We start from the raw sequence: 144,179 nt of genomic DNA on the forward strand, positions 1-144,179 counted from the left end.
GTGGATAATGGCTCTTTGAACAGACTCTAAAGACCCATTTCCATTGACTGGACCAATTCTTTTAAAGAAATACATAACGAGAAGTCAAATAAAAGGGGTGGGGCTAAATGAGAAGATTAAAAAGGGAGTAAAAGATTAAAAGAGGGAAAGAATATAAGGAAAATTCAAAAGGAAAAAAGATCAAAAAGAGGATTAAACATGTTACTTGTTGTTTTTCAAAAATTAAAAAAGTATGGAGGATAAGGAATTTGTTTCCTTTTGGCCCAAGAAAAATGCCAATTATGGTAGCTAAACTGCCCGGATCACATATCAGCATGCTTTGGAAATGTGAGAAATGGATGGGAAATATAAACACGGAGCAATAGCTTACAGTTATGTTATGAATTAAGCCAGAAAAATATCAAGATTTAGTCACTGACTAAGCTGCCAAGGTTAATTTTCCCTGATGAACTTGAGTAAGATCAGAATAAGAAGCAATAGCACTATAGTTGCATGTTTTGTGCTACAACTCCGCTGCTTTCTAGAATCAAATTCTTCATTTTCCCGTGGAAAAAACCTCAGGCTAAGAGAACGTAGTCAACAATAATGAAGTCAAGAAATTCCCTTTCATTTCTTGGTTTTTATTTGATCAGTGCCCTAGGTTCTAAGTTTAAGTCTCTGATATAGTAAAACCAGGTAGCCAACACTGTTATATAGAGTCATTCAATAATGATCTTTCTGTATTACTACCTTTTGGCTTTTTAATTATATCCTTTTCATATCAGGAATTAGTCATTTAAATTCACTTTAAAATATAGGAAGTGTTTCAAGTTGTATATATTTTATAAAATTAATTTTACACATCTTATAAAGGAACGTATACTTTATTATTGAATGTGCGTGCACGTGTGTGTGTGTGTGTGTGTGTGTGTGTGTGTGTGTGACCATTTCTTTTATTTTATTCCTGGTGAATTTATAGTAATATTTCTTTTCTTTTCTTTTTTTTTCTGGTCCACATATTTCCTTTGAGTTTGGGCTTTTTTTGTTGTCATGGTTGCCATTACTACAGCTAACCTAAATCTAAAGCTATTTGGGGTTGTTTTTCACTACAGGTTTTTTAATTGTCAAATATTAATTACTGGAAAAATAAAAATACCAAATAACTTAGAAGGTCTAAAATATAAAACAGAGAAACAGCAAATCATAAAAGAGAAGCTAGAATGAAGGGTAAAAATTAAAAAGTTGTTATAGTATGTACACTAATGCCAAATAAATTCTAATAAAAATAAAGATTTAAATTCCAATGTGGTAAAGTTATATAAAAAATTGCTTATGGCACTTTGGTACTCTAATGATATATTTAATATATTCTTTCTCAGTAATTCAATTTAATGGAACTTTGAATACCATTTAGCAGCATCTCATTTTTCCCTTCCTCTTTTATAAACTATGTAAATTTTTTCCTAAACTCCAGGTGCTTTTAGTTTTATTCAAATTCCTCTTAAAGGCAGGTAGCACAGAATACAATCCGGAAAAGCACGTGAATTTTATATTAATTGCCTCCTTTGTCAGGGGTCAAAAGGAGCAGACTGTCACTTCTGGGGGTGGTCACTAGAAACAACTTAGGTCAGGAGCCACAACAGCTACTTTACCACCTGCTGTTGCCATCATGTGTGCACTGTGGTGGGATGGTTGAGGGTGGGAACCGTACTGAAGCTAAGGCAAGAAGGATGATACGTTACTGAAGCCAGTGGGAACGTGACCGAAAATAGAGTTGCTTACCACAGCAAAATCCCACTTCTGGAAATCCATGCTATGGAAATAAAAGTGCCAATATGGAAGGATATATAAATTTATACAAGAGGCTTACCCCCAATATATTTACTAACAGTAAAAAAATCCATCCATCAGGAAACGGTGTAATAAATTACGATAGATCCACCCTCTGCGGTATTACGTAGCAAGATGCTCATTATATAAACTGTTTCATGAAAAAATATAGCACAGGATAATGTGCTAAAAATGAAACAAAACAAAAACCAGTATATGCAAATATGGTTATAGATAAACATAAGGAGTAAGTGAAAGAATACTGTTAATATTGCGAGACTAGAGGGAGATGTGTAGACTCTTAAATTTGTATTGACATGACTCTCTCTGGTTTGGTTATAAGAAGCATAGAATCAATCATGATATTGAATGAATCAATTATATATAATATATAGTATTAGACTATGAATGTGAGCAAAGATTCCATTTGGGGAGAATTGAGATGCTGGTCCTGTAAGAAAGGGTGATACATATATATAATCTAAAAAAGGATTATCCAGGAGAAAAACTTAAGTTTTGCCCCCTATCTTTTCTTTTTTCAATTCTTTGTTCTACAATCTAATATTTTGAACCAACCTTCAGTCCTCTGAAGATGACAAAGAAGAATGGGAGGAGAGTCTCCAAGTAGGTAAAGAAAACTGAAGTTGCAGAATAACGGGAGGATGAATGGTTTAAGACGTACCTGACTACCTGTGAGGGGCCACAGGTAACGGGTGCTTGAGGTGTTAAGAAATAGCAAGGAGGCCAACGTGGTTAGGGCTGAGTAAGCAGGGAGATTAGGACAAAGGAGGTTATAAAAGGACCCAGGGGCCAGATTATAAAAGGTAGGGTTTTCAAAAATTCTTACTGCAATTAAAAGTAAGAAAAACACTTTTACACCATAAGCCAGCCTACATACGTGTACTTACACCCAAACCACACACATATCACAAACCACAGTTTGAAAAATACTGATTGAATGTTATTCTATGTGTGAGAAAAAGTCATTAGAAGCACAGGTGTTACAAGATTTGACCTACATTTTAAAGAGTCACCTTGGCTGCTGTATGGAAAACAGACTTGGGGGTGGGGTAGCAAGAATGGGAGCAAAGATTCCATTTGGGGAGCATTGAGGTGCTGGTCTAGGTAAGAGAGGGTGGTGGCTACACTGGAATCTTAGCAGTAGGAGTAATAGTAGATTGGATTTGAATATGTTTTTATGCAAATCTACTACAAAGCACTGATAATTTGGATGTGCCGCATGAGAAAAAAAAGAAGAGTTAAAAATGACTCCTAATTTGGGGTTATGATCAACTGGCTTAATGGTGATGCCATTTACTTAACTGAGGAGCAATATGATAAAATCAGAACACGACAGAGGGAATAAAGCTTTTTACTTAGGATACATCAAGTTTGAGTTGCGTTCTAGACGTCCATTTGGAAAAGTTGAGTGGCTCCTTTTGAAGTTGAAATGGTTATATGGCTTGCTTTGGCTAATAAAATATAAGAAATGAAGTGTATTATTCTAGTGGAAATAAATTTGGGTGATATCACTGTCTAGATGGCTAGCAGCATGACTAAATGGAAAGTTTTGAGGGCATGATTTTTCCAACTGTGAATCTTGACCATGAAGTGAATGTAGGGGTCTTGATCAGAATTTTTTAATGACATGAAATAAAACAAAATTAACAGAATAGGATAGGGTAGGATAGGATAAAATAGGATAGCACCAAATAGGATAGGACAGGACAGGACAGGACAGGACAGGAGGACAGGACAGGACAGGACAGGATAGGATAGATCAAAGGATACCACATGTTCACTTAGCAAGAACTACACACTTGGCAAAAAAACTTCAGCCCATGATGAAGTGTAAGAGAGACACTTAGTAAGGAAGATGCAATGAATGCAGGTATTGGCAAACAATATTTGATCTTTAGCTAACCTGCATCTCATTTACCTTTGCAGTAGGCAATGGTTTACCATAACAGGATAGTTCATTTTGTCCATATTGTCAGTTAGGACATTGGAAATGAAAGTAGATCGATAGAGAAAATCCCCAGCTCACAACCTAATGCTAGACCTTCCCCCACTGACACTTTTCTGCCTTGTTCTCTTTCTTTATAGCAGTTTATCACTCATCGGAAAGCATAATATTAACAGGACTGAAGGGCCCAGTCATGAGCACTTCTTCCATGGTTATTTTTGCATGTGCACAAGGATCTTGATGATGGTATCAGTTTTTTTCTTTTCTTTTCTTTCTTTTTTTATTTTTATTTTTTTGCATTTATATCCAAACCTCTGTTAATACAATGACAATAGAAAAAAGAATCTCCATGGTGCCACACATTTGAACGCTTACTGTTACCTACTATTAAATAAGATTCAATATGAACAAGCCCTTAAATTCAAGTTCAATGACTTGAAACACTCACCCAGCAAATATTTACTGAACAGACATTACGTTGCAGGAAAATGATCTTTTTTACTTCTTGTCACAACCCTGTGAGGGGTGAGTGACTATTTCTATTTTACAGCTAAGAAAACCAAGATTCATGAGGTTTAATGAGTTGCCTATTCAGATAATCAGTGGGATTTGGGATTGCAAACCAGGTCTTTGCGAAGCCAAGCCACGTTGGGTCTTGTTACACTATATCCCAGCAGCTTCATCCAAGTGCACTGTCAGTATTGTTTTCAAAGGAAGAGATTGTAAGCACCTTACTTCTCAGGCTAAAAGGGAGTGGTTAGGTAAATCACGGTACGTCTGACAATGACTACTAATGCAGGAGAACTACATAATATATAGGAAGGTTTTCAACATATACGTGTTGTGTAGAAATAAAACAATCCAACAGCCAAGAAAAAAAAGACAGAAAAGTGTTGTTTGAACATTCGTATTTGAATACCAAACAAGAGATATATACATATATCCATATACCCACCACACATGTCTATGTATCTTGAGCACAATATACCAGAGCCTATTAATAGTGGCTGGTTCTTTAGAGAAGGACTGGTTGTCTAGGGTAAGAAATTAAATTACTTTTCATTGTCGACCAAGTATTCTATTAAACTATGTTGTCAACATGAGTCCTATTGTAAGAATAATGCCAGATCTTGGCACACAGTGGGGATGCATTTCCGCCATCCTTTCTGAGATTAAATCATATGGCTTGCTTTGGTCAATAAAATGTGAGCAGATACAAAATGTGCCATGTTTGAGCAGAAGTTTTAAGAGCCAAGGCCCAACTCACTCTTCTATCCCAGCCACCCTGAAAGCATGTGCAGAGATAAAACCTCCATCAGCCAGAGTGACCATGAGCAGAGCTCTCCTGCCAACCCACATTGCACATGTCGAGAGAGCAAGAAACAGACTTTCATTATCTTAAGCCACGAAGAGCTAAGGTTGTTTGTTTCGGCAGCATCACTCAGCCTTTCCTGGCTAATAACAACATAAAAAAGAAATGCCACTGTATAGAGAAACAGAAACCTACCAATCACATTCAAACTATTCAGTATTTTTTAATGTTAAGAGGAAAATGTGTTTTAAAATAATAAATTGGTTCATTCGTTAATTAAGCAAATATTTACTGAGCAATAAATATGTCTCAGGCAATTCCAGCCACAGGGGAAGTTCCAATAAATAAGGCAGACAAAATCCCCACTTATCACAATTCACACAAACAAATAAATAAGCGAGAAGAGATCAGGTAATAATGTGGGCTCTGATGAAAATAAAGCCACATGATGTCCTGGGAGGGACCAGGTGACTAGTTTGGGACATCAGAGAGGCCTCTGGGAAGAAATCATTTCAGCTGATGGTTGCAATTACGATTCTAGTTCTAAAACCAGAAAGAAGTTTCTTTAAACTTCTCCAGAGTCTCCAAATATTCTCGAGTAGGCCTATATTTCATTTTACATCAGAATAACACCATAAAGTAAATACATAACAGCAGATAAAGTGATGGGGAAAATAGAGTCCTCAGTTAGAAAACCTAGGAGGTCCAGCTTTCACCCAGAAAGTGAGGGGCCATATTCAGTTACACCTGCAGATGGAACCGATAGAGTCCTAAGTGGATACAGAAGCGAACGTTGGCACCTCTCTAAATGGAGGAGGCCACCAATTGAAAATGTATCCCATAAAACATCAATCAAGATAGCAGTAAAAGGGGTGAAATGTGTACACACATAAAAACAATTGAAAACATTTGCCTAATTATACAGACAAAGATATCAAGACCAGTGCTGAAAGGGGACGAAAACTTAGGAGACGCAGAATGTCTGCTCTAATGGAACCCAATCCAGAGCTGGTAACATGGCCTCAGGGACAAATGCCATCAATTACAAAAGCATTAAAGAGTTAATAAAGCCTGTGAAGTGTTTCCAAAGAAAGGAGGATCTGAAAGAAGGAAGCCACAATTCCACTTTTATCAGCAATTACTCTTTCATAGTTTTGTATCAAGCTAACTTTATTAAATCATTCTGCAAAGGTCAAGTGGGATGTGTCTTTCCTGGACTATTTTCCTATTTCATTACACAGACTGAGTAACTGGATAATATACACTGTATTTCCAAAGACTGGAAGACATTTACGCCCAAGTGCTGATTTCCTGTGGTGTGATATTAGTCACTTAGACAATGGGGTCTTATATGATGTTGTGTGTGGGTAGGAACTCAGCCAATTCCTTTTTTGATGCCTGAAAATCTTCCAGCTGTCAGAAACAGTTTAACTACTTATCATTTGAAAAACCAACTAGTTCCAAGTCATCTCTACAGCCATAGGGCATAATAGCCTCAGTTTTCATAATTAACACTTTTGCTTAAATGAAATAAATTATTCAAAAGGTATAAAAGCCATTTAGCGGCTAGGTAATAATTTATGAGGTACCAAGTTTCTTGTAGTCAAGATGTCTTCTTTTCCCCAATATTGGGGCAATGCTTGAAACTCTGAAAGGCTGAACAATACAAAAGAGGACCCCAATATTTAAAATTTGTATAGCAATATTGTTATGATCATTTTGGAAGTGACGACAAAACAACAGTGCATTATATTTATATATTATCTCTTACGCAAACATTTTAAAACTTTTCACAAATATGATCTCATTTTTCTTTCAGCACCTTTAACAAGTAGGCACTGTCTGGTGTCATTATCACCAATGCAGAGGTAAAGAAAACCAAAATATTATCAGCAGTTGTGTTTGTGGGGTTGTGGCTCTTCAGATGAATTTTTTTTCTTCTTTCTATACATTTCTGTGTTTTCTAATTTTTCTTTAATGGACCTCTATTATTTTTACAATGAAAACAAAATTTTTAACATTTTGAAGTAAATACCAGCAGATATTGCTACCCCCATAATAAATTAATGTCCTTTCTCTGTTTGTTTGTTTGTTTGTTTGTTTGTTTGTTTTTTCCACCAACCCAAAGGCCTCTATGACACACACTCTTCCTCACTAAGAAGCAGAGTAACATGTTCTTTATCTATACCCAGTAGGGAAAGCAAGAGAATTAACATTTGTTGAAAGTTCACTATATGTGCTAGAACTATGCTAGGACACTTAAAATTAACCTAGCTAATCTCACCATCTGAATGAGGTAAGTGTTAATTAATTTTGAAAATGGCAGCTCTGAGAAGCTATGGCCTCAAGGGCATAAGTAGGCTAATAATAGGAGAACCAATAGGAGGATGCAAACCCACATCTGACTGATTCCACAGCCAGTACTCTCAACAGAGTGATACGTTCAGGTCGAGTCTTCTCATCTATCCTCCCAGCATTTCCAGTCCTCCATAGAGGGTGGGAATTAGATAGCATCTGTCATCTGCTTGAAAGCCTTCAGTCACTTGCCACTGCATACAGAATCGAAGCTCCTTACTGTGGCCCACAGGTGGGCCCGGCACGATCCAGCCAGGCCAGGCTCATCTTCCACCACACTCCTCTTCCGCATACTGGACTGGAGGACCTAATTTCAGTACCTCAAAGAAGCAAAGCTTTTTCTCAAATCTGGATCATCACATATGCTGTCCCCTTTACTTAGAAAGCACCTCTATTCACTTCCCAAGGCTCATTTCCTCTCATTCCCTTCTCGGCCTTCCCTGATAACTCAGTCTAAGTACTTAGGTCCCATGATTCTTTCTTTGTATCTTATTCATTTCCTTTCCAACACTCAGCACAACTTCCAATTATGTGTTCGTTTCTTTACTCATTTATATCTAACCTCCTACATGAACTTCTGCAGGGACAAAGTCTGTTCAACAAAACATTGAAGACACTAAAACAATTCCTGGCTGGCAGAAAATTCTGAAAAAGTATTTACCAAATAAATGAATTAAAAAGTTAGATCTCAGGCTTTAATGACTCTCAGTTCCCATTCTAATTGTTAATATAATTTGTAGCATTTATTCAAAAGGTCATTTGGCCTGCCTGGGTCCGGCTGTGCTATCAGTTAACACCGGCCTCCCTCTCATCTTCAAGAGTATGTCAATGGCATTATTGGGACACAATTCTTCTTTCCCTCCCCACCCCTGCCCTGGATTCCACGGAGTCCATCTGACTCAGCTACATGGCTGCCGTGCAACTAAACAAAGCTGGATCTCTTTCAGCAAAGAAGACAGAGGGGAATGACCATCTAGGTAGTCAAACACTAGATGACTTCCTGCCCCGGCCATGAGGTTAAAAGCCCACAGACATGTGCCTGAAAAAAATCTACTCACACTTTCCCTCCTGCATATACAGCTTTCCATAAAAATTAGAAAAGTTTCTTTTCAAGAGATTTCTAATATCCCCAGTAAACACTTCCACAGTGCTCTCACACCATTGTTAGGAGTCAGATTTCCAGCGAAACATTTCTTCCATGTATAAGCTCTGGGGGTGGGGAATTGGAGACCACTGCCTCAGACTGGTCGTTACTGCACTTTCTTTGGGTCTTAGAAATATACCTGTTTTTATGACAAAAGTTGCTATGATAAATAAGCTACTGCCATTAAAGATTCTCTAGAGCAGAGGTCAGCTTATTATTTTCTTGTTTGTAACTTCTGTCCCATTATTTTTGGAACTCAGAGTGGTAAGAGAGAGTCATTTAAAAACTGTGACCATATATGGCAAAAAAAAAAAGAAACTATGAATACATCTTCTCAATATATTCTATTCACATAAAAGAGCTATTCGGTGACTTCTCCATTCATGGTCATTAAAAACAATCCCTCCATGTCTGTCAACTATAATTAAAAATAAATTTTAAAAAATAATCCCACCATTATTTTAGTAACTTGGATAGCTTAATGTGCTAGTTTAAAAGCCCAGAAACACGTTTGATAATCTGTACATTGTGATTAATGTGATTAACTAATAATATTAATAGCCAAGTTTTATTGATTGCTCACCATTGGCCAAGCATATTGCAAGCTCACATTTAACCCTCAACAGAGTTCAATAAAGAAACCATCACCATTTTTCTTTACAGAATTTGAAATTAGTTTAGAAATATTAGATAACTTATCCAAAATCACACAGCTAGTACAAATTTTTAAATTTCTGACCCAGAATTTAAGACCTAGGTCTGCAGTCCCCAAAGACTATAGCACTTCTCTCCAACTGAGGCATGGACTTTACCCTTAATGCTTTAGGACAACAGCTAAGGCCTGACTTTTCTAAAGGGTTGGGTATAACAGAAAGCGACTGCAAAACAGAAAACTTAAACCTTGGTACACTCTGTAGGCCCTCTCAGATCCCTCTCCACCCTTATCCACCCTGCTCGTTCTGTAGGGAACTGCTGTATGGACCTAAATGCTTGGCTCCTGTGCCCACTGGATTCTGAGTGGGTTCAGACAATGGGATCCCCAGCAGGAGTTAGGAGAGAGGAGGAAAGTGAGGCCAGGACAGTTTTCCCTACCCTAGCTTCCCTCACAATTACCTCTGGTTTCTCTGTCCCTTCATCAGAGGCTACTCTCTGAGCCAACTACTCTCTCTTCTGCCAGTTTCCAGTAATCTCTCCTTCCCCACTTCATAGCAGCTCTACTACTCTCCTGGGATTTGTGCATGATCCCTTGGGATTCCCCTATACACTTCCAATTTTGTAAAGTATCTCTTTATTAAAAAACCTTCTCTGTATTTCCAAATTCAAGTGTGGCATCTGTTTCTTGTTGACCCTGACTGACATGACCGATGATCACCTGACTGTGCAGCACCCTCAGGCCCAAACGTTCCCACGGGGCCCTCCACCTGCCCCTGTGCTTCTGGGAGCCGTTTAGTTCTCTTCAGCAGTCCTCTATTCTTCCAAGCCCAGAAAGGAGAAATTGGTTTCCTATAAGTAAATATAACATGCAAACATAAAACTCCACCTACAAATGTAGCCTTTGACATCCATCTGCAAAGCTCCTTAGTTCTTCATTGTCTGTAGTACAGCTATGTGTTCTTTCCTCTCCAACCCGGAGTAGGATATTTGCTTTTCCTTTACATAATCAAGAGACCCACTAGAGTGTGTTTGGGGAAGGAGAGCGGTACAGTTTTCCCCCAAAAAAATTACACTTGGAGCTTAAAAAACAAAAAGAAAAGAAGGCAGGTCTTCCCATTTTTGGTCATGAAGGCTAAACAAAAAAACTTTGGGGCCCATCCTCAGAAAAGCACCCAATTACACACATTTGGATAATTAGCAAGAATGATCATCCCAATCAGCTTGTAACAAAGGGCCCTGCAGCTTCCAGACCTTCAACGAAGAGCTCTCCATTGATGAAAATGCAGCTGGACCACTAAGTGCTGGCATTGCATCCTTACCAAGCTTTTGATGGGACAGCTTAGCAAGATGATAATCATGGCAGATATATGTTCCTTCTCCATTGAATTTCCTATTAGGCCCCTGAGATTGAAAGTCTCTCAATCTATTTTTAATGAAGCAAGAATTGTCCCGTGTTGCTTAATCTCAGATCCCCTAACCCTATAAACTGGAGATTCCAGTAGCCATGGACCTCTCTTACTGGATAATTTGGGAGTCCCAGCCTCTGTCTGAACACCTTGGCTTCTTTTGTCTGGCAACCACACAGCTGGCATCATATAAAAATGGAGCTGAGAAATGGGCTAGCCCCAAACCTCACTGTGGCGGTTGAGAACTGGGAGGGATAGCTTGGCTGCAGAGGTTCCCCCTGGAGGAGCGAGGGACCCCAACCACACACGAGTCCCTCCAGCCTGGAGTACTGGTGCCAGGAAATGGAGCCCCCACAATATCTGCCTGTGAAAAACAGTGGAGATTCCAACCATCCAGGTGGGATGGAAGGCTGCGGGAAACCCAGATGTCCTCTTAAACGGCCCACGCACAGATTCACTCACTTCCACACACTCACCTCGGGCTCCAGGGGAGGGATGGTGATTTGGGGGGTGTCAGAGGCACTGGAAGAACAGTCACCATTTTTCCTCTGTGGGGTCCTTCCTCCATGCAGCCAGCAAGAGCTACCATTTTTAATGTGTTGAGCCCGCCCCACAGGCCAAATCTGAATCTGATTGGTCTGCTGACTCACTGGGACCCCACCCCATCCAACTTCCCCAACACTGGAGGCATTTAATCTGTGAGCAGCCAGACCCAAACAAATTGCTCTTGTTCTTGGAAAACTATCAGAGTCCATGGGCCCCAGGTGGGAGGCAACTGGCTTCCATGTGCTCTGAGACTTTTGCTGAGTAGCTCCAGGGTCTGCACCGGCACCAAACCAGGGTCTACATTAACCTGGTGACCACAACTCTTCCCACTCTACTGACTCCCTGAGACCCAGCCTCACCCAACTCACATACCACACATGGTTTTATCAGTAGCTGAACTTAAGGGAGCTGGAAGGTGGCAGCAGGCCTCTGTGTCCTGGAATTTTGCCTAGCTACCCCAGGCCCTGTACTGGTGGCAGACATCCTCAGTTTGCAGCATAGCCTCTCCCACCTGCCACCAGGGTTAGCTCAGGCAGTGAACAACTGCAGATCACTTTACTGTTCCTACCAGGTAGTCCCCAGCTGGTCACAGGCAGTGGGTGACCTGGGCCTGCCCCAGATCCCCTCCCAAGAGGTCCCAGAACCAACATACTTGGAGGTTGGCTCACACCACAGCAGAGCACTGCCCAATTAGCCCTATAAGCAGCACACACAAAGGGTGGTCCTAAGAGGCACCAGAGCCCACTGGGGTGAATTCCACTCATTGGGGTAATCTCCCCACACAGCAGCCTATAAGCTGTGGATGTGGCCAAACCCCACAGCCAATTAGCCTGAGGGTCAATCCCACGTACTGACATGTCAATAGCAATCAAGGCTCAACCATAACAGGAGGGCACATACAACCTATGCAAGGGGCACTCCTGGAGCACCTGGAGCAGGTGACCAGGGAGACAGTGTCAGAGCCCCACAGGGCACCTAACTACATAAGGCCACCCGGCCTAGACAGGGACACATAGCAGAGCTACCTCATAGATAGAAACAAACACAGGGAGGCAGCCAAAATGAGGAAACAAAGAAATATGTCCTAAATGAAAGAACAGGAGAAAACTCCAGAAAAATAACTAAGTTAAATCGAGGCAAGAAACCTATCAGATACAGAATTCAAGACAATGGTTGTAAGGTTGCTCAAGGAACTTAGTGAGAACTTCAACAAAGAGATGGCAAGCACGAACAAGGACATAAAAACCATAAAAAAGAACCAGTCAGAAGTGAAAAATTATAATAACTGAAGTGAAGACTGCACTAGAAAGAATCACCAGCAGACTAGATGAGCAGAGAGATCAAATCAGCGATTTGGAAGACAAGGTAGCAAAAAACCCAATCGGAACAGCAAAAAGAAAAAAGAATACAAAAAAAATGAGTATAGTTTAAGAGACCTCTGGGATAACATCAAGCATAACAATAGTCCCATCATAGGGGTACCAGAAGGAGAAGAGAGAAAACAAGGGATTGAGAACCTATTTGAATAATTAATGACTAAAAATGTTCTTAACCTGGTAAAGGAAATAGACCTACAAGTCCAGGAAGCACAGAGAATCGTAGTCAAGATGAACCCAAACAGGCCCACACCAAGACACATTGTAATTAAAATGCCAAAAGTTAAAGACAAAGACAGAATCTTAAAAGCAGCAAGAGAATGGCAACTAGGAACTTATAAGGGAGCCCCCAGAAGATTGTCAGCTGTTTCCCAACAGAAGCTTTGCAGGCCAGTAGGGAATGGCACAAAATATTCAATGTGGTAAAAAGCAAGGATCTACAATCAAGGCTACTCTACAGAGCAAGGCCATCATTTAAAATCAAAAGACAGATAAAGACAAGAAAAAGATAAAGGAGTTCATCACCACCAAACCAATATTATAAGGAATGTTAGAGGGACTTCTTCAAGATGGAAAAAGAAAAACATAAAAATTATGAATAATAAAATGGCAATAACTGTATATGTATCAATAATTACTTGTAATGTAAGTAAATTAAATGCTCCACTCAGAAGACATAGGGGGGCTGAATGGATGAGAAAATAAAACCCTTACATATACTGCCTATAAGAGACTCACTTCAGATTGAAAGACACACACAGATGGAAAGCAAAGGAATGGAAAAAGATATTTCGTGAAAATGGAAAGGAAAAAGAAGGGAAAAAAAGCTGGAGTGGCAATACTTATGCCAGACAAATAGACTTTAAAACAAAGGCTATAACAAGAGGCAAAAAGGACCTAGTAATCCCACTATGGGGTATTTATTTGAAGAAACCAAATACTACTTCGAAGGGACATGTGCATCTATATGTTCATTGCAGCATTGTTTACGATGGCCATGATGTAGAGGAATCCTGGGTGTGTGTTGATGGAAGATTGGATAAAGAGGATGTGATACATATGTACAATGAAATATTGCTTGGAATAAAATGGGTTCTTGCCATCTTTGGCAGCATGGATGGACCTGGAAGATACTGTGCTGAGTGAAATATGTCAGACAGAGAAAGACAGATGCAATGTGATTTTGCTTATATGTGAAATCTGAAGAACAAAATAAATAAATGAAACAGAAATAAACTCATAGATACTGAGAACATTTTGATGGTTGCCAGACAGAGGGGGGTTGGGGATGAGTGAAAAGGGGAAGGGATTAAGACGTACAAGTTGGTGGTTACACAGTAGACATGGGGATATAGGGTGTAGCATAAGGAATACAGCCAATAATATTGTAATAACTATGTATGCGGTCAGATGAATACTAGATTTGTTGGGATAATAGATGGGAGGGGATGGGAGCACAGTGAAAAAGATGAAAGGATTAGGAAGTACAACCTGGTAGTTACAAAATAATCATGGGGATGTAAAGTCAAGCATAGGGAATATAGTCAATAATATGGTAATAACTATGTATAGTGCCAGGTGGGTACTAGACTAATCAGGAGGAATCATTTCTTAAATTATATAAATGTCTAACCACTATGCTGTACACCTGAAATTAATATAAAATAATATTGAATGTCAAATATAATTGATAAATTGAAATGGGGGGGAAGGTGAAGGGGAATAAGAGGTCCAAATTGCCAGGTATAAAACAAACAAGTCATGGGGATGTAATGTACAACATAGGGAATATAGTCCATAATATTGTGATAACGTGGTACAGTGTCAGATGTTTGCTGGACTTGTCATGGTGATCACTTCTTTAGGGATATAAATGTTGAAGAACTGTGGTGTACACCTGAAACTAATATAATATTGTATGTTAGCTCTATTTTAATAAAAATCTTTTTTAAAAATGGAGCTGACATGCACTTTGCCACTGCATCTGCCCAGTAACTTATTGTTTATCCCTAGAGATTCAGCTCCAGGGTCACTTTTTCAGAGAAGTGTTCCAATGCTGGGTGGAAGTGTACCCTCTCTTCCTGGGTTCCGGTCCTCACTTTTCCTTGCATGTTACTTGATGTTCCCACTCTTTGTTTACTGTTCCAGCTCATTCACAGAGAAGCGTCTTCCTCACCATCATCACCCGCTGCCCAACATACAGCAGGAACTCGATAAGTATCAAGAACACGAATTAGTTAGGAAATAACGCTGCCTGTTGCCCTCACTCTACAAGTAGTGAAAAGAGCTGACATTTGTCAAGATGATTTTCAGACTCAGGAGCTCTACAAATGCTCGGCTTCGTGGAGCGGGGGGAGCCAGATGAGCAGGATCAAAAGGCAGTTATGTTTTCAGTTCCCTGATTAAAAGTCTCCTGAATGCCGCAGGATTACAAGAGCTGGGGAACGAGATGTCAACACACCTCTTGGGGAAAAACCTCAGCACTACTGATTTTTGTGTGGTGGGGCTTTGTCAACCTCCAGCTGGGGAGACGGTGGGACCAGAGCTCAGTGCCGACCAAACCATAATTCCACTGCTCACCCTCACACAGTGTCACTGCTTCTCTCCGTATCTCTCCCACTGGGTCAAGAGCAGGTGGTGGGGTTTGAGGGCAGATAAGGCTAAAGTGTCTCCACATTTCAAAGTGACTTCCCTCTCTCAGTTCTGCTGTGGTGAGTGACCCTACCCACTGCTTCAGGTCCCCGAAAACTCATCAGTCAGTTTTCTGGTCAAGTGTGGCCAAGGCTTCAATGCAGCCAAAGCCTTCTCTCCCTGAGATCTTGATACATGGACCCCGAATCCATCTCTATGGATTCTAAGTCCATCAGTGTGGATGGACACAAGTTTTAGTGCTTTGTTTTTATTTTATAATTCCTCAGATTATTATATAACCAGGGCTAAGAACCAGTGCTCTAAGCAATAAACCAACTATCTATCTCCCTTTTCTGTTCTAATCTTCCCAGTGGTGAATCGGGGGGGAAAAAAAATCAAAAAGTTGTGCCATCTGCATTGTTCAGAAAGACCAGAAATGTGGCTTTCAAGTGACTTGTTAGGCCCCCAGCCTCCCACTTCTTCCCTAAAGCCTGGCACCAATCCAATCTCAAGACCATCTGCGAGCCTCTGGTCTTTACATGAGCAAAACAGCTGGTCCCTGTACTGCAGGGATTATTGCAATATCACCCTCATTCCCCCAATTCACACACTCTTGAGGTTGAGCTCCTTCTTCAGAAGATCATGTGGGGACAGGGAGCATAAGAGAGTCACTCTTCATTCATTTATTTATTTGTTCGTTCCTTCAACAAGCAGGTACTGAGTACCCATCATGGGTCAGCCATGGCACTGGGCACTTAGGATCCAATGGTCTGCAATACTGAAGAGTGGATCTAGGAAACAAATAGAACTAGCTTACATCAGTGGATTTGGTAAGAAGCATAAGCCTACTTCCATTTCTTCCTTTCTCGTTTCTTCCTTTTCTCGTATAGATCATCTAACACTTAATTCCGGATCTGTGAGGGCTTGTCTATGGCTGAGGTGAGCCGTGTGGCTCTCTTGGCATAAATACTGCCCCTTGTCAAACTTGTTCTGCTCCTCAATGTTCGACATCAGCTCTCTTTATCCATAAGTGATGAAACATCAAAAATCATTTACTCAGAATGGTTGAGGCCTAAGTCTTCGTCTCCAAAATAGATTTCTTTCCTCTAGAGATCTTGGTTCTGGTTCCATGTGGTAATTAGGTAAGGTGAGGATTAATTCTTCCGTGGCATCTCCACACACAGAGTATTAATTAATCTATCCTCCTCTCCCACTCAAGGCTCTTTCTAAACTCACACCATGAGCCAGTGACCTTGCTCACTACACTGGTTCTATATGCCAGCACTAATGAAGGTCCCTTCTAACATAGGATGTTCCCCAAATATCCAAGGGTATGTGAAAATACGTTTGTAAATTGGGCTGATTAAAAGCCTAAAACAATATGCTTGTTCCCATTACAGATGTGCAATATGGTATCTATTCCTAGGAAAATTGTTGTCAAGGAATGACTCAGCATCTGACATTAATACATCAATTATTGAATAAGTTCAAGTTTTTATTTTCAGTTTTTACTTTTAACTTTACAAATTAAAGTGTATAACTATGTGGACAAAGGGGAAGCCCTCCATACACAATCAAGTTGAAACTCAGTTGAATGCCAAGGGCTCAAAGTCCTTAGGGCTGCTTGTCCCAGGGGATGAAAGTAAGAACTTGGACTGGGGAAGTCAGATCCCTATTCCCTCGGAAATGGATTAAATACAGAAAAGAGAAAAAAAAACCTACGGAGACTTTCAACATGAAAAATATGAGCAGAGGAACAGATCTCAAGAGATATGCAGAAATGAGAGAATGGCATAAAGAAGTATATTAAAAAGAGATATGAGCCATACATGGCAAGTTCTGAGATCAGGAGGGAAGGGAAAGTGATATGTAAAATCAGTTTCATGGTGTAATCCCACATCCTGGTAGCTTTTCTCTCATGTAATGGGAATCAATGCTTTTTTTTTTTTTTTTTTAATGCCTATTTTCAAGTTGAGTTTGGCACGAATATAGATTGACATAACAAAGTGAGTATTGCAAGCACCATTTGGAAGGGTAAATAAAAATAGGTTCTGACACTAGGCTGAGCAGAAGTCAAGCCTGTTTCTGCTATGTCTGGCTCTGTGCGACCCTGGGCAAACTGATGAACAACTGCAGACCTCAGTCCACACATCTGTAAATTGGGGCTATAAACGTCTGCCTTACAGGATTTTGTGACGATCAAACAAGATAACGAAAGTAAGTGTTCAGTAAGGATGACCTCTTCTTATAATATTTTTTGAATAGATAATTGTGAGAAAAAGGGCACTATATTTGACTGAATGGACAAGTGTGTGAGCTAAAGAGATCTAAGGCACTTAAAAGAATTTGGGAAATTTTACCTAGTGCACTTCAAGTCCTTGAGGTTTTGAAAAGATGAACTCACATGCTTTAGAACAGCGCTGCCCAACAGAAATGTCTGCGATAATGGGCATGTTCTCTGTCTATACTGCTCAATACAGTAGCTTTGGGCCTCGTGTGGCTGTTGCACACTCAGAATGTGGCTGGTACAACCGAGGAACTGACTTTTAAATTTTATTTATTTTTAATTACTTTTAATTTAAATGGCCATACATGGCTAGTTGCTACCAAACTGAACAGCAAGCACTCCTGTAGATCTTTGTGACTATAAGATTCTCTCTCACAAGTCTCGACTTGGACAAGCAGGAGAGTGTGAGTTGGAGCACATTGGCTCTGGAATCAGACTGCCAGGATTCAAATCCAAGCTCTGCCACTGAGTGATCTCACTTAAGCTCCTTGTGCCTCAGTTTCCTCATCTATAAAAGAGGGCTGTTAATGCCATCACCAGCTTTATATAAGATGTTGGGAGGGATAAGTTAAGACAAGTAAGAACCTCAGAGGGTATTGTAATTATTTCCCTGCTTAAGAAAAAAGTCCTCTTGCTTTATACTATGTATTTACTCCTCTGCCTTATCCACTAGGTTATAAGCACAGCTATAACCCAGTCCAAGCACCAGGATTGGCATATTTAGACTCTCATTAAATAAATAAGTGTTTAAATAAGTGTTGAAGGAAGAGAAGGAGAGTAGAAGGGAGGGAGAAAGGAAGGACGACTGAATGAAATAGGTACTAATGTTTTTCATGAGTGAAGAGAGTTTCTAAAACAAAATACGAGGTGTGATCAAACAATGTGGTGAATGCGGCTGCCGAGTGCCATCCAATCGAAAGGCAGGGATCTTCAATACAGGAAGTGGCAAGTTGAACCTTAGTAACAGTGTGTGACAAGTTTCAACTTGTTCGGTGCAGTTAGTCAGGTGTGAGCTACGGTTGAGAGCAGGTGTGTTTTAAAGTGTGCTGTAAATCACCCTCCAGCATGACAACACTCTGTGCTGTCATCGTTTCTGGTATACGGCGATTGCTGTCAAATAAAAACATTACGGTGTGTCCTCATCCACCGTATTCACTGGATCTGACACCATGCAACTTCTGGCTCTTCCCCAAAGTCCAAATGATTCAGGACATCGAGGCAGCCACGACCTCGCAACTAAAGAGGCTCACGAAAGAGGACTTACAGAACTGCTTCAGAAAGTGGTAAGAACGACGGGATAAATGTGTTCAAAGTGAGGGGGAGCATTTTGAGGGGGATTAATCACAATCCTGTTATAAAAAAATTACTGTTATAATTTTTTTTTATTTAAACAGTCACCGTATTGTTTGATCACACCTCATATGAGATTTTTCAATAAAAATTTCAGTGGTGAAAACCATTGCAGATGAAGATAGAGGTAAGTGTTCTGCAGGAACATATGCTCCCCTGTAACAGTGAAGGGATGTGATAACTCTGAGAGCACCAAGGAAAGAGAAAGCTGGACTTGAGGGTGTTTTCTGGATACCACATCCATGGAAACACAAAATTAAATCCTTAAAACTGTTCAACTAAGCCTCTTCATGAGAATACAGCTGTGAGCTGTGGAACTTTATTTGTCCATGTTACAGTCTAATCTAAAAGGCACCATTAGAAGTGAGGTATACATTTTGTTGGCTCCCCATTTCCAAGTTTTTATTAATATGACATTCACCAGTTCCCTCAAAAAAGCAATGTTGGGCAAGTTTTCATAACTGTTTATTCATTATAAATAGTAAATATTTACTGCACTTTTTACATGAAAGACATTTTTACAACACATTGTTGTTGGCTGAGGCTGCAATACAAAGATAGAACTCTTGACCCATCACCCTCTAAGACCAATGTATGAACTAAACTCGGTACTACGTCTAGTCTCACTAACTCACTATGTCAGAGTTTGTAGCTCTAAAAGGAATGGATTTGTGCCTACCTCGTTCATGATTCCAAGGATAGAAAGAAATAAATAACACTGGCTTCCACCTTCTTATTCCTCTTAACATCTCAAAAAACAAATTTATTGACATTCTAAAATGTCACCACATAAATGTATGTAAACCTCAGTTCCTATAATCTTTTAATATTGGATATCATTGTATAATTTAAAAGTATGTGAGAGCCATGTGGCCATTTCTGTTCTTGCCCTGCCTTTCATAGAAAAGAGAAGAATGTAAACGTAGTCATCGTAAAAGCATTATTCTCAATCGTGGTCTCTAATCGAAAGGAGTGAGCCAGGTTGTTCACTGTCCAGCAAATAGCAAACATCACTGCATTCTACCACAATGAATCACGGGCTGCGAAAATAAAGCACCTGCAAAAATATAGTTCTGATTCTGTTTATATGGCCCTGGCCTTCGCCAAAGCCTCGGTGAGGTACACAGTATTGCACACTGATAAGCAGCTGTGGGAATGCACATCACTCTCCTCCCCCCCCACCCAGGTTGGCTTCCAAATGGAAATGAATTGGGAAAACATCATGCACCTCTCCCACAATGGGAAAAAAAACAAGCTCTTCTTCCTCTTATCCCATATCCTGTTAGCAAGACGTGTCCTTCCGGGACATTTATTAACAACTAAATTACAAATGAGGATAAGATAACAAATAATTTATTTGGGAGGTCCTTTACATCTAGTCTAACTTCCTACAAACGGTGGCATTTATTTTCATATCAATTTCCAGTGTGTAAAAGTCAAGGATTCCTGCTTCATTAGGTGAGCAGTTTTAAAGTTGTAGAAGTGTCAGCATTGGACATCAATCATGTTACACCTTAGAGAATTCTCCGACTATATTTTAGAACATTCTGCTTGCCCAAACCAGTCCAGATAAATCACACACACACATGCACACACAAGCACACACACACGCGCAGACACACGCACACACACACACACACACACACACACACACACACACGGAATGTTTTAGCTCCTTGATCATCAGCACTAAAGAGTTGGGATATTTGATACATAGCCATGTTAACTCATTGCCTTAAAATGTTACATTTGTCTTTTATTGTTCCGGGTCTTCCTTTTCTCCACTGCTTTTGTCCAATGTGTTCAAAAGAATTTGAAACCAACTACTGGAGAAAGAAAATCAATCATTCTCCTTTGTCTCCTGTCAAGGCTGCCCCCCACAGGGGTGATTTTTTTTTTTCTGAGAATATTCTTCATGTCTCGGCTGTGAAGACCGAAAACAGGGCCAGGTTTATCTCCAAGTGGACAGTCCACTTATGCGATATCTGGCTTGAGATAATGAAAGGCACCTGTAAGGAAACACACACACAGCTTTTTAGGTCACGCTGGGACAATTCACAGCAAGGGGCAAAATCAGCTACAGGCTGACAATGTCATATTTAATACTGCGGTATCAAAGGATCCAGACTAATATTTTTATTCCTGAGACAAGTCTGACACAACTGTGTGTCCTTGGGATTACACTCCATATGCTCCTTGAACCGACCCCATTAAGAACATGTGTTTCTAATGCCAGGGGTTATTGCATTTTGGCCAACCCTTGTGTTTTATCTCGTGGCAATCAGGTTTCACATCTTCTCAATTAATAACCACAAGACGCTGTTGACATCAGTTAAGAAAATAATTACACAAGCGAGCCCTGGCTGGAACAATCCGCTGGCTTTAGCACAAAATTGACACTGGGATGTAAGGCCTGAATCGTACCAGTGCCTCCCCTTTCTCGAGGAAGAGTGGCAACTGTTCACCCTGGCAGGAGTCACACCCCCAAGAAAGTCCAAGGCTTACTTTGTCCGTACTGTCCGTATTGGTAGCCTGTGACAGGGTCCATGCTGTAGCCTGTGGTGCTGTAGGTGGGTGGACAATAGGACTGAGAGGTTGGCAGACTGTCCAAGCTCTTCATATGGTCTAGTCTCTGACTGCAGCTGGCCGACACCGTGGTGGTGGGCTCCAGGCCCCCCGTGAGAGGGGAGAGAGCATAATCGGTCTGGGGCTGGTGGGGTACCCCACCATGGTTGGTCAGGAGTCCCATTACCTAAAATAAACAGGCAGATTGGGAAGAAGTGAGAATGCAGAGAGGACCAGATCACAGCTGACAGAATACCTGGGAAAGGCCCAGTTTTATTTCTTTAGAAATCTACTGTTGAAGAGCTTTCCAGAAGATGGTGACCTCAATTCAAAGTGGCAAAGATATTACATCATACATCATGCCCAATGATAACATCTGACCGCAGTTTCAGAAAGAAGCAAGGGGAGGGAAAGGGGGGAGGAAGGGAAAAGAAAAGAAGGAAGACGGGAAAGAGATATTACACCCCGCTCCTTATGATAAAATCAGACTAGAATATCAAAGGGGAAAGGAAGGAGGGACAGAGACACGGGGACAGAGGGACAGAGCTAGGGAGAAATTAGATCTGTTCATATAGAAGACTGTCTAACCATATAGTATATCTGGAAGTTTCACATGTGATTTTAAACAGGCATTTGCATATATACATATATTTAAGTTAAATGAATCTAAATCAAATCCTTTTTGTGTATTTTGAGATCCCCATGTCTTTTTTCATAGTGTTCCCTCTCAAGAAACTTCCTCTCCCTATCTTGGCTGTCTCCTTCAGTGATTAGAAATAATTGCTCCCTCCCTGATGCTTCCTTCTACTTTGCTCACCCCTCCCACTGTGTAATTATTACCTTAGTCACCCACATTGAATTGTGACAGCTCTGAGGGGGTAACCTACTCAGCTTCATATCCCTGCACTTAGCAGAGAGCTTTGCACATATGAGGTACTGAATGAATGAATGAATGAATGAATGACGAACAAACTATAAAGTAATTGCCTCCATTATCTATCCTTTCATTTCTTCTCTAAACTAACATTTCATATAAAGAAATGTTACATGGAAAGAAAAGCCTGAAATGCAAAAATGTTGTAAAAAGTCTGTTCAGTTTCGTCAATAACCCCAGAACAAGAGAACTTTCAAACAAAACAGAACTGTGATAACAGAACAACTTGCAGATTAGCACGGTGACATGTTTCACAATCACAAGCTCGCTGACCCTTACAACACCTTGTGACAGAAGTAAGTGGATAATTAATTTTGTAGCTGGAAACCTGTCACAGGAGAGAGAAAGTGATTTTTCTCAACTTCACACAATTCAGTGGCAGGGCTCAAAAACCAGTTGTGGAATTCTACTGCCAGGTGAAGGGTCTCCTTTGCTTTCAAAATATCACCTGTTTACAAAGTATGTACATGCAGGGGCCCGCAGTCACACAATATTGCCATAATAGTCCTGTTGTGTTTTAGGACGTTTGAAGCATATGGAGATTAAAGTGTACAAATAAGAGCGAGAGGAGCCAGCAGCAATGAAACCCGATGCCTGACTCAAGGCCCTGTGCTATCCTCCAAGGAAATTCAGGCCACACAAGCCTGGATCTAGGGGATCCAGCAAGGCAGGAGGGAGAGACAAGTCTTGCATCCCAGAAAGCATCCTAAATTAGATTCCAAAAACAATGAGACCACAATCCCCTTTGGGAAAGGTTTGCATAATCCTCATAGCTAAACAAAATCTTCTTGAAATACAGCTTTAAATGGATCCATCTTCAATTAGCCCCAAGAGACGGAGGAGGATGGGGGGAGAAGAAGAGAGAATCTGTTCACCACCTTCTGTGGAGAGAGAAGCTGTTCACCACCACCTTTTCTTACTCCATTTTAATAACCTGCTGATTTCCCTCACCTTTCCCCAGAGGTCCTATTTTCCCTTTCATTTGAGTTACTACCGTGTTTCCCCAAAAATAAGCCCTAGCGTGATTTTTCAGGAGGACATCCCCTGAACATAAACCCTAATGCGTCTTTTGGAGCAAAACTTAATATAAGACCTGGTCTTATTTTCGGGGAAACACTGTATGTGTGTGAGCACATGCGGAGGTGGGCCATTGTGGGGAAAGCAATACAGTAACACCCAACTTTTAAAAGATATTCCTAGATTTTCTGGAACTATGTGGTGAAATATCTTTTTTGAAATCTCTAAAAATTACTTATATTCTAAAAAAAAATATCATATTGACAGAGCACTGTTATGTTTTATGGGAGATTGGGGGGAAATGAAAATCACAAAATAAAAATCAATAGGACTCACAGCTCCATGAGGCTGGAAATTCAGTGGAATGCTGGAACCCTCTCGGGGTCCTACCCAACACTGTTTATACTAAGTTAATCACTTCATTTTCTCATTTTAAAAACGTGAACACAACCTACAATGCATTTATTTCCTGAATGTTCTTTCAACTACATTGGTTTGGTTTGAGAGGGTTTTTTTATTGGTGTTGGTTGAGTTTTGGGTTGTTTTGTTTTTTGTGTTTTGTGTTTTTTTGCCTTTCTTCGAGCTTATAGAGATGATTTTATAGTAGTATACTTGGAAAATTCATAAACTTCAATTGATATACTAATTTATTAAATATTTTATTTCAAGCCAAAATGACTTGTGTCTATTAGAAGAAAATAGTCTTCAAAGTAGAGGTTGCTAAGTGCCAAATACACTCCTTTTTAATCAGGGGTACCTCCTCATATACTGGCCTAATGGACAAGAATGGATAGAAAAAATAAAAATATGAAAAATGTGACTTTTTAATGAAAGGGGGATAATGACACAGCGTACAAATATTTCACTGTAAATAAGCTGTGCTGTGTAAAAAATAAAAAACACTTAGAAAAAGCAATGTTGTAACTGTATCAATTCAGAGAAGAAAATTATCCAGCAGTACTAGATTAAAAAAAGAATTTTTTTTAAAAAAAGGAAATATATTTTAAATTAACAGTGTCCTTCATGAAGATATGTACTTGAAACCCAGTTAATGGTATATCACTTTAAGGGAGAAATGGAATACTCCATATGCAGTTAAAGTTGGGGAGTAAGAGCAGAATTTTATTCAAAACATGCATAGTCTTCCATGGACTATATGTACATTGCTGTGATAAACTTAATCCTCTGCCTTCATTTTTTGCTTGCATAACTTTGAAGGCAGCAATAACTGTCCATAGGGGGAAAAAAGCCATTAAGATCCTAAAAGAGAAGACATGAGTCCTTCCTATAAGCAAAATCCAGCTTATGATGGTCATGAAGCAACTTTTGAAGTTGCTGAATGTGAAAAAAACTGTAGGTCAGGATTTAAATCTAACACCTTGACTGTATCTAATGGAGGATAAAGATATCTGCCAGGGCCGTATTCTAGGGCAACAGAAAGATAGTTCCTCACAGATTCCAGGGCAAAATGTCTTTAAGACATCCAGGAGGATGACTCAGTCCGGAGGGATGGATGCTGGGTGAATGGAATAAAGAGATTCTATTGGGTCTTCCTGTCAGTATTGCCACTGTCACACAGGAAGCTAGTGACAGCTTCTGCTTTAGCAATAGCTCTTAGCTCAGCAGCCCAATACTTGCAGTCGCCAATGTGAAGAAATTAAGACGACCAGAGACTAATTATCTTTGGTCCCTTGGACTTCCCTGATAGAGCCCAAAATGCAGACATTGTCCCACAAATTCTTATTTCCACTGTGATTGTCACATACTGTAATTGTGATTTGTTTCTTAAGAATTGTAGAAGGATGGGGAAAGAGGCATTAATATTATCTTATATTTGGTCTGAAATTGAAATTAATAAAAAAATTATAACTAATACAATGTATTTCAATATTTTGCACTCAGATTTGAGAAACATACATCTTTCTAATCACTTCTAATTTAAAAATTAAAAATGAAACCTCTGTTGGAAAAAAATAGTGAATACATAATTACAAAATACATTACTTTCCCCCAACATCATTTAAAACCTCAAATCTCTATGGAAGGGTCCCATTACACTTTTATGTATGTTTCTTTGAAAGCTATTTTGTGTTTCATATGGTTCAAGGGAAGCTATGGAAATTTCTTTTTGCTACACAAAGAAGTTGGTAAACGAACTTCTTGGAATTCCCCCAATATGGTTATGGAATGTCTTTCAGTCATATTTTCTCTTTAAGAATATCCTCAGGATTTCTTTTATACATGCTTTTCCTATAGCAATTTGTAATTCAGAGATAAAATAAAATCATTTGTTGCAAAACGTGTGTTTTTTTTTTTCCCTCAGAAACCATTAGCAAGCTATTTCTACTATAGGCTTGGCATTTTTGTCTGATTTTTTTTTTCTTTAAATTTGGGGTAGAGGAAAACACAATTGCATGTCTTTCACAAACAATTTCAAAGGAAAAGAAATAAACTCAGGGTTACTCAGATCTGTCTACTGAACATTAACCACGTTCTTATTAAACGCCAGATAAATCCAGTAGATGCAATGACCAGGAAGCGAGTTGTCCTTCAATAAAAATCTGTTCTGTCCTATAGGGAAGGGACATGGGGGAAGAACTTAGTTTTTACTTTTAGTTGAGTACAACTCTTAAGTGTGGTACCTGAAAAATATCTATTAAGTATATTTCTAAATTTTTACCTCCAAAAACATTTCCTAGACACCATTTCTTAACTGTGTTATGGATTACTTTTAAAAACAAATGCAAAGCCTCAGAATTACGAGCTGACACTTCTCCAGCCATCCGCATTAGAGACATTTTCTGAAGATCTCTTTAAGCTCATTATCAAATTTCAGAATTCCAAATAGGTTGTTTATATCTTGATTGGAAGATTATATGGTTCAGGAAAAACTAACTCTTTACAATTGCTTCATGCCATATTTCTCTTGAATTAATTTTCCTATTGTAAGATTAAATATAAAAGATAAAAACTATGGCCCAAATTAAGATTTACATTTAAACAATGTGTCTGGAAAATATTTGTCTTGGCATAAGCATTAGCGTTTTGCCTTCATTTGAAAGTGCTCAGAGCTTATCAGAAATCTAAAATGATTTAGCAAATTATGAGGTACATCTAGATGCTTCTTTTTTCGTTAGTAGAAGTCCTGGTTCCTGTCTTTATTTTCTTTTTTGTTCTTAAGTAACCAGATGTTCTTCTGATTTAACATTTAATAACATACATTTAGTTGCTTTTTTAGAAAACCGCTGTGAATTACAGTTTTGTATAAAAGTTTTTGTTTTTAACTTTCTACTTTTCCATCCAAGTCCACTGACTATATATATTTTTTTTTAATTTGGATATCATTTATTTCCAGAACCAAAACAAAAATATTCAAATGTTTGTCCAAATGATTTTTGCCCATACAGATGGAGTCATCTAATGGTTAATTTTCAGTGACTATATCTTGGAGACTGAAAAGCCTAAGAGACTTTCCTGAACATGTTGTTTTCAGATTCAAATGCCTTAGGAATTATCCTGCAGTTGATTAGCATCTAAATAATTAGATTTTTTGGCCCTGTCTGTTTGAAAGCTGTAAGAGGGAAGTTGCCTGAAGGCAGAAGTTTCTCTTAAGGTAGGTATGGTGACCTTCTCACCCAGACCTAGAGAGTTATGGGAAGGGCATGGCTGACCTTTACCAAACCAGATAGAAAAACAGTAGATTTAAATGTCCAGCTAAATACATCCTTATTGTTTATTTTAATCCTTAGCTAACATTTTACAAGTAGCTATGTTTAATGCATAATGAAACAGTACTAGTACCAGACATATGTGCATATATTTTCCAGTTTTATTTGTGAAGAGCACAGTAAATACTGTCTCTATTAAACTCTAAGTAACACATATACTTTAATCTCCAGCTCTGTGACAAATTACAGAATGACTTTTATTTTATCAATCCTTTAGAGTACCTATTTCTCAATACAGCTAAGCTGTTAAATTGATAGCAATGTTTTTTAGGGACTAATGACTAAAATATAAATCTAGGTAAAGCATTAACAGAAAATGGCTTGCAAGATGCATATATACATACCTTATATGTTATATATAGTGTATACGCGTATACAGTATATACACATTTTAAGAAAGGAAAAAAACTGTATTAAAATTGTAATGCTCAATATATACCAATAACAAAAGATGAATACAAGTCGTGTGTATACATTTTTGGCACCCCTGGTATATGCATATATACACATATGGGGGGGCAAAAAAATGTATACAAGTGGACACTTTGGTCAACGTTGCTCAAGCAGTAGTTCACCATAATCAGAAGTGTCTGGACACTGATGGTAACCACTTTGAGAACCTCTTGTAATTGCAGAAGTCAAATGTGACTTGTATTCATCTTTTGTTATTGGTATATATTGAGTATTACAATTTTAGTACAGTTTTCCTTTCTTAAAATGTGTAGACATTTTTTTGGCACCCTCTGTAGTTTACTTCTACTTAATGATGAACAATCATATTATGTCCACCTATTATCAATAAAATAATGCCCATTAAGAAAAAGCTTATTTCACCTAAATGAAAAAGTATGCCAGTTAATACATTTGGTATTTGACTGTTAGACCCACCAAGGGCCGTAATAAAATTCTCATATGTTTTAATTCATTTACGCATGCCTGCATTTAATATGCTTTGTGACCATGTCTACAATTAATATGATTTATGAGAAAAGAACATGTGCAATAATAAAGGGGTATAGCATATATATTTTTTCTTCTATGAATGAAAAATATAACAAAACGGCTCAAGGAAAATTGTTGGCCGTTAGCATATTAAGATGGACTGACAGAGCCTTGAGTAAACTTGGGGGAGTTAATGATATCCTCTTATCTGACCCTGACACATTTGCAGCATGTAATTTACAGAAGCTCTGTCCAGGGAATCTTGACAAATGCTCCTAAGGATGTCAGGGCAATGCTCCATTCTAATGTAAAACAGATGTGGGTCAGATACCCTCATTCATCACTTAACACAGAGAGTCTCACACTAAACTCTTTCTAGGAGGAATTACATTACCTGCTGTTAACTCTTCTTAGTTCAGGAAATTTCTCACAACCACAGTAGCCCTCTAAAGGGTAAGCACTCAAACCTCTCATCGTTTCAAAAACCTGTCTGAAAACATGACTGTGGAAAATCCAACATATATCTTGGTTTAATTTCATGACTACTTCAGGACACGTTTACTGAATATTAATTGACCCTTTGGGACCTAGGATGCCAAATATAGAAAAGGAAAAGCTCTGTGCTTGGGCATCCCACACTACTTCAATGAGATGGCATTTAAAACTTATCTTTAATTGCCCATAAACTAAACCTGCATTCAAGGAAATGCAGGGGTGGTTCACCCTTGCACGCATTCATAAATGCAAACCTTGCTCAACCTTAACTGCCCAGCTCTGTCATAAAGTCACCAAAACACTCTTATAATAAACTAGAAATCCACACTGCCTTTTGGAAAGAAGGGACTCAGTTCTGTCCCTCCAATACATAGGGATATTGGGCTCCACTGAATTCCCATTCCACTAAAATTTCCCTTTCACCCAAAACTCTAACAACATGGAGGGCAGACATTCCAGCTCACTAAGAGGAAAACAGTTGCCTAACTCAACAAGGAAATTTCTTCTTTCTTCCAAACTATGTGTGAAGGAGGCAAATATGTTGGTGGCTGCCCGAACTCAATGTCATAACACTCCATCTACTAAACAACTGAAGATTTAGAAGAGAGCCTTCCTTTCCCTTCTCTTCATGTGAAGGAGGGTATGTCCTTAGGATAGGAAAAAAAGCCAAGTGAACAGACCAAGTGATAGTGATTTAATGAGTAGATGTCAAGGATGAACATACCCTTTAGGAAATGTTTTCTGTTCAGTTTCATGGGCTTTGTGTAAGGCAGAATAAGCATTCATTTAAGATGCATGGAAACTTGTAGCAACTCAACAAATATGGGAAAACATCTGAGCACACAGTCTTCTAAGAACCAGAAGCTATGACTCCACAAAGCTAAGGTCCTATCTATCTTAATTCCTTCCCTTATCCAATTCCAGGGGCACTGGACCAATCAAAATGTTGTGTTGCTTTTCTGCTTGAAAAAGTGCTTGTGTCTTTGATTAAATTGAGCAGTGGTTATGTCTCCTATTGCACAGGCAACTTTATGTGGGCTGGCACCATACAGGGAAGCCCCTTCCATAGGTCTTGGATCTACAGAAGTGAAATCTGCTCCTACAGATCTTGACAAAAGACAGTCCTCGTGATTTAGTGATTAAAAGAATGCTCCACAATCGGTTAACTCAAAATTACTTAGATTGCTCCTTCCTTCCTAAAACCTTTCTACCATACCTGTTGTTCTATCTACCTTTACCTTTTGCTGGTGACGGAGAAGCACAGATTCGTCAGATTGCCTGCCACTGAGGTAAGCAGCATGCTTCCAATTTACCTAGTATCCAGTATCCCACAAGATGGACTGCATATTTCTCAAAACGTATGCATTTCGGTACTCTATTTCAATAAATCAAAACAAAAATATGGAGAGGAAAACAATAAGACAATCCTCTTTCCTCCCCACACTTAGCCTCAGGGAATGAGGAGTCGTTGGTTCTTGTTTCCATTGTAGTGAATTTTCATGAGACTATGATCTGAATTATTGAAACAAACCCAGTTTTGTACATTGCATTTCTGGGGACTCTCATACCCCAAGCACATTACAAATACTGCAGTCTGAATAGAAACCAACATGAGTCCTCAGTTCTTTAAAACGTCTAAGTGGAATACCTGAAAATACTTCAGTCCACCAATAGAGTGCCTTTTTTTTATATATATAATTTCTCAGTTTCCACATTTGCTTTCTTTGTCGGCAACAATCAAAATTACTTTTTTGTCAGAGGTTTGCATGCTATCTCTAAGTAAACAAAAATGAAAGCCATGTTGCAATAGTATTATTACTTTGTCAAAAATATTTGTGTTTCTCAGCATAACTCTATGGGGCAATTCTTTTTTTAATATTTTCCAGTTTACCAAGAAGATGAAATAGAAACTGAGATAGTTTAGACAACTTGTCTGATGACACACAGTGATGGGGCTGATAAGTATTGGAATCTAGTACCTTTGACCTTGGGGCTCTTTCTAGAAATGGACGAGTTTTACCCACATTACAATCAATTCACTAAACAGGAATTCTCTTTCTTTCCTTTACTCCCTTATCTGCCTCATCTAAACATTATTAAGCAGTTTATAGCTTTGTCTTTAAAATTACTCTCTTTCCTGCTAACTTGTTATACCGAGGGTTGACAATATGTTGAAGTAGAAGATAACGTCAGATGTAAAATAGAAAGAAACATTGACTTGTAAAAAAAAAAAAAATCAAGGGAACTATTTTAGAAATGGAAGAATCATGAGTTGGGCCTCCACATGTGTTTTCTCTCATTCAGTACTTCCTAGGAAATGTTCCTCAAAATGTGGTAGTTTGATTACTCAACAAAAGGGTTCCATAGTTAAATTAGAAAACACTAAGTTGTAAACCACGTTTCCACACCACAAGCCTTGTCAGAGCCTTTAGTAGGCTAATGTGTACTGAGACTCTGAAAGACAAAGGGATATAGTTTGTTAACATTTACCAAATTGCTGATTCAGAATTCTTTTTCCCCAAACCACTCTTCCAAGGAGCCCACTTTGGGGAACAATATTTTATTATGAGGCACTGCTTGGTTTCTGGGTGTTCAAAGATGATTATGACCTAGCACCATTCCTCTACAAGCTCATAGTCAAAGGAGTGAATGGATACTTTATAATATATTACAGCGTGGTATGTGTTTTAACAAGGTATAAACACAGCAGTGTGACATCAGCAGAGGCTAACACAAGAAATTTTGCCTGGAAGAGTTATGGAAGGGTTGACATTGAACTAGAAATTTTCCCATCAAGTCATGAAGATCAGCTCTACAAAGGGCTTTTTAATCTCAGAACAGATGTAATAGTTTAATTCAATTTTTCAAGGCAAGCTGCACACAATGAGACAGCAGCATTTTGTGGGAAAAACAAAAGGTAATGATTTCTTTGAATAATGCTTGTCTCTTTCATTAGTTCAAGGCTGAAGACTAGCTGTACCATCATCTCACAGCTAAGAAATATTCCCTTTAAGGTAGAAATACTACCCTGGGATTCTACAAAACGCACCGCCTCAAAGGGTTTCCCAATTTTCCATCTTGCCCATTGATCAACAGGGACAATGCAATCACTAATCTCTGAAATTCTAGTTACTAAACTCTAGCGAAATGTCAAGAGTAATTTTTAAATATTATACTGTACAGTGAAAAATATACACCTCTGATGAAACCCAGACTGTTTTGCAGAGGCAAATTCTTCAGGAAAAAAAAAAATAGTACACAACTAATGACTGAATCCAGTTTTTTGTGTCTGCAGTACAAAGCATACATTCAGCCTCTAATTGAATAAATATGCAAGTATTCAGATTTCTGTAGATATTGCCATTTTGCAAATGCAGTAATAAATTAAAAGCTTTACATTGCATTCCAACCACATATAAAGGGTTGATTCAGACCATTGGCCTCACACTAGAATTCAGCGCAGCTTTACCCTATATTACAAACTACAAAGAAAAACTTTTCATTCTAGTAGCTTCGTTGTAGACCAAGTAATCACACTCCTTTTTTCCTCCGCAATGGCTAAAAGAATTCAAATGGGCCTAAAAATGCTGGGATTGTGGCATTTAATTTGTGCAATGTACAACAGAAAGTCACTCACTGATGGAGTTTCTATTTAAACCAATTCAGCAGAAACCAAAAATTTTTAATTCAGCAAGAAAGGTTTCCTTGTGGCTCCTTTCAGTGATATGATGAGATTCAGTCACTGGCTGCTCTTCCCTCCCTTTCTTTAAAACGGAGATTTTGGCCTAGTGGCTGTTTCTCTCACAATTCTCCAAATTTGTAACTAAATTCAAGAGACTGTGGCTAGAGTTGACATAAACCAGGGCTCTCCTCCTATGCTTTAAGGGTAGCAACCACAGCCTTCGGAGAAAAACCAACGGCACCAAGTCAATTGCTGTCTGCATCGATTCAACAAATGGGTTAGCAGCAGTGTTTTTACCACAGAGAGAACATCTCAAAAACCTAATATGGCAGAATGGAAACATGCAAATGGCTAATGGTTATTCTGGTACAGCTGAAATGGGCTCATTTATGATCATAAACATCCTTGAGTCTTCATAAACATCTGAGGCTTCTGTAGCCATGGTTTTGAGCTCATGAACTACTTTAGAAATGAAACAGAAAGAGACTCAAGCTTTGGAGAAGCTGCCACTTTGGTACAGATTGTTTCTCTGTCCAAGCTTTGTTTGACACCCTACCAATCTCTTCCTTCAAAATCACTCCTTTTTCTTCCACAAATGAACTTCTGGGAAGTGTAAATGGAAGGAAGTAGTTCTCTTGGGAAACGGGCTAGTGGCAGGCCACCTGGTTGCCTGGTTTTGCACAAGGATAAAAGTAGGCTGTGGGCACAGGATCCGCAACCCGTGTGAAATGCACAGAACAACTGACCGGGCATCTGGATGTGTGCTTACAAATGTCCAGAAAATCACCTGTCTTGAAACAGAAGCTGGACCTGCCACCAGGGAAAATTGTACTGCTTTTACATGTACCAAGAGCACAAGTGAAGGTCAAGGAACAATCACGCCACAGTGAAAAACACGGTCTCCTGATATGAAACAGAAAAGCATCCATCACAACCAGTCTTAATAATTGTACCTCATCCACAAAACAAGCTGATCTCTAGTAAGCCCTTACACCTACGATGGACCAAGAACCATCATCTGGCCTGGCAGTTAAGGAATTCAAGATAATTGTGAATACTGTGGTCCACAAAATGACAAGCTAAATCAAAAGCAGTCTTGAGTTTTGGGTACACATATTAACACTTAAATGTCCCTCCCTAATAAGTTTCAGGATTAACAAATGTTTGTCAAAAGAAACTGTGCTGAGCAATTGAAATCGAATTTGAACTGGAACCTCGACAGTCTAATACATATATGCATGAAATGGAGAAACTGCCTAATAAGCGTAGCTGACACCAAATATGCAATTTACATACATTACACACTAATAATCTCGATTTTAATATTATTCTTTAAAAGCAACTGGAGGGGTGGTGAAGTTAAAGGTTTTCTTTTGTGAAATGGGAATCAGAACAAAAGTTCATCCTGACATCGTTTGTCATTAACCACAATCTCGTTAATATAAAGATCTATCTGTTCTTTCTTGAGTTTACTTCTGGGACCGTGTCTCATGCCCACAAAGCTGTGATGATTCAACCAGACTTAAAAGATGAATGGTCGATAAACTTGATGAGATCTGCAGACCTAGTCTTTGTTCCTGAGTTGCTGAGTGGTGAGCAAACATTCAAGCATTTTCAAGCCAGGGACACAAATCTTTATGAGATTTTTTTTTTCTTTCCTCAGTAGATTATCCATGAAATAGGACAGGTGTACTGGTTACTCAATTACATCTTACCAAGGACCCGGACAAACTTTGAAATGAGGCCTCTGAGCATAGCTCTCACCATGGGGATTTATTAATAACAGTTAAACATTCTCTAAAACAAAACTTTTTTTTGTAATTTAACCCTATTTTCTTATTTTGTCATTCGTTTCACTCGTAAAACAGAAACGAAAATCTGCCCATCTGCTCTAGACACAAAATGTGTTCGTAATAATCCAGATTTATACCAAATGTATTTTTAAGTATTGCTGAATTGAGAGAGTACTCAAAATTTATGGCCTCTGAGGCTGCAAAGAGGACTTCCTCTTTTTAAGGAGGGAAATCTTAAAACAAACGTAAGAAAGGCTCAGAAAGCTTCTTGGATATCAAATGGCTCCATAGGAAAAAAAAAAAATGTCAATGATATAAGAGTAAATGAATTAAAACCATATGGATCAAATTTTCCCTAAAATACAGTTTGAAAAATTAAGAAGGAAAAGTGCTTGGCAAAATGTGTTTTAGGTTTTACCAAACCCAAAACATTTGAAGAATCATTTGCAATGGTTGATGAACACTAAATGCAGCCAAGTTGGCCCATTTCTGTATACTACATCACAATAAAAAAAAAAGCTTCCTAGAAACCATGTAACCCACTGATACTGTATTTCACTCAAGAAATCATTAGAAGCTGTCACCAAAAAGTGCAGAGTTAGTAGAAGTAGGGTGGGGGTAGGCCGTGAAATGATAAGTTTGTTAATTTAATTGGCCTTGTTTGGGGGGTTTGATTGTGTGTGTTTTGGAGGTGGGGGACACAGTGAGGGTAGTGTTTCTCGCAAAGGAAAGTTAATTAGAAGAACATGTTAATCCATCTCATGTCTTGAGCATATGGTGGTATTTCCTTGGTATCCCATATTCCAAATCAATATTCCTTTTTCTCTCCTGCACATGCAGGAAGGTGTTGGTAACATACCATCTGGGTTCGAAGGGGAACTACATGGTCTCTCTTCACTGTGTTCTTCTGTATTGTTCCACAACAAGGGTATACAACCTTTCGAAAGAAGGCTGCTACTGCAGGAGAAAACCCTCTATGGAGTGAGTTGAATGGTTTTCTTCTCAGAGGGTGTTTTGTCATTCATATACGAGTGTAAGCCCCATCTCCTAAAATGGTCATGTAGTTCAAACAAAATACAATTCAGAGACAACAGAAATTTTTGAGGTCATTAGCCTCCCTGACAGATCTAGTTTTTGAAGGAATAGGAAGCCAAACACGCCAATTTTGAAGACTTTCAACCATGCCTGTAGGAAAATCAGGTTGAATATGAGTGCCGGAGCTCACAAAAAGCTTTCTTGGACACTGTGCTTCTCCAACAAATGAAATGTGTAATTTCTATTTATAGAAGAATTAGTAATAACTGGAAAAGAGATAGATTCAGCTCTTAACTCTGCTGGTAACTCACTCTGTCATCTAGATGATTATGTTGCATTGGCCTCAGTTTTTCGGTAACTAAAATGGGAATGTTCCCCAGATATAGTCACTGATTCCTTCAGAACAAGATAAACTTGCCAATGATTCAGTAGTGCACAAAACCTGTCAGCACCTCGAGGAAAAATATGAATAGTTTCTAAAATTTTTGACAGTATTCTGAGATTTATAATGTCACAAATATATAGCAGTCCATTGCTACTCCAATCTGAGCAGCTGGACAGATGGGGACCTTCCTGAGTCATGCTCCATACCCATCCTTCGCAAAGCTGAAACCTTCCACGAGAGGACTGAGGGCATCTAACACGCACCATTTGGCTAATGGCTTTGATGCCAAGTTTTGAAAGAATCTTGGCTTGAGGGGGCAGACATGTCAGAAACCCCAAAAGAAAAGCAACTGAAGTCCACACATACAGAGGCACAATATGCCTATGATGGCGTCTATTAATTCCTTGACAAGAAACTAGAAAGCCCAGTGTACAATAGTTCACACACATTCTCACCCATCATTTTCAAGCTTGAATGGCAAATAATACATCCATCTCAATGACACTAGGAAAAAAGTGAAATAAAATGCACAAATATTTTGACCATGGCAAATAGCCTCCACTGAAGAGATCTACAGTGAATTCATCATAATGACTCAAAAAACTTTTGCTCCAATTCAATTTAAATTAATAGGCGGGAAAGGTCTATGATGAAAGGTGAAGATAGAAAAAAGGCAAGATGCAAAATTGCATGCACTACTACAGCAGTTATAGATATTTTTCAAAGGCCTAAGACCCAAAAAGAAGAGCTAGAAAACAACATTAACAGTGGTTGTCATGGGTAATTTTGTCCTACTCTAAAGACAGTTTTAAAAATATTTCCATTTTATACAATAAGCGTATAGATTATTATGGGGGGTGTATTAGAAGATTAATAGAAAAAGTGTGTAAAGCAAAAAAAAAATAAAAAACACGTAGAGGGTATTAGCAAAAAGAATGTAAATTAACCCGAACCCAAAAGTTTAGAAAACCAGTTGCTACTAAATGATTTTAAAATATGACTAAAGCCCCCTGCCTCTCTTTTGCAAGAAATCTGTTTCCTCATCATTCAACTGTGAACAGACTAGGATGGATGCGATGTAGAGCAGGAGCCAGGAATCCTAGGTTCTAATCCCAGTTCTCTTACTACGAGTCCTGTGCCTTCAGCAGGTCACAAGCTCTCTGAGCCTCGGGTGATTTGTCTGCATTTCAGATGTCCAGATACAGGCAGAGGAAGTGGAAGAGTAGGCGGAAAAGAAGAGGAGAATGGTAATCATAGGATTAGTTTCACTTTAACATTCTATCGTCCAAGAATATATTAATAAGCACTTCCATGTAATAAAAATAAGACTGAAGGGTCACCACCCTTTCTTTACTCTCTGCTTTAGTTAACAGGTAAACAAGGCTGGTAGACGTGAGCTCCTTTCTTCATAATACTTCTAATAAAGCCAAACAATCGGAAGTAGGGTAACCCTGCCCCCTTTGCTTACAGTCCTGAGAAGTGATAAATCCCAAAAGCTACTGAAATCTGAGTTCTAATACCCAATTCTCTTATTCCCTTGTTGTAAGATGTTTATAAAGATACCTATTTCATTCACTGTCTTTCATTCTTCAACTTTGCCTGAGGAAGTAAGGGGGAGCTTCTATTTCTTGTCTCTTTTCTAACTCTTTGGGGATGCTACAAGAACTGAAACAACATGGATTCCCTACTGGTGGTTTGAGGCAGAAATGTATTGTAGGAATGCAAAATATCCTGGAAATTTGCAATGTTTTCAGTAAGGAGTTAACATAATATGTAAGGGCATTGTAAAGAAATACAGGAAAGGCTGCCTGTGGAATTTTCCATTGCTTGATATTGGAAGGATTCCTACCCTACTGCCAACTCTAGACTCATAGCCAGTCTTCTTGAAAAATCAAGGATTAACAGTGTCAAGATCAAGTGCTAATAATTCCACTTATGCAATGCTTATATAATACAATAAAATACATGTATATAAAATACAAGGTGATACACTTATAACACAAAAAATTAAGAGTTTCACTTTTAGAAAACAGATTTGTGCTATTATATTTATTATGATTGAACACTAAGAAACACTGAGGGAATCTGGGTCTCACCTTACAGAACTGGTGAGGGTTGAAGTTCACTATTATTAACACTTTCTACCAAATCACATTCCTAAGAAGCTTTTCTATGGCCCAAAACCACTTACGTTAAAAAAAAAACTGAAGGGATAACTACTTCTGATGTTACTTCTAAACTGTGGAAGACACTTAATATGCTATAAATCTGGGCATTTTAAAGATGCAACTATTAATATAAGTCCATGATTTTCATGCAAAATCACATTCACAAGTACCAGCCCTTGGAAATTAAATGTATTAAAGTCCTATAGGAAGCATGTTTATTGTTTTCATGTTGTTATTTTTCGGCTGAGGTTTAAAGCCACCTCTTTTTTTTTTTAATCCCAGGATGTGCTACAGGAATCTGTGAAACTTAATTACATTTACTGTTACAAAAAAGGATTTATGAACTTTTGCCTTCAGGCAGAAATGTTTATTTCATTGCCTTTACTATTCATTCTTTTCAACTCCAATGGCTTTGAACTTTTCAGCTGCTCAGAGTTATCACTGTTGAGCAGAGCCCAGGAACTCCACTCCCAAGACGCAAACCACAAGTTGAAGAAAACGAAGAAGGCAAAGATATATGAGTCGTTATTTTGGCCACCCTTTGTGCCATTAAAATCTCATTTTCTGCCTATTAGAATGCCCTCTTGGTGCTTAGGCAGCGGTGATAGTCAGTGATTAGTGTGTAATTGACTATAATTGTCTTTTCACTTTTCATTTGTGTCATTCTGAGCTCCTCTCTGTTTTTCTAACCACCAAGAAGAAAAAGGGGGTTAAGAAAAGATAAAGCTGTTAAAACTCTCACTCTCAGCCCCGAAGAGATTCTCGATTGCAATTATAGATTGCAACCCCTTTGTGACATTTCTCCAAATTTAGCGGGCAGCTATCCTTGCCACCTGGGCTAAGAGCTCTCTAATAAAATCAAGCGATCTGTATTTAAACAACTGCTAATAATGTCAACCTCAGACAGATGCCACATGTAGGAAATTTAACCAACCCTCTGACATGCAATTATCAAGGCAATTTATTAATATGATCTCTCAAGAAAAGCTCATAGTCCAATGCAAATTAGAAAAACAATTACAACATTCAAATATCTCTATAGTCCCAAAGAGCAGTAATTCTCCTAATTCGTGCATTTATAAATCATTTATACTGTAGTCATCAGCTGGGTCTCTCCCCAAACAACTTGTTTGCATCCTCTTCAATTGTTTTATAAAAGCTGGTTTCTTATTAGTTGGTTTTGCTCACAATCCTATCAGCTGACCAAATACCTTTAAAAAAAAATGTGTGTGAGTTCCTTACCCAAAGGCTGGAACTAGGAGTGGAGATGACAAATGCCTTCACAACTGAGTATAAACATAAAATCTCTGTGATTACATTAAAAATCACTTGAATTTTAAGTCTAAGCTACAACTTTTAGTACAGCCTGTAGGAAGGTTGGAGAGAAAGGAAACTAGGAAACTGAAATCATGTGGCTTGTATAAAGAATACATTATGGTTTAAATTTGGCAATTCATTATACGACTGCCTCAGGGAATTGACTGTTTGGTTCTCGTATACAGCAAATCGTCTGTCTGGAAACACGGGACTGACCTGAGGTGAAAGGCCATTGCCAATGGTGGGGTTCATGGGGTTGGAGGGTCCGGACGGAGGCACAAAGCTGTCTGTATAGCTGGAAAATCCATGCCTGGTGCTGGGGAGACAGTAGGCAGAGCTGCTGTCCGGATTGGAAGGCAGAGTGCTTTGGTGTACAGTGCTTGGAGGGAGCGGCTGAGGTCTGTGGACGGTGCTGCTGGGGTCTGACACGGCTGCAAGGAAGAAGATGGTTAGTCAGAGAGGCCCTGTGCGGGTCAGCGGCATAAGTCCAGGGCCAAAGTTCACCGTCACCAAGCCATCAGCAGTGTCTGTAGGTCAGGCCAAATGCTAATTTCGGGCTTCATTTCTTCCCATGCAGGTATAGAACCACTTGTAACGAATATAGGCACATCTCTGCACAATTCCAGGTCTGACAATTAAGTTTGCAAACTTGTTGCAACAATGTTGCTAACCATTTTTTGATATCAGAGGAATTATTCATTATGAATTTGTATCAACTGGACAAACAGTTAACCAAGTTTACTACTTGGAAGTGCTGAAAAGGCTGCGTGAAAAAGTTAGACAACCTGAACTTTTGGCCAACAATTCATGGCTCTTGCATCACGACAATGCACCAGCTCACACAGCACTGTCTGTGAGGGAGTTTTTAGCCAGTAAACAAGTAACTGTATTGGAATACCCTCCCTACTCACCTGATCTGGCCCCCAATGACTTCTTTCTTTACCCAAACATAAAGGAAATATTGAAAGGAAGACATTTTGATGACATTCAGGACATCAAGGGTAATACAACAGCTCTGATGGACATTCCAGAAAAAGAGTTCCAAAATTGCTTTGAAGGGTGGACTAGGTGCTGGCATCAGTGCATAGCTTCCCAAGGGGAGTACTTCCAAGGTGACCATAGGGATATTCAGCAATGAGGTATGTAGCACTTTTCCTAGGATGAGTTCACGAACTTAATCGTCAGACCTCGTACGTGCAAGTACATAATTTATTTATATATTAATAATATTTTCATGGCACACTCCCACAGAATGGGAATTCAGAAATCAGACTAACATGCCAACAAACCTATTTTGGTAGTGAGTATTATTAATCAACATAAGAATTAACCACTGTAAGAATTCCAAATCTCAAGTTTCTTTAGCAAATACACATTCGAGTCATGTAAGTATTAATACCACAGTATGGTTTTGAATGCCTGGAACGCTACCTTTCATAATCCAAAATAATTTTGTCTTATCGTTTATCCCATTCACCTCGATGTGCTAACAAATAGTGACTTAGTCAAAGCTTAGCTTCCCTCTATCACTACTGCAGTCAGTAACCATCACAGAACTTCAGTTAACTGCAGACTGGAATACAAATGTAGAGGTAAGATTTTAACCAAAGAAAAGCGAATTGCATATTTATTTAGAAAGGTTGTTTAGTTTCATTGTTTTGTTTTGTTTTCAAATACTGACATCGTATTATATCACAACACAGTTCATCTAGAGAGATTAAGATATGTCCCAGAACAAACTATGTTTCTGGAATGTGACTGTACTATGTTTCTGGTGAATTCAGGACAACCTAGTAGAATGTAATTAACATACAAACAGCAACAATGTCAGCATGACATAAAATAAGCAGCAGGAAAAGTGATGGGAAGTTACACTGTAACCCTGGACTCCCTTCCTCCATACCTTGTGGAATAGCGGTGGGCTGGTAAGAGGTCTCCGACAGCTGGTATGTTGGCAAGGTCGGCATGGCAGTGGGAGGGAATCCCCCCGGAATGAGATGGTTGAAGGCCATCAGTTGATTGGCCCCAGCTTGCTTCCTCCATCTTGCACGGCGGTTGCTAAACCAGACCTATGGATTTAATTTAAAATTTGAGGATTTCACTGATGAAATAATAGTACATTCTTAATGAATTTTTCATGCTAAAACAGATTAAAGACCGCTTACTGACAGGGCAAATAGAAGCAAGAGCTCTCCACCCTCTGTGTTGTATTGTCAGGGGAGAAAGGAGAGTTAAATGTCAGGGGTCACTGAGGGGCTTCCAGGGCTTTCCATGGTCTTGCAGAGGCCCCCACAAATCCAGTGATGGCCTTGGGCAGGGATGGCTGAACAGGAGATGGACAAGAAGAACTTCCTACTGTCACCATCAGCACCCTCCCACTTTCATGTATTCTAGGGAGGATCCATGAGCCTCTGACCTCCACAGGACATTGTCCCAATTTGACCTTGCCTATTACACTAACCCTTGTAGGTTATATTCCTATCAGTCTGTCTCGGTATTTCTATTGTCATTATGGGCATAGCTCCTGGACAGTCATATAAACTGACCAAGAGGATAAATGTTTTACATCCCTTTCAAAGTGTGAGGCATTGTACTGATCTTGGTGGAAACACAGGCCAAAGAGGTTAAGTATTTCATTCAAAAAATGAAAGCATTTCCTCTAAGGAGATCCCTTAAGTAATTAATTCTTTCTTTCATCAACAGCTTTATGCAGCTAGGCTAATCTGTGCCAGACACTATGATAACCAGGTTCATTCAGGAAAATTGGATGTAATATAAGAAAATGCCTTCAAGGAACGTAACGCCCAAGTGTTTTGTGAGAGTAGCTAGAGAAAAACAGCAGTGACTGGAGCAAGCAATGTAACTGAACGTCTAAAATATTGAGAAATTGTGATGTAAGGTGTTGAATGGGCCTCATGATCTTGCCCAGCTCTGATACCTGCAGAATTTAAATGCAGAACTTTGAACGATTTTTCCAGAGTGTATATGTGATGGTGCCCCCTACATGAGAGAGGATGTCTACCAATTAAAGATATGCCAATTCCTATATCAAAAGTTCATTGAAAACTTTATATGGGGAAAAGCCCTGTGCTTGGGGTCAGAGGGATAAAGGGGTGAATAAGATGATAGAATAAGATAAGATTCCTGCACTTGAGCAGCTTATAGTCTCATCCTCCTAGAATTCACAGTCTTCAAAGAATTCAAAATAATTGCTCACTAGAGGTAGAAGCTCCATTCTAGAAATGCAGAGAATCAGGAAAAGTTTAGAGTGGAGACAGAGTTTCAACTCATTTTAACAGACATGATTTCAACAGAAAGTCACTCCACATGGAGGTGATACATGCAGGAGACCAGTATGTCTAAGAAAAGATAAGACTTAATTTCCTCCTAGAACGAAGTTAACAATTATACCACTTATTTGCAATTTTTTACGTCATGAAATTTTTAAAAAGAATGGAGGGTGGAATTTCTCCCTTCTGGAGCAAGAAAGTCCAACTTAGCAAATATTTTGCCAAGGCCTCTGGTTAAATGTTTGCTATTCCCTCAAGCATTTGTCTGCAAAAGAGTTTGGTCTTCTCTAAGCACGTTGCAAGATACTGGTAAGGAAAGCTGTTTCAACGTCTTCAAATACTAACATTGAATACCCCTTAAGTCTCCAACAGGAAAAGAAGGTAAGTCAATATTTTCCTATGTTGATACATAATTGAATTAGCGTTTTACTTAACTTAATGACTTGCCACCTGGGATAATAGAAGCATGAATGGCACTCAGTTTGAGGTCCACATCAATTGTGTTTTCTCACCACAAATCTGAGTGTCTGTTACTATGACTCCCAGAGGCATGGGGTAAGAAAACCGTTTTTAGAGATGTGCTTCGAACAAGCTGTGTTAGCCAGAGGAGGCTGAGGATGAAAAATTAGAGCCATACTCATGCCTGAGTGTACTGTGCTATCCCACACACTGTGATCAGATACTATAAAACTTTGAGATTAACAAGGCCACCTGGCTCAGGTGAAATGGTCCCCTACCTCTATCTAAACCAACCTTCGTGCAGCACATCTCCAGCGTTCTGTGCTAAGCTGGGAGAAGAGTGGAATTTCCAAAAGTTCTCATGTGACTTCATTCATTCAGACATACTGTTTTCAATTGGACCAGTGAGCTCTTTTAAGAAGAGCTCAGGAGCTTGCACTTCTGGCGTTATCAGAACCATGTTGTCAATCTCTCTATGCCACATTCCTTCCGTAACCTTGAGATAAGTAAACCAAGTCTGATTTATCCAGTGGGTGGCTATGCCTGTTCACTCCAATAATCTCAATTTACCTTTCATTCAAGTTCATTCTAATTCCTCTATAACCCAATTATCGAATCAAAAATGTCTTTCTTCAAATAATAAATGAGAAGAAGCATCATAATTTTCTACAAATAGCTTCAAATGATTGAATCCAAAAGACTAGGGGTATAAGGTTTCTGGGGGTTTGTTTATAGTTTTCCAAAACAATACAAAAAATATTGAAGACATTGAGTAAATCCAGCAAGAGTTGGATTTTAAAGTTCTTATATTTATAGTACAATAAAACATGAAGAGAAATAGTTGGGAAGCAAATCTTTACTGAAAAACAAACCTTCAACAGGAAGTTCAAGAGTTTGCCACAGGAAGGAATTTAAATGTTGTTTAAATTTAGGCTACCTAAGTCCAGAGGGCCAGTCCTCTGGGAGAACCAGGGCTTACTAAAGATGGATCTGCCTGTCTCTGGACATTTAACCAAATTTTTTATCATCTTGCCACTGCTAACCTTCTGCATCTCCTAGAACCAGTTGATCTGCCACAAGAAACATTAAAGAAAAAACAGACTGAAGTTGCAAATTGGGAAGTGGTCTTTTCCTTCTTTATTCTTTGAAACACATAAAAGACATATCCTCTATTTTTAATAGACATAAAAGATTGACCTTAAAATAACCTTCATTTAAATACCCAAACTAGCCAAGCACAGTGATCTTGGGATACTGTTACCACCCCATCTTTAACTGAAAGACATTCCCTCGAAGTTTTTACTTCATTTGATGAACTGCAGCCTGGTTCATTTTCATCTGCCCCATGGATCTCTCCTTACTTGTAAATCCCCCTACAGAGCTCTTCTTCAAAGCTATATTCATGCCTTTTGGAAATGATCTTTAGATCCATTTCTGGAGTCATACAATATCCAATGATCTTTATGAGAAAAAAATTTAAATTGACAGAAAGACCCCCATAACATCATAACTAGGGGGAAAAGATATAGAATCACAAAAGAAAAATAAGGGTTTAATAAATTTTTCTCTCCATGAGTAAAAGAAGTAACCAATTTGTTCAGACTCTCAACAATATAAGATGGGATAAACTTAGTACTTTAAAAGATACAGTAATACTTTTTATTAATATGGGTGCAAACACAGACCATGCAAAAGTTGAATCGCAGCTCCCCATTCCCCCCTTTGTACCTCTATGACCTTGAACAATATCTGTGGAACTCTTGTTTTCTAATCTGCTTAATGGAAGAAATAAAATAAAAAACTATTTCATAAGACTGTTGTGACAACTAAATGAGACAGTGTAATCAAAGCCCTTAAAAGAATCCCAAAGAGATATTAAGTGTTCAATAAATGTTAGCTATTACGTAAAAATGTCACATTGCCACCTCTGTCTGAGAAACTCAAGAATTAAAGGCTGCTTTGTTTTCTTAGCTCTATGGTCTACAGCCAAAGTCTTTTGTGCCCATGAGCAAACAGGAAAATGCCCAAATAACACCTCAAATAATTGAAAGCCAGTTTGGCTTGAATGGAGACTTAGGTCAAATTTGCTTCCAAGTTTCATGGATTAGTGCTAATTGTCCCACGGTGTAAGCCTAATTTTGTCCATCCATAAATTACTGGTTCACATTTTTGGTGTGGTCCTCAAAGGCAATCTAACCTACATTATTCCAGATGGGTTATTTCAAATGCAATTTGGAAAATAAGGAAAGAATGTAACACTTAATCCTTAGAAAGAGAATTCAAAACAAGATTATAAAATGCTTGATTAAACACTAGATTTGGTGATGTCTAATGCTACAAAGCCAAATACAGTACTTTCCAAGCAGGTAAATTCAGGACAAGCTGCTAGTTCCCCTGGACCTTCTCATTCACTCCAGCCCCTGTCTTTTCAGACCACACTCTCCCAGCTCCCCTATTATTGCTGCCATCCAGCTTTGACCACTGTATGGTGAGAGGCTGGGGACAGGATGAGCAAAGTTGATGAGGAGAAATGCCATGCTCCCTCCCACAAGTGTCAGAGGACCACAGACACACATGACAGCATACTGAACTGCATCCCTGTACATTCCAAGAGCCAAGTCCTGCAATGAATTGCAGGATGACCATATTTTTGCTTCTTTATGGAATTTAGGTTCAAAGATTCCATACCTATCTCAGCTTCTGAACTTTGAAGATCTGTTAGATGGCTTTCAGTCACCATTGGGTTTCCTTGAGAACCCCAAATTACTGATGCCAGCAGGGTCCTGAGTGACAGATCATGCATCCTAGTAGTTTTTAATTGGGAGACATAACAAGGGGAGGTGGTATTTGACAATATGATAAAAGCCAGAGGCCCTCTCCACAGTTAACACTGTACACACATATACACACATACACACACACACACACACACACACACACACACACACACACAATCTCATTTTGTGTACAAATCTCAATTCTCCTAAAGTCATCCATGATTATCCTGGTCATCCACAGACTCAGACTGACTGAGATCATCTCATCTAACCCACACAAATATAAAAAAACAAAACAAAACAAACAAACAAAAAAACAAAAAAACCCGAAGCATAGCAGGATTACAGCAATTATAGCAGAATTAAGTGACTTGCTCAACGAAATGCTTTTGGCAAGCTGAGACCAAAACCCACACCTTCTGACTCCTAGTTAAATTCTCTTTCTACAAGCAGAAATTGTGTTTCTATGTCCTGTCTTCCATTATCTTGGCGATGAAAGAGAATGATATTTGCCTGCTTCGTGGAGTTCTTAGATAAAATAGTTACTAAAACTTTCTCCTATCACAAATATTTGCAAGGCATTCTTCCCCACAAAACCTGAATGCTTGCCATTATTTACGAAATAACAGCTACCTAGGAAGTAAACTGGGCAAATTAGTCTTTGGTGTACAACAATTCTTAGATTGTGTACTTAGATTTGGCTATGATAAACATAACAGCTACTGCCCAAACAGATTTTTCTGAAATACTGACAAAAGCCTAATTTATTATAGCTTTAGTCTTATCTCTATTCTGAAGAGTTTTGAAATACATTTCCTCAGGAAAAAAGGAAAAATGGAATGGAATGTGTTTGGGGTGTTGTTTTCTTTTCTTTTCTTTTCTTTCTTTCTTTTTTTATTTTTTTTATTTGGTGTTTGGTTTTCCCAGGTGCCCCAAATTAAACTAACTCACACTTTCTGGCTATCACTCAAACTGAGCTGACTTTGCTACTGCTTTCCCAGATCCTTCTAAAAACTAAAGGATTTTGTTCTGGCATTTTAATCAGTGATTAACTACTCCCTTCTTTTTCCTGCTGGGTTAAGTAAAAGATCCATATGCTGGGTGTTGTAGGGAATTTGTTAGGCTGTACATCACAGCCATAGTGCAGGACATGATGTGTCTCAAGGGAACTAATGAAGCCATAAGGAATGTAAAAAGTCACCGGGTTAAAGCCACATTAGGACAGCTGTTAGGTTAATGAGGGCCCTGCTTTGGAGACGAGGTCACTGTATAGAAAAATATGAACCACTCTTTATTGGTTTGATCCCATGTCCTCTGGAAGTTAATGGGCCATTCTCATTCTCCTTTGACATTCATTGAGCCAGATGCAAATGCCAGGCACTGTACAAGCTTCACGGGCTTCAGCTTTATCCCATCCCCCATCCTTGTCTTCACCAAGGCAAGAATGAGACAGAGCAACACTGAACACTCTTTTCAGTGTTCCATCACTCTCTGCTTGATTTCTTTAAAATCGGTGTTTATTTTTGGACTCTGAGTTCAGAGCTGATAGTTGATCTATCTTAAGGACACACCCCGTATGTGAACTTGGCCAGCCATGGAGGGACCAAATCCTGGACTATAGTGGGTACACAATAAAGGTTTGCTGAAAGAGTCAAGTGATGAATGAACTTTACTTCACATTGAAACCAGGTAATCATAGAACTGTTATAAAAGCAAAATAGATTTGAGATATATATATATGTGTATATATATATATATATACACACATATATACCAGTTGTAACATTGTTATATATATAATATAATATGTATGCTATATATTATTATGTAATAATATAATATTTATGTATATACATGATCATGATGTGTGGTTAGAGGTGGTCATTTCTGGGAAGAACTCTGTATCCCAATGTAACAGGCAGAGGGATTGAATAGCACCAACAGTAAACATGTACACCATATATCTTGGACCCTCTCTTCAGTCCCCCCTCCACCCACCTCCAGCTTATACAATCAGTTGCTTACATTCCACTTCTGAATACCGTTCACTGCCATCCTTTCCATTCCCACTGCCACAGACCTATTTCATGCCTACAGCCTCCACTGCTATTGCACCAAGTGTGTGTGTCCTAGCCTGAAACCCAAGCCTTCCACAGACGTCCTCAGCCTTGACTTCCAACCATAGTCCTTCCTGCCACCCACCACTGCTTATCCACCAATCCTATTGAACTCTTCACTGTTCCCTCAACATGAGTGAAAACGAAAGATCACCTATATGTAACTGATGTGCTTCCAACTCTCTGTGCTTTTGTTCCTCTTGTTCCCTCTTACTACTGTACTCCCCCCACCCACCCTGTCCAATGAATATCTATTTAGCCTCAAAAGTCCATCTCAAATCTGCCTTTTCCATGAGCTTCTCTTGTTTACTCCAACAAGATCTCACCCTTTCCTCTTCTCAATTCCCACTGCCCTTGGTCTCTTTCTTATGGTACTTATCACATCTGCTTTGTCTTTAAATTATTTGCATGATTACTTTATCACCCATATTAGCTTGTAGCTCCTTGAGAGACTTGTCTTAACTAATCTGAGCATTCCTTGACATCCTAAGCACTATGATGATCCTATGGAAACAAGATTAAATAAGACAATCTCTGGCTCAGCTCTGAAACCTGGAAAATGTTGTTTCTGTAAAATTCTATGATAGGAGAGGAAAATGGCTGCCTATGAGAAGTGTTGATCACTCTAGAGACCATATCACTCTGGAGACCATATCAATGGACCAGTCCACTGCCGAGTTCTCCTCACTTTGACTATGAAAGTCAAGTATCTGGGAATAACACAACATTGCCAGATAAGGTAACTTAACTTCTGGGGCAGCAAGAAGTTCCAGGCTACCTAAGACATTTGTAATCTTTCAAACAGTGTTTTACTACCTGGACGGGGAGGTTCATCATTTCTGATGAAAACATTATTGTATCACTCACTAGAAACATATTATACCAAACATATTATGCCTTTTCCTGAGGGTTCAGAGTACAGGTAAATCTTGAACAACACAGGTGTAAACTGCGTGGGTCCACTTACACGCAGATTTCTGTTTTTTCAGTAAATACCTGTGTTCATTGATCTGCATCATTTTATATAAGGCACTTGAGCATCCTTGGAGTTTCGTGTCCGCCAGGGTTCCTGGAACCAATCCCCCACAGACACCGAGGGACAGCTAAGTTTTCCTGGAGTCAAAAGTTAGATACAGATTTTTGACTGGGCAGGGGTCGGTGCCACTAACCCGCATGTTGTTCTAGGGTCAACTGTACTTCTAAAAATTCTAAAAAGGATAATTCAAATGGTTCTGAAAATATTATGGTTACTTGAAATGCTTCTGAACAATAAAACCCTTCTAGGAAAGGAGTTTTACCTTATATACCTTTGCACAGCTTCATATTTGAAAGGACATGGAGGACAAGTATATGGAATCCAATTACCTCTATCATTTATGAGTGATTTAACTTTGGGTGGTTACTTAAATAGCCTGATAAATAAATTGGAGATGATAGTAGTACATACTACCCAGGATTTCAATGACAAGTAAATGGGTTAATTCATGCAAGGCACTTAGAACAGTGCCTGACATGGAGGAACCACTCAGATTTGGTTTTATCATGATTTGTGCGCCACCCCCAAAATCCATATAGTGCCCCACACACAATTAGGATTCTTGAAATGAGGAGTGACTACCATGAATTGACACATGATACAATCATATTCTCCTAGTAATAATAACCAGATTTTAAAATAAGAATGCACATTTTCATAAGTACCTCCCAAATACGGAGAACACAATGAAAGCAAATTCAATAGATCACATTTCAAAATCTATACATATAAAATACTTGTATCAAACAACATGAGAAAAATGAAGCCAAACGTATACATCGTTGTCAACCAATTTAATTGGATTTACCAACCTATTAAGGAAAAAAAAATGATTTTCTGACTGGTTAGCAAAGTAAAATACTGCTGTATATAATCAAAAACAAAAGAGATGGCGGGGGGGGGGGGGGTTGAACCAGGCAAATGCAAATAAAAAGAAATAAGAGGTCATCACATTGTTATCATGACAAGGCAAAATATAAAGAAAAGGCCTTAGAGACAAAAGAACTTTATAATGCTTACAGGCTACAATTCATAGATGTGCCGTTCCTACTGTATCTACTTTCCTGGTTTGAAATAGGCTTTAAACGAGAAGACGCTTTATGTTTTCCTGCCTGGATCGAAGCAGGACGTGGGTGTAGACGTCAGTACCTGTACTCGGGCCTCCGTGAGCTTCGCCCTCTGTGCCAGCTCCTCCCTGGTATAAATATCAGGGTAGTGGGTTCTCTCAAAAGCGCGTTCCAGTTCTTCCAGCTGTTCTGCTGTGAAGGTGGTTCGGCTCCTGCGCTGTTTCCTCTTTAGTGGCAAATCTGGTTCAGAGTCGATGTCAGAGCCTTCATCCGACTGGGGTGCAGAGGCTAAGAGCACAGGAGAAAACAAATGATAAAATGTGAATCAGAAGCAAGTGTGACCAAGCCATAATGATTCAGACTCAAGTCTAAGGGGCATTTCCAAGGTCTTCCACAGACACCAAGCCCCTCTTGGAGGTATTATATTATTAAATGGTATTTATTCTCTTCCCCTACCCTATCTGCAAGCCCCTCAGGGAAAAATAATCACTCTCTGCATCTGTCATTCTAGGCCTCTTATGAGTTCTTAAAAAACAGGGACAGGTCTTATTCCATTTTTAAGACTCTCATCCTTAGCATTTAATAGGTCATTTAATGCATGGCTAATGAATGAGTCATATTTCATTTGGTTCTTCATCAACTTTCACCAATGTTTACACCAAAAAAATCTGTTAACAAAAGGGGCTTTTTACATAAATATTCCAAAATTGACTTAGCATCTAAAAAAATCAATCATAGTGAACTGTTACAGGATTCCTATAAATTTATGGAGTCTAATGCTCCTAGAAGAAAAATCTAGTTTAAATGTAGTATCTCCTTACCAGATTCTGGGAAATGCTTTAAGGAGAGTTTGGATACCTCTAATGCAAATCTCAAGAACAGACTCAAGAAGAAGCAGGGGTAGTCTGGTAAATTGCCCCTAAAAGGAAGTTCCGAATCTGGGGTCTGCTGACTGCATGGGCAGCTGCCCAGGACCACTGCCTAATTGGAGGAATTCGGCTCGAAATGAAAATACAGGTCCCTATATTCAAAAATTTCAAGATAGCAACAGAGCATAAAGCTGAGCACAGGACCCTCGGGAGTGTGGGGCCCTGGGCAACGACATAGGTCTCTCCATAGAACCAGACCTTCTGTGGCCCCCTCCCCACCAAAGCTTGCATTCACCGGTATTAATATGCATTGGGGAGGGAGACCTTCCAATCTGTGTGTCGGTTCCTAGGAAAGGAGGAAGAGCTGGGAAATTAGATAGGAATTCGAGTTCACGATACAGTATGGTGTCTCTGAGTTGTGAGGACCTGTTTGCTTATAGAGGATTCTGCAGTTTGAGGGTGCACTAGACACAGGGCTCTGGGCAGAAGAGCAGCCCTCCCCCGGAAGCCCTGCACACGGGGGCGGTGGCTGAGGGCCATCAGAAAGCTATCAGGCCACAGGCTGTAAGTATAACCAGGAACCCGAGCAGCCTTGCTCCTGACCACATCCAAACGTGCTCTGAAAACTCCCCAAATAACTGGGATCCTCTGGGAAAGGGGCTGAAATGTGCTCTCAGCAGATGGGGAAGGAAAGCCAGAAAATTGTAGACTATTAACGTCAAAGTCAAGGTCACTCATTGTAACCTCAGACTGGTTGGACCTGGGGAAATGCAGGTGGCACTAGAAGCAATATGAGAATGCAATATGAGAATCTCCTGTGTTACTATTCTCTTACATCTTCAGTTCAAACTTAACTCTGCCCTACAGAAATCTAAACTTTCATTATACGTCAGTATGAATTATAAGCTGCCCAAAGAGATGCCCATCCAAAATACCCATAAATATAATTTTAAGTTTTCTAATATTTTCATACTCTACATTTTATGCACATCCAAACACTGTGAAATTTAAAGACGACTTAATATATATGACAAATTTTAAAAAATATTTGTGCATAAAAGCAAAAGGGAACTATAATGTACAATGCATCAACTGTATGTTGACCATCATACTTGGTTTTTCAATTATGTTATCTAATTTAACATAAAATAATGTAGTTTAATATAAATTCATTATTTTAGGACATTTTAGTATTCCTTTAGGATATTTTCATAATAACTTAAAAAAAGAAAATAGTCCTTAAGTATGGGAATATCATAAAGAAGTATTAACATGCTAAGAAATATGTTATGCATTGCATTATAAACTTCAAAAACTCCCAGTGCAACTTATATGTTTATATGTGTGATAAATGTGAGCCAAATTCAAAGAGCAAGAGTTTGTGCCTCATGGTAGGGCAGTGGTTCTCAAACTTTCGGAGTGTCAGAATCACCTGGAAAACTTGTTAAAACACTGTCCATGCTTCCACAGTCTCTGATGTGTAGGTCTAGGGTATACTCTGAGACTTTGCATTTCTAACACAGTCCCAGGTGATTGATGACAATGTTACCGATCCTGGACAACATTTTGAGAACCACCTCTCTAGACTATTCCAGATTCACTACTGTTTACCCTCTCAGAATTCCCATGTATAGAAAATATTTCCTGCCACAATTTATCCAAAAAAAAAATTGCTTTCACTTCTATCTTTTTAAATCAAAAATAATACACACCACAAGAAACAACCTACTTATTTCCCTAAGAGGACAATAAATTTCCTTCCATGTTTTCCTTCCATGCTTTGGGTCTCTGTTGGGTTTTGGGTTTTCTTTCTAATGTGAAATCAGGCAAAAAACTCAACAGCATTGAAGGACTGACCAAAAGCTTCCTCTGCCTGTGAGAACCTTATATCGGTGGTTGCGCTTTCTCTTACTATGATCCCATTAGGATAATAGTATATGGAAATTTTCATGATGCCTTTGGGAGTCTCCGAGGTTATTAAATCCTCCCAAGTAAATATGATGTGCCATGGGCTGTCAGGTCAATTAATCAAAATCGTCTCTGGTTTCTGAAGAAAAAGGGCTGCGCAGAGTTACAAGTAACCAGCAAGAGCTAATTCTGAGAGTCAAGACCACTTTGTTTCACCTTGACAATCAACATCCCCCACCCTGCAAATATAAACTCTGGGAGCTAAAGGCTCTTCTCTGCCTTGCTCACTGTTAGAAGCCTGAGAACATAGTAGGTGCTCAATAAATACATTTTGAATAAATGAAAGTGCAGGTAAAATTTCGGTTTTGAACTAACATTGATTTTTTTGCCACCGTTTTATCTTCTTAAATGGAAATTCTGATTTAATGAGTCTCCCATCTATTTACATGAGCCTTTTTTTTTGGATGGGGGGGGTGTGAATCCTCTAAAATTATTTGAAAATTCTTACGTATTTGCATTTTTCTGGAAAGCAATTATAATTGTTTTCAGAGGACATGACTTTAAAAAAAAATGATGAAGCACCAGCAACAGTTGGTGATTAAAGACTCATACTCTCTAAGAGTTCAATAGGATAGCCTTTACCATCAAAAATAAAATTTTCTTTAACAAGCTAACAAATCGCTACTGTTATTGAGGAAATGATTTTTCTGAGGGAAATTATCTGAACCAACTGATCATTTCTGGCAATAAGAAGTCATAATCTTCCAGGCTAGTTCTAACTTTTCCCCATCTGTAAATCCCAAAAGGATGTGGGCCTTTGAAATATGTTAAGTCAACAACCCAAGATTAATCTACCAGCTGAGAAATACTAGCTATTTCTAAAGATGGAAATACTACTATTTCTTATATCATTCAATGGGAATCAAATTCATTATTTACACAGATCATGATTCACAATGTCCTGAATTTGAATTATTCAGTTTTTACCAAAAAAAAATCTAAAACTTAAGACGGTTACCTACATGTGTAATAAATGGCCAGGAGAAGGCAACTAGATTAAATGTAATCTCCTCAGTAATATAATCTCTTCAGATGATTTCTACTGTCCAGCCTTAATTTTAAGGAGACATTTTCAATTACATTTAAGTTGCTCGATCATAGTCTACACATATCTTCACAAAGTTTGCTTTATTATTCCTTAAATAAAGATAGCAACCCTCCAATTTCAAATTCCGGAATCACTCTCATAAGAAAATACGTATCAATACATAATACATGGTCTTTTAAGTGGAAATTTTACTGCTTTAAATTGCATAACAATTCTCAGATTCTATCCCAATCCATATTCTTATCAGACTTTGAAAGTTTTGACTCTATTACTAAAACCCCCTCATAATCCATTCTTGACTTACATAGGAGTTTAACTCAATGTCACCAATGAACCTGGAGCAAATCTTACCAAAAGGATGAGGATTTCTGTCCCTTGCCAGGTAACTACACAAAAACCCTGTGAAATAAATACTTATCTCATACAGAAAAAGGAAACTGAGACTCAGAGACTCAGAGAAGTTATTCAAGTCACACAATTAGGGAAACTTACTTATTTACTCAGGATTTAACCCTGGTCTATGAGACCGCTAAGAACATACTCTCTCTTTTGCAGCCTGGTATGTCCTAAATAGGTGTTGATTTCCTTTATATCACACACACACACACACACACACACACACACACACACACACACACACACTGCTTTTGAAGAGGATACCAGAAACAAATCAAAACAGGAATTCCAATGTAAATCATTTAGCTGATTGTCACTGTTGCCCTCATTTGTCCCAAATTTTCAAAACCTTTCTAGAATCAAATGAAATTTTAAGAAATACAACAATTTCATCAGCACTTTATACTAAGTCAAACAACTTTTCTAATTGAATTCAATAAACATATATTGAACTCGTCATATAGACAAGGTATAATTATTAAACATAATAAAGCGCTAAGAAGAATCCATTTGCCAAGGTATTGAGTGGATTTAAGAAGTCAAAATAGTCAGTCTGGCCATTAGCAGTCTCCAATAAGAATCATCACAGACCCTTGATTCTAAGACCCAAGGTTAATCTAGAACATACTATTGTTCACAAGCCGTTGAACTAATCACTCATTTTATATCTTTATTAAGATCTAAGGTCTTCTTTTTTTGATATTAAAGACACCTTAGTGGGTGGCTGGTTGGCTCAGTTGGTTAGAGCTGGTTGGCTCAGTTGGCTCAGTTGGTGCTCATAACACCAAGGTTGCCAGTCCGATCCCCACATGGGCCAGTGAGCTGCGCCCTCTACAACTAGATTGAAAACAATGACTTGACTTGGAGCTGATGGGTCCTGGAAAAACACACTGTTCCCCAATATTCCCCAATAGAAAGAAAGAAAAAGGAAGGAAGGAAGGAAGGAAGGTTTTGTGTTGTTTTTTTTTAAAAGACACCTTAGTGAAAGATATCAAGAGCTATAAAGAACCTCAAATTTTTTAAAATATTTTTTTAAATTAATGTAATTTATTTTTATAGCAGTTTTAGGTTAAAAATACTGAGCAGAAAGTGCGGAGCTTGCATATACCCGCCTTCCTCTCCCCTCACTTATTTTTCTCTTGTTATCAATACCTTGCATTAGTGTGGTACTTTTATTACCCTTGATAAACCACTGTTTATACATTATAAACTAAAGTCCATAGTTTACATTAGGATTCTCTCTTTTTTTGGACAGTTTCATGGGTTTTAACTAATTTATAATGATATGGATCCACCATTAGTATCATACAGACCAGTTTCACTGCCCTAAAAATACCCACCTATTCACTCCTCTTTCCCTGGTCACCAGGATGTATTTTTAAAATTTTATAGTAAACACTAAATCAATTTTTATTTAGGGTGTTTACATCCATATTTCAAATTATTTTTAGATAAAAGTACAGCAATAAATCACTTGAAATCTGTTGAATATTCACAAGTTATTCAGCAGAAATCCCAGAGTGATCACAGGGAAATGTCACCTCTCACCAGGTGCCTCAGTGTTTCCACTCTGCACTTGGTAAGCAAGTTCATTTCTTCTTTTTCTATCTTAGGCTAATTTTAGGTCTTAGGAACCACAGCTTTAGTTATCCCAATGGCTTCACATTAACCCCCAAGAATAACCTCAGGAAAATGAATATTGTCAGTGGGGGGGAAAAAAAGGATCAAGCGTAAGCAACAATCACACCCCCACAGGATTACAAATTTTTCCTTCGGAAACAAATCAAACTGGGAGGAGAAGGCAGGAGTATTACCACCAGCGGACCAACCATGAAGTTTAATTAAAGAAGGAATTACAGAATTAGAGAGTATGTCTTTGTCCGTTAACCCCTTGTGACCTCTCCTGTAGCCTCAGGAACTATTTCATCCTAGTTAACGCTATTATACATGCGATCTAACCTCAATTTTATAGAGACTTAGTCATGTGGAATTCTATAATTATTGGTTTCCAGACCAATATAATTCAGAGACGGGAGACAGGCAAAAAATGGAGAAACAAAATAATTCACAAGCATGAATTTGGCACACTACCTTCCTTCTCAGCAAGACCTTTCATTTAAATAATTAAAGAATCAAAACATGACAACCATTTAAACTTGATGTTTGCCCCAGATATAATACAATGTGCTTACAGACTGGGGAGGAGGTGGGGGATCTCACTCTGCGAGAATTGGGGCTGAACTTCCTTAGTCATCTGTGCTTTAAGATGGCCTCAGACCAAATCAGATGATCTTTCCATCTGTACCAATCTTTCCAAGCTAGACCGGTCAGCATTTGTAGTCAAAGTTGTGTTTCATGGACTTCAAAAAAAAAAATAGAAGTTGTTCCTGAGAGGTCCATGAGGTCATTTCCTCCTGTGTCTCAATTTAAGAGTACTTCATAGGTATATCCCATAAGGTCTTTACCAGGTCAACTTGAAGTTTGATGCACCTACTTGGCTAATTGCAGAACGTCTCCTGTGTTTGTGAGTTTCTCCATTCCACATAAAGGGGACAATGGGACAACTAACTGTTTTCTGATCTGAAGTAGCCCTTTTACACTGAGAGAGATGTGAATGACCTCTCTCGTGTTTACTCGGGTGAAATCCAGGAGTGAAGCAAGACTGATATTCCCTCACAGACCCAGAGTAAATGACAAATGACATTTTCCCTTTGTGATCTTTGGGATTTTTGTTGACTTATTTGGGGGCTTTTGTTGGATCCCAAGAAATGGCCTGTGGCTGAGGCCTATTCTCCCGATTTCCACGCTCCATCTGTGGAATCCATCAACGGGGCATTTACCCTCATTCAGAGCTCTGACACCTGCCTGGCAGGGAGCAGCAGACACAAAGAAAGCCGGAGTAGATGAGAAAAGGGAGGTTGGTTTTTTGTGGGTTTTTTTGTTTTGTTTTTTTCTCCAGAGGAGGGAGGAGGAGGGGAGGCTGAAATGGATGCACAGTAGGGGTTAATCCAACCCAGTTGAGAAACTTCAGCACCTGGAAGCTTCTCTTCCACATTAATTCACAAGCTAAGAAGTACTTGGTGACATTGTTTTCCTGTTTTAAAATTGTATGTATGTCGAGAAAAGAAAAGAGATACACCTCCAAAAGGAACAAACCCGGGATTTACAACAAAATCCTAAGGTAGATCTAGAAAGTGTGTACAACCGAACAATCTATGAAGTAACAAATGAACAGAATTCCCTAACCCAGAACTAGGATCCGTGTAAGTTTTATTTTGTTAAGTTGGTAAGCTAGGAGAGATCGTTTATAAACGAAGCAGTGGTCTACTTGGGGGTGGAGGAGGGTCTTCTTTCGTTTTTATTACCTCTACACTTTCTCCTGCAAATATGCCAGCACAAGAATCTTTAGCAAATGCAAAAAAAAAGTTGGGACAATGTATGGCAAGGCTATTCTGGGCTTCCTGGAGGCGCAGAAAGGTGCTTTGAAGAACAGTAAATCTAATGAAGACCCTCCAGCCATTGACCCATTCTTACCCTGCCCAGCAGTCCCCATTTCAGGGCTGCCGAAATGTAACGCTATTCCCCTCCCCTCTGACCCAAGTCCTTCCCTCGGAAGCCGCCTTCTCACAGCACGGGGTCATTAGAAGGAAAATAAGCTCCTGCCAGGTTGGTGCTAATCAAAATAGCACAAATAAACCCTGACACTCAACAACTCCCCGAGTGCCTGCTGCCCTGGGAGGAGAGTACAGATTGGTTATGAATATGGCCGGCTGTAGAGGCAGTTCAGGAAGACCCGCCCCTGTGCTCCAACGTCCAGGAGTTATTTTTAAACACAACTTGGACCACTGGGTGTTTATTTAAGATAAGGGCTGACAAGCAGAGGCTGGCAGAACCGCCAAGCTGCCTCCAAGGCACTGAGTTGTGCAGCCCCAACAACCCTGCATCCTAAGGTTCCAAAAACTGAATTTCAGGTGCGAGCTGAATTTCTATCCATGTTACACTGAGAAACCTTTCTCTGGATGGAGTTCTCTCCCAACAGCCACCACTTTACTCTTAGTTGCTTAAAAAAGTAATGAAGTAAGGGGGGGTGGGGGGGGAAAGGCTTATTTTTCTTTCATTCATGGCAGCCTTGCTAGGGATTATTTTTAGTAGCTGAGTTTAAGTAAAAACATGGTTATATCCTTTCTCTTCCCCTGACACAAGCAACATTTTGCTTAAGGGAGCCACAAAATTCCAACCAAACTGTGTTTCCACATGTCCTTCCAAAGGCGTAAAGTGAAGGAGGAATGCTAGTGGCTTAGGGACCCTGACACTGACCCAAATTAACCCAGTGGCTTCCTAAACCCTTTATTTTGAGACTTACGTGTGTAACAAGAATTCCATTGACAACATGAATCTCTCCCATGGAGTAAAGCTGAAGTCATGCTTCCTTACTCCAACCTTGCAAATAATTTCTGTTTGCAAAGTTTTTTAAATGGCTTTTTTAAACTCCATGGTAACCGCCACCAGAGCATTTCAAAGAGAAAAAAACGAGAGGAAAGCCCCAAGAAAATGTGTTGCTATTCAATTAGGAAAACTGATTAGTTAACTAATTAATCAGCTAACAGCTTTCTAAGAATAGTCTCCCCTGATAAGAACTTTCCCCCTCAAGAGCTTAAAAGTCAGTCATAATTACAATTAAGAGGCAGTGCTCAATCCTTGTGACTTCTCCATGTCTCTAAAAGCAGTAAACCAGGCTCTGGTCCAGTGGGATTGGATTGCATGGGGCAAAGAAAGGTAATTTGCACGGTAAGGGGAACAGGAAAACAGTAGTTCTCGTGAAAGGAAAAGGGCCAAGTGACTTTTATTTACAATTGCCAAGAGAGAGGCTATTATTGACCATATGCGCCACAATTGCCCCTCTTATCACGGGCTGGCCATCATGTCCTTTGGGAGCTGTTAATGAACTGGGTAATTGAGCTGCTGACATGTGTTACCAAAACAAAACAATAGGAAGAAGAGACAAATGAACATTTTATTTGCCAATCAGAGTAGGTTCGGCTTTTCACAGAGCTGCAGCTAAGTAACTGACTGAATACATAAAACAGTGCATTGAAAGCAAGCAGATGCAGACACAATAATAGTTAACTGACAGCTTATGGCCCATCTGTGCTTAACATTTTGTTAAAGAAATTACTTGACTTGCTAAAGAGACAAATCATACAGCTGCCCCAAGTGCTGCATTATAAGAGATAAATCGTTAGCTAAACTGTTTCATTCTTAAAATGACAATGCTTATGAACAGTTACGTTGGGACATTTTGTTAGCACAGCTTGACACAGTTATTACTTACTAAAAATGTGACAACTCATAGATATTCCACGGAATTGAGTTAGGAAAAAAACCAAACCCCTGCAAACAATTTGAAAGAACAACAGGCATTTTTAATCTCCCATGATTAAATACGCATTTCTAAGATGTTATGTATGAAAAAAAAAGAAAAAAAACCCTATGAAATAGAACAGAAAATCATGTTCCATGTAGTAATTACGTACCTTTCTTCCATTTATACTGTATTTATTCAGAACTGTAGAATATTAGAAATACTCGTATTCTGGGTTGGTTACCATTAATTTTCTCAATGCTATCAGAACAAAAAATAAGTAGTTTAAGCGATAATTGTGTCTGGCCACTTCACTTTCCCAAGCACACTCACCTTCCTCTTTTGGAAAAATATATCTTTAATAGGGAAACGAAAACCATGTTGCAAAAGACTCACTTTATGAGGAGATTTAGCTTATGTTTTTGTTACTGCATCTGAATTAAAACCAGATTTTCTGGTGCATGTGTCATTCATCCACTGCCATGTAGAACAACTTACCTCTGAAAAAATTTCCATGTAAACTGGCTAACCAGAGGCAGAGCAAGGATCTCTCAGAGCCCTTCTTGGGATGGTTCCTTCAAAAATTCTGGGCAAAATTAACTCAATAATAGTTAATAGTGATATAAGAAAAGCTACTCTTCACTGACTCAGTGATAGCTTACTATAGCCAACCCCTGCTGCCAGTGTCCTTAAGTACATTTTCTTTCATCTTTACCAAAACCCTCTTAGGAGGGGTATTGTCATCCCCATCTTAGAGATGAGAACAATTAAGATCTAGAGAGAAATGTACCTGCTCCATGAGAACTCAGAGAGACTACCCAGATATAAGATCATATATGTCTAATATAAGATTTTATTGACATTGTCATTTCAGGAGTAGGTTTGACATGAGTTGGAAGAAAGACCAAGGCAAATATTGTCACATTTATTTTCTTCCTGGTCTACAGTGCCAGGACTCAGATGTTACAGTCAACGCTGTAAATCAGCTGTGAAAACATGACCATAAAAGGTGAGTGACACTTTCAGTGATGGTTGGTGTTTGTGAAAATACGGTTACTAAGAAAGAATTCTGGCTATGACACCTAAACCTTAGCTATATGTACAGAGCTTTAAATAAGACACAAGGAGACTCATGACCCAATCAACAAAGAAAGAACCACCCTGACTTCAACTTGATTTTCTACGATCGAATATTTTTGCTATTGTGCGCATCCGTCATTTTAAAGTCAACAAATAAACCAAGGCTTAATATATAAAAGAGGTAACAAGTTATACAGGGAAGCTTCGAGGGGGTAGAAAACAAAAGGATGCTTTTGCCACACTTATTAAGACAAGACTACCCTAAAACACACAAAATCTAAACAGCTTTTTCCACAACTAAACTTTGCTAGGGTTAGCATGCCAGGAAATGTTCGGAAAATAAAAGAAAGGCAGATTTAAGAAGAAAGTCAAGAACTACACTGCTTGTGTCAGAAGCTACATAAGGAGGTTAAGGAGCTAAATGACTCAGAGACCTGAATTATCAGAGCACAGCACTTACAAAATGGCAGCTCATTGGAAGAAAACTTAGTTCAGTCCCTTCATTTGTCAGCTAAAACCAGGAGAGAGCAAGTAGCGTTGCCTCAAATCACTCATCTTTTAGTAAAGTTTTTTAATACCTAAGATATGACTGATATTGTCCTTGGTGCCAGGATGCAAATATGAGTAATAATATGGAGCTTAAACTCAGAAAGTAAAACTCAAATCACCTAACTCCCAAGTGTTCTTTCCACTAAAGTATTGGTACATACACAAGATAATCCAGCCATGCCCTGCAGCAACAGAAAGATTAACTAGCCTCTGGAGGCTGAAAAACCTAGATACATTATTTACTAAATAACAGAGCCATAGATCCCGTGAGCCTGTGATCTTTAATATAGAGATCAAATTAATACCTCACTGCTTTAACTGACACCTCCCATATGGCATTTCAAGATTGTTTCTTTGCTTTTTGTTTTCTATTGGGCTCCATGAGGAAGAAAAGCAGCAGCACAGGAAGCTTGTTTTGAAAATCCAAATCTTATCTGGGTCAATTACTGCTTGTTGGAAGATAGAAAGAAGTAATCACTGAACACAAATGAAAGAGGAAACTCTTTTCCTGGAGGCAACAGAGAAAGCTGAGCTTAATTCTCACTGGCAAAGGAATTAGTAGCAACATCAAGGTCATCATCAGAAATCACTCATGGAATACCTACTGTGCAAGAAGTACTTTGCTGGAGGCTAGGAGGAAAGGGATAATACAGAAGAAGAGAGTGTGATTTCTCCCTTTCCTCTTGCAAAGGTATGAGGGTCAGGTCTGGAAGATTGACTTTCAGATCAGTGCCACAGCCCACCGGAGGACCCCAGAAGGAATTGGCAAACCAGTCGAGATGACTAAGTAGATGATATGAATGATTTTTCACTGTCCTCAGGTAGGGACAGCTGCTTTTTGAAATTCTTCTTTCTTCTCTTTATGCCTAAGCAACAGTCAGTCAGCATTGCACTCAGAAGAGGTAGTACCAGAGGTTTGGGCAAATGAAGCTGTGTGTCATGGTGGGAAGACCTCCAGCTCTGGAAAAAGGCCAATCTCCTCCAGATACCCTCTTGGTCACTTCCTTTATGATTTGGGGCAAGATATCTAACCCTTTGAACCAGCTTTTTCAATAGTAAAATAGTAAAAACACCTGCTTCAAAGTCTGGTTTTAAGGAAAGGAGATGGTTTGTAAAGCATAGAACAGTCCCTAACCCACAATGTAACCTTAGCAAAGGTAGCCCCTCTGCATCCCTTCATCTTCATATTACTCAAGCCCACTGGGCTGAAAGGAGTAGCGTGGGTTGGCGGGGGCAGAGGGGAATGTTCTGTATGTTTATTCTAAGAGTGAGGGAGAAAAATCATCACCAAAACTTTGAAGATATTTGTAGACATTCCCGAATTTATGAAATTCTCTTCTGAACACCCTGCCATAATCAGCCAGTATATATGTATCCATTTAAAATGGATGTTCAGCTCTTGATCCATATCTAATTCCCTTAAAAATCTAAGTTACAGGCCAGGGTCCTCCGCTCCTCCTCGTCCTGGACATGTGTCTGTAATATGAGATCAATGATTAAGGTAGCTATGAAAGTAAATAAAGTCTGTGCTCCCAAATACCCCAAGGCCTAAACAAGAAGGCTGAGCTTAACAAAATCAGGCAACAAGCCTAAAAGAAATTAAGTGTACTTGGCCTCCCCTTTATGCCAACATTCACTTCAGTTTCCATGAGGAAGAACTTTGAATATGTTTGCTTGGAGGCAAATTCTTCACTTCCTTTACGTATACTGACATGAATCTATACAGACAACATGAAGCATAGTTTTGAGAAATGCACTATCTGATCATTTTGTTTCATGTCAACAACCAATGTGAATATGTGAGGCAGCCAAATCAAAAAAATATCAAGAATTTCTTCAGTAGCGGGTTTCTACATGAGTTACTGGACAATTGCCTTGCCTCTCCATGTTGCCTTTTCAGGAATCATCTGGCAGAACTGGAGGGAAATGAGTAAGAAAGTGCTATGTAGAAGAGAGTAAGGGAGAGAATGGGAGAAGAGAGAAGACTAGAAGGTCAACCCTCTTTCCAAGAAAAGAGGAATAATGACGCAGCAAGTGATTTCAGAGTCAGTGGGTTGACCCCAAACACTCCTTTCTCCAAAAGACCCTGATGACAAGTCTTTTTGAGTTAGGAAAATCTGCTCAGAGGGCCTACAGTGGGGAGTGAGGGTCTGAAAACATGTCCTGATCCTTAGCAGATTTGAATAAGGTAAGCACCCTCGTGGATGCAGTTGGAAGACGGTCCTACTCATCCTCCCACCCACCCCAGCCAGTAATTTTAACTGGAAATCACTCCATCAAATCAGTCCCGACAAATGCCAACATTTAAAGACTGTTGCCAATTCAATTCAAACCCAAACCCTACTTTTCACCACCCAATTATAAGTTCATTCTTAAGAAGAGTTTCTTGGACAAAATATATTTCTTATTTTTGTGGGTATGTTTGTTTTTATAGTGTAAAAGTACATTACATTATCAAATAAAATTTGATTTTTGTATGGTAAAAGTACATTAGATTATCAAATAAAATTTGGAAAGTGTCTGAAAACAATAATAGTCCCAGAATACAAAACAATCACTACTGATTTTAAATTAGAAAGTTAGATTAATGGATGGGTAAAAGGATGGATGGATGGATGGATGAATTGACTGATCGATCGATAGATAGATGTATCCATAGAGTGACCAAAGTCCTTTACTGTGTTTCCTTCCATTCTTTTGTTCTGGTATACTATTAAAAATATGAGTTTTTTAAAACTCTTTCTGGATTAGCTACATATTTAAAAAGTAGACACAACTCCTTCCTCCAGTAAGTATTCAAATGAATTTATCTTTGTTGTTTTGGTAATAACAAAATTGTTTGGTTGATAGTACTGTTACGTGAAAATTTAACATGAGTTCTGAAATCATATTGCATTACTCCTTCCAATGTGATAATATACACCTGTAGATACATTTGAATATGCAAATATAAACATTTGCACATCTCTAGATATGAGGACCAAGATAAACGACATATTTTCTCATTGCAGTCACATAACTCAGGTATATAATTTATTCAAAAAAGCATTGAAGCCACTCAAATATCTTTCTCTCTACTGTCACAATAAATAAGTCACAGTTTTAAGAAAGGTTTTCAAAGGCATAAGGTATTCGAGGTAGTTGTTCTTACTGACTGCTCCTCCCCAGTCCCCATCCTCATTTCTAACCAGCCTGCAACTAAGTAAGAGGAGGTCTTTGAAGTGGTTTCTTCTTCCTGATAGAAGACGCCAGAGCGGGGGGCAGTGTGTGAATGCCTGAGCTTAAGACTACGGGTAGAGAGAGATGACGGGCCAGAGAAGAAAACCAGCGGAAGCACAGGAACACAATGTCCCAGGTAACTAACAACGTAAACTGCAGAGGAAAAAATTAGGAATATGTCACTCTTTAAAATCTTTTGTTCACTACTTGCTAGTGATGTTCATGGTTTGTGTTAAATGTGCTGCTTAGCATAGAATTTTAAAAGTTGGAAATCACTTTAAAGATTGTCAGACCACACTTTACCTTACAAGTAAAAAAATAAGAACTGAGCTTCAAATGGATCAAAGAATATCTCTGTCATCACCTAGCTTGTTAGTGGCTGAGTTAAATCTCAAATCTAGATCTTCAAACTCTAAATTCTGGTTCTTTCCTCTTTGTCACACCATCAACACATTTGAATCTGTGGGTGACCTGACTTCCATTTCCCAGTTGCCTATGTTAGTCCTTCTCTCACTGACAGACCCACCGAATCCAAAAATTAGTGAAATGAGGTGAAACGAGTTGGACTCAAGATTGGGCCTAGAGGAAAAATAAATAAATGTTTAGCATTGCTATCATTCGACATACATCTAACCATTATATGATGCTGTTTTTGTTTCTGATTTTTTTTTTATTCTTTACCTTATTATATCTTTATAACAACACAGTGAGTTAGACATTTTTATTCTTGTTTTTAAAACGAAGTTGACACTCAAAGTATTTAAAAGAACTTGCCTACAGTCTCAGCAAGACAATTAGGTGTCAGAGTTAAGTAGGTAATCACCATTTTTCACTCTAAAAATACATTAAAAAATGATTTCTAGATCATCTATTTCTTAATATAATTCACAAACTTCACTGAAGTAACACGTGTATTCAAATATTTATCACTAATGACCAATATTTACAACAAATAATAATTAATATATTCCTGACTAAATCAGCTTTGAAATGAAAAAAAAACAATTACTATGAGGTTGAACACGTACACAAAAACCTGCTAAGAGTTCACCGTGTGGAATTTTAAGTTTTCACTGGACTGTTACAAATCTACTTCCCAGAATCCCATGTGCTTGCCAAAATGGACAAAGGATTTGTTGTCATAGCTTAAATCTGGTACCCTAACTCACTGTCGGTTTTACCTAGCATGCCTATCTGTCCATCTTTATACAATGTCATACATAAGTCTCAAAACCCAGTTCCTTAAAACCTTCCCTGAACCTCCCAGTCACAAATACGCCTCCATTCTTTATACTACAAGAATACTGCATAGTTTTCATACATTCTACACCTTTCCCTCTTAATTGAACTAGTGACTAAACTTTTAGGTCAAGTCTTTTGCAACCACACTTACTTCTCTGATTGACTGCTTCCTTGAATTTGTGTAAATTTAGTTTTGTGTCCCAGTGATACTTTTTCACTTAAAGGGTCAAACAGTCAGAGGTCAGCAAAGCCACTAGTAAGTTCATATAGACAAATCTAACAAACGCAAACACCACCTTACTAAGAGCCAGTTTTGAGGAGACGTGGCCCTTTGCTTGCCAGTTGAATAGTTTTGCAAGCAAAAAATTAGAGGCCATTCTAAGAGAAATGACTTTGTGTGTCAAAGTTCAATGGGTATTTTGACTACTATGATGTTGAAGAATTCACAGAAAAAGAGAAATTGACTGATGGTGTCATGGTTTTACCACAAAGTCAGGAAAGAATAATTGAAAGGCACATGGAGACCATTCTACCTCAATTTTTCATAGGATTTCAGTTCATCTTGGAGGCATCCACAGGCAATAAAGAGACACTTTCTTGACTTCAAGAGTTACCAATGAGAGAAAATATGTGGAAGTGTTTAGTGAACTGTAACATTCACGTAACATAAGCATTTTCGTCATCATCATCTTCACCACATTGTCTTTATTCTAATAGGCAATGGAACACCAATTAAACAGAGTTAATTGGCTAATATGAAATTAAGAGGCATTATAATTACCCTTTCACTTTCTACAGAAAATAAAAATAGGAGTGTATGAGGTTCTTCTCTGATCAACTAAAGACATTTGCCCCTTTTTCTCAAACTTTCTGGTTTTCTTTGAACACAGGAGGACACCAACAGTATCATTCCTCTCTCAGCCGAGAAAAATCTTTCCTTTTCATGATTTCTTCTATAGTCTGAGGACTTAGGGAAGATCTATTCTCAACTTCCAGAATCCTACATATGTATCAACAAAGATGTTTTTCTTCTCCCCTTCCTGAAAAGTCTAAGTCCCAGCCTGAAAATACAGAACCGGAAGCAGATCATGCTTTGTGGGGCCTGAAGCTTTTAAACATCATGGGAGGGAGTTCTTCTTTACAAAAAAAAAAGAAGGAAGGAAGGAAAGAAAGAAAGAGAGAAAGAGGGAGGGAAGGAGGGAGGGAGGGAGGGAGGGAGGGAGGGAGGGAGGGAGGGAGGGAGGAAGGAAGGAAGGAAGGAAGGAAGGAAGGAAGGAAGGAAAGAAAGAAAGAAAGAAAGAAAGGAAAGAAAAGAAAGAAAGAAAGGAAGAAAGAAAGAAAGAAAGAAAGAAAGAAAGAAAGAAAGAAAAACAAACAACCTAGCTTACTTTTGCATGTTTTTTAAAAATCACATGACTATGTGACACAGTGTCGGGGCCCCTTGCGGGGATTCGGAAGGAGTCCGTGCCAATGAGAGCTCTGAAGTCAGCTTCATTGTGAAACCATTTCTGTTCAATAACCTCTGGTAAACCCGAGTGCCTAAGTGCAATGCTCAAGAAAAAGACACTCACTTCCTACATGCACCCTTTCGGCCATGCACACAATTAAACATCCCCAAACTACCACAATGACAGCCTACTCTACCCCCTCCCACAGATAGTAGAAACAGACAAGTCAACCAATACTCATGATTATGGAATCTTTCACGCGGGCATGGGGTTTGTTCCCCAATTCCACTGACATCTACCCTCAGAGGTAGCCACTTCCTCAGCCTGTGAGTAAAGCTCATCCTATAAAATGTAATAATGGAAACATACAGGTCATGGATAGTTCAGAGAACCTCATAATAAATATGGAAAGCCATTTTGCTTTGTTTTCTAACCTTCATGAATTATCTTAGTCACCTGGACCTATCCTACTAGGTAGGGATCTCATGAGTATGGTGATACCCTCCTAAAATCAATACCGTGAGTGTGGTTCCTTCATGTGCATGTTCCTTATATTCATTAGGCCTCAGAAGGAAGGCAACTGAAACAACTCTTGAAATTTTATTTTAAATATTATTTTTTTCTGCAATGATTATGTATTACTTTTGTAATAATAGAAACTGTTCCAGTATTGAGATGTACCCCCAAACAGCTTGGGACTTTTATGAGAATTTGCAAACAACCTTGAGTCAATTCAACATTGTAGCCAGCATGTGAAATCTTTTTTAATTTGTAACATCTTGCATAGAAAATATTTGCACCACAGAAACTTGGAACAAATTATTATAAAAAGGAGGACTTGCACCAGACTTAGACCAGATATAATATACTAGAAACTGGAGTGGAAGAAATGGGACAATTACAAAGTTACAAGAAAAAACAATGCTTTTGCTTAAGTTGGTTGGCTATTTCACACACAAGGGCATTAGAGTCTCTCTTACTAAAATAATTCCTTGCATTTCTTCTTTACTTGCGTTTGAAGATACGGCTTTATTCTCATCTGAGATTTCTTAAATTCTGATATAGGACCTCACACAGTTTTCCCCCAAATGATTCCCTTGGGACTAAATTTCTTTACATTTCTTCATATTTTGAAATAGATCAAACACTAATTTTCCCTCATCTCAGCAGTTCTAACACATTATCATTTAAGGAAGTTTTAGTAAACATGAAATATTGAGCTGACTTTGCCAAGACTCCACAAAATTGAAAATGTACTTTTTTTTTTTTTCCAGTTTAAAGAGCCACCTATCCCATCACTTTAATCATCTTCTACAAGTGTTCCACTTTGTGGGTATAGCCGATCTCAGGTGAATGAGAAAGACTGTCAACACCCCACCGCATATTTTGTTGCATAGTCAGAAGTTACCAACAGAACTCTAATAATTGAATCACTACAAACATAAATGTGGTGCTAGGAAATAAAATATTATTTCCAAATTGAAGATATGAAGGTCTATACCAGTCAGACAAACACGACACACTGCCAGCCTTTGCATGTCCTGTGATCTAAGAATGATTTCCACATTTTTAAATGGTTGACACAAATCAAAAGAAGAATAACATCAACACAGGAAAAGTAAATGGAATCTTAGTATCCATAAATAAAGTTTATTGGAACATAAAAGTTACGCCCATTCATTTACGTATTTTTTATGGCTATGCGCTACAAAGACAAGCTGAGTGGCTGTGACAGAGACCAACGGTCCATAACCAAAATTTTTCACTACATAGCCCTTTACAGAAAAAAAAATTTCCTTGTCTATACAACAGCCAACATTTTATAGGTACTTTATATGCACCAGGTACCTTACCAATCATCCTTACTTGCTCTCATTTATCTAATCTTCAAACTAACATTATTATCCACTATTTTACAGATTTTAAAAACTGAGACACAGAGAGATTTACATGGAGATGAGGTGGGCTAGGCATATCTTTCTTTCTCATGTAGATACTTATGTTTATGAACTCTGTGCCACATTCCCTGTCACCACCAAAACCCGCTGCCATACTCATCACCCAAGGGCAGGCACAGCACACAACCCAAACTCTCATTTTCCCATAGCATGAGGGAAGTCCCGATCTCTCTGCAGTGTGGATGGAGGGATGCTTCACCCTACTCCTGCTGCTGTCACTCCCCCATGTCCACGCAGGCATGAAGCCAGCGTTGTGGGGATATTTTCCCATGAGGGCCCATGTGTCTGAGATGCTACTCAACTTCATAGAGCAGGTGCCAAGTGTAATTAATGGATTAATTACACCCAAGTACCAAACAACTGCTCAGTTCACAAGGAGATAGAGAACCAGGAAACTCTGACTTAAACAACTCCTTTCCAGGTGGTCTGAAGTCTTGCTGCTGGTGGTTATGTTAACTTAATGTTGACCTTACTTTGACTTCAGACCCTTGGATTGTCTTGGATCTCCATGCCATGAACTCAGTGACCTCTGACATGAACCACTGGCTAACCCTGCAGAAATGCTGGAATCACAGTTGTCGTTTAATTCCGCAGTCCTATGCCCTGATGCCCCATACACCATTCCCGTTTTTTTAATCTAAATGACCACCACTAGGGCAGCAAATTCACCTCTTTGGTAAACAAGGAAACTAGCAACAGAACAAAAGAGGGCACTGCTATTCTATTTCCAGGATTCTATTCTCAACCCAGACGTTCAGTTAGGCAAGTTGCCTAAACTGTATGGCTCTCAGATTCCCCATCTGTAGAGTAATAACAATCCACAGATGATTGTGAGGAACAATTTATAGGGGTATGCGCAGACTTTGGAAAATGTAAAGTAGAAATGTAAAATGAAAGGAAATTATAGTGTTGAAGTATAAAATGTATATCCTGATTTGAGATTAGTATGCTAACTTTCTCAAACGCTAAGGACATTTTGGGGGTTGATTCAGGATCCAAAACTTCATGCTGTCTGTACATCTAAACCCTAAATGGTGCACCCCCAGAAATAGCAATAAAACAGGTGTCAAAGATAACAGGACACAACCTACATCGTGCATATGTTTAGATATATATTTTCTTGCCTGGGGGGAAAAAAGAAATCAAAATTTTTAATAACTTCATCACAAAATTGTTCTCTAATTCCACATTTATTTATTCCCCAAATGCTATTTAGTGCCCACTCTATGTCTAGTTCTGTGCAAAGCAGTGCATGCAAGAAGGTGAACACAACAGAGCTCACAGTCTAGCAAATGTCAAATTAAAAAAAAAAAAACCTGACATCCAATCTCCAGGAAACATCAATCGCAAATGTTTTTGTTTTTTTAATGGAGAGTTTCACTTTATGTTAGATGGTGAACCAGATAATAGTTGGACTTCTAATCCCATTTTGTGTTCAGTGGATATGTCATTTGCCGGGATTGAAGGGGAGTAGCTGACACAGTCTTTTTTTTTTTTTTAACCTTACATTTTTCAGTCTTTTCTCACCTTCCATTTAGACTGGTTCTGTTGTACTGAACTATTTTTGTCTGTTCTGACGTGCTTCCTCCTGCAGCAAGTATTGTCCAACGCTTCAGACATATAAGGTTACCCTGAAAGTCTGCAATTCAGGCCCTCTTAAATAGCCAGAAAAACCTTTGGAAATCTGGATTTCCCAGTCTGTGAGTATTATTTTATCACACTGGCATCTCTGAGACCATCTCTCTACTGCTAAACTGATTTTCTGTCAATGCAATGATTAGTTAGGATGCAAGAGAGTTTTGTGGCTGGCTGAAATCATGCGATGATCGCTTAGAGATCTTATTTTCATATCACCCTGCAAGTATGTCAAACATCTTAACTAATATCAGCCTGCATTTATCATAGAATCTCATATACTTAAGGTTTACTATTCCACTTTCTATTCTCAACTCAGTCAGTGGGGCAAATTGCAATATTAATAGAAATAGAGATTCTGTTTTGTTCAATAGCCAGACTCATTTACAGATTTCACTAGAGAAAGAGGGAACGTATAGTCTTCAAAAACATGAGTCCTGGAATCTGATTTTAATACTGAGAATGAATGAGGTAGTCCCACTCTAGAGGTAGGTGGTAGAAAATGTCTGCCGCCCTAAATGCAGTCAAGGTGTCAAGGAGATGGGGAAGGGTATCAGGACTTCCTAGCAGGAGAGTCCCCTTTAGGTGATAACTGCTCAGCATTACTATTACACAGGGATGTCATCCACCAGCAACTACATCACAATCACCTGAGGTGTTTGTTTAAAATGATGATTTCTGAGCCCCACCCCGGATCTGCAAAATCAAAATCCCTTGACTTGATCCCAGAAATATTTTTTGAGCAAGCAACCCAGAAATTAATTGTAATAATACTAACACTTACCCGGCATTTACCATGTCAGTCAATGTTCTGAGCATTTTACAGGTATGAACTCAGGTTCTCTTATGTATGACTCTTGGGTTCTGTGAAGTTGGTGAACCACTGGTTAAATTTTTTTTTTTTTAAAGATTGTATCACTGGGTTAAATTTTGAAGTAAGATGCACGTAGAGTCGAATCCCAGATGTCACATTTCTAACAACCTGGCCATCTACAGGTTATTTAACCTCCCCCACCCTAGAGAACTCCTGTGTAAAACAGGGGTGACAATTCCTACTTTACACAGTGTTTGTGATGACGTAATTTCTGGCACACATAAAGCACCAAATGGACGCGCCCTAAAACATCCCCATGAAGTGACAAGATGCATGCTGTCTTACAGCGGGTGCTCAAGTGCATTTAGGAAAATGTCTACTCTTGAACAGTAAAGACACACCCAGCCGCATTCTTTACTCACAGGTGTGAGAACTGACTTTGAGAATGAGCAATCAAGTCTCTATAGCTTGTGCCAGGCCCTGTCCTTGGAAGCCTTGGAGCCCATTGCTTCTTTTCTTTCTCCTGGGATTGGGAGTGTGCCAGAACAAATCACATTCCACGGGGACAAACTGGCTGGCAGGCACACCCTTGTAAGCTGTTTTCAGAGTTTCCATGAAGGACTTTGCTCACAGAAAACCATTCTTCCCTCCGACCAGCCCCAAGGACTGTGCTCACTGTAGCCTGGAAGATTCCTTGATCCTAGCCGGACCTCCTCACATTCGCGAATGCCATCCCTCCCTCTCAGAGCCCCCTGCAGTCCTTCCTTGATCCCTGGGGCTCCCCCAGGGGCAGGCGCTTCCTGATCTGGCCCCCTCACTATCCACTCCCACGGAGACAATCCCCCAGGCACTGAGACCCCTAACCTCCTCCAGGCCTTCAGCCCAGGAGACTTGGAAATCGCTCTTTGATTTCTCTACTGCAAGGAATTCACTTTCTTTACTGGTAACCTAGAAGTTTCATTTTCTCATGAATACAGTGTAACAGTGATGTTTAAACCAATAATCATTTAAATTTCCTTTCCCTAAAAATCCGAAGGCAATGACGAAGGCAAGTATTTTTAATGTTGGCTTTCACTATACAACTCGTTTTAGGGAGAGTAACCTGACTCCATCTCAGAAAGCAGTTATTGGATTTGATGAACTGGGTCTCCATTTTGAAATGTTACACTGGCCTGACTGATCTCCTCTGGTACAGATGCAACCACCAAACACTAAACTTTGGCTCAACCTGCATTGAAATAGACCCTGTAGTTGTGAGACAGTTTTGTTTAATTAGGCAAATTGGAGATGGTAAATATAATGAATAATAGTTATAACTTGCTGGTAAAATCTGGAAAATGTTCACAGAATGGGCACACAGAGGCACGCTATGCCACAGGCTTGTGTGTGAAGAAAAACTACCTAAACAGGGGGGAAACACTTCCACATAGATATACATTTTAAACTGTCTACACCTCACTTAAATGTCTCCAGGTGTCTTCGCTGAATGAGGACACGATAAATATTTGATGAATAAACATTTCAGTATTTTTAGACCTTTAGATCGTATCTAATTCTTCACGCTCTTTGTCCAACTACTGAAGTTTTCACATCTTAGTAATTAAAGATGTATTTTATTACCTTTGCTTTTAACTCATATAGCCAAACATAATTAATTAATGTTTAATAATACACTTTGATGTTTAATAATTACACTTTTATATTTTAACAATACATTTGTTTTTTAATAATACACTTTTATGTTTAAAGAATTAGTACCAGTCAAAACAAATCCTTTTTTGCCTCCCCAGTTACCAGAAAAATTAAAACCTCCTTAGCTTGAGAATTTTTAAAAAATAATTATTTGAGGTTTTATCATGCTCATTGGGGAGACTCCTGTTCTCAATGACTTCCACCGAGAAACTGCCTATTTTCCAGACATTGTTTCAAAACATCCTGTATTTTGTGTAGAAAAAGTAATCATATTAACTACTTGTCTCAATTCATCTTTCTGAATGCAGGTAAGAAGGCATGCAATGGTCACTGATTGAAATGTCCTCCCAGAATATTATCCTAAAAAAAAAACAATGAAAAGTCATGACTACTCCAGAGCCCTGCACATCTGAGATCAGCTGGGAGTCCCGGCCTCCTGAGGCTCAGGGCTTGTGGCCTAGCAGGAAATGGGCCCTTTTGAGCTCACCAGGGCCCCGCTTGTTGGTCGCCCCAGCGCTGCTGACCGAGTTCCCACACCACCCCTGCTGGGGGGCCATCCAGGCGGGGACAGAAGGAGCTTTGTAAAGGGACAGACAGAAAACCCTTCTGGGGATAAGGGAAGGAAAAAAAGAACCGCTTCAAGTAAGAGGAATATTCGGGACACCCTTCCATCCTAAAACTGACTTGACTTTCTGGAGTGCTCTCAAGCACACTCACTGGGGGTGCCGAAAATTTGTATACACGTGACTTGTATTCATCTTTTGTTATTGGTATATATTGAGTATTATAATTCTAATACAATTTTTTTCCTTTCTTAAAATATGTATACTTTTTTTTGGCACCCTCTGTATACTTGATGTTAAATCAAATTAGAACTAATTCATATCACATCATCCATGTTGTTTTGGAGGGAACTGTAGTGGTGGAAAGAACAGTATATTTGTCTGTCCCTTCCTACGACCTTTGAAAAGGTGTTCGTGTGTCTAAGCCTCAATTAGTTCATCTGCAAAGTGGGAATAATATTTGCCTCATAGCATTGTTGCAAGGATTAAATTACATAATGTATGTGAAGCTTTATTGTTATTATTTCTTCATATTAATTATGTGAGAACATTTTCCTGATTCTATTATTAAATAATATTTAATAAACTTCATAAGGTAATTTTTTTGCAACATGACTATCTTGCCTCAAATGTATTTAATACAAAGATTATATTCAGAGTCTGAATGACAAGCTCCCACCCCTTTTGCATTGACCTAGAGATAAACTTTGACCTGTTGTTTGATAATCACACTTTTTCTGAAGGTACCTTGTTCCTTTTAGGAACGACAGCTTGACCCCAGAATCTGGAAACGGACATGGGTCAATATACCTCCTCCCTCCTCCCTTGGCACGCCAGCAAGAACCTTTAACCTTTGGACTTGATTCCTAAACCTTGTATATTGTTTGCAATTAGAAAACATTTGGGACAGATGGAGGATTCTTGTTGGGATGGAGGGATTGTGATGGTAGCACCAAATCTTCTATTTAATTACACTTATTAATTTGAATTATACCAGAGATCCAAATCTCAAAAATAGAAGACTTAGTGCCACCATCACAATCCCTCCATCCCAACAATTTTTTTTTTTAATCTGAATTTTATTGGGTGCTGACTAAAGTGTGGATCTGAAATTCGGTTCTTAAAAAAAGAAAGTTTTCTTATTGGTAAGACTGAGTTGTTTGTTCGTTTTTCTCCGACTTCTATTCTCTTGGGTCCAATATGGGATTGACTACATGGCACTGATTTAACACATGCTCTAAAAATCTCAAACCCTGAGGCCCACTGTGAAGTGAGGCGATGAACTGGCCTGGACAAGAAAGCTGGAATAAGGAACCTTGATTCTGCAGATTTGTACCTCTATGGCTTCCTTTTTAAAAAAATTAATCTTAACATTTTTTCTTAAACTAAATTTATTCTATATTTTACCTCACCTACAGCAGCTGAGATCTACCTTCCAGGAGTAGTTTGTTGGAAGAAGAAAAACTTACTTTTCTTGCTTCTAAATGAAAACACACACACACACACACACACACACACACACACACACACACACACACACACACGAGTTAGAAGCAACCAACACAACTTATCCAACAGAACATCATTGTTGGATAAGTGCGTTCACCACTTACTTCCTGATACATTCCGAGATGGAAATTCCTAATTCCTGGAATCATGTTACATTAACGGCAGGAATCACATTGCTTTTGCCTGTTTTACATCTTGATCAAAAGGTAAGACGAAAAGGTTGTACAAAGAAATAAGCACTTTGCAGGTAACAGATGATACATCACATACAAATACCAGGTGCAGCATTATACTAATCAACATCTATTAGAAACATAAAAATAAAAGGGGTTTATAACTACTGGTCCAAACAGAGGAACTACACTGGGAAATAACACTGACTATGTTTAGAGAAAGAATAATGCAAATGCCCATATCTTTTGATATCTATCAAAGCCAGAGCTGCTGCTACAGAATCCAGCATTTCTGTCTTCTTTTTGTTTTAATGGAAAATATTTTAAAATACCTAATAACTTTTGTCTTAGAATCAGAGCTTCAGTATTTTGAGTCATCCTTTCCCTTAGGAATTTATCATAAAAAGTAAAATGTCCTAACAGACTGGTCTCAGGAAAATGACTTATCTTTCTGGTTCTGCTACTTACTACCAGCTCAGTGGCCTTGGATCAGTCACTTAACTTCTCTGAGTCTCACTTTCTTCATGTCTGAGGTGGGGAAAGCAATGGCCTCTGCAGCCCATCACAACATTGAAGTTGTATTGCTAATAAACATGACATGTAAACGAACGACTCTAATCACCATTGCAGGACTGTGATCATTTTACTAAACCATATTTCTACTTGTTCTTTAACTAAGACATCAAATAACTACCTTTCATTTACATGTGGCTGCATTTCAACACCATAAAGTCTTGATTGAGGAACGAAAAAAGTATTTCTGGCAACACGAAATTTAAAAATAATGCTTTCCTGGGAACCATTGGAGCATCACCTAGAGCCACTTAGATTTCATACATATAATTAAAATGAGCTCAAGTAGCCACAAACACAAACGTGTGGCACCACACCCTTCAATGCAGTTCCATCTCAAGGCAAAATTCCTAAAATTACTTAACTGACAAACTTTAACCTTGGATAGTCATCTCAGCATACAGTTTTTAAGGACTGATCTGCAATACACAGATTTTAACCCAAAGTTTCCAAATTTACATCGAAAAACTGAATTATTCTAGCAGACGTGATATGCACATAACAAGCCCCCAAGATGTCCAAATGACTGACCTCCCAGAAAACCCAAGAGTTTCACAGGTAATCTCTGCCCAATTTGAGATTCACTTGTTGAATCCTTGATTATATTTTAAGCTCATTTTCATAATGCTCACATTAACTTTGTAAGTTAAATATTAATTCTATTCTAAATGTTAGAAAATTGTTATAAAAGAAAAAACATGCTAAGTACCTGGGATACATATTCACTTGTATAAAACATGTGGATATGGCATTCAAAATTCATTGAAACTTTGCAATGAAATTCTACACCTGGAGGAAAAGATACCAGGAAGTTTGTAACATCTTTCTAAGTATCCCCTTCTGAGGGTGGATTTCTTTCGTCACTCAAAGCAGAAAAGGAAAGCCAAATTGCCTACCTTCTACCTCTCTACCTGAGTTTCTGATATTCTAGTTTTTAATTCATGGGCAAGAACACTGGCCTTGAAACCCTATAATATTGTACATTTGCAAATGCTTTGAAAGGACCCAAAGGCTTAAAACTATATAAATTAAATAAATGATACGAAAGCCAAGGGTAGGTTGATGTGTTCTTCATGAACATATATTAGACGTTTCATGTATGCCTTCCTTGTTCTCTGAAACTGAATTTGAGCGTTGCATGACAAATGCAGAAAGCAGGTTAAACATGTGGAGACTCAAAGTTTATCGCTGATATAGGCATGACTTTGTTTAACCTCTCTGATGTACAGCCAATCATTTCACCAAAATGGAGCACTTACGTAGAAAAAGAATTTGTAATAGAATGACATCCCCAACTTGGTCAATAATTTTATTAATTTTTTATGTAATAAAAATAGATTCATTTCATCTCCCTGATTTCCAAAACTCTTCTAAATCAAAACACCTTTCAGAAAACAAACTGTTCCCAGCATGAATTTTGTAGATATAAGCAAACTGATTCTTAAATGTATGTGAAAATGCACCAGAATAGCAGAAAACAATTTTGGAAAAGAAAATTGGAGGAATCACATTACTGGATTTCAAGAATTACTACAAAATTACAGTGATCGATACATTTGTGATACTGGCAAAGTAAAGGGACACATATCAGTGGAACAGAACAGAGTTACAGAAACAGACCCACACAAATATGGCCAGTTGATTTTGACAAAGGTACAAATGCAATTCAAAGGAGAAAGGATAGTCTTTTCAACAAATGGTGTTGGAACAACTGTACATCCAATTGCACAAAATAAATAAACAAACCTTGCCCTAAACACAAAGCCACATACAAAAATTAGCTGAAAATGGATCATAGTCCTAAATGTAAAATCTATGCTTTATAGGAGAAATAGCTCCATGATCAGGAGCTAGGCAAACATTTCTTAAACATGATACTAAAAGGCACAGCCATAAAATAAAAAGAATTGACCTATTGGACTTCATTGAAATCAAAATCTTTTGTTCTGCAAATGACACTGTTAGAAGAATGAAAAGACAAGCTAAAGACTGAGAGAAGATATTTGCAAACCACATATTTGACAAAGGAGTTGTATCCAGAACATGAAAAGGAACTCTCAAAATTCAACAGTAAGAACACAAAATAATTTTTAAATGAGCAAAAGAATTAAACAGAGACTTCACCCAAGAGGATATCTGGATGGTAAATAAACACATAAAAAGATGTTCAATATTGTTAGCCATTAGGGAAATGTGAATTAAATCATGATTAGATAGTCAGAATAGCTAAAATCTAGTCAGAATTTAGTCAGAATGGCTAAAATACAATACCATGGGCTGCCACCAGTGCAGAGCTACTGGAACCCTCATGCATTGCTGGTGGAATGCAGAATGGCACAGCCATTGTGGAAAACAGTTTGGCAGTTTCTTATAAAGTTAAACATACACTTAACATATAACCCAGCAATCCCACCCCCATTTCTAGAGAAATGGAAATTTGTGTTTGCACAAAACCTTTACTCAAATGTCTATACCAGCTCTATTCATAAGGAACAAAAACTGGAAATAACCTAAATGTCCCTTAACATGTGAATGGATAAACAAATAAAATAGAACTCCATTCAATAGAGCACTTTACAGCAATAAAAAGGAACAGAATATTGACACATTCAATGACTTGGATGAGTCTCAAAATTAATATACTGAGTGAAAGAAGCCAGTCACAAAAAGTTACATAGCATGACTCAATTTATGGGATTCTTAGAAGAACAAAACTGCACTGATGGAGAACAGACCAGTGGCTGCCAGGAGCTAAGGGCTGGAGGAGGGTGTGATTTCAAAAAGATAGCACAAGGGAGTTTATTCGGGATGATGGAACCATACTGTATCTTGATTGTGAGGGTGGTTACATGAATTTATACATGTGTTGCAATTTCAAAACAGAACAACTACATGTAACATACATCTTCAGAGCAGCACTACTCATAACAGCCAAACGGTGGGAACAGCCCAAATGTTCAACAATCGACGACTGGATAAACAAATTGTAATATATGCAGACAGTGGAATACTACTCAGCCATAAAAAGCAATGAAGTACTGATGCATGCTACAGCATGAAGGAACCTCTAAAACATTATGCCAAGTGAAAAAAGGGAGACACAAAAAGTTACATATTGTATAAATCCATTTGTATGAAATAACCAGAATAATTAAATCATAGAGACAGAACTGAGATTGGTGGTTACTAGGGAATGGAGGAATGGGGAATGCTTGCTTAATGGGTCCAGGGTTTCCTTTTAGGGTGAAGAAAATGTTTTAAAACTAGAGAGAGCTGGTGGTTGTACTCCATTGTGAATGTACTAAATGCCACTGAATTGTTCATTTTAAGATGATTAATTCTATGTGATACGACTTTACCTCATTACCAAAAAAAATCCAAAAACACCTGTTTTACTATATGATGAATTCATAGTCAATTTAAAGCCACAAAAAGAAGGAAACTAAAAAAAGTTAATAAGAGTCTGAAACTCCATGCTCAGCTTACCTCCCTGAACAAAGCATAAAGGAAGAGTTCTCATCACAAAAAAGAAATATTATGTGATGTGATGCAGGTGTGTGTCAACTAATGTTATAGTGGTAATCATTTTGCTATTTATAAATTTATCAAATCAACACTTTGTATCAAATCAACACCTTCAACTTACACAACGTTAGATGTGAATTATATCTCAGTAAAACTGGGGGCAAAGTGACCTACCTAGCCTTTGAAAACGTGGTTGTATTTGAGAGTATATTGCTTGTTCATTTTTAACAGAACAGAAGAGAGACAAAAGGGGGGGGGGCGTATTTCGCCTTTAAGGCGAATTAATTCTGGTGACAGGCTCCCTTGTTGTCTTCAGCCGCCTGCCATTTCCTATACACACTACGTGTTTGACTGCTCAGTTCCTTTGCCCACGCTGTTCCTTCTGCATGGAATGCCTTTCCTTTTAGTCTTCCTTGTGCTGGTCCTAGTCCCAGGACCAGAACTCCTAGTCGCCCTGCCAAATGCAGCTCTGAGATCTTCTCCAGGAAGCATTCCTGACCCGGGGATAGCCAGACGACCTTCCCCAGCAATGCCACAGCACCCTGGACTTTAAAAGCACTTCAACACATTAGAGCTGTGTGGTCTGCTCATGTGATCACGTTCCTCCCAGGCTATAGGGGGCATGTCTTGTTACTCATTATTCTCTCCAGTCACTGACATACAGTAGTCACTCGATAAGTGGTTTGTGCGGATGTTTGTATCTTTCTCATAACACAGTCTGAACTGGTTTCTGAACAAGCCCTAGTCTCCTTATTCATATAGGTTCTGTTATCCTTGCCTTCAAATGGATTCTGAGTCCCCAGGTTTTATGCTTTCCCAGTAGTTCTAAGTTAGCCTCCTGTGGTTTCCAGAGCAAGATTTTTCCTCTCTTTCAGGATATTGGGAATTAGAAATTTAGCAAGCCAGACTACAAACAATTCCAGAATAGGATGGTGGTTTGGACTTCTTTAGTATATGCACGTATGCCTAGAAACTGACAGAACAGCTAGAAGTCTCAGTTAGAGCCAGTGAATTAATCCAAATCTTAACTAACCAATCAGTTTAAAAGCACCCCCTGCCCAATACTGCTGGCAGTAGCCAGTAGCTGAACCCGGTTTGGGGGGAGCCTCTTTTTAAAAGAACATAAATTTGCAAATACAAAATCCAGGTACAAAGTGAATATTTGTTTAGAATAGGGGGGAAATCACAATAAGTTACCAGGGCTCCCTTTTGTGTGTATCTCTTGAGGCGATTTACTAGGAATGCTCACATAGAAACACATCTTGATTGCATCCTGGTTTCCTCTCGCCACCTACAACCCTCTACAGCAGTCAGCAAACTCGCAGCACTGTCAGGGGTCTTTGCATGGGAGAGCCCTGACGTTTACGCTCTATTAGCTTCCTGGGAAACCCACCTTAGAGCCACACCCCACAGATAAGATCAACAAGGACAATACCTGATGCTTATTGAGGGGCCCTGGTGCTGCTGCATATTCTCTCATATCATTTTTATCACCATTTTATAAGGTAAACACTACTATTGGTCCCATTTTATAGACCAGCCAGCTGGAGCGGCGCTAGGCACACTCCCTGAAAACAGGTTCCCTCCTCAATAATTTCTTAATGCCTCTTGTCTTCCCAGAAGCCACGAGGCAGTTACACAGTGTGACAGTTAAGAGTGCCAGTTCTGGAATCAGGCAAACTTGGATTCCCAGCCCCACTCTGCCTTTGACGAGCTGTGTTACTCAGCCTCTCTAAACCTCTGCGTTCCTTAGCTATAAAATAGGAAGTACAGTTCTATGGTTGCTTTGTCATCATCATCTGTCTGGTCCTTGAAGGGCTGACTGTCGATCCAAGGGTCAAGTCTGATTTGGGGGAACCACTAAAAGTGTGAGATCCCAAAGATCAGACAGATTCCAGGAGTTCCTTATGCACCGCTAGGCAGCAAGTTACGGAGTGACAGAATTGGGTCCTTTGCATTGTAAAACTATGAAAGCATATGACATTGAACCTGTATGCAGTAGGAGCCACAGAGCTACACGTGGAATAACTGTAGATTCAGCCATTTCAATCCAAGTTCACCAAGGTATAGGCAGAGCAAAGGGTAAAGTTCATCTTGACTTCAGAACCAGTCTCACCTAGAGATGGCACATGATGCTCACTGATAGCTCAGGACAGGGGGCAACATTAAAATGGGAGACAAAAAGAAAAACAAGTTGTGCTTCTTCGCCACTATTCCCCAGGCTTCACTTCTTGAAATAAAATAATGTTGGGTTTCTGTGGGACAGAGAGGAAGGAAAAAGAGGCTAGAAGGGTAAAAGTTGGCGGAAATTTGCACACCCCCCAGAAAGAGGGGGGGCAGAGCCCAGTGAAAAGCAGAAGCTCCGTCTTTCCTCCCAAATTCGCGCTGATTTTGGTCTGAAAGGTATGGCTATATTCTCAGTGTTCTAAGATCCTGGACATTTCTTAAGATTTCCAGATACTATGATTTGTAGTCATCCTAAAAAAGGACATCAAAACGAGCTATGTATTTTTGGAACTAAACAAGAAAACTTTTCAAAATTACTGAAAAATGAAATGTCCTCTTTCTATAAATGGAAAAGTTTCATGGTCATTATTGGTGAAAATGTCCTAGTTTGTTCTATTTCTATTGCTTGCTCCCCCTCTCCCCTTTTTTTTTATGATTATTGTTTAATTACAATTTTTTTATTATTATTTGTGGTACCTTTCTCCCACGACATCTAAGGAAATTTACCAATTCACATAGTGGACTCCTGTTAGTTAATCAGCTACTGCTCTGTTGACTGTTTCTGGAGTAGAAATGCCTCCTAACCCCTCAAACATTTTTCTGACACAACATTAAACAGGACAGGAGAGAGAATTTATGGATTGGCTCTACTAAATAGTCAAAGTTACCAATATGTTCAAAAAATTAACCATATAATTTGTTTTCCAGGTTTTGTATACAATTTGCCCTGGGTGACCCCACAAATCAAGATTTTTTTTTAAGAAGAGAAAGTTTTCAATGTACGATTGGTGTGTTAAAAGACAGAGCATTTGAGTACTTAGTTCAATAATGGATTTTTTACAAAGGCAGAGACTTTTATATTAATAGCTACATTCTGGAACAGTATGTCAAAAAGCTGCATAACAGATCCTTCAGATTTATTACTGCTCCTCCAAACAAAACCCATTATGCACAAATGCAACATCAAACAAAAAATCTGCAACAGCCCGTGTTGCAAATAATCTGAACAGAGTCCACAAAGGCCTCTTGAAATCCAGCGGCGTCCCTGCAATTCAGAGATGCGCTCCCACCTCTTTGCAGACATTTACATGGGTGCTTGGGGTTTTCCCCTCTCTTACCTAATTACCCCTGGGAGAGTCTGGAAGTCTTTTTTAAAATCTGCTCACACTTTCAAAAGAAGGACTTGGTTGATGTTGTTCTTTCGTTTTTTTTATAATGACCAATAAAAGTGGAATCCAAAGCTATCAGTTCTCGCCACACTAATAGAAACCCATCCAGCCTCCAATCAGCTCCCCAGTCCTCCCCCGCCCCTCTCACGCCTCTAGGTAACGTCTGCAACTCCCAGCTGTTACCAAGGAGTGCTTTTGGGCCACCTTCCCCCCCAAGGGTGTGTCAACATCCAGGCCCTATGGGGACAGCGAGAAGCCAAGTGGCTGCCTTCACTCTGAATCTCCGCCTTTTCACGGGGACAGAGGGGGCTGCTGGCCAAAACCTTCATATTATTCCAGCACAGCTTTTGCAGGCTAATTTTTTTTCCCCCTAAAAAAGAACTTTCCTAGATGGGTAAACGTGTTTGTCTTTAAGGGTTGTTAAAAAACATCATGCATATTTCAGCCAGCTCCAGATGAAACGAGTTAAGTGATCCTCCAGCATGCTAATGTTTGAAAATGCCATATTTGTGCCATATTTGGCCCTTTAACTAGCAACTCAACTTCAATGCAGCCCCTGCCCCCCTCTGGCCCCCTCCCACCCTCCTCCTACTCCTTTATGTATATATGTTGCATAATTATGGAGCAGTGAGTATTTATCACCTTTTCTGGGCAGTAAGCAGAAAGAAATACAATACCATTACTTCCAGTTACTGCCTTTCCCAAGATAATTAGGTAACACGGGGAGGGAGCCTCAGGAGGCCTAACGCTGTTCAAGTTAAGTGATTGACATGCCTCTGTCTGGCTGCTCTATTAACTGTTTCATTTTGTTGCTATTTGCAGTTTGCTTGGCTAATACTCCGAACAAATACAGACTGTTTCTTTAGCCCCTTTTTTCTCTTTGACCTTCTCCTGCCCATTTTCTTTGACTCACTTCAAACTGCCTTGAAAAGGCCTGTTGAATACACACAGTCGTCAGAGGCCCAGGTTCATCCTCACCCTTGCCTCGAATGCCTCACTTCAAAGATGGGCCGCATTCTTTAATTGCCCTTTGAATTAATATCAAAGGGTCACAATGCGAGTGCCAAAAGAGAAAGGGGCTTTAATGAAGCAAAGAGCTGCCATTCATTTGCAGATAAGCACGTTTTTATGCCTGAATGGTCACCGAGGCTAAAGGCTTCGGGAAGGGGAGGCTGTCCTGTGAGGACTCTTCCCTAAGTAGTGATTAGTTCAAACAAACAAGGGTAAACAAATCAAAAAAAAAAAGGCTACAAACAGCAACAACATAAATAAGGCGAAGTTCATGAGCTGCACATCGCCCTAGGATACGTCCCTTTAAAAAAAAAAAAGCTGCACTTAATTAGCAAATCCATTCACCATTTTAATCCCAGGTTTAAATATTGAAATTCCAAGGGCCGAGTTCAACAGCGTGGATGGAGATAAAGTAGTTGCAGTCTGAAATGTTATGCCATGGGCAACGCAAAGGGAAAATGGTATGACTTTAAAATGGAGGTGGGGGAATATGTAACTTTTCACCAAATAAAGTCCCCATACTCAAGACATAATTACTTTTCATATGAATATTTGTGCTTAAATTATCGATGCTTCACTGCCTCAGCACACAGAATTTAGTTTGAGCCTGAACTAGTAAACCACACCTATCTATCTATCTATCTATCTATCTATCTATCTATCTATCATCTATCTACCATCTATCTATCTATCTACCTATCCATCCATCCATCCATCCACCCATCCATCCAGGTCGGCCATATTTTCCATTTGTCCCAGAGAAATCACCACTTACAGGGCACTGTCGTCACTGCCCCCTTGTAATACTGGAGCTGCAACCAGAGAATGAGTACATCAGCAGCAGCAGAGGTCAGCGTAAGGTAAAATACAGCTCAAATCCTAAATGATTACAGAGTGAAATAGTAAGCCATGCTTCCCCTCTTCCTCATCCTGCTTTTGGAGAGGTTGGTGATTAAGGAAGGATTTCAGTCCTGGTGAATTATCATCTTAGCAAAAGCTCAGACAGCACCGCTGATGCCCAGCTACAAAGTGGCCGGTTGGCCTCTGGTAGACATAACATTCAGACCATCGCCTGGACCGCCTGGACCTTTCTTCGATGGGTGTCTTGGTAAACAGAGCTTATGTTACTTACTCTCGATGATGTAACAAGGAAGGTCCTTGTTCAAACGTTTCAATCAGTCTCCAAGAGTGAGTTGCCAGTTTTGAATCTGTGCACATAAAATTGCTACTATGATTTTAAAAGAGAGAAAGAGTTCTCCCTTATCTTTGAAGAAATCAAAAGCATGTTCTCTTCACTGGCCTGATTTTCCATGAGCTTGTCCATCTGGTTCAGAGTTGCCAAAATAGAGTGAGAAAAGGGCAGCAAATAAATGTCAGAGAGTCAGCCTGTCTGCATAAATCTCCAGCTCCTTCCAGAGGAACTCCTTCCTGGCCTGCCGGGCCTTCCAATCTGGTGACATGAGCCAATAGGCATTGGAACAATGTGGAAATGAAAAGACTTATTTTGCCCCAATCCAAACCCTTAAAAGCAGTTTCTCCCATACGACTCTTCCACTAGATATGCTTGCTGCTTGCACTAAAGCGATGTCATCCTAGCAAGTAGGTCCCCTATGTCCTGGATACAGAATTATTTCAGTGTATTTTGGACTGAACACAGGAAAATCCATTTAATTCGTATTAATCTGGACTCTGAGAAAGCATTAAGGCAAATCGATAGGACACCAAATCTTATTCCAATGAGAACAAAAGCAACAAGCAGGCTATGAGTCAATAATATTTGTTCTGAACTTTGAATGTGTTCAGAGCCAGGAAGACATCACAGCAATTCTTAGAAGGAGTGAAACGACAGTATCGCCCCCTGCTCAGAATGTCGACTGACTTTCCCTGGATCACACAGCTAGTTAGAGAGTGAACTAGGGTGAAAAGCCAAGTCTTCAGCCCCAAAACCTTTCACAAAAACCGCAGTCTTACCTGGTGCAGAGCTAGATTTGGGCAGCCCAACATGCTGTGGTTTCTTTATCAAAATCACACGTGGAATAAACTTCAAGACACTGCAAACCCAGCTTAATGAGCCACAAGATAAGTGGCCCATATATTTCAATGCTTCCCCAGGAGCGACAGTCATATAGACACAGCCATTGATAAACTCCATTCAAACAGTAATAATCTGATGCTGGCGATAATGATTATATCTTGCATTTGTCTAAGGCTTCACACTTCTTAAACTGTTTTTCACACTCACTCTCTGATGGAATACTATGATTCTTTGAGATAAGAAAAAAATTTATTTTTTCACTTTAATTTCAAGTACCAAGGAATAAGGCAATGTAAGTCTCCAATGTGCCTTGATGTCAGGTGAAATTTTAAAATCTAAACAGCCTAGCCACTGAAGCTACCCACGTAATAGGTTTCTTATTTCCTATGTAACTCTCAATTAAACTAAGGGGCATTTGATACCCACGTAAAACTTATATTCCCAAGGGAAAAATCCTTCCTGATAGCATTCTCTTTTCTAGCCAACGTCCTATTTGCAGCTTGAAAAAGGTGCTCTGAAATTCAGGTCCAGGTGAAAGACACCCTCTCTGAAGCTTCACCTGCAAGCTGCAAAACTGCAAAAGAAAAGGTGTCCAGCTCCACAAATAGCTGTCCCATGAAAGGGCTTTCCTAGACTTAAATGAAAAGCTTGTCTAGATGCCAGCTGGATCTCTCTCCAAAGTGAAGGTTTTCACTTTTTCTGTGTCACCAAGTCATAACCACAAAGCTGCTGGCGTTGCATGCAACCCTCCTACCAGACAACGTGGACCTGGGATCTGGTGAGTATCTAGTTCAGGAAACACTGCATGGTAGCCTCCGCTGTTTACCCCAGTTAGGAATCAGAAGCACACTTGAAAGAAACTCTCACCTTCAATGAAGAAAAAGCAGGGCAGGCTGTCCTGAAATTTGTAGACTTACAAAAGTTTGTTAGCTGACTTTGTAAAAAAGGGAAGCCAGTCTCTTCCGAGCTTGCTGCCACTTCTCCCAAGAACCAGCCCAGAGTAAGTGTTACGTCAACTAAAGAGGCTTAAAGGGTAAGAAAATGTGATCTAAACAAACCTCTAGGAGCAGACATCCTGCTGTAGGCTTCAGTGGGAAACATTTGTTATGAAGTAATAAGAATTTGCATAATTTGGGGGAAGACTTTGTTTTCAAAGTAATTCTCTTTTTCACCTGCTTAGGTCTTTGCCGAGTATGGCTTTGGTTAAGTTTTGTTGATGGAGGCTCATGTTTAACCAACTGTTTTTAATTTACAAATTAAACTTGTCAGAAGTAGAAATCCTTCCCTTGGAACTCTTCCAATATGTCAAGAATTAATTCTAATGAAAACGGCATTGCCTAAATGCAGGATGGCCAGTCACTTATTTTATTTACACAAAGTCCTTCTCAGTTTCTTTGATAAAAGCAGCTAAATCTTTTTCCTCTTTCATGTTTTGTCAGCACTTGATTCCTTTTGTCCCTTGGCTATTTGCCTAGCTGTGGACAATAAGGCAGGAAGAATAGAAGCAGATTGTTGGAATGGTCCTCAATAAACCGAATTATGACATGTTGACTGCCCTCACCATGACACAGTCAAGGGACCCAGGCTTATTCAATTACCCTTGCCAGGTTTCTCTTTCAGACCTCAAGTTATCCTGACTGTTTGTATTTCTGAACAGTATTCATGTTCATTGTGAAAGAAAATCCCCCGGACTTTGAGGGGTTTTTAAGTTGATGCTGTTATTGTAGCTAATTTTTATTAACTGAATGATAACATGATAAAGAAATAGACTTTTGTTATGTAATAAGAACAAATCAGGGTGTGCTTAGAGTTACACCTTTTTTTCCTTTCTATTCCAGCCAGCCTGGCAGGCCGTGCAACCTGAATTAATAAACAAAATAATTTCTTCAACCTGCATGTCCCTGAAAACACTAAGTCTAGCTCCACGGACAGGACTGTCGCTGCTTTGCTGTGATTCTTCTTAACTTTAAAAATAATAACCATCACATGATTTGGGGTGGGGTCGTTTTGTGTGCGTGTGTTTTAACCACACATAGGGTTTTCTTCCCTATTAATACCAGAAAACATAAGTTTGTTGGTACCTTTATGCCAACAGCTATTTCTTCAGCTGCTTGAGACAGACAGGATGAACAGTATTTAATTAAAACTCTGGCTGCTGGTTGGAGGAAGCCGTTCCTCCTCGAACAGATTGTTCAGAGATCACGCCAGTGGTTGCCGCAAAGCCAGTGTATAAAAGCTGTGTGTCAAGTGAACAAAAGAGTGGAAAAATGAAGGAATGCCAAAAATCAGCTCCTGATCCATCCTAGCTTTTAAGTCAACTAGGTCTGATAGAATTAATATTCAGTTGTATTTAAAGCTGCACAAAGCTTAGTGGGGACAATTGCTTTGTAAGTTGCAGCATCTCTGGGTAATTTTTTCCTTTTCTTTTTTCCTGTCGTGAAACTCATTGTTTTCGTTGGGTAATTTGACAATTCCTGCAACCACAATGGAATAAAAAATACAATATTACATAGTAGGTGCTATAATTTCTTAAATTTGTTCCTCAACTCATTTCCTTCATTAGACATTCTCACCATTTGAAGAAAAGAAAGTCTAAATTATAATCTGCTCTGCACGTGAATTTGGAGTTTGGCATTTACTTGGTTTCTAGGGACATTACCTTTTTAATCCTAATGTGAGAAATAAACTTCACAAAGAACTTGTGAAATAAAATATGCAGACTTCTTAGCGTTTGAAGAATGTTTCGAATAAGGATATTCTAGCATGTGTTCTGCTCTACTGGTGCCTCTCCTTGCAAATAACAACAGTTTCATTTTTCCATATTTTAAAAGGATGTGTTTAATTTCAAATATCCAAAATGAATTGTACAACAAAGTCTTTAAACATTATTAATATAATTAATGTCAGTGGAATGTATATTTACCTCATGTTACAGAATGTCATGTCACTCTGCAGTTTAGTTTTAGCATTTGGTGATTTCATTTTCTTTTATACATATAAACTTGTATTCACATTGACTGTTAAAATCTTTCTGAACAATTGTAAATAGTCATAGTAGTATTCTACCTATAAATTTTTAAAAAATAAATAAAAACACCTCATTCATTAGCAGCATGGAAAATAGTAAATGTCTGTCTCGCCTTTAGAAAGTTCAAGTGTTCTTCCAAAGTGTTCAAATTACTTTAATCAGCAAATGTAACCTCCTGTATAAAGGCAGTTAAAAAATAAGTCTTCCTTTGCTACTTTATAATAAATAGAAATGTTATTAAAATATCCAAAACGTCTCAATACTTTAACCTGAAGCATATGTATTTTTGCATTCCCTAAAATGTTTTAATGTTTTTATATAGTTAAACAGAATAACAACTCTTCTTCGAATCTCAACTGGCACTTCCCTAAGAAAACATGAAAAAAAAAAAAGTAGAAGAAATCAAATACTCAGATCCAGTACTGCTCACCACCCCAAACTTGGCAAAGTATTATAAATGCCTGCTGTTTTAAAAGTCACACAATAATCTTGCTATTCATACTATATTAGATAAATGCGTGCCATAACTTTCACAAATTCAACTTCTTCTAACCTGTTAGAACCCAATTCACGTGGCAGTATAAGTCAAAGTTTTGTTTTTGAGAGTCAATAATTTGAATTGTTTTGATTTGTATGGAGTTACTCAACAAAAATGTGAATGTTGACCAAAAGTAGCTAAGATCAGATTTCTTCTTTACCTATAGGTCAAATAGTGACTCTTATCAAATAAAAATTTTAATTTGCGATTCAAAGTTCAAAATTGTAACACATTTGATCTGACTACAGGAAAATCACTAAGAAAAATAGAAACAAACTCTTTCATATGGTAAACAGTAGTACTTATTATTCAGAACGTCTAAAGGGGTATAGTTCCTCTTCCTGAGGTTTTCACTTTATAACGTTCAGCTTCTATTTTAAAAGATTAGTAGATAATATTTGTAGCATTATTTGTTTAAGATAAAGAAAACTACAACAAAACTTGAGCCACGGATATCAGATTCAGAAGAAAAACTGTTCATGCAAATATTAGTGTGGATATTTTATACGCTCTAAAAGTCCTCAAACGAAAAATGAATTCTCACAGTGCTTTCCACATTGTTTATTTTATCATTTGGTCTTTGCAATAAAGGATTGCAGAATGGGAATGAATCATTTTCTATTTCCAGAGTATATATATACCTAAGAAGTCAATATGCAATAGATGTTGACTTGAAATAATTTTCCTCTACAAAAATAAGAGTAAAATAGTGAAGGGAAAAAATAGTAGAATCTACTCTTGATGGGCTATGACATCTTGCTTGAGTTGTTTTCAGTGTAACAGAAAATGCTTCTTATATTTTTCCAAGTTTCTAAAATGCTTCATAGCAAAGTCTTTACAAAAACAAAAGGTTTTGAACTTGAAATTATCTCCTGTTTAATCTTTACAAGTTTTCTCACAAGATGTTTTTCATGGAAACATTTAATTGATTCCAATACTATTTTTTTTTTGTAAGTATATATGCATGTATTTTAACTCAGAGGCAAAAAATTTTTTTTCGTTTGTGCAATTCAGTTTCTGACAACTGCTAGCGAGGGAGCTAATTTAAGAGATGACAGCAGAATCGCATAAAGTGAAGGTATCATTGTCTGAGTCTCTCTCTCCTCAAGCCCAGATTTGGTCAGCTATCTATCAGAAGTCGCGCGTGTCCCTCTGTGGGCTCAGGGGAAACAGTCTAGGCACAGATGATTTGAAAGAGAGAATGCTATAGTCTTGCTTAAGCAACTCTAACTTTGGGGGAAGCTCTCCAAACAATACCCTCAGGCCTTTCCAGCCTCATCTGGAAGTCACAGCTATGACAGGAGATGCAATAAAGGATGCATTTCCCACCCTTGATGGGGAAGAGCCTGTGAGTCTACCTGTTCAACGGCACAACAAACTTCTGTTCCCACCCTCACTGTTCCAGCAGCAAGGCATCCTTCCCCTCAGAGACAGGACTGATAGGAGTTGCTCACTTAAGTAATCGAGGGACCACAGCTCTATCCTGATTCCCTGGCTGCCTGAAGGTCCCACTGTATCCTCACACAGCTGCCTGGCGCTTCTAAGAGTTGGCTGGGAGCAGGACGTGGCCACAGCTGCCATACCTGCCCAAGCTGTGAGGGACTATAACCTTCACCTTGCCAATGCTTCCATTTCTCAGAGGAAGAGAGAATGAGGTCCAGTGAGGGGAAGGAAAGAGTTATAGTTTCAGAAACCTACAAGAAACATCTAAAAATTGCCTCATGCAACCTTTACAGCTGAGGGAACCAAGGCCCAAAATATATTAATGGCTTTACCCACCTGCCCGTATCCAGTGAGTGGATGGATGCTCCTTTGCTTCTTGTGAGGAGTCAATCCAAAATCCCTCTCCACAGGAGGTCCCTGCAAGGACCAAGGCTGCTGTGTGGTGTGAGGGCCACAGGGGTAAATTCTCAGCAGCTCTGGGCTGCCAGACCCAGACTTTGGCTCCATAGTAAACAAAATACTAAGGCATAAGAAATGAGGAAGCATCCTGGAAACACTAAAGTCCAAGATACAAGTAGAGGGTAACTGCGGATTATTATTATTATTATTGTTATTATTATTATTTTGCTCTCACACACAGCTGTGCCAAGGCCACACTCCATGCACCCCTGCCTTTCCCACCCTAAACTGAACGATTCATTCTTCGATGCTAAGCTGACAAGGGTAGATGCAGTTTTGTGGGACCTGAAGCTTTTATAATTTAGGGGGCCCCTCTTGAGAAATAAGTACCAACATACCTTAATTTTGCAACATGTACAAACACCTAATGACATGAGGACATTATTAGGGCCCCTTCCAGAGCCTGGAAGGGCCCACACAGGTGAGGTGCCCTGGAACTGAAGGTTCATTCGCTCTCCAGTAAACCCACTTCTGACAAAGGCTCCTCTGTCATCCTCCACTTGACAGGGCCTGGAGGAGAAGTAGGCTGTTTCTAGATGTATCCGCCACCATTACCTAATACTTATAAATCACCGATCAAGTCTAAGTGCCAACGCTGGGGATTCAGCAGCGATCAGTTTAATTATCCACACACACCACAGGCTGGTGTGAGCCCCATCTATCCCACGCAGGTGGAATAAATCACAGCTGTTTCACTGGGACCCTCGTGGCTTCCATCCTCCCAAGCAATGTGTTTCTGTGGCTCTCCAGGATCCCAGCACTGAAAGTCTAGAAGACTCTGGCCTTCCAGAAACTCTCCCAGCCAGTGGATCAATTATGGATGCCCCTAGTCTTCTTGTGGAGGGCAATTTCATTTCTTCTGACCTCTGACCACTGTCCAAGTGCCACTGGAAGTGTGAGAGTTCAGATCAAGCATCTGCTCCTTGGGGAGCATTGTGAGCTCTGAGGCAAGGTGGGCCCCACAGTGATAGGCCAAAACAGACCCTTTATGCCCTTCTGGCCCTGCTCTTGGCCGGAAAGCCCAAAGGACACAAGCCCAGGCCCTTCTTTGGCACACAGGAAGTGTGCAAAACCCACCTGTGGTGCAGGCTGCTCTCCGCCCCACCTGGCCTTGCCGCCTTCTGGGTAGCTCAGCATGGTATCGTGTACTGGCAGGCCATGCTCACCAGCAAGGAGCTCCTTCCTGGCAGAACTAGTCCTGCCCATTCACAGTGAAGATAGGATCTGCTGGAGTGTGATTTGAGGAGCATCAGAAACTATCCCCACCAAAAACCCTTCCTGCATGGATACTGGAATTCTGCCATTAGGGATTCATTCTTCCATGCTAAGCTGTCAGCTCCCAGGGTCCTTTTGGAGGTACCGGGTTGAGTCTCGATGTGGAGCTCAGTGGAAGCATATGTTATATGTGTGTGTGGAGTTGGGGTGCACAAGGGGAGGGTAAGCCAGATGGAAATGGGACAGGGTGGGGGGGACAGGAAAAGGAGAGGGAACATTTGAGACTGGCCTCTGTTTTTGTTGTTGTTGTTGTTTGTTTGTTTTTTATGCTAAGGTCAGCCCATAGAGGACTTCGTGAATGGTAAGTGGGGGAAAACATTTTCAAAGAGTTTGGGGGAGGACGCTTGGGAGTAGGGAGATTTTCAAATATCCCTATAAAAAAACCCAAACTTGTTCTGGTAATATCATTTCCTATAAACTACAGTCTGAGGGACTGTTCTTTCTATTTTTCCTAAAGATTTTCTAAAAGTATTTTCCAAGTACCAAAAATTTGACTGTGAATGATAATCATTGTCTTTCCTAGTGAATTTAATTTTGATTTTCCATTTGAAAAAAAATAATAATAATAAAGGATTCATTTCAGGGGGAAATCATTAGTTTAAATTAGTAACATTAAATTATAGTAATTCAATAAAATGATGAAAGTTAGCCAGCAAACAAAGATTCAGACCAAATTTATTCCTCTGTCATTTGTATTTTGTAATAAGGAAATTGTTCCCCTCCTTATCTGCCCAAGGGACCCCATCAGGAAGAAAAGCCTGTGCAGTGAGTGGCTTAGTTTCTATTTGCCTACAAAGGACAACATAACACAAGGGTGCGACTCATAATGAATGCTGGCTTTGACCTGCAGAAGAATCTATATGTCCCCACACTCTACTGGCCACTTGTTGAGCCTCTGATGAAAACAAGATGTGATCTTCCCACCTACCAAGTGGCTTTTTGCTCAGGAATGCCCTGAGAATACCAGCTGACACCTTCCACAGGCAAAAACAAGACACAGAAGTCAAGTTCACTGAGAAAAGCCCAGAAGCTGAAGCCAACATAGGCCAGGCCTTGAGTGTCCACTCTGGCCTTCTACCTGGAGCCGATTCCCTGAATAAGGGGGAACTCACTGATACCCCAGCATACCCCTGGCCCTCCATTCTTAGGCCTCGCTCTTCGCAGTTTCTGACCTGATGCTAAGTCCCTGGTCTTCCATTTGCCTTCTTCTTTCAGACAAAAATTCAGCAAGTATTCAGAGCTTGGCAGAGCCAGTGACCACAAGCAGACATTGGCTTCCAGTAAGAAACTATAGAAGTTGCCTTCTACTGCCCTCTGATGAATGTGTGTCGTGCACACACACGAGTCCCGGATGTGCCCTGTCTGCACAAAAGCCAAGCAAATCTACCGGAAAGTTTCCACACTGGATGGCTTCCCAAATCATACTCCGCTCTGGCAAATTGCTGGTCTGCCGGAGGCACTGTGAGAAGAACACCCCCCCCCCCCCATTTCTTTGCTAGACTTCCGGAAGTAGACTCCCAGCTCCCTTCAAAAATGGTCTGAGAGGATATTAGAAGTTCCATATTTTTCCAAAATATAACCAACAATTCCAGACTCTGAGATCCCATTCACTTGGGAATCATGAAATGGAAAGTTGAAGCATTTTCCCCAGATGAACTCATGGGTTCCTCTTTATTTTAAAAAGTTGCAAATCTGCAATTCAGAAGAGAGGGGCATCCCTCCCACTGACACCCTGCTGGCTGACACAGAGCCAGCCCCCTGAAGAATGCCTCCACTTGCTACTTCCCTGTACCTATGTGGATGACAACAACGTGAAGATGTGTTGTGAATCTCAAGTGTGGTTACTCTGCCGATGCGGGCCTGAAAACCACTTATTTTCTAGGGTCCAAATTTCTGTTGGGAACATCACAGCCACCTGACGAAAAAATAAAAAAACATTTTTCTCATTGGGATTAACGCTCCCTACACCCTCCTTTCTATGTGGAGAGCTGCATACTTCTGCAGGTAGTAATCAGATGTCACAAATTATGGGCCTCATTCAATCCAAATTATGCACAGAGCTGGGAGACAGAAGGAAAAAACTGCTTTTAATTCCTCTCAGCTCTTCGCAGATGCTCTTAACGGCAGGCCTGTTTACATCCACAAACTGACTCCCTTAGATTTCCATAAGCAAGTCAGAGGGGAGGCAGGAAGAGAACCCAGAGCACCCAGCTAGCTGCCTTCTAAGTGCAAACGAAAGTTCTAGCATTGAACTATCTTCCTGTCTCATACCCAGTAGATCAGGGCTACATGCTCTGGGGCCAGCGGCAAGAACAATCAAGAAAGAAGACTTGTTTTTGTTTTTCTGTTATTTTTTAAACCGAATCAAAATTTTGACTTTCAAAAATAAATCCGTAGACCCTACCTCGTTCTCCGATTTCTGAAAGGCCCGTTCCTAACAAGAAATGACTTGAAACATTTACTTTCTAATTATTTATTGGCGTTTGCATCTCCAAGTTTTCTCAGGAGGGTTTGGAGAGAGTTGTTTTTCTCTGTAGTTGGAGCATAGTTCTTTCTGGCTCCTTTCACAGACTTGGACTTCCAGCTTAGTAAGCCAGGTACATGGCAGCATGAAAAGCTGAATTCCCAAGTATTGGACTTAAGAAAAAATAGGCTGATATGAGGGAGGCAAGGTATGTGCAAAAACATAAAAAGTCTTTTGTGCACAGAAAGAAACAGATACATATGCCCTAAAAGTTCATAAAATTCAAAATTAGCCTTTATCAAACTTATGAAACCCCTAGACCATCAGGCCAGCACTTTTCAAAAATTATTAATACAAGGCCAGGTTTTAGTATTCATAATCTACCCTCTCACTAGTTGAAACCTAATTTGGTGACTCAGGAAGACAATTTCTCTTTTGTAGCTAAATAATCAGAACATGTTGCCTCTAAAGTGTTATAAAACTATAATTTTCTCAGCACGGAAAGAAAACTAAGTAAGAATGCTTAACATAAAATATGCTAATTTTGATGGCAGTGAAAGCCAAGTTAACAGTAGACAAGGAAAAAAGAATAAAAAGAGGAACAAATAAGTCAAAAAAAAGCTCTTCTTGGATTTAGAGAAATGTTCTATTTGGAGAAATAACTGAATATTACAGGAATTTGCAGAGTGTAACCACTGTTAGCAGAACAACTTCTGAAGCAGAAATTTCAAAACGTATGCTTCTCTAGACCTATAGTGGCCGAGAAAAGTGTCTCTTTTCTTGAGCGAAAGTGGCCACTCCACGGTTCCTAAGTATTCCTCCACCATTTGTTGTCAGCACAGAACCCAAATGCCACCAAAGCTATCAAAAGTACAAATGCCATTCCTTTTGTCCCTACCACGGAGGAATTATTTTACAAATAAACTCACACATGTGCCAAATGGTGTTGTGAGAGTGGAAACAATCTGATGTTGTTAAATCATCACTTGCCAATATGATGGAATACTATGCAGCTCTACAAACAGGCTGAGCCAACCATCAGACCCTGGTGTGGGGTCATTGCGGAGATATATTCTAAAGTGGAAGAAAAAAGAAAAAAAATACGCAAAGCACAGAATAGCTTCCATGGTAGGCTACCATCTCTGCAAACAGGGAGGAGAGAATATTTTTAAAAGAAAGAAAGAAATGTAATTGCTTGTTTATGCACATATACTCTAGAAAGATAGCCAAGATACTGAGAGACATGGGTGAGAGGACAAGTTGTCGCTGTACATCTCATTCTATCTTCTGAATTCTGTACAGAGTGAAAGTTTTACCCAGTCGAAAATAAATACGATGATTTTAAAATAAAACCTGACAGAGCATGTATTTCACTTGAGTGTTTGGAGCCACAAGAGTACAACCCTCAGAATAAAGAATGCTTCCCTTTTGAGGCTGAGAGTTGTCCTCCATCATCCAAGAGTCCCCTTGCATCTAAAAGCCTTCAGGGGGCCAGCAGAGACCAGAAGGAAGGCCCCATGACTGGCCAGTGAATTTTTATCAGTTCACTGGGGGCCTGCCGGCCAAGGAGCCCCGGCTGCCTGCTGAGACGCCTAAGCCACAACAGCTGCATAAACTGGCTGTGCCCCAGCCTGACCTATTTCGGAGACAGGTCAGGCCAGTGCATGTGGGGATAAGAAAACAGCCTTCTTCTCTCCAGTGGCTATACTGGCAAGCTGCTCCAGCAGGAGAAACAGGGCAGGAGCACTCCAGCCTCCCCAAAGCCTCACGAGCCAGGCTGCTTTCTTTCACCCTCTCATCGCACCCCAGTAAGACAGAAATCCCAAGCTTTTGAGATTGGCTAGAGAGAAATCCAATAGAAAGATCACTGAAATGTATCCTCCAGCTTAACAAATTGGAAAGTTTCCTTAATATTTCTGAACTTAAATTTTAAAGGAGAGGGATTAAGAAGAATCATGCACCAAGAAAGAATGTACAGTCTCATCTGCGGAGTTATAAGGATGTTTAAGAACAATGAAGTAGGCTGAAGAAGGGACATAAGGAGAAATTATACCCCAAAATGCCACAAAACCAATTATTGTGGCAGGATTTCAGGAGTAAGAATGTATGTAGGAGTCCTGTTTTCAAAAACAACTTGTTCATCAAAGTCATTGAGCAAAAAGAACTTCTACGAAAGACAAAGAAAAGTTTGATTTGGAGGTGGCTTACAGAGCCATGCTAATCTAAAGGAGAAAAGGAATCTTTATAGAAGTAGGAGAAAAAGTAAGCAATATCTCAGTGAATGGATTTAGAATTTTGTTGTTTTTCATCTCTATTAAATCAATAAGATCTGTTACTTAAATAGTTGCTTATAAACTCAATTTTTTTGATTCAGTAAAAGTGGACTTTGGGGGTGTGTGTGTGTGTGTGTGTGTGTGTGTGTGTGTGTGTGTTGGTCTTCATTGTTGCTCCTAAGCCCTGAATTAAGCTTTTATCTGCCCTTGGGCAGAGCCCATCTGCTAGTAGGCTGGTCAGTTTCTGCATATTCAGAGGTTATTTTTCCCCAAGATTTTGAGTTTTCCTGTGATAGGTGTTATTTGCACATAACTTGCATCTTCTCACTTTATTCTCATGTTACCCTGGGAAGTTGGTGTGATGTGCCCGCACTTTACCAATGTTGAAACTGAACTGCAAAGGGTCACACCTGAATTTTGCTATGTCTCAATTTTAGACCAAAATTAATGATGCAAGAACAGATCACTTTTACCTTGGTACTCTGCTCTCGTAACACAAAGACATGGAAAAGGATTTGGGGATGTGTTGAAGTCAGAGAAGACAGGAAACACTCAATTGATTTAAGGAACCTCAATCAGGAAACTGGCCAAGTGGGGATTCAGAAAGAAGAAACCTGTTGCTTTTCATATAATAAAATGAATTGGACCAATTAATTTTCTTTAGTTCAGGTTAAACTCAACCATGGTAATTGAGACACACACACACACACACACACACACACACACACACACACACCCTTTGGCCATTATCATTAACCATGATAATGTATTTGAATATTGGGAGAATTTTAAAATGTGTGTTTGAAGATAGACTCGATGAGTCTTTAATTATTTAAAAATAAAATGGTTGTTGTAAAAGATAGACCTTATAAAGGAAACAAGAAGATATTGATAACCCCATACAATGCCCCAGTGCCTGCTGACTGGCTAAGTTATGCCTTATACTAGGGTTTGCCAAAAATAATAATAATAATAATAAAATAAGATCAGAGGGCTAGAGTGGCTTTATTTGTAACAAATCCATGTACCTATAAAAAATCACAAGCCTACAAATGTAGGCTTTCTGTTCAAAATGCAAATTTGCATGTGATTATATAAGCATTTACTATGAAAGTACACAAAAACTAAACCAATTCCATGTTGCAATATAAATTGCACAGCAATTGGCTTTCCTTTTTTAACTAGTCTACCCTAACTTACTTACCATTTCCATCTAATGATATTATTTCTGCAGTTGTTTCCAAAAATATGCCTACCATCCAATTATAAAACTTTTGAACATATTCATTTAAGCCATGATAAAGTCTCAATATTTCAAGTCTCAATATGATCCTGGAAATTTTTTAAGTGCTGAATATCAGTACCATTTCCTCTTCCTTAATCCTATATTAATCAGCCAAGAAGATCTCTTGTCCTTTTCACAAAGCATTTTGATCAGCTACTTTAAAATGAAATCCATTGGAATTAGATCCAGGATGAATGGGAAATTGGCTCCTAGCATCGGGAGTTGATGTTAATGTACTATTGTAGTTGCAGTAAATCTAGCCAAATAAAAGTACGTTAGAGTCAAGAAATCACTGGATGGGTTTAATGAGGTAAATATACAGCTAGTTTGCTGTTATGTCATGAGTTCTAATTTGTTATATTGGGGAAAATTCATTTCCCAATAACTGCACTAAGGACATAAAAACTGAGGCTGCTTTGATCCAGTTGCTTTACCCCAAAGAGAAGGGGTTCTTCGTTATTGTTGTTTACTTAAAATCCTGCAGCAAAAATTTAAATGTTGCAAACTTTGCTACGTGCAATGTGCAAGGTAGAAGTCTTTCTCAAGATTTTCCTTTCTAAGAGAAATGTGCATCCAATCAAATTCTAAATTTCATACCACGGTTCTTTATTAAAATACAATTTCTTTTTTATAGAGAAGTGGCCACTTCGATAGCAGAAATTATCTGTTAGTCTTTTTAGTTTTCATCAGGAAGGAAGGAAAACAGACATTGAAGGTAAGAATCAAAAAAAGCCTATTATTCCTCAAGTGTCTTCAACAAACACTTCCCATGGATTTCGTTATCTCCTGTTGACAATGGTGAAGGTTCTAACTCATCTCTTTTGAATAGATATTTTATCATGTTAATGGTCATTTTGAAAACTGAGCATGTAATTTCCAATCACAAACTGGAAATTATGTGTTTTCTGTTCATTTGGGAGCATAATCCCAACACAGATAATATGAAGGGAAGCTTTCTTAGAGGAGAGATGTCCTGATTCCAGCAAAAGTTCAACACTGTTGGAGCTCAGTGTTTGACCTAACACTGCAAGGGAGAGCTGAAAGTTGAGCTGTGCCACTCTCCACCAGAGACTGGCATAAATGAAGCAGGGATATCTTTCCCAACAGAGCAGAAGATGGTCCTCAATTCCCACTTTGGTATGCATCTTCCAAGAGAATGCCAACTTCTAAAATTCCCTTTCACTTTCTCGGATCACAATTCCCCAGCTAAAGGAAGCCAATTTTTTTTTTTTTTTTTTAACAATGATGTCAAAGTTTTATTTCTTTTTTCCATCTTTATTGAGACATAATTGACATAAGCCAGTTCTTATACCTTGGTATTGAGATCAGGCCCAAGTTGGTGCTCAACTCTGCTGTCTCCCTGGCAGTATATGCACACATAACCTGAGACCCAAGGGAGAAAAGTCACTTTAACTGCGTAGGTATATGAAATATACATGTACATGTGGGGTATGCAACACGGAACTCTCTAATGCTTCATCTGGACCCAGGATAAGGTAACCATAACAGATCTGAGCTGACTCCCACTTCCAGCTTAATCAATTTTAGGCAGTTGTTCTACACTGCAATGATTGGGACTATATCAAAGAACCTTTGAGCATGGGTAGATTATTAATTAATTGGGAGATAATAATAGAAAATATGGCTAAGGATTCTGACTCTGTATGTCAAGATCCATCTTGTTCAAAAATAAACAAGAAAGACTAGAAACTAAAATGAAATAAAAATAAAGCCTTATGAACAACTATTTAGTACTAAAATGAGCATAATCAGAGAAGGGGCTTCAGGAAATCCCCCCACACAGGCAGATCCATGACGCACAGCTGAATATCCAAAGCCTGAATCTGGCATAAATTTCACAACCTCACTTAGAGTGGCTCATTGGAATTTGCAAATTAAGCGCAGAGATGGTATTTCCAAAAAAGCCCTTGCAGGAATTTTAGCTTTCATAGCAAAAAAAAAAAAAAAAAAAAAAAAAAAATCTATCCAAATACATTGAATTTTTAACACACACACACCCCAAAAAAGAGTCTACTAGTTCATCCAAAAATCAACAGCAAATAAAAGTCATAAAATCACTCAGGGAAATATTTTTCCTAGCATTCAACAGCAGTGGTTGAGATCAATTAAGAGGCAATGCCGTTACCTCAAATTCTGATGACTCTAGAAAGTGTAATCCATAGAACCAATAAACCTTTATTTTGTGCAAATGGGTATAGTTTACTGCCAGCATAATTCATAGTGACCAACTTATAAATAAACTCTAATGATGCACAAACTATGCACATAAACACATATCTACTCTTTCACTATAGGGAGCTTAAAAATATACGAGATCCATCTAGGCATCTATAAACTATGGAAACAAATGTAGAGAAATGTAGTCAATATAACTCCCACTTTCCTGTGTATTTAATTATTCCCTACCTAGTTTTACATAAAAATCTGGCATCTTTCCTTTACATCATTGCAGCTTGGAAGGCAACTTCAGTGAAACTTCCATATTTAGAAATTTAGCGACATGCAGTTAGTAGTTTTCATGCCTCCTTCCACCCCCCCCCCCACCAAATGAGAATCTATATGATGATAAATTCACCATCTTAGCCTAAGTTCTAAACAAGAAATCACTGTAGGATAATTAAAAACACCCCATGAATTTCTTTTCTACAAACCCACGACATGTAACTGCTTTCGGTTCCTATTTCTTAAAGAGAATTTGGTCAATCCTCCTTAGAGGTTTCAGAGGAAAAGGAGGATTTTCCAAGACAGATAAGTTGAAATGATCCCTCTTTGATCTCAGTGGTTAAGAATCTCTCACAATAGAAGATGGCCACTGAGGGGCCACGATCCCGGCCTTTTAATGTGTAACAATGGTATCAACAAACAGCTACTTAATCAATATTTGGCCAGAGCTGCTGAAAACCTTCCTTTTCAGATTTTAATTCCTAGTTGTAAAACAACCCCAGAGCAGCCAATGAGATAAGGCATTAAACTGACTGCTTAATTGCCTTTTCGTGTCTTGTTAGTTCTATATCTACATTCTTAATGGTTCTTTAATCTTTATTTACCCGCATAAATAAGTTACCAGTGGCAGAACCTCCCGGAAAAGAACCTCCTCTGCCCCAGCCCTGGCCAAATTCTCTCTCTTCCATCCTTTGTGCGTTTGTTGCTGCTGCAGCTTTTTATTCTCATTGACTGTTAAGTTATGTACAATTTAAACACTTAACTTCATGGTTAGGAAGAATTTTTTTTTTTCTCCTCAAAAATATATGAATTCGTGGATGTTAAAACAGGGCTCAGTGGCGATGCTCCTATCCACCTGATTGATTTCCGCATATTGCTCTCCCCTGAACCCAGGCGCACTTGCAGGTTCCGCCTCATCGCCCGGGTGGGTTTTATTACGCAGCCCTGGGGACTCTTAAATGACCCTTCAGTAATTATTACGCACTTGAAGCCCTTCGTCCTCGTTCCGGTGCTATCAACAATCAAATCAAGACCCAAAATAAACATACGATTTCAAGCATTAATTAGAAAATCTGCATGTTTTCAATAAGGCTAGAAAGTAAACATACAGCAGTCAACCCAACAAAGCAAACAAGCGAAAAAGAAAAACCTACATCGGAACTCGGGTGCTTCCCTCTCAATCGTTCCAACGGGAAAAATCGCTACCGCTACGTTCTTGAAAAGAACGCAGCGTGGTGTTCTAATTTAGTTCAAATTCTGACGTTTCCAACACATTTTTAAACATACTGTTGAGCGCTGCAAGGACTTCGAAATATATGAAATGTACTTTGAAGACTTGGACGACATTGGGGTCAAATTCGTGATTCTGACAAATGGGCTTGGAGAGTGGGCTGTCCACTTTAATAAAGGTTCCGATGCCACAAACCTCAGATCTTATTATACCCCATGATTTTAATCTGTGGGAAAGTTCGTCCCCCACCCCCTTGCCTCGCGCCAAAATGTCCTTCCCAGCTAACTCCGGGGAAAGAAACGGCCTTCGTTCGGTTCCCCTCGATTGCAGTGGCACGCCAGTTAATGATAAAGTACTCTTTTCACGATTCCACTGAAAATGAAGTACTTCAAGGACCTTTAAAACTTTTGTGCGTTGTCATTCGCCTTATCTATGCCCTGCTGGAAAGCTGACGTCGTTCTCGTTAATTTTAGCAAAGCTCACAAGTTTACAAACAGAACGGGGACCCGAGCACAACTTTTGGCACTTTGACTTTCTCAAATTAAAAACAAAACAAAACAAAACAAAACCGGCACTGCTTTTCATAAATGTCAAAAAGGAAGGGATTGATATGAAAAGAATATAAGCGCCAATGGACCGCCTATGCTTGGGATCTCCTAACTCAACCTTTGAAATTGTTGCAAACCTCCCACGCTCACTCGTGATTTTAAAAAGAGGGAAAGTCCTGTGAAAGTGTATCTCCAGCCACAATCAAAACATCAATTTGGCGATCTGGCCTCTCTCCCCCTGCACCCTCGAGCCTCCACTTCAAAGTCGTTGCAACAAGTCAGTAATTGTAACGTTGCATCTAAATATTTAAGCGAGAGCCTTGCAGTCGCGTGCCCATGTACAGTCCTCATCTGTCCTCTAATTCCATTACGGCACAAAGCAAAAATGTTTCCCAAAACTCACAAACAGGAAAAGCGTCACCCTGCTGAAGGAGGAGGAGGAGGAAAAGAAGGAGAAGAAGAAGAAGGAGCAGTTTCTATTGATTAGTCACTGCTTTTGTGTTAAGGGCTTTCTTTAAAATAAGGGGGGGAAATAGGGGGAGGTTGCAGAAATTTCACTAATGTGAGCCTCAGGCAAGGGAGAAAAAAAAGAGGAGGGGGGGCGGGCTGTGTCTAGATGAAAGTGAGAAGGACATAAAGGAGGCAATTGAGTCGGCTGCAGCCCGGCGAGCTAAGCTGCGAGCGGGCCGGAGCGCAGGGGAGGGGGCGGTGCGGCGCTTTGGCGCAGGGCGCAGAAGTGGGGGCCGGCCCATTGTGGCGGCGCCCGAGGGCCTGCTCGGCCGCGCCGGGGGAGGAACAGAGGCGCCCATTGAGTGGCCGCAGCGCAGGCCAGCGCAGGCCGTGCCCACAGCCCCCGGTGCCGCGACCGGGGCTTGGCTCCTCCGGCTGCGCCTGCTCAGATCTCGGTGAGGGCCAGGGACTGGGCGATGGGGGGGTTGGGTGTTCCCTAGCCGCCCTACTCGCTCCTAGACGCAGAGAAGTTGGGAGGATGGACCAAGCACCGGCGCAAGGGTCTGAGCGCACCCGGCCCGCACGCTGCGCCGCTCTTGGATTGGTCGTGGGACAGGGAATAGTTGGTAAGATGAAAGGAGCCATCTAGAAGAAAGAGCCCCTGGAGAGAAGACCGAGAGCGGTTCTGACCTTTCAGGGTGCTTCTCACCCTATGCCCTACTGTCTGACAAGCAGAAAGATGCCCCTGGAAAGCCAGTGTCAGCACCACCCGCCAGGCCCACAAGGAAGCTGGAACCTCCAGAGAAAGCTTGTCACCCTCGTCAGGGCACCCAAAGACCCTCCTCGGCCAGGGCGCTCAGAGCCCTTTACTAACAACATTCATTGTATTTCACAAGCGGGGTGACTTGTGACTTTTGATGCCCTAACAACAGGGAATTTTTTGAAGTTTCTAAACTTCCCTTCTAACTCCACTTCACTCTCCTTTCTCTGGGCCCCTCTTGCCCTCCAGGGCTCATCTGGAAAGGGAGCTAGAGGCGCTGGAGAGACTGACGCTGCATCATCCTTGACAACCCCAAATTAAATTAGGCTTCAGCCTCCGAGGTGTGTGTGTGTGTGTGTGTGTGTGTGTGTGTGTGTGTGTGTGTGTGTGTGTTCAACGGTACAGCTCCCGCTGGGGAGAATACTCTGGTTTTTAAAATGGTAGCAATTGCCCTTGAATGGCAGCCGTTCCAGCTAGACGGCCCAAAAGACTAGAAACATTTTGTAGGTGAAATGGCCACTTTTTCCACGCTGGAGAGTCCATAAAACTTCCTGGCGCAGCAGCTATCGGGGCTCATTGAATAATTCATCCCTCATTGCAAGCCCATAATGTCTATTCGTGGCCCTTTGTGGAGCTGTTTTCTCTTCTTTTCTCCTTGAATTATAAAAAGGTTGCCTTCCTTTGTTCACATCAAGCTGCTCCGAGCTGGAGCTTTGTCTGGACCAAGCTAAAGTGTGAGTTTCAATGGACTCTCCAGGCTTTGTCTCCCAAGTTCATCTCCAAGTGTAGATTGTGTAGAGAAGGCCTTCTTTGTAAAAGCTGGAAAAGTTGTACAAATGTTTGACCAGCTCATTTGGGGCGTTTTGTCTCCTGGGCCTTGGTTGCCTGTGCTGCCATAGAGCCTTGGATCTACTGCGCCGGTGCCTCTGGCAACATGTAGCAAAGCCACGTCACCCCGACCCTTCCCTAGCATCTCCGACGCTCTGGTTTCCTGGCTCCGCTACCCACGGGGCCCGTTGTATTGCGTGTTGGCTGATTTCTTGCCTTCCTCCCTCCCCAGCACCTCTATGCTATATCTAGGCCTGGAATAAAAGCCGGGGTGTCTTCTCAGAGACTAGGGCAATAATGCACCCCTCCAAAAGGAGGGGCTTAGACCTGAGACCATGTGAGGCCACGACTTTAAAGGGAAGGAAGCAACCTGCCATGGTTTTTGGTGTTTTTCTTTTTTTCCTTGATTGTGTGTGTGTGTGTGTGTGTGTGCCAGAGCATCTAGGTTTCTGTTTACCCCTGAAATCAGCCGTTTGGATTTGTAACATCCAAATCTGTGTCTCTTCGAGGTTTGAACAGATTTTTGTGTTAGTTCATAAAGCTGCTGTTCCAGAAAGCCATCAGTCCCGGCAGGGGATGGACAATGAAGGTAAATGAAGGGACCACCTTCACAACCACAGTCTCACCGTGGACGCCACCGGCTGAGGGCGCAGACCTAGCTGGTCACAGTGTGTGACTGCTCCGAGCAACTCAAAACTCAACTCAGCTCAACAAAATCGGGGCCCCGAGGAGGGAACACGAGGCACGGGCAGGGGCACCCAGCAACTCTAGACCCTTTGTGCATTTGAAAAGGTGCAACCATCTCCAAAGCAAAAACTGCTAAGGTGCAAAACTGCTGAGACTCCCCCTCTGTAGTCCTCCCTTCCGGTTTCACTAGATGAGATTGACTTCCCTTTGGAGTCAATACCTTTACAGTCTAAAGGTGACGCTACAGCACGTAAAAGGGGAGCAGCCTGCACTTATGATTCTACGAAGGAGAGATTTGCTCCTGAGGCAGACAGGTCGTAGCTAAGTAGGAGCGGGTGGTCCAAACCCCTGGGCATAGAGAGTTTCACCACTGCGGGCGCAAGACCCAAATCCCCTCGGGCCCAAGACCCAAATCCCCTCACACAAATCAAACTCCATCATATCAGAAAACCAATTTAAAACAAAAAACCAGCCAACTTACACATATATATTCATAAGGCAGCTGATATGGTGCAAGTTTGGGGGCCCACTGGTTTAAAAAGTTCTCGCTGGCGCTCTCTTGCTCTCTCCCGCCCTCCCTCCTCTGAAGTGGGAAACTCTGGAGATCCCGGACTGTCCTGAGGACGCAAAAGTTCCTTCAACCTCCAGAGACTCACGGACTGTCCCCAGACCCCCACCCCCACCCCCAATCGCTCAGAGAAGCCCAGTCCCGTGTGCGTGAGGGCTAGAGGGTGGCCCTGTACCTAAAGTGCAACCCGAAGTTCTAGACTCCGGGGAGGGAGGCTGAAGGTGATGCAGAAGAAAGATTTACAAAACAGAGCACGTTAACAGAACAGAGTTTTTTGTTTTCATTGCAAATGCGTCTCTGGTCTCTCACTTGGAGGCTCTTACCCGGGAGCAGTGAGTATGAGCCAGAAGGACCTTGACACGAGCAGGGGCCGGGCGGCCCTCGGGCCCCCAGCGTCAGAGCGCGGCTGTCCGCCTAGGCGCAGGCCCTCAGCGCGCCGCCGCTTACCTCGCTCGCTCAGGATGCCGTCGATGCTATGTTTCGCCTTCTTCTCACTCTCCTCTGCCTCCTTCCTCTCCAGGTCGACCTCCTCCTCTTCGCCTTTCCCGAATTTACTCCTCAAGATGCGGCTGATGGAACTCACTGGGGGGGGGGGGGGGGGGGAGGAGGAAGAGAGAGCAGAAGACTGAGACCGGCAGGGCTGGGAAGGAGGGAGCGCCCCACCCGCAGCCGGTGCCCTAGAGCGGGTGTCCCGCAAAGCCCGCTTCTGTCTCCTCCTGTTTCCTGGGGCCTCTTGGGCCTTTTACCGCCCCCTCAGCCTCCCATTTAAACATTTTACCCCGTAATCAGCATCTAGTAACAGGGAAAGGGGAGCCTGGGAGCTCGCATCTCCAAGTTAAGGCTGGGAACTGCCGTCTCTGTCCCTCTTTTTCAGCAGGAAGCGTTTCCCTTCTGGACTCTGTAAGCAGGGCTCTGTGTCTCCAATCTGAGAGAATTCTCCCTCCAGCCCACGCTGCACCCCCCCCCAACACACACACACACACACACACACACACACACACACACCTGAAGGCATTGGGCCCTGCAATTCGAGTTAAGGGAGGAGGCACCACAGCGGACTGTCCCCAGGAATTCAGCTATGTTTTTCTTTTTGGAGGCTATAAAGGGTTTAAATTTCAACTGCAGAATCGTTTCCTATTGTAAAAATCAAAAGAAAATGCACTCTCCCCCATTTATTTTTTCCAGATTCCAGTGTGGTAAACAAATCCATGCTCTGAAATATCTCGTTCTCGCAGGGGGAAAAGGGAGGTTCCTTTTAATTAAAAACAAACTCCCGCGCGCCCTGCGCTCGCCCCTCTTCTCCCTCCGCCTCCCCCGGCTGCTGGGGGCGCCGGACCGTCCCTGGAACCTTGGGGGACACTGCCGGCCGTTGCGAAGCCTCCCCTCCATTGCGAACACTGCAAAGCCTCAGCGGCCACGGCCCCGTCTCCCTTCGGTTGGGGTTACCAAAACATTTGTTTCTCTTTAAAAAGGGACATCAATATTAATAAACGCTTGGCCTCCGCCTCGCGTTTCCTGCTCTGCTTCCTCAACAGAAATCCTCTTTGGGGACCTCTCTGCGGCGGTCTCTCAACCCCAGGCCTAACAGCTCGTAGCTCCCTCCCTCCGTAAAACGCCAACAATGCCTGTTTCGTGGATATTTCTGGTGGGGGCCTGGAACGATTACTGGGATGATTACATCTCAGATGACCCGCCTGGTAACAGCGAGAGACCGCCAGCCGCTCCTCAGAAAGACGTTAATGAGCCTGGTACCTGAGGGCACTGTGTTTCGATCACAGACTGCGTCTTTGAGTAACTTGTCTCGAATTTCCCAGCTGAACATGCCCGGGTTCTCTCTTTTGTATTCCTCAATTTTCTTCTCCACGTCAGGCGTTGTTACCTGCTTTAAGAGAACAGGCAGGCAGGTGTTGGTACCCAGTCCTCTGAGTCACATGTGGTGGCCCCACTGCCTCCCAGCGAGGCCCGAGGACCCTTCCTGCACCCCCTGGGAAGGTCTCCCTTGTTAGTAAAATGACCCCAACTCTCGGAGGCAGTTTACTTTCAGGTCAGGGCGTACAAGAAAGCACCCCACTCTAGAGCAGCCTCGGGACCCCCCTTTCCCAGGTAAGCTGGGACAATCGGGACAAATGAAGAAGAGTATAACATTTGGGGAGAAAGGGATGCATTTCCTGATCCCTGGAAATAAAGAAAGGCAACTCCTGACACAGAATCAACAGAAAAATGAACCTTAAAAAAAAAGTGCTTGAAAGAAAAGCAGAACAATCAAGTTAGATCTGCAACTTGTGCCTCTCCAGAGGAGCACAAGATTTTAACTAAAGTGAAGAGCGAAATGAAATGGAAAAGGTAAAGATCTGTGTTTCTAGATTTTAGTTAGAGAGGATAACAACTATGGATAATTTGAGAGACTGGCTTTTAATTTTTTTTTTCCAGTTATGAGTTTCCAGAGAGTCTTAGGCTGCAAAGGGCATTGTGGTGGGAGAGGAGAGGAGAGTGTTTGGAAACCTAAAGTTTACCAGAACTCTCCTTTTGATTTTGCCCTATGGCAACTAGAAAACTATATTGCATTTTCCCCACATCCAGAAGAAAAGGCAGACCTGATGCAATCCCCTCCCACTCAGCCCTAGCCTGAGTGACTCTCTTTCCTTTTTTAAGGGGAACCAAAATAATTTGATGATAGCACCAAACTACTTTTTAAAAGCGAGTCATCGGCTCATTACACAGAAAGCAAATCATCCAGCTTTTGACTCCTTGAAGACAATTTGGATTGGAGGAGATTGGGGACCGGAGTTGGGAGAGAAAACATTAAAAAAACAAAAGTGGCTCCTTAGATTTGTTTTGGAAAGGGCACTGCAGTGGTGGGAACTGGGGAGATACTTGGGGAAGAAACCATCAACAGGTGGGCGCATACAGCTTGGTGTTTCCCTATTTAAATAATTTGAGGAGGAATTACAGGATTTGGGGTATTAAAAAAAATGCTCTATCTCCTTGCAAAAGGCCTGCAGTATTCCCTTAGCGTTTATTAAGGAGCCTTGGCTCAGCCAGCAACCAAGTTTCCTCACACCCACCACACACACACACACACACACACAATTTTCCAGACTTGAAAAATAACTCTTTGGAAAGCCCCAGATGGCAGTTCACTGCCACCCCCCACCCCCACCCCACCCGACCCTCACCCCCTGCCCGTTCTCCCCTAAACCTGGAGACTGCAGGCCCAAAAGCCTCCAGAACCTTGCTCACCTTGGGCTTGCTGCCACCGATGGCACCCGGACGGATGGAACCCGTCTCCTGGTACCTGCACAAGATCTTAGAAACGCAGCCGTGGGACACGCGCAACTGGCGGGAGATGACGCAGGGCCGGATCCCGTGGTGAGCCATCTCTACGATCTTGTGTCGGATGTGGTTGGGTAGCGGCCTGCCGTTGATAAATACACCGCCGAGCTGGTTGACGCGGCCCTGGCCGAGGGGAGTGGACACTGGGGGCAGAAGATGAAAAGAGAGGCAAACGCAAAGTTATTTCCGGCGAATTAAGAGTAGCAACCCGAAAGATGAGCCCACCTAACTTGCACTCTTCTGGCCAATGCGCATGTTACAACCTCAGCGCTGAAACTACTGGACAACAAACCCTTTTCAGTTACATTTATTTAAATTATTAAGCAATTCGGGGGCACGAAATCTTGCGTGAAGAGAACAGCTAGGGTAAAATAACTTGCCCCAGAAAAGCTGCCTTCCCTTTAGGCCCAGGAAAGGTGGCAACTCTGGGGAACCGGGGGACCCTGGGGCTGGCACCAAGTGTATCTTGCTCAAGAAACAGCCTCCTGGCAGAAGGAAGTTCAGCCGGGCTCTGGCCTTCTGAAACTCTGCTCACACCAAATGCTGTACAATTGGGGCTGCTCCCTTTCTAAGGGACTTGGAATTGCTGATAGCCTTTGGGGTTTCCGGCTAAGAGGACAGCAGACAAGGATCAAAGAGGGTCCCAAAAGGAGGCCGCAGGTGGCAGCGCGTGTCACCTGTTACACCTTGGGACCTAGACGACAGCCAGGTCTGTTTGCAGGGCTCCTCGCCCCCATTCATGCTCTGGCTATTACATTCTCTTCTGCACCAAGGTCGAAGGGCAGGAGCCCCCGGATGAGCATCCCTGCTGGGACGTCCCAACCTCTCAAACTGTCTAGAAAGCTTTGGGCTTACAAAACTTCCTGCGTTCCCGGGATTCCCCAAACCCTCAAGCTAACAGAAAGGCAGTTTCCAAAACGGGTTATAGAAACTTCAAGATGCCAATTAAGATGAATGAAATTCTAAATAATTAATCAATGAATATTAAAAACCGCAAGCACGAAGCCGAACGGCGCCCGCCACCACAACTTTGCCCCAGCAAGAAAATTCTTTCGGAAGTAACAAGAGTTTAGCAAATATGGACTTAAGCCGAGACAATTTTGAGAAGCCTTTGGGCAGACAAAATGCGCAGGAGTTGCTTTCTGGTGCTCATAAGCTGGTTGATCCCTTCCCCACTACGGCTTTTCCAAAACAACAGGGGAAAGAGGACCTGCCCGGAGCAGGCCTGGCCGCCTAGCTATGCAAGCGCTTGCGGAGAGAACCGGCCCTTCTTTTGCAGAGAGAAAATCGGGTAAGATATCACCCCGACTATTCCCTCCTGGGGTGGGGGTGTTCAGGGAATGGGGTCCCTTGGGGCGCCAAAAAAGCCTGCGGAGACTTAGGATAGGCTGGAGCAGCCCCGGCCCAGACCCGGCTCCTTACGCTGCTGAGGCCCTTACCTTCCAGAGGAAACCCGCTGCGCGGGTAATTCTGTCCTGGGCCGGGCCGCATCATCCTGGGCACAGCTCCGGCCAGCGTGGTCATCCTGGGGGCAGCTTCTCTTGGAAATTATATCCAGGTAAAGGCGAGATAGAAAAGCGAGCGTGGCGCTGGTGACCCTCGGAAACTTCTCCGAGCGTGGAGAGCCCCTCCCCAAAAAGGCTGGAGAGAGAGGGAGGGCCACGGGAAGGGAAGGGGGACTGCTCTCTCCTAGTCCAGGGAGAGGCTCGAGGTGGAACCAGGAAAAGGGGCAGGCTGGGAGGCCTCTGAGTCCGGGATCTCGAGCCGAGGGCAAAAAAGTTTGGTAGGAGTCTGGGCTAGTGGCCCCGCTGCTGGGGGCGCTGGGCAGGGGGCTCAGAGCACCGCGACGAGCCAGGGAAGGGGGGTAGGGGCGGGAGCGCGGACGGCCGGAGTCTCCTCCCGTGGTGACACCGAGTGAGGGGATCCGGGCTCGAGAGCATTTATTAGTTCTTTCACCCAAAGCTTGGTCAGGAGCCCTGAGCTGCGATTGGCCGACGGGGAGACAGTCCCGGGTGGCGGAGACACGCGCTGATTGGGCGACAGCGGCCACTTTCTCTTCCCAACCTCCGCGATGCCGAGGCCTCAGCCGGCCCCAGAGGGACCGGCGATGAGACCCTTCCCTAGGAGAGAAAGGTAGACCCGTGGAAAGTGGGAGAGAGAGCCGAGGGAGATGACAGCTGCTGAGAGTAGGGAGGGGTCCCTGTCTCTCTGTCTGTTACTTTATGTGTCTCTCTCCTTGGCTTTCCTTCTCTCTCTCTCTCTCTCTCTCTCTCTCTCTCTCTCTCTCTCTCTCTCTCTCTCCCCGTCCCTCCCTCCCTCTCTCCGTCCCTCCCTCCCTCCCTCCCTCCCTCCCTCCCTCCCTCTTTCCCTCCTTCCCTCCCTCTCTCTTATTTTTCTTGGCTTACTGCCACTGGAGGGGGCGCAATTCCAATAAGAAGGCATTGGGAGTCCCCAGACATGTTTAGCCTTCCTTCCTCTAGTCAATGCCCCTTGGCCTAGGCTTGTTAAAGGGGTCTTCCCAGTGGGGTTCCTCCCAGGAGGAGTCCAGGCTGTGCTGATAAGTTCTTTTGTCTTCTCTGTCTGGGGGCAGAGGTAGTGTGAAGCCCAGGCAGACTGGGGAGGCCCCAGGACTAGCTAGTTGACGGCTTAGGAGGGGACCGGGAAAGAAAACCGTCTCCTCTTCTTGAATGAAAAAACCTCTCTGGAAAGCCCCAGCTCTAAATCTCGATGTATAGATCCCAATGCGTCGGCAGAGATGCGACTACGTGTTAAGGTTTTGCCCGGCTGCAGCGTTTGTTCTCAGGAATTTATTATGGTATTCAGACTAAACTGCTGGAAAAATAAAAGGAGCGAAGTCTTGGCTAGGAACTGAAGTGTCCCCAGCAGGATATGACGCCAGGAGTGTTGTAAAGACTGTCTGTCCTTAGAGAAGGTACCATTGTGCATAGCCTTTTATTTATAACTTGGTAAGTGCCAGCGAACTCGCCTCCTTTACACCCCCGAGTGCCAGCCCCGCGCTCTGCACTGCGCTTTATTCGCTAGAGTCTATTCAGGGACTGTCACTCTGTGGCTGCGAGGTATTCAGGGCCTTAATCAATCAAAAGGATGAGAATCAGGCAGGTTTTTCCCTTTGAAATAAAGGAAACAATGACTTCTGGGCTTCAAGTTCCCCCTTTTCCCTTTTACGATTTTTGAATTTTTCCTGCGCTGGAGTTCTCCACCCCTCTCTCTCAGTCCCCCCTTCCTCCGACTCCTTTGACAGTTTTTACGTGAACTCGGGTTCCCAACCCCCTAATTAAGGCAAGATCAGAAGGCTAGATGGGGGGAGTATAGCTGTTCAACAGTCTGCAGTGCAAGTTGGCCCTTTAAAAATCCACTCACACGTGGGGAAAAGCAGGCAGTTTTTGGCTGGGCCCAACCTCAAAAGGCTTGGTTGACCTGGGAGCAGCCAAGATAGGCCTCTAAAGACATCCGAAAGAGTCTGGACATCCCCTCACCCACCCAAGGGGGGGAGTGCCCCATGTGCATTCATAGTACGAAGTTGAGACGCTGCTTAGAATGAAGCCCTGTTCAACTTGGTTTTACATAAAATGATTCAATTTGTGAAAGGGAAAAGTTTCTCATTTCCTTTTTGCACACTTGGGGGCCACCAAAGTCTGTGTCCTTGTTTCCTACACCCCTCCTCAGGGAGTGCATCTCGGGAGCTGGACTTTTTCCAAGTTTTCTGTCTCCAAAAGGTTGAGTGGAGCAGACAGAGCACTTCGAAGGTCAGCGGTAATTGTTGGGGGAGGGAGGTACCGAAAGTGTATTTCAAGAGGGCAAATGCAAATTCAACTCGAGGCTAAAAGGAACCCAGGACCCGCGGTGAGCGGCTAAAGCACGTCCGGGGCTGAGTCTCACTTGATTTTGAGTCGAAGTCTCATCTCCTAGCCCTCCCGGCGCTGACCGGCGCTCTCCTGCCCAGCGTTCTCTCTCTGGAGAGCCAGCGGATACGTGAAGGGACGCGCTTGCGGCAGACTCTTTCTCCCGGATTGCGCGTCCTCGCGGAAGCGGTAGAACCAGAAAATCTTTGAAGAGGTCCTGCGGGTCGAAGTGGATCTCGAGTGTCTGCGGGTGCTGGTCTAGTACGCGCATCCACAAACCGACCACCACTTTCTATTTAAAAAAAAAAAAAAAGTGCAAATAGAGGCCACAAGGGTGTGTGTGTGGATTGGGGTCTGCAGTTCTGGAGTCTATCCTTTCCGGTTTTTCTGGTGCCCGGAGCGCTGCGAGCGTCATTAAGGCCCTTTTCCACCACCCACCCCACCCCCACCCCCAGGCCCAAAGTGGGATAGCAGGGCACCCGGAAGGGTGGGCCGTACGGGTTCCAGACCACTTCCAACGACCTCGGGAGTCTCAATTCCCTGAGGTTAGTGTCCTGGAAGTCCGACCCAGGAGGGCCAGGCCAGCGATGTTGACTGAGGCTCCCCGGCGGCCGGTGGCGTCCACTCACAGTCATGCCAGACCAGGCCCAGAGCCAGCCTGGGTTCAGCCATTCACAACAGGTCGCAGGAGGGCAGGGTATTTCCCGGTTTTCCAGATCGGTTTCGAAGAACGCACCCCCAGTTCGACATTCCAGCCACTCCTTCCCTACCTCCGAAGCTTGCGCCTCCCCTCCATCTTTTCGAAGTCTCTCTCCAGAAGCCACTGGCACCCCCGAACTCCTACTCCGCGGAGCTGGAAGGGAGTCTCCACGGAGGCTCCTTCCCCTGCCAGGAGTCCCGGTGCCAAATCTGGCCGCGATACAGGCGCTAATTGGCAAAAGAGTGACCCGGTAGTGGGGCTTGGGTGGCGAGCGCCCACCCCTGCAGCCCCGGTTTGGGAGGCAGGATTTCCCCAAGCAGACAAATTACCCAGAAAGTAATCTGGAGAGTCTCTACAACAGTTCTGTGAACAAACCCTGCTGTCCACCCGCTATCTGTACACACGCAAAATAAAACTGAAGCTTCGAGGACAACAGTAGGATACTTTGATTTTTTTTTTTTTTAAGGGAAAATAATTTGCCGCTGCCTCCTCTACCCCCAGTTTCAGAGACACTGCAGGTGAACACAGCGCCTGCCTGTGCAAACCTGGAGGGAATCATGTCTCCTTTACTTGAAGATTCTCCCTCCGGGTGGGTTTGCATGCCTGGATCTACAGTCCAATCGCGGGGGAGTGGCTTCAGCTAGGTCTGCGTGAAATTCTTCAGGGCACAGCTCCCGCAATTGTGGGTTCCGGGCGCAAGCGTTTGGTGGCCCATGGACTTCTCAAGGCTCTGAGAGATGACCTCATTTGTAGCCGGACACAGACCTTAAGAGGAAATTATGATCTATGTAAAATAATATCCCTGACCTGGGGGGCGGGGTACGGCATCTGCCACCCAGGCCTTTCTTTTGCCCCCACCTGGAAGGCCAGGTTCCGCTCGAGTGGCGCAGATGCGCCTGGCCGCTAGCGGGGTCCCAGGCATGACTCTCAGGTTGCAGTCAGAAGTTTGAGCAAACGCCACGAAACCCTCAGGTCCGCAGAAACGCTTTCCCCGCATTCACCCGGAGGAAATCAACACGCTAGGTCCTTGACCACGCGCTTCTCGGCTGGCTGCGATATATCCGATTGGTGAACGCTGGGGTTAAACCCACCGCCCACCGCAGCCTGGCTTAGCGACCGTCGTTAGGCCCCCCGCAGTTATTTGTCAAAAGCTTTGGCGCCGCCGTTCTCCCCATTGGAAAATCAGTCGGAATGAGGTCGGATTTAGGGACTGGATGGGGATCTGAGCGCCGCACTGAAATGTGGTGTGGGGCCAGCTGCAGTGGTTTTGCCCCTCTGGTGCCCCTGCCGCTGGGGGAGCCGGCCGAGAACGTGTGAGTGGGTTCTCAATAAAGAACATATGGTTTGTGGGAAGAAAAGAAAGACGAAGGAAAAAGAGAAAAGGGAAAAGAAGGAGGGAAAGGAGCGAGATGGAAAATAAATTTTGTTGAAAGGCTGGGAGGGAGGGAGAGAATGAATCTAAGGGAAGCTTATCACCTATAGACGTTCATTTGGTTCTGCAAAAAATATTTTTATGTAAATACGGAAGACAAAATGCCAGAGCCCGATTCTCCAGGGCAAAAAAAAAAAAAAAAAAAAAAAAAAAAGCGACTCATAAAAAACTAGAATAAGTCCTCTCTAATCTTCAAAAAATGTTCTGCCCAACTTGGTAAGACTCCACAGGGGGATTTCAAGTTTAGAAGAGAAATTCAGTAACTGCTCTGCTGGTGTGTATCTGCGTGTGAGACTGAGGGGTGCGTGTATGGGGGGGTAAGAATTGAGGGGTCTGGGTGAGGGAGAAACCGGCTAGTGGTGGGGAAGCCTGGGCCGTGGCGGGAAAAGGAAATACGGAGGCCGGGTGGAGGGAGACAGTGGGAGTGGGAGCCGAGCTAGGGAACACGGATAGGGGTGCTGGGGAAAGGCGGAAGGTCTCTCGGGTTTCAGGGACGTCTGGAGCAAAAGGAAGGCAAATGACCACTCCAGGAACTCCTGCCTTCTGGGGGTTTGGGGCTGCGTCTGGACACAAAAAGCCGGGACCATGGATTCCGCTCCTGAGACTCCGGGGATAGGGGCGAGGGAGGAGAGGAATGGACGGAGGTGGGGGAGAAGCTAACAGGACTTTTGCCTGGATGAGGACAGGTTTCTCTCTGGCTCCACCCGACCCCAGTGTCTGAGCCAGCGCGGTGAACAGCCACGGTTTCTGGGCCTGAATCCCTCCAAGTCCCGCGGGATATTGCTCTCCACAGTGTGTTTCAGAGGGAGGGATGGGAGGCGGGTGACAGAAGGAGCAAGAAGAGAGATCTGGGAGAAGAGTGTTCAAACCCAGGGTCTCTAGCTGAGCCTGGATGCACGCTCAGTGGGGTCCCTGTATCCTAAGGCAGCAGAGCCTTGAGTGAGCCCAGGACCCCGCGCTCCCAGGTTTTAAAGGCTCACGGGAACCGAGACGACGCAGCCCACCCCGCGGAGCAAACGCAACAGGTGGAGGAGGCCGGGTCTTCGCCTGGAGCGATTTGCACAGAGCGGGAGGAGCGCTGGTGGGGGACGGGAGGCTGGTTTAGGAAGAGTGTTGGCACACTCAAGCCTCTGGGCCTCCCCACCTGGTCGGGGCGGCCCCTGGGAGCTCACAGACAAGATGAGGGGCCCGTCTGCCATAGAATACGTCATCTCCTGACCCCACCACCCTTTCTCAGGGGAAAAAGGAGTTGGGGGCGGGGAGGAGGAGAAAAGAATGGACAGAAGTTGCCTTTTCTGGAGATGAGCCTACCACTTGGGCTTTTGGGTGAAAAGTGAGAGAATAATTTTGATTTATAAGTTTGGAGGTGGGAGAACCCTGAGGGAAAACTCTGAAAAGATGAAACCTGACCATCTCCAACGCCAAGAAATGATCGAAAAAAGCTGGCCAATCGGGGTAGTCGAGCTGAAGGGAGCACCTCACAGAAGTGCAGACCAGAGGCTAACCGGCTGCCTGGAGCCCTGTCCCAGAGAGCTGTCCCGGGGTCTTTAGGTGGCCCTGCACACAAGTCACCCTGGCGGCGTTGCTTCGTTCCCCCGGAAAACCCCTCAAAGGCATCTCAGTCCCCAGACCCCCAACACCCAGCCTGGGCCGAGAGTTAAAACAAGTAGCCCCAAGAGGAACGAGCTTCAGAGCGCCGTTTCTCTTCTTTTCATTTCTAAACGAAACCGAATACTATGTGGCTGTAAAAATATATATCACTGGCCCAGAGTCTGAAAGATTAACATTTGGATATGTAGGAAATGTAATCTGCATGGCTAATTGATTCCCAGCGTATCAGTTTAAAGGATAAAGATCGATATCTACATGATGGATATTGTATTAATAGGGGCATAAATAAAGGCCGAAAAGTCGTTACCGAAACCTTTGAAGCCCTTTCCCGACTCTGGGGCTCTCCACGTGGCCACTCGGCCTCCCCCGCCTCCCCGCCCCCAGCCCCTGCTGGGTGGGAAGCACTCTTTTCCCCCACGGGAGGGGGGTGGCGGGGGAAGTCTCCAGCTAAAGAAAGAGTGTTTTACTGCCGCAATGCTTAAGAGAGAGACGGCACTTTTTTCCTGGGCTGCAGCAGGTGGACAGTTGGGTGGGAGAGAGGGTGATATTTTAGCAAAATGCACCACTCAGATACTTAGAAACACAGAAGACCCACACAAGGACATAAACAGGCAGGTTTACACACGTTCGCCCTTGCTCAGACACCTTGAAACCCACACTCAACACACACATAGCCACGCAGACCCACAACCATTTATCCGCAGACGCATTCACACGCAGGGGGAGGTTGCCCCTCCCTGAGCGCAAAGACGGGAGCCCGAGCGGAGCCCCGGGACGGGTGATCAGGGCTCCAGGAGCTCCTCTCTGGTTGGGATAAGAGGGAGGTAAGGAAGCGCTGCGGGAAGCTTGCGGTGGGGGGTGGGGGGAGACAGGCCCACTCAGAGTCAGGGTAGTTGCAGAAGGAGATGGAGTGGGGTTGAATCTCAGGGAGCAGTTCCAGGAAACAGCGAGATATGTGTGTGTGTGTGTGTGTGTGTGTGTGTGTGTGTGTGACAGCGAGATGTGTGTGTCTGTGTCGGAGCGGGCGGGGGCGGGATAGAGGGGGTGACATTTCTATGCGAAACCAACGCTGCTCAGCTCAGTGGTGGTCAATTAGTCCTGGGTCCCAGCGCCGCCTCCACCTCGAAACCCGGACCTTGGAGGGAATTTTCCAAATGCAAATAAATCACCCTTCCCGCCCTTCTGTCCACTAATTAAGAGAGACGTTTTGACAAAACGGGAGTGATCTTTATGAATTACGCAGCCATAAGTGCGCCATTCGCATCAATCACGCCCAAAGCGAAAGTACGGGGGAGGGGGGTGTGTGCCTAATCCCTTCCACGTCCACACTTGGAGAGGAGCCGGAAGCTGACGTTTCCACCCCCCTCCCGCCATGTCCACCTTTCTGGGCTCGGGTTACTGTTGCCACCAAAGGAAATACGGCTCTTGGGCCCCCCCCTCCAGGAGGCCTTTCCCGAGCTCAGAGCCTGCTGCGCGCAGGCCCAACTGCTCCCAGAGCCCACACAGGACCGGAGATGTCCCCCATTCAAGTACATACCGCATTTGGGCACTCATCACTTGTATATACACTGGAATTCATACAAACTCATACGCACACACCCCGCGGCCTGTTTTCCTCTGCCCTCCCTCCTCAGGCGCCCCGCCAGGCCCACGCACAACCCCAGCTTCCTCCTCCACCTTCGGATGCTCCAAGGAAGAAACAGACAAAAATAGATCTGCGAAGCCCAAATCCAGACTGAGCAGCGCGCCTGGGGCGACTCAGTTTACCCCTGGGGCGAGGTGACAGGTGGGGGGAGCAGAAAACCCAGTCCAGTCGCACTGAGGATGCCTGAAGGTGGGATCGCCTTAGGAGCCGATCGGGCGACCAACTCCCAGGCACCGCTGACGGTGCAAGGGGAAACTTGCATTGCACAGGTGGGGTGGGAGTGGTGGGGTAGGGACGTTCCAATTCTTGGCGGAGAAACACGGGAAAACTTGAAGGAGCCAGATCACCTGTGGGACATATGGCTGGAGAGGAAGTCGCCAAATTCAGGATCCTTCCAGGCAGGGACGCTGGACTCATTCTGGATAGTGGCTGGGGCGGAGTGTCTTGCGTGACCATCCTCCCAGCTTGGCGGGACTGGTCTCTTGCCCTGTGTCCCTCTCACCCCAACCCGTCCAACGCCTTCCTAGCAGGTCCTGTACTCTTTGCGCCTTGAGCCTCGATCATCGGGGCTTAGATTCTTCCACTCAAGCCCCTTGAAGGGCTTTTGCCTGGTTAAAACAAACAAACAAAAAACGGTGGGAGAGATTCAGGACACAAACCTAACAGGGCAATGATTTCGAGGCCACAGTGGATAAGCCATCTTCGTGGCTCTCAGCGCTGGGACAGCGAGAATCCGACCCGGAGGGACACTAGTTGCCCCTTTTGGTTTTGCAGCCCATTTATAAATTCTGTGTCAAGTCTGGCATCGGAGGTCCGCCCTTCAGCCAATTCCGCCCTAAAGGACTGGCCTGCCCGCCCTTACATCCTTGGGCGCTGTTGGCCGGCGGACCTTTCGGAGCCTCCCCCCACCCCCACCCGCAGCCCCATGCAAAGTCACACTGCGCAATCTGAGTTCTCTCCTGAGCACGGTTGCCTGGACCTGTCAAGCCCTGGCGCACTGACCTGCGGAGAAGACCGACCTGTTGCGCTGCTTTGGGCTGCGCTGACAGAGCCAAGAGATGTGGGAGGCAGTGGCCAGCTAGCACCAACGTCTCAGCTTTATCAGAGCTTGGAGCATTGCCCTCTTTTCTGCTGCTTCCTTCGTGCTTGCTCTGGGCACACTCCAGGGTCCAGCTTTCTCCCATTCAATCATTCATTACTCTCTCCTCTCGCATTAAATACTCAGGTTCCTTGCTCCCTGGTTACCTCCAGGGACTGAGATACCTGCATATCTGGCCCTCAAAGCCTTTGCCTTGGGGCAGTTTTGATCATTTTTATTCTACCCTCTCCTCCTCCACCGAATAATAGGCTGGGTTTGCCTTCCAGATGTGTCCCCAGAGCCAACCACAGTACTACACACATGGCCAGTCATTTATTCCACACACACTTATGGAGCTTCTACTAAGTGCTATTCCAAGTGCTGGGGCTACACTAGTGATGGAAACAGACCAAAGGTTTCCTTCTGGCAGAGCTGATGCTGCAGAAAATAACCACAAAGAATATACATGCAACCTGTCAGGAGATCGGTTGTAGGATGAGGCTCAGCCCTGGGAAGGCTAGAAGTACTTGGTGGGAGGAAGAATTGGGAGAAGGCAGCTATGGAACTGGGTGGGGTGGGGGTGGCGTGTTGCTATTTCAGCCCAGGAGAAGTCTGGGCAAGCTCAGCCAGGTAGCTTACAGAAGGCAGGAAGGAGTATTTGGTGAAGGAAAAAAAAGGTGGGGGTTGACGGGAGAAAGTGAAGGAACTGTATTGTTGTTCAGCAACACTTTAGTGGGTAACGACTGTGCGCTGCTGCCCATTCTGAATTCCGGCAAATTGGGGCAGGGTCTGAGCAGCCTAACCTGCAGATGTGTCCATCTGTAAAGAGGCAGCTCTTGGGTCTCCACATCCCTTGGATGTGTCCTGCTGTCCTTTTTCTGAAGATGCTTCCTTCAGACTACAGAAAGGGTAATGGGGGACTGAATCTGACAGAACTGCTGGAGGCTTCCTGGAGGCAATCCCTTTCTCCTCCTCTGGGAGTAAGGCAGATGTCACTCTTGGAGGTCAGGGGGTTGGGACTTCCTTGTCTCCTCTCTTCCTGTGTTGATGGCTCAAAAATCCAGCGTGGGCTTGGGGGCCTTCATCTTGGGGGGGGGGCTCTCCCATTGTCCTCAAATTGCATATTTATTTAAGAGAAAATGAAGGCCCAGCTTCTTGGTGTCTAGGCCTCCCACTCACCTGGACTTGTCAGTCCCATTGCCCCAAAAAGAGCAAATTCCTTCCAGGCAGGGGGAATGCTGGGTGAGCTAGAAGTGCCCTGCTCCACACTGTGGGGGCGGGGGTGCGTGTCTCTCCTGAGTGATTCTCTGCAGCTGCCACGACCTCCAGGGGAAGGGAAGAGGAAGGACTTTTCCAGAGGAGCCTAAGATCCTAGAGAAGCAGTCATCTTTGCCCAGCTGGTGGTCTTGTCAGATAAATGGAAAAGAAACCAGCAGGGCCTTCCAAGAAAGAATGACTTCACAAGGCCTCACAAATTATTAGTAATATAAAGGCTTTGAAAACATCTTTCCCTGTGGCGATCTGAGACCAAGGGACCCAACAGATGAAGTGGAGGCAACCAGACATCCCTGCAGTGGGGGCCTGCAAAGAGGGCACGGCTGTCTGAGGACAGTATGCAGGACTCGCTCAGCCAAAGGGAGCAGTTCTTACTTGTTACAAAAACTACTGATAAAACAACACTTTACAAAAAGACTTTGGAGCTACTTAGCAGAGGAGAAAAAACAGAAACTGGGTGGCTGTAGCAGAGGTAAGAAGGCTCCCGTGGAAGTGGAAGGAGAGTCCCCACAGTATCTCCACATCTAAGTTCTCTACCTCCAAAGCAGGTTCTTAGACAGCCCAGGCTGCCCTGTCACAGCGTCATATGAGGGGGTCATATGAGTCACCCCTGAAATCAAACCAAGCATCTCTTGTCCCTCAGAACAGGTCACATTTCCAAAGGAGGGACAGGGGCTTATATACTCCTGCTCTGATTGGTGGGGAAGCCCCAGTTTCAGAAATGAAAACTGTGTGGTTTCACTGGGGGGATGATGACCCAGGCAGGCAGCAGCCAGACTCTGAGGCATTCAGGAACAGAGTGGCAGGTCACCCTGGGAGAGAGAAATCAAAGAAGCTTTCTGAGCTTGAAAAGGAAGGAAGTATTATAATAATGGAAGGGTTTAGACAGAAAAAAAATAAAAAGAGAGGGGGTGGGGGGAGAGAGGGAGAGAGAGAGAGAGAGAGAGAGAGAGAGAGAGAGAGAGAGAGAGAGAGAGAGAGGATGGTCAGATAATGAAGAAACACTATGACTAAAATATTTCTGATAAAATGAATCCTAACTGATGTCAGTCAAGGGGGGCTCATACTAGACAAAAATGAATGACTCTTTCTGATTTGAAGGACATATTTGCACTGAGAAGTTTTCTGAATCCCCATTTCATCGTTCTAGAATATGTGGGCATGGAGGAGATACTTGTATATTAGGGGATAATAGGACCGAGGGGGTTGAGACGAAGAAAAGGACATTAGGAAGGAAAATACAATAGTATGTGCCAGGTATGTCACACACACCTTACTTAGTATTGACATAAGAATATTGCCATTTGGTTTGCTTCCAATGTTTTCAAATTCATTTATGTTGAAAAGGTGAAATAGAAGTTGGGTTTTGCCAGCTTATACATTGCAGAAGTACAAGGTGATGGGAGAAAGGGTGAATATGAATCAACTCAACACTTGGAACAAACCCTTTTAAAGTAGCAGTTATGGAATGTGGGGTGGGGGTGAGGGTATCAGGGAGAGAGATGCCCGATCCTCTGTCTACTACCACAGGCTGCTAAGCCATCCCTCCCTCTACCTGTTCCAGCCTCTCTCCCAGGAACCAGACTACACTTTCCAGGAGAGTTCTCTGAGGATATGTCCAGTGTCCTGGGTTGGCAGCATGAGAGCTCAGAGGGCCTGGTGGTCCTTGGGCCAGCTACTTGGGTTCCCCATTGTGAATAGGCAAGGATATCTTGGGAGAACTGGGGAAACTGGTTATGTGGTGACAACAGTACTTAATGATGCTGGCATATTACCATTATAGAATTATGTAATAGTAATATATTATACAATTACATATTACTGTACTTTATAGTTACTATAGTATTACAATAGTATATTACTATTATATACTGTGTTATATACTATACTATATATTATTAGTAGTAATTGCATATATTTATTGAGCGCTTTGTAGGTGCTGGCATTGTTCTCAGCACCTTACATAGATTAATTTACTTCTCAAAAACAGCCAGATTATATCTATTAGGTTGGTGCAAAAGTAATTGTGGTTTAACAGGTTAAAAAAATTGCAAAAACCCCAATTACTTTTGTACCAACCTAATAGTTAATATGAGAATAAGGGGGCACAGGGAAGTTAATTAACTTGCCCTAGTCTTACAGCTGGGGAAGCTGCAGAGCTAGGATTTAAACCCGGGACAAAGTTATGCTGCCAGTCCTGTTGAGTTGGAAAGCCCTAGTTTCTACCATTCAGAGCTGCCTAAATACCTTACCTCTCTTTGGTTGTCTTGTTCTGATTGTCAATACATTTCAACACAAATTACCTTTAATGCTTCTGGAATCTGTTTAATCTCTATTGAAAAAAAAATTTGGAATTTTACTCCACCTCAGTCTCCTCTTAAAACACATCCAATGTTATTATCCCACTTTAAAATTTTTGCTTATTTTAAACAACCCTTTTCCTTACTCTCGGGGAGAATTTATTAGCCTATATTTCCCTGCCTAGAAGAAACTGAGACGCGTGAGTGTCTGGCATCCGCCTCTAGTTCGGGCGGGACACGTGGCAGAAAGCTGACGAATGTTCGCAGGAAGAACCCACGGCTTTCAGTCTGCCTGTGGGGCAGCGCTAGAGTATTTGGAACGTGTTCTGTGGCGGCTTCCTGAGGTCCTCCTAGGCGCCTAGCCGGGTGACCAACCTCGCGCCCCCCAACCGCCCTGCTGTGGTGGAAGGTCTGGGGTACGACGCAGGCGGGCCCCTGCCGGGCGACTGCAAGGAATTTACAAACGGATGCCCCAAGACTCCCAAAGTGTCCCATCTTGTCCACGTCGCTCTGACCCGCCTCTGACCATGGCAGGGTTTGTCGGGACACACTGTATGCTTGAAAGCCGTGGGGGAAAGGGGCACACGGGGCGGGGACGGGTTCTCGGAACCCCTGGGGGCTGGGATTAGCCGAGGACCCAGCTGGTGGCGACAGCACCGGAGAAATGAGGGAAGAAACCAACGCGACTCCGCACCCTGATGCTCAGGCTGCTGCAGCCACCTCACTCCACGTCTCTCTTCTTCTCAACTAGGCATTTGGGGCTTCGCTGCTGCTTTTCAGAAAAGGTGTGAACGCGTAGCTTTGGGCTGTGCGCTGGAAGGGGCCCGTGGGCAACCAGGGATGGTAAATACACCACCATCGGATCATACACAACACACACTTCACATCCTGAAATGGGGTGCGGGGAATCACAAAATTCGGAGAGCTAGGGCTGAAGACCAGCTTCCGTACAAACACAAAGCAAACAAAAGCTAAGCGGTGATGTTGGGTACCTGGGTTGACAAGATCCGGTGCCAGCTGGTGCCTCCACGCCCCTCTGCGCGACACGTGAGCTTGTGACAGAGTCCTTTGCCTTCAATTTCTTCTCCCCCCGCTCCTGCCCTTCCGGCTCGTTTGGGCTGCGACGAGGACACGGTGGGGACTAGCCTGTCATCCCGGGAGGCCTCTTCCGGTCCTGTGGCACAGCCCCAATCCGTGGACCCGGTACCGCTCCCGGGAACCTGTCGCGGTGGCTGCCCCGGGTGGTCCTTACGTCTGAGGAGGGTCAGCAGTCAACGCCCCGTTCGACCCCATTTTCCCCCTGACGGTCTTTAGGTTCAGCTTGGAGCTACTAAGAGCGTCCTCTTCCAAAAGGAGAGACATCCAGGTCATTCCCCCTCCCCCCACCTCGCCTCCACCGATAGCGGACAGCTGGATCTCAGCGCAAATCCATCTACACCTGGATCTAGAGCGAGGAGTTAATTTGCACGCGGAAGGGCTATTCAGAAGCGTCTTTGAACAAATTTAATAGCTCTCCTAGTGAATATTTTAAAACACGACTCTGCGTGCTAGATATTCTCGCTTGTCCACACCTGTTGGCAACCAGGAGATTCTCCTTCAGCTGTCACTGGAGAGATTTTGTTAATTTAACCTTGAGACTTTCCGGATTATCCACATATTGCACCCTCAAATTTCCACATTGTCACTGAATTTTGATGACTCACAGGGACTTGGAAATCACCCATTTCTAAGGGGCAAGAGGAGCGCGCAGAAAAGCCTGCAATGCCGGGAGGCGCAGCAGTCACCTCACTCACCGTAGGAAAAGGTCACAGCTCTCCAAACCTGGATACAAATATTTACTTAACTTTGTTGGCAATACAAAGTCAACAGGAGTGTGTGTGTGTGTGTGTGTGTGAGAGACAGAGAGAATGAGAGAGAGAGAGAGAGAGAGAGAGAGAGAGAGAGAGAGAGAGAGAGAGAGAGAGAGAATGTGTCAGAGACCAGAACAACGATTAAATAGTTATCCAAATTATGGCCACTTCCAAAGTGCAAGCATTGGTCCATGATCTCCCAATATCTAAGAAACTTGGCCGCGTTTAGTTCATTAAAGTGAGATGAGGGAGAGCGTTGCATTTTAATAAATACGCTGTGAAATATAATGGCTTTCAAATCTTGTTGCACAGTAGAATCACCTGGGGCACCTTTAAAAAATACTGATGCGTCTCTGCTCTCCTCCCCACTCCCCTCACCAGACCAATTAAATATTAGTCTCTGGGGGCTGGAGGCGTGCTTCCACAGTTTTTTTAAAAAGCTTTCCAGATAACTCTAATTTGCGGCATCCGTTGAGAACTTCCGCTAAGGCCCTCATGAGGAAATAATTTTGCTGTGTCTAAATGTAATAAGAAATGGGCTTTAGGGATAAATGGTTGGCCTTGCAAAGCTTGGTTCCAAATTTTCTTTCCAAGCAATAACTGTCTACTTTTTGTTTCTCATTTGGAGATACTGCTTCTCCAAAACTACAAATCAGGTACAAGTGCTCTCTACCAGTCAAGTTTGACTACAGCATATTTTTAAAAGCACACACAGTAGACTATAAATCATAGAAATGCATTACTTCTATATGATGGAGAGTATTCATTGTTGTGGTGGTAAGAGATAGATGCATTCATCATGTAGTACCATAATTCTTGAAATAATAGCTGTTAAACAAGTGTTCTGTGCTTGTAATGATTAGACACTTTCTCTTCTGTTTATTTTGTGATGCGTTTTTGTAATATTAGGAGCTAGGAGAACTTTTTTGCATATTGTCTCTACCCTCTTCCCACTTCAACATATCCCCACTTCCATCCCACGGAGATGTGGTATTTCTCAGCCAAAGGTAATTCCATTTTACATGCAAAGACATTTTTTTTCCTAAAGGAAGTGTGTGCATTCTCTTTGCGCTACTAGGAATATTCTTGGAAATTGGACATCGAACAGTCTTGCTTCCCCAAATGTATTTTATCATCAGGGATAATTATAAATCTATACATACTTCTTTCTGGCGTATTTTAGTTTTGGTGAGAGAATAAGAACCTCAAGTTTTTCATAGAGACAATGCTGATGGTATATATTACAAAGCTTTTTGGACAATCAAAAGACATCAAGCAAAACGGAAATGAAATTTTTCTCACTTTCTTCATTCACATATTAATATCTCTTACCACCAACTTCCAACTAAGATCTGGCTGCAGTCATTTCTAACTCTCATTTCATAAATAGTTACTGTGGTAAATATTAGAGATTCCTCAAACTCTACATATACACTCTAACATATACAATAAAAACATATTTCAAAGGAAGAAATGTAAATGCATACTTGGTAAGGATGCAGTTCATTGACCATGTCATGAATTTAATCATCTTTGTTTCATAGCAGAAATTTAAAATACAAATGTTAGCTAATGGGAAATAAATGATTAAAGAGGATATGAGTGGGATCATAGAATAATGGGGGATTATTCATTTATCAGTTATCAAGACTGTAAGTTTAGCAAGTCTATGAAGGATAATTTATTTAAAATGGCAAAGGTGGAAGTATTAACAAAACAGGGAGTAATAAATAATGAGAAATTTAATAGACCTTGTTCTCAATGCTGTGGGAAATTTCACTGCAATGTAAGCTTGTTCTAATTACGCAGATGATGCTAGCTTTGGAGGGGATGGTGCAGACATATTCACATAGGCAGGAAGCTGAAAGGAGTCATACTCTGAAATCTCACCATGCAAAAATGATGCGAAATGGAGGCCAAATGTCCTTTAGTCTCTCCAATGGTCCCTGTCACTGAATATAATGTAGTGAGAGTTTCACCATGATAGTACTGACTTTTCTCAAAACTCAAAGGGCTTTTCAGGTATATTTCTTCACCATTCACAAATCCTTATGAGGTAGGAAAAAGCAACTATTTACCTGAGTAATCCAGGATCTCAGGAGCTACTGAACAGGGTAGTGTAAGTGAAGGGAGCCAAGTTGCTTAACAGTCAGTCCACGGTTTCCCATTCAGCCAAGTCAACAGAATATTTATGGGCCACTTACTACATATGTGCTGAAAACTGGCTAAGACTTTGTGGATGGAGTGGGTGAGAAGACAACGTTCCTGTTTTTGTTTCTACATTTTGGTTGCAGGAGACTGAGATAAAGCATGTAACAAATAAATAACTGTAGACAGTAATAACTATTAGGAAGAAAATAAAACTTCAATAGATACCCATTTGGGATAGAATGGTCGGAGCAAACGTCTCTGGGGAGGTGATATTAGACCTTTGGAGACCTGAATGAAAACAGGGCCATAGATCCACATCAGGCTTTAGTTTCCAAAGCATTTCACCCATAGACTCTCTTGTGTGTAGAAATCCTTCCACCCACCCCACAAGGTAAGCAGAACTGATACTTTTTTATTTTTATTAAATTTAGTGGGGTGACATTGGTTAGTAAAATGATACTGGTTTCAGGACTGACACTTTTTTCCCTCATTTTATAGATGAGGAGCTTGAAGCTCCAAGAGGCTAAATGACTGGCCAAGATCTTTCCAAATAAGGAGAGAGCCAGCATTTAGACTCACACTTCCTGGGTGTAGTTACTGATCTACCCCCCAAACTCAATGTTCTTTCTGGATGTGACACTGTTCACCAAATCATATTGCATTCAGAGGCCAAGTAGTTAATCCGTCACCCACAGATGAGTTTTTTTTTCCACTTGAAATTTAGGCTCTACAAGCATGACACTAACTCTAGCCTTCAGCCCCAGGACCTGGGCAGAATCTGGGCCATCGGGACTATGACTTCTTGAGCAGGTGTTTCAGGCTGAGCAGGTCTGGCTTTTTGCAGTGTCTTTACTAGTAGTTCACACTCATGAGCTGGAGATGTGTCCAGAATTGAAACAAGTTCTTCCAAGAAGATGAGAATTTCCATGGGGAGGGGGAAAAGCACCCCACTGTCACCAGAAGCCCTCCAGACAACTCATTGGTCTTTTCAACAATTGCTTCCCAAGCACCTGCTTTGTGTAAGGTACTGGCATGGACTTTCCTCATGATGCAGGTAGAACTGATTAAATCTCATCTGCAGAATAGGGGGGCACCAGAATACCAGAAAAACTAGAGACCAGACAAATGCTTCCCATCACCCCATCCTGCCACTTAATTACTGAAAAAGAAGTCAGTAATGAGCAACAAAACAAAGTCAATCAAGGGCAGAAAAATCTCTCCATGTCTGGGTGTTGGGCTACTAATTGTATCTGTTTGATTTTAAAGTATTCTAACAAATCGTTCACTGCAAGAAATTTAATGCGCAACCCATGAAAGTAGCAAAATGTGGCTTGTATTGTGACTGCGATGATTCAAAGATGTCTTTCTCATTTATGAGGAATAATTTAGTGTATATCATTGATGTATCATCCTCTGGGGAACATAAATAAACTCTATAAGAAGCAAGCTGGTCCCCAAGTAACTTCAGACAGACTTCCAGGTTTCCAATTTAAGGGAATGAAATAACAAATGTGTGTGCACACATGTACTTGTATACATGGTTATATCCACAAAGCCAAGTTCTGAATACACACACACACACACACTCACACACACACACACATACACATGTAGATGCACTTGTACAACTAAACAGTTGTGAATGCAAACAGAATCTCAGCATTGGAGGTAAAAAAAAAAAAGATAAAAAAACGAATATAGAAGTAACATAAGTTGCCTGCTGGAGGTATAAACTAAAACCAATCTCTGAAATGTGATTCTTAATATTAGGAACCTGAAAACATGTTTCAGAAACTGAGAACAAAATCTGACAACAGAGTTTAGTGGCTATTACAGTAGTGGATAGGTAAGCCACTTCTCTCTCCAGAATACAACAGATCTCACTGGGCTTTCAGCCTTGTTACACCCTAGAAATAATTCCGGGAAATACCCATGCTAGCAACGTACGTTCCCATGTGAGAGTTAGGTCTCTCTCAGCCCCATTCAAAATGTGAAATTAAGATTGGGATGGGGATGTGTATTTCAGGAAGAGAAGTATTGCAGAAATAACTTGGAGCAATTTCCTCGTGAAATAAATTTCATGAAAGTTGGTCATAAGTTTTCTATAAATGCTTCTTGTTTTTATTAAGACAATGGAGACATAAAGCACATCATATCTCAACCATACCACTTATACCAATCAACGGCCAATAAATGACTGCACTCTATGATAGATACAAATGCTCCATTCAAGTTCAGTTACTAGAATAGTATCAGTATATCATGCAGACAGCTTGCATAAATACATGAGGAATCAGAACATACCCTCAGTAGCTTCTGTAATGTTTAGGCATGAAAACGGTCTTATTCCCAATTTCAAAAGATGGAATAAAGAATGTTTTCATATAAAACACATTTGGAACAGTTGGGTTTTTTTATTCTTTAAAAAGGCAACTAATCAACCTGCAATACACACTTGCAATTCATCTTTTAAGTTACAAAATCAGGTAGCCGTGTAATATTTTTCATCTAATGTGACTGGAGGTGAACATTTCGGTGATTTCCAATATCAAAGAGCTAAATTAAAAATAATATTTTTTCTGATAAGTGTAATAATATTTGTAATCAAAGGAAGAAAAAATGGTCAGTTTAGTCTTTGGGCACTATTTTCTATTTTATCAGATAATTGAAAGTCATTGGTTATGTCACAGTACAAAAATCTTGAATCAATCACCAACACTCGTTTATTTGAGGCTAATTTCGAAATGTGTTTGGACTGGAGGTATGGAAGAAATGTTACTGCGTATCAAACACTGTTTCTGGAAATTTTAATGCACAACATTTCCAGATTTATATATTCTTAAATAAATTATTTAAAAAATGAAATTAAGAAAAAAAGGCGAGGGAAGCCTACAGTTTATATTCTGCGTGAATAGCTTTTAGTATCTTCCAGGTGGGGGCAACAGTAAGTCAGTTTTGAGAAGAGAAGGGAGAACCGGCTCTTGCAGCTCCGAGTCCAGTTACAGAGGAGAAAATGACTTCCTAGTAGTAACGCCGTGAATAAAACAACCATGAGTTCCCAGGAGCCCAGTTTCCAGGACTTTGGGGGGCTCCGAGGGGCTGTGGGTAGCAAGGTCCACGGTGCAGTTCGCCCAGCTACCTCTCCGCTTTGCCCACCACCGGAGTGCGCACGCGCGCTGCGCACCTGCCTGACAGCGCACAGTTGCGGGCGGTTGGTTGGTCTGGCCGCCGGGTTCCCGCCCGCGCTGTGCCCCGGGGGAGTGAACACTACTCTCAGCGCTCCAGCTCATTCACTTTCCAGGACCGCCGGGAAGCAGGGAAACCTTTCTCCCGTTTCCATCTCACTCATTCTTCCTCTGGACAATTCAAGTCCATTCACAACTGCTGCAGACGTGTGCGGCGCGCCCATATACCCTTAAACTCTAAAGTCAAGATATCCAGAAAACATGCGTTCAGCCTGGGCGGCGGGGGTCCCACTCCCCTTTCCGCCTCTCTTTGCAAACCCTCGGACTCCGGGAGGGACCGCTGAACTCTCTGGCGAGGATGAGGGTGATGCAGGAAGCAGAGGTTGATCTTGCACAGCGGGGGAGATGAACGCCCCTCCCAGCATCCCCGCCTCCTCAATTTCCCAGCGTGGAGAAGGCGAGGCGTGGAAAGGCCGAGAGGCGCCAAACCCAGGCCCCGCAGCGGCGGGGAGCCCGGGGGGCCGCAGGGAGACTGGGGGGCCGCAGGGAGACCGCGGAGAAGCTCGAGCTCGCGGAGCCAGAAGCCCCGTCCTCTAGAGCCTCCCGGAGCTGGAGGTGCGGGTGGGAGGTCCAGCGTGCGGCCAGCTACCTGTCGCTCCTCCGCGCGCCGCTCGCCGCCGCCGCCCGAGCCCTCCGGCCGCCCCCGCCGCCGCCGCCCCCGGTTGAGCCGGCGGCCGCGCCGTCGGGCCGGTACTTGAGCCAGCAGATAATCCAAGTGATGACGACCGAGAAGAGCGCCAAAATGCTGGCCACCGACAGGCAAATGGGCCCCACGGGCGACGGCGACCCAGCCGCCGGGGCCGCGCCAGGGGGCGCCCCGCCGCCGGGAGGTCCCCCGCCGCCTCCACCGCTGTAGTGGTTGACAAAGATGAGGCCGGTGAAGAGCAGCACCACCATGGAGAGGAAGGAGAAGACCACGCACACGCAGCCGGCGGTGAGCGCCGCGCGCTTGCAGTTCTGGCAGCTCTCGTAGGCGGCCGGGGCGCGCAGGCTGGCGCCGGCGCGTGGCCCCGGGGCTGCCTCCTCCGCGGGCAGCGGCGGGGCTGGGGCTGGAGCGGGCAGCGGGGCAGCGGCCGGCGTGGGGCGGCGCGCGGGCAGCGGCGGGAGGAGGTCTTGGGGCAGCGGGTCGTGCGCGGCTCGCAGGGCCAGCGGGAAGGCCTCGGCGAGTTTGGTGTTGTTGGGCAGGCCGTGCACGCGGCTGTCGGGCAGCGGCGTGCGGTGGCGGCACACCGGGCACGCGATGGCGCCGGGAGGGCCATGCCAGGGCGGCGGGCGCGGCGAGCGCTCAGGCGCGGCGGGGGCGGCGGCGCGGAGCTGGAGCTGGCTCAGGCACTCCTGGCAAAAGGTGTGCAAGCACGCCAGCAGCTTGGGCGCGCGCCGGTCCGCGTCGAAGTAGTTGTAGCAGATTTTGCACTCGTAGTCCTCCAGCGGAGGGAGGCCAGGGACCATCACCGCTGCGCCTGGGGCTCCCGGGTTTCCGTGGTCCCGGGCTCCTGCTGCAGCGTCCCGGGATCCTGTCGAACTCCGGGGACTGCTGGTTGGGCTCCGCTCGCCGCCTCCACTGCCGCTGTCGCTCGCGGGCGCTGCCATGGCATGATGCGCCCCTCATCGGGGGCAAGGTGAGGTGCCTTCCTCCCCCTCCGCCGCCGCGTCGGCTTCAGGCGGGTAGGAGGCGCTTCGGCCTCCCCCCTTCTGGCTGCTGTTGCCCGGCGGGGGAGGCACCGCCAGCTGGGCCAGGCGGGGGCGCAGCGGCGACCGCCTTCCTCCAACTCCCCCAAGATGCAGGTGCCTAGGGCCCTCCCAGTCCCTGCCTCCTCTCTGCCGTCCCCCGGGAGCCTCTCTATGCAGCTCTAACGGCCGCTTTGGGTATCGGTTTTTGTTGGAATTGGGAGTTGAGGGCGGGTGTGGGGTGGGGCTGTGCTGGAACGGGATTTGGGGTGCGGCTGCTGAAGGATGTGGCGCCTGTGCAGCACACCTTCCCCCCCACACACACACACACACGGGGAGGCAGTGGGAAACCTGGTCCTGCTTCTCCCTTCCTCCCTCTTGTGCGCCTCCTCTCCCTTTATCTTTGGTAATCCCCGTTTATCCTCCTGGGTCTGGGGCTGAGTCCCTGGCGAAGCCTCCTCTCCCCGCACCAGCCAGAGCTCACCGGTGATGTAATGCGGGACCCGCTCCGGGAGGGGAAGCAGCTGCCTCCGTGGCGGCGTCAGCGGCGGTTCCTGTCCCTTAAAGTAATGATCTCATTTCTCCGTCCGAGGGCGAGAGCCAGCCATCACCAAGCCATTTACACTTTCCGCTTGTATTAGCAAAACCCAGGCAGCCCTGCAGCCTTCTTCTCAGGGTGGAAGCTGAAGGCTGGCATTTTCCTTTCACCACTGGGAGGAAATTTCGGGGCTGAGCAGTACCTTTCTTCCTCCAGAAGTATTGCTTCCTGAGATTTAAGGAGACACCGAGACAGATTCAGCCAGGTCGTGCCGGTGTCCTGACACTGACCGCAGGCAATGGAGGTGGCTGTTTGGTTGGTGCACAGGCAGCTACAGCGGCCGAGAGGGGGAATGTTACTGTCAAACGGGCTTATAGAATTTCACAGTCCAGCCTAAGCCTAGACCCTGGCACCACTCACGTCCTTCCTCCGCGTGAGCTTTCAACACACAAATGTGAAGAGCTGAAAACTGCCTGAGTAGCACAGGACAGACCTTCCTGATTGTATTAAAACTGATAGAGGCCAATTTGAGCAGGTTAGCAAGACGTAGCACTTCCTGAAGGAGCCCTCAATAGAAGACAGGAGTGGTGGGTTTTGGAAACCGTCTGAGGGGTGATGTTCAGATGTTCCTCACCAGAGAGTTCTGTTCCCCTGTTTCTCCAGGTTGAACCTAACCCTATGAAGCGAGAAGCCTCCTTGCCAACAAGGAAGGGGAAGAGGATGGTTCTCTGGGGTCCCATGAGATGAGAATGTTCCCACTTCCTCTGGAATCTCTGCAGAAGACAGCAGGATGCCCCAGGGAATATTTGGGAAGAATGAATGGGAAACAAGCTGAAGGAAAAGAAAGACACCAATAAACCACCAATGTACAGGCAAGAGGAGGCATTGTCATAAATAACTATTACATTTCTATGACATTTGAAAATAAATTTATTTTTTGTTCTACTAGGATAGTGAAAGTGATAGATGTCTTAAGTTTGAGGGGCCTTAGGTAAAGGTCATTAACAACCACCAGCTTTCCGTTTCAAATTTTATAAAATGTGAGGGTAATCGCTTTTAATCTTTTTTTTAAGTACATCATTTTTTATTGGGGTCTGTGCAGAGCATAGGGCAGGGTGATGGGACATTGGGAGAAGGCCCTAGTCTGGCCTTCAAATATTATAAAGCAACACAAACCTACCTACAGTGGAGGAGGTTTGGTGCCTGTCCTCTTTCCCTCCTTGAGCCATGTGATTATGAAGAGCCTGGAACTGTGGATTTCATGCGTAGTTTTAACCTGGGTTCTTCTACGTTAAGCTTTGATTTTCCCCGTGCTGAGAAGAGAGACATAATGGTGATGTTGGAAAAAAATTAAAAACAGGGCAATGGGAGAAGAGATGCTCATGGACGGAGGGCCTAATGTGCATTTATGTTTTTGTCCCTCCCAGTTCCTAGGACATGGGCAACCTTGCCGCTAACAGAGAATGACAAAGAATTCTGAAGGTCTGCATGTTTGCATAGGGTCCACGTTTGGGCAAATATTTAAGATTTTGAGTTTCACTCTATCATGCGTTCTCACCATTGAAAGAAAGAATTGAGCAAGGGGCTACACCAGGGTTTTCCACCTCAGCACTATTGACATTCTGAGCTGGATAATTCTTGTGGGTGCTATTCTGTGCATTGTCAGATGTTTAGCAACATCCCTGGCCACTACCGACTTGATGTTAGCAGCAACCCACTCCCCCTGGTGACAACCACAAATGTCCCCTGGGGGCAAAATCACTCCTGGTTGAGCATCACACCTCTACACTAAAGTCACAGATTTGGTTAAAGTGAAACCAAAAGCAGAAACATCTCCTGACTCTTAAGTAGTACAAGCAAAGACAGCATTACCAGTGAAAGTAATTAGTTACTAGCCACCAGCATTTCTCCTGTAGATTACAGTACCTTAGATACCACAGCACCCTCTCTGAGGGGTCCAGGTACAGTTTTTGTAGATAATGCATTCTGTTGATGGTGTCACAGAAAACTGCCAGAAGTTGGTTAACGCTGGAATTCTGTTTGGATAGTTTTTTTAGGGGAGCCCAGTATCTCCAATTATTTTATATCCCAAGGCCAGTCACTCATTTTTAGGACTCATAAAGATATGTCATGTGGGGTTTCCATCAGTGCCATGAGGAGCCATTCCGGAAGAGTGTAAGTTTGTGTGACACAGGCCACAGGTGTCACCCTAATGGACCAGAGGGCCCAGTGCTCACAGGGTCACCTACAGCAGTAGTGGTGGCAATTAGGTTTTCACTACGGTGAACGATGTGTGGATAGAGACCTTCTGTCAGAAGCAAGGAACTCAACATTCTGTTCACAGCAGGATCTGAACTGGCTTTGCAAGAATCCTGCTCATGCCTTGAATGTATTAGACACACAGTTTCTGCTAAATCGTTTTCTTTTTGAGGACCCAGGTACATGGGAGACAGCAATAGTCTCAGGTCATCTTTTGTGTACATTCCCTCCATTGACCATCTAAAGAGAGGATATTTTAGTTTTAGGGTTGAGTGTCCTGAGTTCACTTGCTGGGTCTGCTCCTCACCCTCTGTGTAACATTAGATGTGCAACTTAGCTGCTCTGGGCCTCGGTTTCCCAAACTGTAAAATGGGAAAGAGTAGTTACCGTGTAAGTCCGTTATGAGGACTGAACAAGTTGTGCACATAACACATACAGAAGAGTCCTGACTCCTGTTAATGCTCATTACTATTTATGTCAGGGGTTTCTATTCCTGATCTCAATAATCCTCAAAAGCACCATGTCAGAGAGGCCCAGAGGGGTCGTGTAACTAGCCCAAGGTGACACAGCCAGCAGTGACAGAGTGGTCCAACTGTTCCATCATTTCAAAGATAGAGATACAGGTAGCATCTCAGTTAGAGACACCAGGAGGAGGCCTGACCTATGAATCTAACGCGCATTATTCATCTGTCAGCTATAATGAGCCCTGTATAAAATACGAGGCCAAAGTGAAATCTCACTGGCAATATTGGAAGAATAGATATATAGGCAGATAAAGCCACTCAGAAGCAAGTAGCAAATGAGTCAATCAAACAGTTGACATTTTAAAAATAGGAACTGGCTTGGTTCAATTCGACATTTATTCAGGTCTTATTCTGGACGGCATTACTGCTGTGTGATAAGATACCCGGCTTCTAGAAATCAAGCATTTAAAAGAGGATATTAAATATGTAAGTGTGCAAAATGCAGAGGCAGCATGAGGCAGGTTTGTGGTCCAGGGACAAGGTCTGGTGGGAATAGGGAGGAGAGAGAAGTTATTTCTGCTGGGGGAAGTTTCTGCAGACTCATGACCAGTGAATTGGGGATTTAAGAAGATACAGAGAGAAAGACATTCAAGGCAGCAGTAGGAAAAAGCAGGTGTGTTGAGGGCATGGCAAGTGGCCTGCTTCAGAAAGAGCATGCGGTGTGTAAGATGCTGTCCCAGGAAGCCGGGATGCCATGCTAGCAGGGCTGCTGTGCTTAATTCTGTAGACGGCTGGCTGTTCCACCTCTGTGCTGGCATGCGTGCCCGTGGTGGACTGAGCTTCCGAGTGGTGGGTTGGCTGGGGTTGGAATCAAGAGGGAGACATATCAATTAAGAGGTTTCTTTAGGAGCTTTAGGAGCTAGCAACCTCTAGCTAGCTAGACAAAAATTTTAAAAGAATTAATGTGCTCCTTTAGGGCCACAAGTTCTCTTCCCTCGTGGAGCGGCAGTGTGGGCTACTGTTAAGAACAGACGCTCTGCTGCGGGATAGCCTGTGCCACTTACTAGCCATGCAATCCTGGACAAGGTGTTTAATCTCTCCATGCCTCCGTTTTCTCTTTTCTAAAATTGGATTCATATCTACCTCAGAAGGTTATTGTGCAGTTAAAGTGAGTTAGCATATATTAAGCTTCAAACAGTGCCTGGTACATGGTAAGTGTCTTAAAAATGTAAAAAAAAAGAAGAAAGTAAGCTACCCAAACAGGCCCAAATTGCTTATTCTAGGGAAATTAGTTCTTTATTGCTAAATAAAAATAATTCAGAACAAAAACCTATCTTGACCAGGGGATTAAAGTTAACAAATAGTGACACGTCAAATAGTGAATGCATTCACCCTTGATATGATGTGTTCAGAATGGCACTCTTGGTGATATTCCTCTCCAAAACTCATAACCCCCGTCTTATCATGGCAAAAACATTCAACAAATTTTAATAGAGGGACATTGTACAAAATACCTGACCAGTACCCCTCAAAACTGTCAAAGTCATCAAAAACAGGAAAGTCTGAGAAACTGCCATGGCCAGGAGGACCCTAAAGAGACAGGACGACTAAATGTGATGTGATACCCTGTATAGGATATCACTAGAATAACAACAACAAAAGGGCATTAGGTAAAAACTAAGGAAATCTGAAGAAAGCGTGGACTTTTGTGAATAGTCATGTATCAATATTGGTTCACTAGCTATGAAAATGTGGCATATAGGAATGTAAGATGTTTGTAACAGGAAAATGGGTGTGGAGTTTATGGGAACTGTGCTATCTGCAATTTTTCTGTAAATCTAAAATAAAAAGTTTATTTTTAAAAATGTGGTCAATTTATGGGGAATTGCAATCACAAAACCACTAAAATTCCTTGGGATTAAGATATATCTGATCACTCTGTATCACTTCAAATAAGATCCATTAAGTAGCTTTGAAAAACCTTTTAAGGAAACATTTGACTTAGTATTTACTGCATTAGGGGATCTTACTCCTTATTACAATGTGCAGACAGTAGTAATTTTTCAATATGTGTAGAAATAGTGCAACTACCTTAAAGAAAGTTCAGAAAAGAATTTTAAAATCACCCTGTAACCCAATGCTTCAGCATAGCTATTACCATAATTAATTTATTCTTATAGGCATATTTTTTATATAGTTGTTAAAATAATACGCATACCTTGCTTCACTTTAATTTGAATTATTCATTCAAATTACTATTTATGGTGATGGCTATGTGCCAGTGTTTTTAGAGGTTGGTGATAGAAACCAGACCGTGAACCTAACAGACAAAATTCTTGCGGTCATGGAGCTTGTATTCTAGTATATGTGTATGTGTGTGTGTGAGATAGACAACAGATAAGTGAATATATAATATGATAGGAGGTGAAAAGGACTATGGGTAGACCATTTAAAGGATTTTTGATTTTTAGTTAGAGCGAGATGAGAAGCCATCAAAGTGTTTTGAGCAGAATCTGATTTAAGTTCCAAAAGAATTACTGTAGCTATTATGTGAAGAATAGCTTAGAGGGGACAAGTTTAGAAGCAGGTAACCTGGGTAGGTGGCTCCGGTTAACAAACCAGAGAGAGAAGCTGCCTGGGCTTGGATGAGACTTCTTGGAGATTTACTGGTGTGCGAAGCGAGGGGGAGAGATCAATTGCCAAGGCTTTTTTCCTGAATCCATAAACCCCAGTGTACACTTTTTTTTTTTTATTACTCAATAGCAATCATTAATAAATACATAATAAGCATTTTTCCATGATATTATTTTTTTTAATTTTTATTGGGGAGCAGTGTGTTTATCCAGGACCCATCAGCTCCAAGTAGTTGTGCTTCAATCTAGTTGTGGAGGGCGCAGCTCACTGGCACATGTGGGAATTGAACCAGCAACCCTGTTGTTCAGAGCTCGTGCTGTAACCAACAGCCATCCCGCCACCCAATATCAGTAATTTTTATAACCAGGACAATCTTCATTGCGTTGCATAAATATCACATCAGTGACACTTTCCCTGACCACCCATTCTAAAATTGCAACCTCCTCCCCACTTCCAGTCCCTCTTACCTCGCTGTGTTTTGTTCTATAGCTGCATTATTGGTGGGGACTGGTGCAAATGGAAAATGTGGAGTCCTTCTTAAAAAATTACTAAGAATTTCAAGAAAGTTTCTGGGAGAGCATTAAAGTTTCTGGGAGAGCATTAAAGCAAGTGTGAGGCCCTTCTGAGTGTAGGGCCCTGTCGAAAGCCCCTGAAGCCAGCCTTGCATACACATGCCATATGTTTAATTAACTTGTTCGTTTCCTATCTATCCCTCCTCATATTCATGTAAGTCTATGGACAGTAGGGATTTTTGAGTTTTGTTCCCTGCCAGATCCCCTAGAATAGTACTTAACATATATTAGACACTCAATAATTTTTTTTTAAAGATTTTATTGGGGAAGGGGAACAGGACTATATTGGGGAACAGTGTGTATTTCCAGGACTTTTTCCAAGTCAAGTTGTCCTTTCAATCTTAGTTGCGGAGGGCACAGCTCACCTACAGGTCAAGTTGCTGTTAGTTGCAGGGGGGAAAGCCCACCATCCCTTGCGGGAGTCAAACCTGCAACCTTATGGTTGAGAGGACGCGCTCCAACCAACTGAGCCATCCGGGAGCTCAGTGGCAGCTCAGTTCAAGGTGCTGTGTTCAATCTTATTTGCAGGGGGTGCAGCCAACAATCCCTTGCGGGAGTCGAGGAATCAAACCGGCAACCTTGTGGTTGAGAGCCCACTGGCCCATGTGGGAATCGAATCGGCAGCCTTTGGCATTAGGAGCACGGAGCTCTAACAGCCTGAGCCACCGGGCCGGCCCCTCAATAATTTTTGAATAAATTATTTTGAATGACTGATTAACATTTTATCCATTTATTCTACCATCATTCTTTTAAGCATTCTCCCATCAATGGATATTTGGGTAGAATATTTTGCTGCTATAGATCATGTGGCAATTAAAATTATCATATCATCTTTCCCATATTTTGGATTAGGTCTCTAAGATTGGTTCTCAGAAGTGAAATTTTTGTAGGCTGTTGTCCTCAAGAACTGTAATCTGCAAAATATTATTGCCTGGATGTCTTTACATCCTATTAAGCATTAATTATCCTTTGACAATTTGAGTTTTTACTTAGGAACACATTTTACCATCCAAGAAAATGCTTTTATTCTGTTAACATTCGTGTTTATGAAGGAATCATTTTTTTAAATAATTTTTTTTCTCTTCAAGAATTTCGTGTGAAGTATTGAAACCGATTCTTTTCCTATTGCTTGTTTTAATTTTGTTTCAGTGAGATATCAGGAAGGAAAGTATAATTCGGTCAATTTTATAATGAACTCATCCCAGTTCCTTATATGTTTTCTTGGACTTTGGGTGTTTCTACACCCTGTTACTACTTAGTGTTTCGCTGCTCTAACTGTAGTTTATACAAAAAACTACATGCTTTCTGTGCTCCCCAGGGACTCTTAGGAGTTGCTTTGGAAAATTTTCAGCTCTCTGTAAGTGTAATCACTAGAGGTGCCCACCAAAAGAGAAAAGCCAGAGGGGCCAGTGGCTGGTAATCCTTTGTATTTGCCATTACTTATGTGAACCTGTGGCATGTTTAATGGCCCAGAGCTTCCACCAGCTGGCAGATTGATTGGTATTATGGTTGTTTTTTGGGTCAGCTGGCTGTTGCCAAGGCCTGTCTAGTGTCTACATCCCAAAGCTAAACAGAATCGAGTCTCAACAAGAGGGGGGTTAGGTAAGAGTGTCACAAACTCTTATGTCTTAAAATGTTTTTTTTTTTTTTAATAAGAAAGTTGAAAAATGGCATTTCTGCTCTTAAATTCACAGATCTTCACAGCAGAATTTTGCAATTCCTTTGTTTTTCTACCCATTTTACGATGAAGGTGCTCTCATAGAACATAAAGGCCCAAATTGCTTATCCAGGGCCATGGGATAAATTTAGGTAAAATCAAAAGCCCTTTTGAGGGCTCTAGCGGGAAATCCATTTCCTTGCCTTTTCCAGCTTCTAGAGGCTGCCTGCGTTCCCGGGCTTGTGGCCACATCATTCCAAGCTCATCTCCTCTCATTGACTCTGACCCTCCTGTTTCCCTCTTCTAAGGACCCTGTGATTACATTGGGCCCACTAGATAATCCAGGATACTCTCCCCATCTCAAGATCTATAACTTAATCATATCTGCAAAGTCCTTTTTGCAGGTGTATGAAGTAAGGTATTCATAGGTTCTTGGGATTAGGAGGTAGACATCTTTCGGGACCATTACTCTCTTGAGCACATAAGCTCTGCAGCCCCAACAAGGCTGCTCACAGTTGGTGACTGGCACCTGGGTTGCAGCTGCCCCACTTAGCTGCAAAAGGGCTGAGAGAATCAGTATCTCCCAATCCTTTATGGCCCACCAATGGGCTGCAGTATACCAGCTAGAAAACATTATCATAAAGTTTATAATCATGTAAAAACAGATTTCTTGCCAGCCCCTGCATTTATTTTCCTGAGAACTTTCTGCTGCATCCAGTCGCCTTTGCTGCCTGGAGTACTGAGGAAATACCCCCAGGAGCAGGCTTCAAGCAAACATTAATGGGAGTGTGTGCATACCCCAGCTCCCTCACCCCTCCAGCGGAGGTATTCTGAGGTGTGTGCTTTCTCTCTGCTCTCAGTTTCCCCAGCAGAATTTAGCTCCAGACACTAACAGGGGTAGCTCGCTCGACAGGGCACCCTTTCTTGACTTTCTTCCCTTCCTTGTTTCCCATTCCTATTCCCCTACTGGTGTTTCCTTGGGATCACCTGTTATCTCAGGGTCTGCTTCTGGGGGAACACAAGTTAAAATCTGGGGAAATGCTTTGAAAGGAAAGGGGGGCAGGAAAAGAATGTTCAGACACATTTACAAAAGCTTTTCTTGTTGAACCTGTCTTGAAGTAAAAACTGAGGGGAAGGTAATAGTAACCCATAGATCTATCTCAGGGGATTCCAGGGCATGAAGGTTTGTATCTCCCTTTCAGTGTGTGTCCTGGCTGATGAAGCAAAAAAGGGTTAATAAAAGTGAGGCTGAAGGGGGACTGCCCAGGTCTACATCCCCTCCCCAGGAACCACCCAGGCTCATCCCCTAGAAATAAATCAAGATGTCCAAGCCCTCCTAAAAAGAGGAGCTAAGACCCAACTGGTATTAACTGGTTCCTCACACGTGTACAAACTGCTGAAACCTGTTCATTAGTTGAACTCTAGCCTCATTATAATACGTGCAGAAAGAAATGAATTATATAACCAACATATGTCAATCAAATGACCTCAGTTTATACATCACATCTCCTGCTATAAGGAAATTTCCTACCCTTTCCTATAGAAGAAAGAGCTAACCTAGAGCGAGGTGCAGGGGTCTGCCCCGGCAACTTCTATGCTGGTATCTTTCTTCTTGAATAAACGTTCCTTAATCTCTTAAGTTTTTGAGGCTGTGAATTCCTTCACCTTTTGTGAATGTACAGGAGCTAATTTCAAGGACACAACATGGGAAGATACCAAACTCCAAAGACCTAAAGTATGGAGTGACAATGGTGATCCGGCAGAAACACGTGGCCAGAATTGGACACAGCTGGTTCCACTACCTAGTGTGTTATCTCCGATGCTCTAAAGCCCCCAGGAGTGTATACAAAACTTCCCAGCCCTGAGTGGGGAACAGACTGTCCGAGACTGTCCAGAGGACGGTCATGGTTGAGAGAGGGAGGAGGTGGATGGACCTGAGAGCCGAAGCCATGGCAGCACATTAGGTGCACAAGGGACCAATGTGGGACGAGGTTCACCTGAGCAGAGGCCAGCAAGGACCCCCTCATCGCTCCATCCCACCTCCCACCTCTGCCTTCTTTAAACTCAGATGCCATTCAGAGTGAAAGGAAGCAAAAGAGGAAGAAGGTCACAATCCTGAGCTGACTGAGCAGTCCTCTCTCCCAACCCCCAACAAAAAAGGTAGTTTTTACACTGGAAGAGAAGTGACTGAATTGTTAGCGAAATTAAGTTTGTTCTTTTGCTGTTATTCCAGAACAATGGGGGTGGAGCTTGTAAATTGGGAGCATAAAACATGCACCTGCCTTTAGAGAAGGTATTTTCACTTCCCATTGTTTAACTGTGGTCCACCATTCATGTGGCACCATGGAAATAGCCCTGAGGGACAATAGGTTAATTGGATAATGCAAAGTAACATAAATATGTTAAATGAAAACCAACATGCTTTTTAGTCTTCGCACTGCACACACATCATGCCCCCCTGAGCTGCTATGGTCTTATGGTTCCAAGGAAGCAGGAGGACAAGTACTACCTTGGAAAAGCAAAGGACCTATGAAGAGCACAGGTAAAGCTATCCCCGTCTGGAAGGGGTCCAGGGAGAAGGGAGACAGGAGAGTAAGGAGTCAGACAGCAATGGGAGAGTGTGTATACCCCAGCTCCCTCACCCCTCCAGCGGAGGTATTTTAAGGACGAATAATATTCCATTATATGTATAGACCACATTGTATGTCTGTTGATGGACATCTTGGCTATTGTGAATAATGCTGCTATGAACATGGGTGTGCAAAGACCTCTTTAAAACCCTGCTTTCAATGTTTTTGGATATATACCAAGAAGTGGGGTTGCTAGATCATATGGTAGTTCCATTTTTTACTTTTTGAAGAAAGAATCTGTTCTATAGGGGTTGCATCGTTTTATAATCCCGCCAACATTGGGCAAGAGTTCCAGTTTCTCCACATCTTCACCAACACTTGTTATTTTCTGTTTTGTTTTTGTCTTTGTTTTTTGATTGTAGCCATCCTAATGGGAGTGAGGTGAAATCTAATTGTAGCTTGATTTACATTTCTCTGTTGATTAGTGATGTGGAGCATCTTTTCATATGCTTGCTAACCACTTGTATATCATCTTTGGAGAAATGTCTACTCAAGTCCTTTGACTATTTTTTAATTGGGTCATTTGATTTTTGTTGTTGAGCCATAGGAGTTCTTTACGTACTCTGGACATTAATCCCTTTTCAGATATATGACTCGCAAATATTTTCTCCCATCTATAGTTTGCCTTTTCACTTAGTTGGTTGTGTCCTTTGATACATGAAGGTTTTTTAAGTTTGTTGTAGTCCCATGTGCCTATGTTGCTTTGGTTGCCTGTGCCTTTAGTGTCATATCCAAGAGATCATTGCCAAGTCCAATGTCATGAAGATTTCCCCCTTCATTTACTTCTAGGAATTTTAGATCTTATGTTTAGGGCTTTAATTTATTTTGATTTAATTTTTTATACATGTTGCAGGACAAGGATCCAACTTTATTCTCTTATATGTTTATTCTCTTATGTGACCAGTTTCCCCAGCACCATTTGTTGAACAGACTGTCCTTTCCCCATTTTCCCCATTGAGTGGTTTTGGCGTCCTTGTTGAAGGTCATTTGACCATATACGTGAGGGTTTATTCGATTGGTTTGTCTAAATTTAAGGCAGTACCACACTGTTTTGATTACTGTATCTTTGTAATATGTTTTGAAATCAGGAAGTGTGAGTCCTCCAACTTTGTTCTTCTTTTCCAAAATTGTTTTGGCTATTCAGGGTCCCTTAAGATTCCATATGAGGTTTTTTATTTGTTTGTTTGTTTGTTTTTATTGGGGAATATTGGGGAACAGTGTGTTTCTCCAGTGCCCATCAGCTCCAAGTCATTTTCCTTCAATCTAG

The 144,179-nt window shown here is 41.9% G+C and overlaps 2 protein-coding genes across 4 annotated transcripts; both read right to left on the bottom strand.

The window, feature by feature from the left end:
* Positions 1 to 19,187: 19,187 nt before the first annotated feature.
* PAX3 (paired box 3) lies at positions 19,188 to 111,262 on the bottom strand. 3 transcript variants are annotated; one of them, XM_074313974.2, is made up of 10 exons: positions 110,780 to 111,262; positions 109,248 to 109,483; positions 107,760 to 107,889; positions 106,455 to 106,589; positions 49,726 to 49,931; positions 40,801 to 40,966; positions 39,114 to 39,328; positions 21,342 to 21,588; positions 20,815 to 20,845; positions 19,188 to 20,659 (listed from the first exon to the last, which is right to left on the bottom strand). In XM_074313974.2, exons 1-10 carry the CDS (start codon positions 110,862 to 110,864, stop codon positions 20,593 to 20,595), a joined length of 1,518 nt encoding a protein of 505 aa, XP_074170075.1. In that variant the 5' UTR covers positions 110,865 to 111,262; the 3' UTR covers positions 19,188 to 20,592. The 3 variants fall into 3 exon arrangements, with proteins under 3 accessions (XP_074170075.1, XP_074170067.1, XP_074170062.1); XM_074313966.2 differs by having other exon boundaries at positions 19,188 to 20,845; positions 107,760 to 107,886; positions 110,780 to 111,261; XM_074313961.2 differs by having other exon boundaries at positions 19,189 to 20,845; positions 110,780 to 111,261.
* Positions 111,263 to 130,952: 19,690 nt separating this feature from the next.
* On the bottom strand, positions 130,953 to 133,352 carry RNF228 (ring finger protein 228). The gene has a single exon (XM_074313981.2). The coding sequence runs from the start codon at positions 132,078 to 132,080 to the stop codon at positions 131,076 to 131,078; it is 1,005 nt and encodes a 334-aa protein (XP_074170082.1). The 5' UTR covers positions 132,081 to 133,352; the 3' UTR covers positions 130,953 to 131,075.
* Between the last annotated feature and the right edge of the window lie 10,827 nt (positions 133,353 to 144,179).

This window comes from Rhinolophus sinicus, chromosome 17, assembly GCF_057876585.1.
Source record: "Rhinolophus sinicus isolate RSI-liver-muscle chromosome 17, RSI-T2T, whole genome shotgun sequence".
Taxonomy (NCBI): domain Eukaryota; kingdom Metazoa; phylum Chordata; class Mammalia; order Chiroptera; family Rhinolophidae; genus Rhinolophus; species Rhinolophus sinicus.

Excerpts from the sequence above, each read along its gene's own strand:
- PAX3 (XM_074313974.2), bottom strand. The coding sequence starts at position 110,864 with ATGACCACGCTGGCCGGAGCTGTGCCCAGGATGATGCGGCCCGGCCCA. Across the intron at positions 107,890-109,247 it reads TCGGTGGCAGCAAGCCCAAG|CAGGTAACAACGCCTGACGT; the intron begins GTGAGCAAGGTT and ends GTTCTCTTAAAG. Across the intron at positions 21,589-39,113 it reads GCAATGGCCTTTCACCTCAG|GTAATGGGACTCCTGACCAA; the intron begins GTCAGTCCCGTG and ends TGTTTATTTTAG.
- RNF228 (XM_074313981.2), bottom strand. The coding sequence starts at position 132,080 with ATGGCAGCGCCCGCGAGCGACAGCGGCAGTGGAGGCGGCGAGCGGAGC.